Source organism: Pipistrellus hanaki (genome assembly GCF_964339955.1).
Source record: "Pipistrellus hanaki genome assembly, chromosome: 14".
Lineage (NCBI taxonomy): Eukaryota > Metazoa > Chordata > Mammalia > Chiroptera > Vespertilionidae > Pipistrellus > Pipistrellus hanaki.
In genome coordinates this window covers 24,335,677-24,479,855 of record NC_140516.1, presented here as the reverse complement: position 1 = coordinate 24,479,855, position 144,179 = coordinate 24,335,677, and the positions used below count along the sequence as shown (strand labels likewise).

Below are 144,179 nucleotides of genomic sequence, written 5' to 3'. Positions count from 1 at the left end.
TTTTATTATAAAATTTCTTTCCAAGTGTTAAAGGTGAATGTTTCTGTTTCCCCAAAGTTCATATGTGGAAGCCCTTGCCTCCAATGTAATGTATTTGGAGGCAAGGCTTTTGGGAGTTGATTAGGTTTAGATGAGATCATGAGGGAGGCACCCACATCATGGGTTTTGTGTCCTTATGAGACCATTTCTCTCCATCATGTGAGGACACATCAAGAGAGTGGCCATTTGCAACCCAGTAACAGAGACCTCACAAGACATCAACCTTGCTGGTATCTTGATCTAGGAAATCCCAGCCTCTAGAACTGTGAGAAATAAATGTCTGTTACATAATTTTCTTACTCTGCCTCATCAATTTCCTTCCCTAACAATGGAAGTTATCTGGTCCATCACTTAGTTGATATTCCAATTAAGTATCTATAGCTGGCATCAACATTTGTTTTTAATACCTCATGAATTTCCCAAATGAAAAATAAGAATTGGATAAACTAAAATTGAGATTCATTTTGGCCAAGAGAAAAAAATCTTGCCATTTCTCTAATTGCATTATAACAGTAATATTAACATAGAAAACACTTGTTTTCTTTTGTTGTTGTTTTAGATAGGGGTGAGGAATGGGTGGGTGGAAGAGGTATTGTAGAAGCAAATATTTTGAACCAAAGCTTAATTAAGTCTTAGAGACTTTTAAAAAGAAGCCCCAAATGAATTCATCTAGAAAGAGTGATTCTTAATGATAATCATATGTGAAAGCAACAATAGATATGTACAAAATAAATAGTTCAGGAAAAAAAATGATTAAAAAAAGTACTTCCAGATAATGTTGCTTTTTTAAAAAAATAATAAGACCATATAATTAAACCAATATATTTTTTAGTTCTGCAGTCCCCCTGGATAAAAACCAATTTCTTTTATTATTGGCTCCTTTTTAATATTTTCAAAATAGACTGAGCTGATCTCTCCCTGCTATTTCACATGCCATCATTGATAATGTCTCAACCAGTAATAGAAGTGAAAATAATTAGTAATATAAATGAAAATAATTAACCAAAAGTGTATAAGCACTAAAATGGAAAGTGACAGGTAGAATTAGTCCAAGAAAAATAAGATGCAGCAGTAGCCATATTGGCTCTGCATATAATAAACAAGTCTCATGAACAGGTTACTGAAATTGATTCAGACCAAATGAATGTCTCCTTTTATAATCAGAAATCAATAACATGAAAATAATTCCAATGGAGATGGGGGTAGGGACTATTAGACAAAATGTACCTAGTCATCATAATGAATAGTGATCATATCACTCAAAATCTATAATGGCGGAAAGGACTAATTGTTCATTCATAATTCTAGGTCTTTCTTTGAGAACACATACAGTTCTTCCAGGGAAGCGCCTGCCCAGCCAGGGATTACACTGCCAGAACTTCCTGCATCCGGAAGGCACCACATGACAAGGTGTCATCAAGGGAATGGAAATAGAAAGGATGAGTGCCACCTCTGAGCCATATGATTAGGAAGCAAGTATCTTCCATGCTCTTGTCCCTTCTGCTACCTAGAAGCAGACTCACAGGCCCTAGAGGATGGGCAGCCACAGATGGGATGTGCCTGGGTTTGTGAATCACCATGAGGGGAACCCCTAAAGACTGAGAACTCAGTTGGACTGTTATTCTTTTTAAAAATTCAATTTGGTTAAAAAAAAAAGTCATGAATAGGTTCCTTTGAGGCATTAATTTAACAAAAATGGAGATAAACCTTAATAGCAAGATAATTAAGTAAATGAGGATACATTTTCTTAAGATTGGTGATTATGTATTAAATCTGAAAATAATTCTAAAAAATATACCTTAGAGGTGGTAAAATGAAATTGTTGTTAGAGAGGTGACTCATAGATAGATAGAAGATAGATAATAGCTATATAGCTAGATAGCTAGATAAAAGTAGACTATGGGGAGGAAAGAAGCATGGGGTTGGGGCAGGGGTAGAAAGCAAATTATCAAAATGGGAAAATCACTAAACTCCTGAACTTAAGGAAAAGAATCATGTATTCTGAACTCACAGCCATATAAGGGGAGGGGGAGGGGAGAAACATAATGTTATTCTCTGTCTGGGGAGGTTTCAGGCTAAGAGCAAATGAACTCAGGTTTTCACCATTTACACTTTAGTGGCATAGAAACAGTACACTTATGTACCTTCCTTCATTGGATACATTTTATTCTCTTTCCTTCAAAAAGGTAAGCTCCTTAGGAGCAGGACCATGGCTTATTGCCTCTGCATCCATACAAATACTAGCACACAGTAGGCTCTCCAGTCAGTTAGCAATTATCTACAAATATTTGTGTGCCTGCTGTGTTAGGCCTTTTTTTAGGCACGCAGTGAACAGTCACTCTCCTCCTGCCGCTCACCTTTGGGATGGTGTTATCTGCCTTCCTTCTCACTGACACAGAATCCATCTGGGCTTTTAAAAAATTACTAAAATACTTTAAAACTAACTTTAAGGAGTTTCACCACTACACACCCACTAGGATGGCTATAATAAGAAAAGACAGATAATAATAAGTGTTGGAGAGAATGTGGAAAAACTAGAACCCTCAAACACTACTAGTGAGAATGTAAAATGGTGTAGCCACTTTGGAAAATAGTCTTGTAGCTCCTCAAAAGGTAAAACATAGGGTTACCACATGATGCAGCGATTTCATTCCTAGGTATATACCCAAGAGAAATGAAAACATGGCCGAAACTGGTTTGGCTCAGTGGTAGAGCGTTGGTCTGCGGACTGAAAGGTCCCAGGTTCAATTCCGGTCAAGGGCATGTACATTGGTTGCAGGCACATCCCCAGTAGGGGGTGTGCAAGAGGCAGCTGGTCGCTGTTTCTCTCTCATCGACGTTTCTAGGTCTCTATCTCTATCCCTTCCTCTCTGTAAAAAATCAATAAAATATATATTTTTAAAAAGAAATGAAAACATGTCTACACAAAGACTTGTACATGAATATTCACAGTAGATTTAGTCATAATAGCCCAAAATGAAAACAACTCAAATGCTCAAAAATAGATGAATAAAAAAATTATAGCACAGCCACAAATAGAATATTATATAGCCATTAAAACAAATGAAGTACTCGTACAACTATGACAAAAATGAAAACTTGAAAACACTGTTAAGTGAAAGAAGCTAGTCACAAGGGACCACATATTGTATGACTGCATTTATACCCAACACCTAGAATAGGTAAATCTATAGAAACAGAAGGTGGATTAGTGATTGCTCAGGGGCAGGGTGAGTTGGGGACTGAAGAGAGGAGCTCTGCTAAGGGCAGTGGAGTTTCCTTTTGGGATAATGAAAATGTTCTAAAATTGATTGTACAACTCTTGTAGATTAAAAAAAAAAACAACCTACTGATGTATACCATTTAAATGAAGAAACTGTATGGTATGTGAAGTATACCTTAATACAGCTATTTAAAAAAAAAAAAGGAGGAGGGGGTAGAGAAAGAGGATGAGGAGGAATAAAACTAAAGAAAGAAGTGGCTTTCAATGCATAAACATGTCTGGTTTGGATGTTGGGTATTTGGAGCTGCCATGGAAGGTTCTAGATGAAGCCTGGCAGTTATTTTAAGGATCTGAAGCATCTTTCAGCACAGCTCAGTTGTATTTGCAAGAGGATGATTCATCATCACTTTTAAATCTTTTTAAAAATTGGCAACCCATGACAACAAACTATCTTTTTTTCTAATGGTAGGGACATTGAAAAAGTTATAATCCCTTTTTTTCAGTGGAAATACGATTTTCAAAGTGGCACAGCTGGAAGACATCAATTGACTGAGAAGGTTTCTGCTTCCCTGACACTGTTAACAACAGTGAATCAGACAGAAAGCAGAGAGATCTGTCTTTCTGTCCAGCTGGACTACACTCCTTGAATAATAGATGAGAAGAGCAATAATGCTGGACTTCTCTCAATAGTAGCCTTAAAGTAAAATAATACAAAAACTCCTTTGCATATTGCAATATGAATATTACAGATCAGTGATTGAGCAAATTGGTCTCTATTATAAAAGTGACAATGAATACATGACTTTGATTATTTGCAGCATTCTAAAATTAACTCACTAGCTGAATTATTATGCGCAAGGTCAGACTAGCCCGGAAAGCTGGCCAGGATATATATTCTGACTACATGCAATTCCCAAATAGAAAGGGAGGGAGGAGCTGTGGCCTGTGGCCTCCTGGGGGCACTGTTCCATGCTTGGCATGGCCACAGCTTTCTAGCTGGCTCTGAAGAGGCTTCTGTTTCATGCCCTGGGGCATGCCAGGCTGTGGACTACTGTGTTCCATCACCAGGCATGCTATCTGATGGCAGCAAGCCCTTGTAGTGTTTACTTTTTAGTTCTGTTGATAATAACGAACACCATTTCCATATTTCATCCTGACAGGGCCTTCCTTTGGGTCACGGGTCTGTGTCTGTTGATTCAGATTTCCACATCACTTGCAAAGAGCACAAAAATCTCTTTTCAAAAACAAGGCTGTCTAGGCCATCAGGTGAGTGTATTCAAACAGCTCCCTGGCTTTCACAATTTATTTAAATAAAGATTTGTACATTTTCATCTCTTAATTCTAAGGAATCAAACCTCGCTCTTGAGACATTCCAATGTAAATCACGGCAGACAGCATTGTGGGTAATTAGAAAGGTTAGCGAATTGACACACCTGAGTGAGCCCGGGGCAAGCTGCAGATCACTGTCCTCTATGTGTGCCCAACCCCCTGTGTCCTCTCCGGTAAGGTTCTCAACCTCTCTGCTGTCATAAAATGAAGGGATTAAACTAAATGTTCTCAAAGGTCCTTTCTGACACTAAATCATTTTTCTTTTAACTCAACTAAAACTGGCCTCTATAGAACTCAATTAATTCTGTTTCTCGTTAAGTGGCAAAATTATTATTATGTGAGAAACTAGCTCTTGGTACTCATTCAAGGGAAATAATCAAAATTCATAGCAAGTGGCATTTGATTTATCTTTTTGTATTCAGGATGTTGGCTTTAATTTGAAAATCATTTCCCAAAATGCAAAAATGAAAGAATTTTAAATGACAAGCAGGCAAAGATTCCTAGCCAAATGACTGCCTCAGCAGAATTTTGATTTCTAGATTTTACCCTGAAGTTACATTCTGGAAAATCTGATTGAATCAATATGTCTTTTATTGCCAGACTATGTCCTCTGGTTTCATCTATCATTTGCTCGAGAAAAAGCCATTAAGCCAGTAAAAAGAAGTTGTGGGAGGTTTTACTGCAAAGAATGAGTATTTTTCAATTCAAACTCTGGCCCTACTGGAGAAGTTTGAATGTAGCAGTTTCAGAAATCAAAGTCAAATCACCTTAACGATCAGCAGAATAAGTTGTGGCCCTGTGCCTGAGAATTGGTCTTATGAAGACACCAATAAACCTCTCTCTCCCTGGCCCTCACCCAACCTCAGAATACAACAGGAATATCTCCTTTAGATCAGCAAGCATCTTATTTTAAAACATAAATTATTGGCCCTCGCAGGTAGCTCAGTAGGTCAGAGCATTGTCCTAATACATCAAGGTTGCAGGTTTGATCCCTGGTCAGGACATGTACACTCAACAACCAATAAATGTATAAAGAAGTGGGAAAACATCATAGCAGCACAATTTGCAATAGCTAAGATTTGGAAACAGCCCAAGTGCCCATCAGCATATGAGTGGATAAAAAAGCTGTGGTCCATTTACATAATGGAATACTATGCAGCGGTAAAAAAGAAAGACCTCTCACCATTTGCAAAGCATGAATGGACCTGGAGAGTATTATGCTAGGAGAAATAACCCAGAGAAGGATAGGAATCACATGATATAACTCATATGTGGAAACTAATGAACAAAATAAACTGATGAGCAAAATAGATTCAGAAACATAGAAGCATGGAATAGATTGATGAATATGCATACATGCATAGCGCATGGATACAGACAATAGAGTTGTGAAGGCCTGGGAGGGGCAGGTGTGGAATGGAGAAATTATTGGGGAAAACAAACAAAGGGGACATCTGTAATATTTTCAACAATAAATATAAATTTTTTAAAAGAAGTAGAACAACAAATTGATGTTTCTCTCCACTGCCCCACACCCAAACTTGATAAAAATAAATAGACAAATAAATAAAAACACACATTTTCTGCTAGGATGACAGAGAAGAAAAAGAGAGCAGGGGAAGGAAGTGCAGGGCATTGCAGGGGACAGGGCTGGGCATCTGGACAAGTCCCCCAAGGACACCAAACAGCAGGAAAGAAAATAAGTCCTGAGATAAACCTTCCACATTTGGGTTTCATTTCTTTCTCAACAATCTTGACATTTGGTTTTTATTTCAAGCCATCCTCTATACTTCAGGGAAGCAGGCAAAGTATAAAATAGAACTATTGACTAAGGGTTGGTTCTGGCTGAAGCACAACGATTGCTGCTTTTTTAAAAATATATATATTTTATTGATTTTTTACAGAGAGGAAGGGAGAGGGATAGAGAGCTAGAAACATCGATGAAAGAGAAACATTGACCAGCTGCCTCTTGCACACCCCCTATCGGGGATGTGGCTGCAACCAAGGTACATGCCCTTGACTGGAATCAAACCTGGGACCCTTCAATCTACCAACACCCTATCCACTGATCCAAACCGGTTTTGGCTGCTACTCTTTTTTATGTTGAAATGAAAAGCCTTCATCCTTCTGTATTTGACAAGGTTCTGTAGCTACAAAAGCCTATTAAGGCTGAAACTTTGAAGATAATTTCTTCTCCACCTTCCTAAGAGACATGCCTCTAAACAAGTGAGCACAATAGTCCTTTTCTCAGTGAAGGTACCATCTGTCCAGATTCTGCCTCGGGAAGACGCAGATGTAAGCAGGAGGCCCAGTCCTTCAATGTAGGAACCACATGAGCCCCACACAACAAGAGGTCCCATTCTGGACACAGAGAGGCTCCAGGTACCCTGGAGATCCTGCAGGATGAGGAGTGGCCTCAGCACACTGGTTTTCTCCCCTTTCAGAGATGCTTCTCTTGGGGGAGTCATTGCTCAAGCCCATTATGAGACAGAAACCTTAGCCATGCTGTAACCAGTCACTATACCCAAACTAAATGTTCTCAAAGGTCCTTTCTGACACTAAATGAGGGTCACCACCTCCCACTCTCCTGCAGGGTAACTAGTGCCTCACAAGGAACAGCTTTGATTTGGAGGGGAAATCAGCATGTGGGATGACTGGGTGGCATGGAGAAAATCAGCAGCACAGCCTCGCCTCACAGCTTCCCTGTGGATGCTTCAAGCTTTTGGTATGAGGCAGCATCCAGTACAAACCCCAGCGTGGTCTGTACTTTGTGTTCAGACCAATTCACCTTCTTCATGAAGCCTCAACCCGATCTCTGAAATCTGCATTCATCTCAATGTGGCTGCCTTCCTTCAACTTCTTAGACTTGGGGTATATATCTTACCTACCAATTCCAGTGTTTAGTGTAGCTCTTTGGGGGACCCAGTGAGAGAACATCCCTAGCCAGTGGGGGGCTTAGTAGGAAAGAGTGCCATCGCTGAGTGGTGGACTGTCTGTCCTGAGAGCTATCTTCCTACCACATTTCCTGGCAGTGTGCTGCTTACATTCTTGTTTTCCTCCCCTTCCCAGTGGGGAGATGAAGGCCCTCAGGCCAGACCATGTATTCTGCTTCTCCTGAATAGCCCCCCTTTACCCCTCAATGTTAGATACATTTGTGTTAGATACATTCATTACTCAACTTGAACTCTAGAGCAGTGGGGCAGAGTCAGCAGGGCTGTCATGTGAGTTTGAGACCGTATTCTTAGGGTAGGTTAAAAAATAAAATAAAGATCCAATAGCAGGATAGAGCATAGATGTTTAACCTCACTTTCTGTAGGTTTCACTGCATCTTTTGGAAGCTTTGGAGTCCAGAAACCAATACACTTCTATAAGAAATTAGCATTTTCATACAGCTAATCAGAGATCTATGTTGTTCCTATAGATTTGATTAAAAATAAAGTTAGAAAAAGATTGAAAATGACTTTCAGATTTTATTCCAGCTAGAGTAACACATTGCTTTAATATTTGTTCTCAGATACAACAGTACTATGACATTCTACTAGACATGGCAAATTTTTCCTAGGAGGCAGAAACTGCTGAAATATGCAGACACTTTCTCACATACATAATCATTGCCTTCTCAGTTCTTTAGTTAACAGGGAAAAAAGATTAACTTCAAATTCTTTGTTTATAGAAGGACAGAAATAGAGACCACATCTGTTTAATCTCCTTTGTGCTTTCTTTGTCATTTATGTAACTTTTCTTTCATGGCCTCAAAGTCCAAGCATCAGAATTACAGTTAGATATACATTATACAATATAATAAAGGCTCAGTTTATTTTTGTGTGATATCCATAGATAAGATATTATGAAACCTTCCTGGTTTCTTCTTATGGTCCTCAATAACTTTTTAATGGTGCTACATCTCAAAGATGCTGGAATATTAAGATTTTTATTGGATCAAAATTTATGGCTGTTTTCTCAAATCTTCTGTTTTCTCAAATCTTCATGGGCTGTGCATACACAGAGGTGACACACTATGCTTGACCATGTTCTCCCAGAGTAGTTCCCACTCTAGAAGTAGTTTTTATCTAGTCCTACCAAGCTCTTTTTCTCAGGCTGATCAGCTTGGTTCACCTTTGTACCCATCAAGGAAGGTCACATCTTTTAACCACATGTTTCTCTAAGACAGTGAAAGCCTAGAGGTAGGAGATGCTGATCAGTTACCCGGGAGCTTCTACATCTACTTCTATTGGTTTGCACCATATGAAAACTGCCAATATCTGATGGCTTATAATCTTCATAGGGTTCAGCCTAAAACTTCCACTGTTCAAGGACACTTGAGGAGACACTTAGGTTTTGCTATTTCGACTTCTTTTCATTTGCAGTTTTTCTGCTTCATTTGTAACTTGAGAAAGCCAGTTAGTTCCTAATGTGGGATTTAACACTTGATGATATATTTTCTAAATAAAGATAAGACTTTTTTTTCCAGACTCAAGCACTAGTTCAAATCTCTCTAAAAATAAACACAAGACAGTTATTTTATAAATAGATGACAAAATGACTAGTATGTAAAATAACCCATAGATGGTATAATTTGAAGAAAGGATGGACTTGATATTGAATATCTAGTCAATCGAGACTTAATTTTACATTGTCTTTAAAATCATCATATTTAACCAAAAACAGCATCACACAAGAAAAAATAATGTGACATATGTTGTATACAGTCATACATACGGCAAATAGCAGATTTATTTCCTAGCTCTGCCCACTGAGAGCTTAGAAGAGTAACACCCAGTAGCAATGAGTTCATTCAATACCTAAATTTTGGTTTCCAAAAATCATCATCTAATAAAAAGAGCTGAAAATCATCGGAGAACAGCTGGCTATAGGTCTAGATCAGGAACAATGTAAAAATAAACCAGAAACATTTTGAGATACCAAAAATAAGAAAGTATTCACAGAAGTGAAAGAGTATATCATGAAAGACACAGAAACTCCCAACAGCAAAACTTGCATAATTTGAACAGAATGAAAATTATAATATTAGGTAAGAACATAAATAACAACAAATCATTTTAATGCTAATATTAATAAATAACTGCATAAGTAAGTGGGGGAAGAAAGAATCACTGTAGTTTACAGAAAATCCTACTAATAAATATGGAAAATATGAGGAAAATAGGATATTATGATTAGAATAACACAGTCATCATTGCTGAGGCTCAATCCATCAACGGATACCAAAATTAGTAGGTAAAAGTTTAAAAAGAAACAGGGTATTTGCATAATCTCAATTATCTCTTTCAAAGTAAATATTTATTAATTATAAAAGAGAAAATAGTAACTCTACAGTGGAGAAGTCTAACAGATGCAACCTAAGCTGGTCGTCAAGGTTACCATTAGCAGGAACAAGAATTACGGACATCATGTACCCGTTTGAAAGAGATGATCTACTGAGAAGGGCACATTGCCTGAGTGTATCCTTCTCAAAGCAAAAATTTCAATCTACTTAAAAAAAAAAGCATCATATCCCAGATCAAAAGACTTCCAATAAAATATCTGACCAGAATTCTTCAAAACTGTCAAGGTCTTGAAAGACAAGAAAAAACACACACAGAGAAACAGATTCAAGGAGAGACAATTAAAAGCAGCATGAATGCCGAGTAAGATCATAGAACAGGAAAACAGGACATCAGTGAAAAGATGATGAGATCCAACTGAAGTCTAAAATATTGTCAATGGGGTTTTATCAATGTTAATTTCTTAGTTTTAATCACTGTTATATGTATACACAAGATGTTAATTTAACACTCAGAAAAACTGAAGGGAAGGCATATGAGAACTCTGAACTATATTTTCAAATCATCTACACGTTTAAACTTATAACAGATTTAATAGCCAAAAAATACAATTTAAAGTATATTTTAAAAATGCATACTACAGTGGTACAAACTCTATAAAAGATGTCTTCAAAGTTGCATTCAAGTCTGAGTTTTGTCGTTATTTTGCTATGTGCTTTTGACAAGTCACTTCCCTTCCCTGGGTTTCGGTTTTCTCTCTCAAAATGAAGAGACTAGTTGGTCTTTAAGATCCTTTAATTAATTCTAAGGGTGCTGTTCATTGTTATATGAGATGAAAATGTTGCCAATGCTCTCTACCTACTAGGTAATAACTGATTTTCTTTACAAAGAAACAAGTGGTCATTGTAGAGAAATTGAGAAATTCACAAAATCAAAGCACAGCTACTATTTTGTAAAAATTTTTCCCAGTTCTTTGTGATGTGGGATCATAGAATAAATAATATTTTTTCTGCTTCTAAAAACTTCTTCCCATTTTATTGAAAATGGGAATGACACATAAGTAACTTCACATATTTATAGTTACATATAAGTTTTCACAATTTTTTTACACCAGTAAACTATAATCACAATTAATGCAATTAACATCCATTCCAAAGAGTTTCCTGTACCTCTTTGTAGTCCCTTTCACTGACCATCAATGCCTTTCCCTTTAGCCACCTCTACACTGTGAGGCAACCACTGATCACTTGCAATTATAGCTATATAGTAAGTATTAAAATTAGATTGTGTTAGATATGCAATGTTATTCTTATTTGTAATTTGTTTTGACTATTTTTTTAAATATATTTTATTGATTTCTTACAGAGTGGAGGAGAGAGTTGGAGAGATAGACAGAAACATCTATGAGAGAGAAACATCAATCAGCTGCCTCCTGCACACCCCCCACTGGGGATGTGCCCGCAACCAATGTACATGCCCTTGACCGGAATTGAACCCAGGACCTTCCAGTCCCTAAGGCCGATGCTCTATCCACTGAGTCAAACCGGTTTCAGCTGTTTTGACTATTTGAGGCATTTTGTACCTCTGCAAAAATTTTTAAATCAGTTTGTCAACATCTACAAAAAAAGCCTCACAAGATTTCACAAGATTTCAATTTGAATGTTCAATCAATAGACCACTTTAGAGAGAATTTACTTCCTAACAATATTGAGTCTTTCAATATATGAATATACTAGTGGCCCGATGCATGAATTCATGCACATTAAAAGGGGATTAATTAGCCCTCCCTGGTTTGGCTCAATAGTCTTTGTGATGGTGTGATGGTCAATTTGCATATTCCCTCTTTATTATATAGGGTCCCCCACCCCAAATAATTCGGTCATCTTTAATTTCTCTCAGCAATATTTGACAGTTTTTATTGTGTAAGTCTTGCACATCTTTTGTCAAATTAATTCCTATTTTTTGTTATCAGTTTAAATATTTTAATTGTTCACTGCTAGTATATAGAAATACATTGACTTTTGTATATTGACCACACATCTTGCAACCTTGATGAAGTAATTTATTGTGGCAGCTTTTTGGTAGATTCCATAGAATTGTCTACATAGGTAATCATGTCACCTGCAAGTATAAAATAGTCTTACTTCTTCCTTTTCAATGTGTTTGCCTTTACTTTCTAAGCATCTTTCCAAGAAACACAACCAGTCAGTTAATAAGAGACTTATCCTCTTTCTCCCTCTTCTCTGTTACAACACAGTGAATGGGTTAAAACCCAGCAAAAGGAAAATAGGAGGCTAAATTAGCTTATTCTGTTCCCCAATGTGAGGGATGCAGAATGAAAGACCAAATCATATTCCTACCTCTCTCCCCACACACATATACATACTATAGTCACTATGATAAGGAACTGTGATAAGGGAAATTTTTGAATAAGATTGGAATTTTAAAAAATCAGACTTTTAATAACCAGTGACCAGGAAATTATGATTTTTCCCCCTAAAATGCCATTAATGGGTCTGCTATCCAGGAGGTAAAGGAGATTTAATGTAAGTCAATGGGGGGTGTAACAACAGAATAAACAGGTATCTATTACATGAGTTGATGATTAAATATAAATAATGAACTTATCTAGATCAAGCCTGGTAGAAGACCTTCCTATTTGATGTTAGAACATTAAGAGTGTTCTAGCAGATCCCATGACCTGAGACCCTTTAAAACAGGTGAGAGGAAGCACCTGCAAGCTCTTCAAGCAAGTGGTCCTTCAGAAGGAGAAGATTCATTTAAAATGCATTTTGTTGGGCCTCCATCTCCTTGAGAGTAAAGTGAAAAAGATTGGACTAATAAATACCTCTCAATCCTCTTAGCTCCACTATTTTTTGCTTTTCCAAAATGAGTGATTCATATTTCCCTCTTTTTTCTAAATATTTGGTATTTGTCTCAAAAAGAATCATCTATCTATTCTTCAAATACCTCATGCCTGTGCATAACTATAAATGTCCATATGCACCACTCCCTTGGCCTATAATCCTTTTTTCTACCTTTCTACCTGAAAAACACCCCTGTCATCCTTTAAGATCAGCTTCTGTGAATATCCCTCTCTCACTCCCCAGGTGGAAATGGCTGCCTGTCTTTCTCTGACTCCCAGTGCACTCAGTTTATTCCTTCATGGCAAAGATTCAGAACAGATTGACTTGTATCTGCTCTCTTCTCCCTAAACCATCTCTAATGCCAGTGGTTCAGGAATCTGGAGAAGGGGCTGTGCATAAATTAAATAAGAGTCCAGAGATGAACCAAATTTTGAAAGGCATATGGGAGGTGGAGGGCAGAGGAACTTGGCTGAAGAAATCAAGTTCTCCTTGTCTCAGGACCCCTGGCTTTTTATTAACACAAATTGTCCTAGTGCAAGGTAGAGAAATACACTCCAAAGGCCAGGGTTAGTCTACAGAGTCCATTGTCAGATTGGGGAATTGTCTTTGTCTGTTCAGATGTTTGGCCAACAGGAGGCAATAACATGTAGATTAAGATGCCTTGAGCTGTCTGGCAGCAAGCAATCATCCTTTTCAAGTTTGGGGAAATCCTTTAGCCATTCCAGCAGGCAATAATATATGTGACTCAGCCTTGGCTGAGTCCCCAAGTTCCATCAACCTTTCGATGAAACTCTTGCAATTATGACATGCTGGAATTGGCTTCCAGCACATCTGTCCTTTAAGGAGAAAGCCCAGCTTTCAGTCACTTTCCAATCACTTCTTCTTTATACAAAACTTGGATAATGGAAGAACAAGAAAAATGAAAACTATCAGAGAGGCTTAGCCACTCTAGCACACTGGTGAGCCTAAAGGACTGGACAGCAACAGTGAAGACTGCATGGGATAAGTTCAAGACCTAGTTTAATGGAGCTGACAGTAAAAGAGGGGAGAACTCTGAACACATGGTGCTGGAATAACACAAAAATGGTACCTTTGTGCCACTAAAGCTACTGCAGGTGCGAGTTATATGGGGAGGAGAGGAAGCAGATGTTTAGTTATAGTGTATAAATGGGATTGCTTTTGGCATTCTTAAAGAACATAGAGTTTAAATTGTTTTTCAGTCATTCTATAGGAAAGCTATTGTGTTTTTGAACATGAGCATGTAGTGAGGCTAGGGCATTAGGCAGTGACATCTGTCATTAAGTCTCAGCAACTTATAATTATATCTTCATGTCTGTTTTCTCCTGTCACTCTCCCCAACCCCACCTCAAGAACAAGCATTGTGTCTTATATGTTTGTTTCTCCTGGTCTTATAAATGAATGATTTACTTAAAGAAGATTGTTTCTTGAACCCATATAGTTCTTTGATATAAATGAATACATATGGAAGGTTTAAAAGCACTGGGGTCCAACAGTTTTGGATTCTAGTCCCAGCTCTGCCACCCACGTTCTGTGGTACCTTGCACTCTCTAAATGCCAGTTCCTAACCTGTTAAATGGTGGACACCACTGTACCTGCTACATCGAGTTATTAGGATGATGAAGTGAGATTACACATGTTAAATACTAAGTAGTGCCCAACACAAACACATATATTGTAATATATATAAATAAAGCATATCTAAATATATTCAAACATATAGACATAGCACTCAGTTTTCATTCTGAACCTTCTCTTAGAAATATACTCATTTATTCAGTATGTATATATATTAAATCTGACATTTTCTTTAAAAAGGAAAAAATGCATGAACAGAAACTCTCTCACAATTATTACATGTTTAATTGACTGAAAGAGAGCATTGGGCACATGAAGCCTGAATGTATACTTCATTTCAAACTAGTAATCTAACTCATTTTGCATCATACACGAATCTGTCAGGCAAAGGTTAATAGAGAGTTTATGAAATTCTGAATGCAATTAAGTCTCATAGGAATCTCAGTTGGAGGCCAGGCCAGTTTCCATGGCAACCAAAGGGCTCAGGCAAGAAGTGGGGGAAGGGGGGTTAATTTAAAGGCAAGATAAGCACATAAATATAGCTCTGTCTACCTTTTCTTCTGAGCTCCAATAGCAATCCTTGGTGCATTTAAATTATTATTCAAAGGAAAGTATAAGTCAGATTTGATTTTCACTTTCTAGAATTAAATACATTTGTGCAAAATGTTTAAAGGTGGTTCTGGTTTTAAAATTATATATCACTTCTCTGAATATCCAGTTTAAGAAGTGTGTCAGGTATGAGTGTCAAATTCTTCAGGAAAAATAGGAGATGAGGTGATGAGAACAGAACAAGATGCCCAGGATGATTGGAGTATCCTGTGGATAACCTTATCAACACCAGCTAATTAGGTTTTACTTGTGATCTCAGAGGTTGCAATCAGTCCAAAGAGAGAGAATGTGGTCACAAGCAGATTTGGTTTTCGTGTCATGCATTTCACATCATTGAATTAAAGGACACTTTAGTAATAACCTAATCAAAAACTAATTTATCGCCAAGACACACCTTGAGAAATTAACTTAGCTGCCTAATTTAGTTGAGGATGCTAAATACCAGCACAGCCATGACTGGGCCTGAGACTCCTACATACAGCTCACTCTGTGTTATCTACACCACTTTCTTTGCTTCTTTCTTATATGCAACATTTAGTAACTTTCTTGACCATTTTCCTTCCCAAGTGCTTTCCAACTGTTGAATGCTCTGATCTCTAGATTATTTCAGATGACCTGATTTGTCTTGTGAAACCAGATTAATCTTATTTTGATCCACTTAAGATCTTAATCTGCTTCACCTTTGACAAGCAACTTGAGATTTGCTATGAACATTGTTTTATGGAAGTTCTGCAATTACTCACCTGTTTTATGCTGACATCCAGCAGCTCCATGTTCACTGGCAGCAACAAAGACCTGTATGTGTTCCACATAGTCTGTGTAAGGAGTGCCTGAAAGCGAGAAGAAGCCAGAGAAATTCACATAAGAGCCACAAGATATTAATAAAAAGTAGACGTCAATCCTACTCTGAATCCAAGTCTCAAAAGGGAAATCTTACGAGAAGAAGTCTTTCCCATACTTTTAAAACTGTCTTTGGGCTGCACTTGTGGTGGTGTTTTGAGAACCTCAAGATTTTTGATGGGATAAAGGGGGGTGAGCTGCAGAAAGAACTATTTGTGATGACAATGATCAGAGTGAAGATTTCAGGTTCATTGGCTGGATCCCCTCTCAGAAATGTCTCCCCACTGTCTGGTGGTTTATCAGCTCTTTGAGGCAGGGCTGGCTAGAAAAACATCTGCTCTTTTCATTAGCACCAACATCATAGAATGTTTAAGACAGTTATGGACACAGATAACAATGTGGTGAAGGCCAGGAGGGGGATGGGATGGGGAGGGGGCAAAAAAGGGGGGAGAAGGGAGAGAGACATCTGTAATCGTGTCAACAACAAAAAAATAAAAATAAAAAGATAAAAGACTGCTATGGGAACTTGAATAGGATGGACCAATCCTTGCACTAGTTAAAATTCAGAGTCAGGGACACAGAACAGCTAAAAACCCTTGAGAAATTTAGGAAAATTCTATTGCATAGCCTGAGGTTTTGATTCTGTGACTTCAGGCTATTCCTTTGTAAAGGGAAGAGAAAATGCAATAAGGAAAAATAGGATAGCATTATAATTCAGCCAGCATTGTTAGGACAGTAAATAAAATCTGAAGTTCCTAACTTTGTTTCAAATAGATTTAATAGTGAATAATTCATGGCGATCTCCCTGGGTCTCTGCATATGTGCAAAAAGAATGGTTGGTGCAAATGAGGGGACAGATGGTGGGACTATCTAATTCTCCATCTCTAATATTCTGAGACTGAGAAAGAATATCGGGGGTACAGATCAGCTGCTGTATTTATCTCTACAAAGGACATCCTCTGAATATCTGTCTTCTTATTCATAAAATGGAGACAATCCCAGCCCATCTACCTCACAGCATTATTGTGGGAGTACAGTGAGGTTGTACGTGGAAGTTTTGATTTATTGTGAAACTTACTCGGGGTGTAGGAGCCACTGGGTTTGCCCTGCCTCTTCATCCCCCCAAGAAACACTCTCCCACCTACAGCCTCTACTAAATAGGCAGGCTCATTTCTTCATTGACTTTCACAGGCCCACTCAGCTCCAGTTAATGCAAAGGACAGGCCAATGCCTGGCCAAAGGCCTGTGTGGTCTTACTTAAAATGATAAATGGAATCCATCAGACTAACTCTCCAAGAAATTTGAACCAACAAACATGAAAAAAGAAAATAGCATGTGAGTAGTTGGAACCATAACTAAAATGTTTGTGTGGACTGAACAGGGTAAAGTTACAATAAGCAGGAAAAATAAGGAAGGAGGAATCAGATGGTAGTGGGACAGAAAAGACACCTGTGGATGGTATTTGAGTCCCACTGAGAGCAAAACACAGGAGCTGCCATCACCTGGGCTCCCCCACAGCTTGCTGGAAACATCCACCAAATCTTGTTTATCTCACATCCTAAATAGTTTTCTGCCTCATCTCTTCAGAGAAGCCTTAACTCCCTGAACTGGTGCTCTTCAAACTCTGAGGTGCACAGAAATCACCTCAATAGTTGGTTTTCATTTGCTTCAGGCATGTTTACAAATACTTACTGAAGCATTTTTAAGATGTTTGTTTTAAAATATCAGATAACCCCAACTTCTGTGTCATCTCCATGTTGGCATCTGTTGATTTTCTTCTCTCATTGGAGATTTTCCTGGTTCTTGGCTTGATAGGTGATTTTTGTGTGTGTTGTGGAAACGTTTTAAGGGGGTTATGTTCTAGATCTTATTTACATTTTTATTTTAGCTCATGTAAGCTAAAACTGGACCAGTGGTGAAGCAACACACTGACTCTCTTCCTTCTTACCATTGAGAAGAGATAGAAGTCCAGATTCTCCCACTCAACCTCCATTGGCAGCCTTATGGTGGGGAAGTGGGAGGCCACTCATTACCACCAGATTGAGTAGGATCTTCCTTCAAGCTTCTGGTGGCCTCCAGTGAATGGAGCGGACGGAGGTCCAGGAAGGGGTGCCTCACCACCCTAAGATGGGGACAGAAACCAGGCGTCCTACTTGGCTCCCTCAAACACTGACTGAGCATGGAGGGGGCGAGCAACCTCATTATTATCTCCAGTCCAGGTGGCGAGTCTAGGTCCTCCATCTAGACTTCTTGACCTTTTGACGAGGTAAGGGTGCAACATGGTTTCTTCCCCATTTTTTTTTATTTTTTATTTTTTGCCAGAAAAGGCCATTTATTGTCCAAAATTTTCTTGCTAGACTGTCCCTTTCCCCAACTTTTGACAAGAGAGTACAGGCATTTCTTGGGACTTTGCTTCCATTGAAGTTTCTGGGTTCCATGCTTCTCCAACAAAACAGTCTGGGATATAGAGGAGGCAAAAAGAAAACCCAGAGAACTCACCGTCATGTGATTCCTTGAAACCTGGGGCCCTTAACCAGTTTACCTTCTCTCAATCTTTCAGAGACTTCTTGTGTTTGTTCTGCATGTAATGTTTTTAGCTGTATTCTTGGGAAATCTGAGGAGTGAAATGCACTTATTCCACTGTTTGAAACTGGAAGTCCTATGGTTTGTTTTTAAAAATGCAGATTCCTGCCCAAGACCCATCTGGAAATTCTGCTTCCATTATATCAGCCTGAAGCCCAGGACACTTTGAAGAAGTCAAATTCAGAGAGGGGGAAGGAGGACCCTGTTTAAGGTTTATAAATATAATAAAACTGAGTGGTATGTTTATAAAATGACCATAATAATACAAATATGTGAAACACAGCCTGTTTTCAAAAGACTGCCACTTCCCATGACCTTTGTTCCTTACACTATTTACAAAAGAAGAACCCAAGGTCATTACCTGTCTAAAGTCATACCGATAATTAATAAAATAGAGGGAACTAGTTTTCTGGTTTCTGGCTCATTTTTTAGCTTGTTTTAACTCTAAACTTCTGTATGTACCATTAGCTCCTGCACTCTGTATTTTCCTTTAGGTCAGTGGGTCTAACTCTAGTTACACATTGATGTTATCTGGAGAGCTTTGAAAAAATGCTTATTTCTGAGTTCTCCTCCCAGATTTCTCTCTATTCTAGGATATGACCTGGACATCAGAACTTGACCTTAGGCAATCTAATTTCTTTAGGCAATCTTAATGTGCAGCTAAGGAAGAGAACAACTGGGTTTTTGTTCGTTTGTTTTGGTTTTCTTTCTTTCTTTCTTTTTCTTTTTTTTTTTTTTTTTTTTTTTTTTGTGTGTGTGTGTGTGTGTGTGTGTGTGTGTGTGTGTTTTGGGGGGGGGGGGGGAAGGGGCTATTGTTTTCGTATACCTGAAACATGTAATTTAATCTACCTTCTGAAAGAAAAACCCAATGGGTTTTGCTAATAGCAACAAGGAGAAATGGCTAGAGGTAAAATATTGCCTTCTAGAGCTCCTTGATGCTAAGCCTTTGTCATTCATTGTGTGACGCTAAGCTGTCACAGCAAGTCCTATCCCTATAGGACTCCTAATGATAAAAAGGTTCAGAGGTAATAGTAAAAGAGGATGCCAACATAGAGTTGAAATCAGTTGAGCACCAAGTCTGCTACAAAGTGAGTTTGCAGCTGGCAATCGAGGGGGCAGTTCAATTTTGTTATTATATGGATATTTCCACTGAGATTCCCAAATTGACATTTTAAGTTATTATACAAAAAGAAGAGCATAGCAGCAATCAGGAGCACAATACTGACCCCAAGTGGAATGAAACCTAAATGACACCTCAATGTTCCTGCAGAGGTAAGAGAACAGGTTTCCACAGAAAGGAAATGCAACTTTCTGAAGCTGCTCAGCTTTACAGAGGATCAGAAGAAACAAAGGTGTTATTACTCTGTACTGTTTTTAGTGGTGATTCATGAGATAATGTTTACTTTTAGGTTAATATACAGCTCAAACATCATGAACATAAATTCCCCACTCTCAGGGTGTATAGAGGTAAGGTTAATAATGTTTCATTTATGTTATAATCTGATTTATTTTTATTTTTGGAAAAACAAAATCAAATTCTAAGGAAAGTCTCATTAATATGATCTCAATGAAAATAAACTAATTTTTTATAAAATATTTTTTCATGTGTTTTCAAAATTTTAAAACTCATTTTTGGGTTCATAGTTTATAAGTAGAGGCCAGAGAGCAGAAAATACAAGCACTCGAGACCCAGCTGGTTTGGCTCAGTGGGCAGAGCATCAACCTTCAGACTCAGAGGTCCTGGGTTCGATTCTGGTCAAGGGCATGTACCTTGGTTGTGAGCACATACCCAGTGGGGAGTGTGCAGGAGGCAGTTGATCAATGTTTCTCATGGATGTTTCTGGCTTTCTCTCCCTCTCCTTTCCTCTCTGTAAAAAATCAATAATATATATATATTAAAAAGAAAATACAAGCACTCTGGAGGGGAAGGTGGGGTTGGCAGCTCCCTAAGGTGAGCACTGGAGGATGCAAGCCTGCCTGGGCGTGCTTTTCCCTCTCGTCATTTGTCACCCAAGTGTGTTCGGATATACAGAAAAGAAAAACCCACAAAAAAAAACAATGCACAAAAGCTCTAGCAACTTATAGTTTAACAGTAAAAGCAAAACTTGTACCTTAAACACTGGAAAACAAGTAATATATTTTAAATGTCATAGGACAAGAGGCCATCCAAAATGCAATAAAAATTCAGAATAGGGTTTGGGAAAGCGTGGAAATGTGGGTTTTGAAGGACACAGAATTTCCATCAAAGGTTTGGGCTTTCTGAGTTGAAGGGAAAGGGCAAGCAGAGACAGGGAGACGGGTGACCCCCAAGACGGTCCACGAGGTGGAGGCACAGAGGATGGGAAGAGGGCAAAGAGGGTGAAGAAGCATATGGGGCTTCAAATATCAGATTAAGGGACTTTTTTTTCTCTCACCTTGAAACTCCATTTCTGTTCTAGCCCTTGGAATAACTTTGCCTTTTATCAATATTTTTACTTAGTAAAAGCTTCTCATATATTTCAGTCTTTTGAACTTTCAGTACATTTTATAATCATGGGAAAAGATTCAGGTGTCACCAATCTCTCACCAACTGTCCTCAGTTTCCCAGGAAGTAAGAAACTATAGACAGACTTGTACAGGTAGATGTGTATCGTGTAAAAGCAGTGGTATAAATGGCTCTTGCTGGTAATTTTCCAATGTTGCCTGTATGTATTTAACTCAGCTTAAATTAACTATGATTTTATTTTCAAATTAGTGTTCTCAAAAGAAAATGTATTAGATTGAGGCTTTTCATTTGGAAAATCATTATGTTCTCATTACCATTGAAATGTCCACTTGGTTATTAAAAGCGGTAATTCATATTCACAGGCAGCAGCCCTGAATCAAGGCCAATAACTAGAGAGCAGAGCATTGTTTAGGCTTCTAGGCTTCAGCTGCTAACCTCATCTAACCTCGCCACAATGAGGGCCTATTTTCTCATAGTGCCCAGGCCAGTCATGCAGATGCTGTTGATGTAATCTATGGTATGATGATGCTTACAATACATTTAATGATTTAATGGGTCTCCTACTGTAGCTTAATTTAAATAGAATGAATAACTGAAACCATGCTGGTTTGTCTGGCTCTTTTATTTTATGAACAGATTTATTCAGGAATAAGGAGTTTGGTTTAGGCATCTATAGGGAGTCTGTTCAAACTAGAAACCATTCAACAATTGATGTGGATCTTAGGACCAACAGCTCCCTCTGTCCCTCTCCTGGGCCATCTGCTCTCATGGGTGGTGTCACTGTTTCTATTTATGAGTTCTACCTCCACCCCCTGCCCCCAGCCTTTGCAGCTCACTGAGTTTCAGCTTCCTCACATTTCAGGCTTGCTCAGAGCCCATCTTGGCCACCACTTTCTTCAGTATCCTCTTAAAGTTCCAATTTCCAGTTAAAGGTATCACTATCTTGTCTTCTAAGTATAAATTCTTGAGAAAAAGAATATGGTTGGTTCAGCTCATCCAACTGAATGCCAAGCTGGGGTGACATTCAAATAAGTAATTAGCTCTGCAATGGCACTGAACAACCAGAGGCCTGGATCAGGGCCCTCTAAGCCCCTTAGCCTTCTAGAGGTTAACTTTTTAATTGTTGGATTGTAGGAAGATGAGGGGAACCAGGGGTCCAGATAGCCAGGTCAATGGGAAGGCACTAGGCAGGCTCAGGGGCTTCCAACAGATACAGAAATATTTCAATATTTTAATAGCTAATATGGTCATACTGATGCATACTACTGAAAACAATAAATCCCTGGAGGTGGGGAGGGACAGAGATCTGAAAAGATGATCTGGATTTAACAGGCATTTGTGGCTCAGCCCATCCAATAACCACGAGTGTATTTGAAAAAGTTATAACCTTGAGGGCACTAAGGACTTAAGTGTTTAGTTCTTATTCAACTATTCACACTCTCCTACACAGAGAAGAGCTAATAAAATGTTTAATGCTATCAGCTAACCGGTGTGTGAAGGCTCTCTTGAGGACAGTCCTAACTTTGCAAATATCTGACTATGGAGCTTGGACAAAAGGTCTTAATTTCCTTAAATTTAAAACAATGAATTTATATGGGGTAAACTCTGCAATCCCTTCCCCACTTCAGAATGTTCTCACATTTGGAGGGTTTGTTTTAAGGTTTGTGTGGAGAGGAGGTACAGGCACTGCCAACTTTAGGAGGGGGAGGAAAGGCAGGAAACTAACCTTGAAAAAGTTCAGCACAGTAGTTTGTATAACCTTGGACAGATGACTCATAGTCTCTCTGTCTCCTCTGTAAAATGGGAATAATAATAAGCCTTCACAGACTGTTACAAAGAATAAATAAGAAAATCTGTGTAAAGTGTTTAAATCAGTGCCTGGTACACAACAAACAATATTAGCCAACATTATTATTGGAAGCCATACTAGGAAGTTTCCATCAATTATATAATTTATTTCAACAACCATACAAGATATGTATTATTAATCCCATATTACCTATAAGAAAACTGAGGGGTACTTTCATTCACTTAAGTCAAGGAAAGGTAAACTTTTTCTTAAATGCAGATCTAGTTAGTAAATAATTTGGGCTTGGCAAGCCATATAGTCTCTGTAACAACTACATAGTATTGCCATATAACTGGAAATAGCCAGAGACTATAGTAAATTAATGGTTGGGGCTGTGTTTCAATAAAACTTCATTTACATTAACAGGCTGCAGTCTTTTGCAAACCCCTCGCACAAGGTCACTTGGCAAACAATTGCCAGTCAGGATTTGAACCCAAGACAACACATGCTCTATCCACTACACCAGAGATTTTCTAGTTCTTCTTTTAGGGAACATTTTTGCAAATAAAATTTTATTTAGACCCTAGGTGATAAATTACAGCTAGAGACTCATACACTTTCTTCTTAACCATCCCAATTACTACCCTTGAATAAGTCAGTGGTCCTCAAATCATGTGGTTAGTTAAAAATGCAGATCGAGAGGTCTCTACTTCCGTACCTCTGGTTGAGAAGGCTTGGGGTGATGCCTAGAGATGCTTACAAGCTACCCAAGTGATTTCGATTTAGGGGTTCTTAGGCCAATCTTTGAGAAACATGGATACAGGATATTCCAATAAATGTAAAATAACTTATTTCTTAAGGCTTATTTAATTGAAGAATGGAGCACAAAACAAGCGGCATCATTCCTTAGTATTGGATGAGGAAGTTACTGATCATTGCTCCCACTTTTTGAGCACATTGCCTCTAACCCTCACAGCAACCCTGAAAGGCTGGTACTCATATTCCCATTTTACAAGTCAGGAAACAAAGGCCAGAGCAGTAAAACAGTTTCCCCAATTGCCAAGTAAGTAAGCAAGCAGTCCTGCCAGGATACAGACCTTCCCTGCATGACAAAAAAATTATACTTTTCCCTCTCCAACATGTTGCCTCTTTCAGGTGACCTCAGGGATCATTCAGCTCTTAGTCAACAACTGGCTTAACCCAATTGCTTACTCTATGGGCATCCTCACCAGAATTGAGTGTTCCATGGACTTCCTCCAGTCTGCTCTGAAGATTCCTTGTTCTTGCCTAGCTCCTCACCTGCTTTGGTACATCCCATCTGTCCACCCCTTTGAGGAGGCCCTAGCTTTTCAAACCTCTGATCAGCTGCCTTCTGATTTCCTGACCTCCTATGTGCTTCCTGGAGAACTTCACCACCAGCAGCTGACCACTGATTACTGGTCACACCTGACCCTTTACAGATCAAGATGCAGCCTTACTTGGAAACTCCCCAGAAAAGGGCTTGCCCATTCCCATCCTTTTTTAGATCTGAGGGCACTCATAAAGCAATTTCTCATTACAATAAATGGTTAGAACAAGTTTAGCACATTTATTACTGCATCTGACCCATTCCTAGTGAGGGGGAAATACTGACATATTTGAAGCCCTGCCACACACAGTTGAAGCTTTCATTTTACAGTGGGGCAGTTTGAGGTCGAGAAAGGGGAAATCTGTTTTCTTCCTTCTCCTGCTCAGAAGGTCTGTATAATGGTTGCTTTGACTCTTTTGAAATAAAATTTTAGCTCATTCTATTATATCCTGAAACATTATCATTATTAATTTATTTTTATTCAACAATGACCACCCCCCACACACACACACACACACATAAACCCTGCAACATGTCTACTTCTCTAGGAAGCCCAATCCTATCAAATCAAGAGGGAATATGCAAATTGACCATCATGCCATAACAAAGATGGCTGCACCCACAGCATAGGCCAAGTTCCTATAACGAGCCTTAGAGAGCAATCAGCAGGGACCTGAGGCTGTGTGGCACTGGGCTGGGACAGAGAACCTGAGGCCACGCCCCCCCTCCCCCACCTGATGGGGCTTGGCAGCGGACCTCAGGCCACACCCCACCCAGCAAGGCTTGATGGGAACCTCAGGCTGTGCCCCCCATCCAGTAGGACTTGATGGGGGACCTTAGGCTGTGTCCCCCACCCAGCAGGGCTTGATGATGCTGCACCCCCTGCCTGGTGGGGCTTGATGGGAGACCTCAGTCCATGCCCCCTGGCCTCAAGATGTGGTCCCCAGCCCAGGCTGGGGGATCTCAGGCCACACCCTCACCTTAGCCCTGGGCCAGGCAACCTGAGGCTGTGCCCCTCACCTGGTGGGGCTTGCTGGGGATGGGGCTGGCCGGGTCTGGATATAGCCTAATGGGTGTGGGGCCGGCCAGGTCTGGGTCTCTTGCGATTTCAAGGCGCATATGGATGGGCAGGGACTTGATTCTGGTTTACATGGTGTGCCCAGACTCTGACAGGAGGAAGATTTTCATATACATTTACTATTTTTCTTTCATCTCTAACACTTCTATTATAGAAATAGGGCAAATAGCAATATTAAAATATTCCTCTAATTAATTCCTTTTTAATATGCATGAATTTTGTGCAACAGGTCACTAGTAGAATTATAAAGGCTTAAAGAGAAGATGAAGTGGCGGGGGGAAGAGAGAGAGAGAAGATGAAGTGAAAGATGGAGAAACAGAAAGAAAGATAAAAAGGAGAAAGAAATTCAGAAAGAATCTTTGAATTTGTTTTCGCCAATTCAGAACAAATGGAGTTAATTAAAAACTTTCAGCACCAATAGTAAAAGTAGCTACCATTTGTTGTGAATGAATATGCTATACATTAAGCACTCTTAAGCATTCTCCATTTACTTCTTACAGCTCTAATAGGATACTGTTATCAGTTCGGAAAGGAGGAAAGTGAGTCTTAGTGGTTGAACAATGTACCTAAGTCAATAAGTGATAGGACTGAGATTCAAACTCTGGCCTAAAGCCTGCCCTCTTCACCCTGAAGCAACAGGAAGCAGAACCTTTCTCTCTGTTCACCACAAACTTCCATAGGCTCCCAGGAATGTCAGCTTTAACATGACCACACTGAGCCCCAAACCAAGAAGCAACAGTGAGACTGTAAGTAGGAGATTTAATTTGGAATAGCTTGACTACAAAGATAATATTCCCTCATCTCTTGGATTCTTGTGTTATCATTGATGCTTTGGAAATGTTGAACACTGCTCAATGCCTGCCCTTCCCCCTAGGAAACCAGAAGGTTCCTAGTTCCACATTAGCTGGTTTCTCATTATGTAAGAAGTCTAAGCCATCTTCATTCAATTTATTGCTACATTAGTCCCAAACCTGGCTAGGGAAATACATTAACTTTTAATAATATGCCTTCACTGACTTGTAGAAATCAGTCCCTGCCAGCTCCCTTCTTGAATGTATCCTTGTGACTCAGAGAGCAGTGGGGGAAAGTGGCAAATTACACTTAGTTTCCTTCTGCAGCTGAGGGAAAGGAATGCATTTAAAATTCTTGGGAGAATTTAAAAAAATATTACCTAATGCTTATTTATCTGATGGAGGCACACAGGAGTTAACAGTAAGTTATTAGCAGTTTCCTTATACTGCCCATGTCTTTTCTCAAAATCCTGGACGTGGTACCAACTAACACTAGGAAAAGGGAGAAACTTACTTAGAACTTCTTTGGGAGTTACTCCTCCTGATCACTGCCCTGCTTTCTGAGGTAGGGAGCAATTTAGCTTTTATTCATTGCTCTCATGGACCTGAAGTTAATTAAGAATCTAATCATAAGGAGAGCCTAGAGAATCAACCCAGTTTTCAGTCAACATCATTACCATCAGCATTAACAAATGTTTATTGGGCATCTAGGAGACTGGGTGCTGGGGATACAAAGATGCCTGAGTCCCTCTTCCTGCTCTGAAGGGGCTTCAACAGAGAGAAAAACAACACATAGTAGAATTCGCTGGAGATAAAAGGTGTTGTAGCCCATCTAGCTGGGACAGAAGGGTTACGCAGGGGTCCTCAAACTTTTTAAAGTGGGGGCCAGATCACGGTCCCTCAGAGAGCTGGAGGGCCGGACTATTTGAACTACTAATTCCTACTGTAACATCTCGGCTGCGCTCACTGCCCAAAAAACCTGGCGGGCCGGATCAGACTCCTCTGCGGGCCGCATGTGGCCCGCGGGCCGTAGTTTGAAGACCCCTGGGTTAGGGGCTAGGAGAAAGCCTACAAGATTAAAGTTTGCGTGGTTGATGATGGAACTCGAACAGTGCTTGCCTGGGATGTTTTCCTTCAGGACCAGAAAAAAAAAAAGATAAGGAAGCTGCTAGAAATTGCCCTTGACCTGTTGGAACTGACCAAAGGATCCTTCAGTGGCCTCAGCATAAACTTTTCTCATTATAATACTGAAATCTCTACCCAAGGGGGCTTATTCACCATTTTCTGTACCTGTGATATATGTATGCATAGCTGTCTGCTTAGTGTGCATGCTCACCTCAAACATACCTTAACATGCTATGATGTAGGCAGCTAGCTCTATAATACCATGTGGTCTTTTGTTCAGGGGGAGGCACTGCTTTAGGAATGATCCTTGGTGCACTCCTATCTTGCTGGCTTGCAGTAAAATTGCTACTAACAAAATCAACGTGGAGTGCTCTTTTGGCTGAAAGGCTTTGTTTTAAATAATCCCATTTTCAGATCGGTAACAGTGTTATGGGAGATAGGCTGGGACAGCAAAGGAAAGCCAGAAAGAGAAGGCAATATAGGCAGAGGCTGGGAAGTCACAATTCAGAGAGGATACCCTCGAAGTAAAATTCTGGAGCGGGCCTGGGATTTATACAGAGTGCATTCAAGAAGATCTTCAGTGGGCTTGTGCGGTATGAGATAGGAAGAGTTTGGGGAAATGGTCTCCAATTAAGAAAGACAGATACAGACTCTAGGGGTGGCCTGTGGGGATATAAAATAAAGGACCATAATAGATGCTAACAAAAAGAAATAAGAAGCCCACAGTTCCCTTCTCTGTACCTCTAAAATTATCTGCAGTTTCCCACTGATCTTTCTACCTACCCATGACAGCAAAATAACAGAGAAACTGGAGAATCCAAGATGGCTGCTCGGGTAGGCAACTAGCCGCAGCCGCACACAACAATTTTAATAAAATACAACTAAAATATAAAATGGACATTACCCAGAACTACAGGAAAGTCGACTGACTGGAAATCCTACAACAAGAAGCAAGGAGAAAACCAGAAGGAAGCACGGAGGAGCTGTAAAAGCCCAAGGTACGGAGACACGCAGCGCGCGCGGAGAGGACGGAGCCGGAAAGGAGGGAGGCCGAGTGCCTGGCGGGCGTTCCCTAGCGGAAAGGAGATAAAACTCCGACTGTGCTGGGCCCCTGACTGCTCTGAACCCCCGTTCTGGGCCAGACCCCGGGGACTCAGGCTCAGCCATAGGGAGCTGGGCTGTAAGTCGGAACCCCGGGGTAGCGGAGAAAGGAGGTCCCAGAGGCGCGCACACTGCCCCCAGAGAAGGGACGGTCGGCTGTGCCGCGGGATTGCCCTGACGGGAAGGAGACTGGGGCTCCAGACTGCTGTGAACGCCACCTCCAACTCCACTTCCAACTGAACTGAACCCCAATACCGGGCTCATTGGGGGAGAGCCTACACTGTTTGGCAGCAGGCGAAAATCGAGGGCACCTTTCTCTCAGAGGCGCCGGCAGTGAGCACTGAAGGACCCGAATAGGGCGGGGCTGACGGAAGCCAAAGCTGCAGGCTCCACCCTGAAATCCCGTCCCATCTGTAACTGCGAAATGCGACAACAAAATAGATCACAAACGAAAGAAATGGAGGACAAAAAGCGTCTGGATATAGAGTTCAAATCTACGCTTATAAGGTTTTTCAAGAATTTCCTAGAAAAGATGGATAAGGCCTATGAGGATATGAAAAGAGACCATCAAGAAATGATAAGGGAACAACAAGAAATAAAGAATACATTGTCTGAAATAAAAAATATTCTACAGAGTCCTAAAAACAGAAGGGAAGATCGCAAGAATCAAGTCAAAGATTTGGAACATAAAGAGCCAGAAGACACTCCTCCACAGAAGCTAGAAGGCAAGAGAATCCAGAAAATTGAAGATAATGTAAGAAACCTCTGGGACAACTTCAAGCGAACCAACATCAGAATTATGGGGGTTCCAGAAGATGAGAGAGAGCAAGATATCGAAAACATACTGAAAGAAATAGTGACAGAAAACTTCCCCCACCTGGTGAAAGAATTTGACTTACAAGTCCAGGAAGTGCACAGAACTCCAAACAAAAGGAATCCAAAGAGGACCACACCGAGACACATCATTATTAAAATTCCAAGAGCAAAAGATAAAGAGAGAATATTAAAAGAAGCAAGAGCAAAGAAGGTAGTAACTTATAAAGGAGCACCTATACGATTGTCAGCTGACTTCTCAACAGAAACCATGCAGGCCAGAAGGGAATGGCAAGAAATATACAAGGTGATGAATAGCAAGAACCTACAGCCAAAAATAAGCTACCCAGCAAAGCTATCACTCAGAATCGAAGGCCAGATAAAGAGCTTCACTAATAAAAAAAAGCTAAAGGAGTTCATCACCACCAAACCAGAATTATATGAATTGCTGAAGGGGGTTCTTTCAGAAGAGAAAGTAAACAAAGATAAAAATTATGAACAACAAATACGTAATTATCAACAAGTGAATCTAAAAACCAAGGAAATTAAAAAAATCTGATGAACAATATTAACTGTTGAATATAATAGAATCAGAGGTATGGAAGGGGAGTGAACTGACGATTCTTGGGGAAAAGGGGAGAGGGGGGCGTGGGAAGAGACTGAACATAAACTGTGCACCTATGGATGAGGACAATGGGGAGAGGGGAAAGGGCAGAGGGTGGGGTGGGAACCTGGTGGAGGAGAGCAATGGTGGGGGGGGCAAGGAACATTTGTAATAATATGAAAAATAAAAACTTATTAAAAAAAATAATAAAATAAAATAAAAAAATAACAGAGAAACTGTGTTGAAACATTTCATTATCTCTCAGTGATACTACATTTTCAAATAAATTTCCCTAGATTTTGCTTTCTTCCCTGGCTGTGTTTTTTTAAGTTTTCAATGTTTTACCCTATTTGGAAAAGAGGTTTTGTTTTAAACAATTCCATTTTTATAAAACATTTTCCTCAAAGAGAAGGCTGTTTATTGTTGACAGTATTGACCAAGGGGTTAGCACGCCTCTAAAGAAAGATGCTGGTGAATGCAAAAGCAACCACAGGCAACTGGGTAGATTTGTTGCCCTGGGAATAACTGCGGTCTGTATGGGCTGATTTACTCCCCCAGTTAATGGCAAAGCCAAAAGCATCTAGGCTGGACATCTCCAAGTTATGAAAAGGTTATGTTCTGGAAACATGGAGCTTGTCATTTGATAAACAGCCCAAGCTTTCCCATAGAGGGGAAAAAAAAAAAAAAAAAAGGTCCATAAGACAAGCCAAAGGCTACTGTACTCCTGTTCTGCGATGAACACTGTTCAAAGCGCTTCATGTGGATTATTCCACCTATTCCTGAAGCAAATTCTGTAAGACAGTGTAATGATTATTCTTGTTTCCTGGGGGTGCAGCATACATAAATAACTTGCCTAAGATTATTCAGCTAAGAAGTGGCAGTGCCAATGACTCTGTGCTCTTAACCAGTGTTTGATGCTGCCATCTCTGATTCCAAGCAGGGCAAGGACCAAAATCAGGCATGTGAGGTGCTCACCTGGGGGCTGCAAAATACTCGGGAGGCCAGCCTGAAGAAGCTAATCTTAATCTATGGTGAAGCTGACCTAACATACTCTTCATAACACAGTGTTTGGCCAGCCTAGGCCTTCCAGCATGCCCATGCCAATCTGACGTTCTCAAACATTAATTTGCATCAGAATCCCTGAAGGTTCTTGTTAAACTCAAATTCATGACTACAAAAAGAACCAGAATCTCTGAAAATATCTTATTTGGGTCTATCTGAGGACTATATTTACTATATTTGCCTGAGAGCAAAGCTTCCAGAAACCTTGAAACAGTGTTCCAACATCAGAAAAATTAGCACTTATATAAACTGAGGCATAGGGAAAAGTGCCTCTGGTGTGTTACAAGATTCAGTTAGGGTACAAACAGTTTGATGATTAACAGTTTTACAACAAATGGAAGGAATGTTTAGGGAAGATAAGGAATGTTTAGGGAAGATTGCACCCGCTGGTGTCAGGGAGCCTGGGGATAGGATCTGGAAGTAATTTACTTTGAAACTTTGAGGTAATTTTTATCAGGTGTAGAAAGAACAAACACTGTTTTTCTATAATCACTGGTCTAGTGTGGAAGCTGCAGAAGACAAACATGACTTGGTTTGTCTCAGTAAGGAATTTTAGAAAGTTCATTGTCTTCTCTTAGTGATCAAGTAAGCACCCTCTCCTTTCCTTTCCAGCAAAAATGGGATTACGCCAGAACAACAAAGAATTGCTGCAGGGAACAATCAAGTCTGCTAAAACAAAGAAGAGAAAACTCTTATAGAAGGAAACAGGAAGTTGGGAGGGATATTACAGAGTTCTCCTAGTTGTGGATCAATGCAAGGAGTGAGAGCACTACCTTCTGTCCTCCCTACTTCATTTTCAATGAGGCTTCCATTCCCTCACTTTTTCTTTTCAGCATTATGCAGAATATATTTTTTAAATCCTCATCTGAGAATATTTTTCCATTGATTTTTAGAGAGAGTAGAAGAGAAAGGGAAAGACAGAAAGAAACATCAATGTGAGAGAAACACATCTGATCGGTTGCCTCCTGCACTTGTCCTGATCAGAGCCCAGGCAGGGGAGGAGACTGCACCCACAGTACATACCCTTGTGTGGTTCATTGGTTGGATGTCTTCCCATGCACCTGAAGGGTTGCTGGTTCAATTCCAGGGTGAGGGCACATGCCCAGGTTGCAGGTTTAATTCCCAGTAGGGGGTGTGCAGGAAGCAGCCAATTGATGTCCTGCTCTCATATTGATGTTTCTCTTTCTCCCTCTCCCTTCCTTTCTCCCTAAAAAATCAATTTTAAAAAGGGGAGGGTTTGCTTGTACATAAACCTGAAAAGATATCTTGGTCTAGGTAATATTATAGAGACGGAAAGCATTGAGACACATTAAAGGCAGAGCTAACCAGACTTGTTAATAGATTGGTTGTGGGAAATGAAGAAAAAAGAAAATTACTGCCATGTCAAATAAAATCTGTCCTGTCACCAGCAGCTTCTGGAGGCATATGGACTAGCATTTCACACAAAGCATGACATTGAAACTTCTACATTATTTCTCCAAAGAGAGCTATACCCCAAAGAGAGAAGTGCCAGTTAAACAGTCATCAAGTGTCCTTTGGGAGCCAAAGCACTGTTGGGGATACTGTGAAACACAATGGAAAAGAAATGGAAAGGATGAGTCTTTTTGTCTTGCAGTGTATGAACTTACAGGTAACATAGGACAAGAACAGAGATAAATGTGATTTTTTTACATGCTTAGCACTGACATGCATAAACTCTGATTAATCAAAGAGGCTGATGTCCTTACTTGCAATTTCATCAAGAATGATGGCTTTAGTAAATTACACTAAAAAAAATCCAACTCTATGATTCATAATTACAAGATCAAAAAATGATCACAGTTAAAAATATTAATGCATAAGTGAGAGTCAGTTTCACATGCTTATCTTTAGCCTTCATATTCATATAATGGCATGTCACTCTGAATGACGGGATCATCGGTCTATTTTATTCTAGGGCTGGCTTTACCCAGCACCAAAACAAAACAAAACAAAACAAAAAACCCATCTGAATGACAGGCTAAATGTTCACTTACACATGTTTTGAATTCTTTAATATAGAATGAAAATAAAGAACAGATGGAAATATAAGAAAGTTGCCTTCTAGGGAAGCTACCAAAGACAAATTTGCCATCAGAATAAACCAAAAGGAGAATTGCAAAAATTTCTGAGAATTGGGTATCACTTGCAAACTTGTCATATGTAAACATGAACTCTGAGAATAGAACAAATGAAAAAAACTTAGGTAATTATGGCATTGTTTCTAAATTAAGAAACATTTTGTACTGATAAATCACTAGATTCTGGAAAATTTTTACTCAGGCCCATAATAAAACCATAGAATGAAAATAATTACCAAATTTAAATCTTTCATTCTATCAATACATAACTTAAACCTATTGAATTTCAACAAGCTTCAGCAAATGATTAATCAAGTAATAACATTTCTTTCTCTCCCTCATGGTTAAATGATAAGTGCTAATTTTATTTTTCACAATTTCATTCACTACCAGGAAGAATAAGAATTTACCCACTTGTTCAGTTCCCAAAGAACCTACAAGGCCAATCTATTAATGACATCAGGAAGGTCAATAAGTTGTAAATAGACTTCAAGGGCTGGAAGACCTAGGTAATCCATTCTTTTCTCATTCTTGGAGCTGCTAGTGATGGAATCAATGCAGAGTAATGGCTAATAACACAAGAATGAGAGTTTAGGTATTGAGTTTTAAACTCAGCTACTCTGTGTAGATAGAGTGCAACTATTAGATTGTTACTTAAACTTCGTCAGACGTAAAATGGGAATTCTAAAACCCAACCTATAGAGATTAAGTAAAATGATGTATGTCAAGTTTTGGGCACAGTGCCAAACATAGCAAGAGTTTTAAATTGGCTATAAGAATTATTCAAGAAACTCTCAAACTCTCTATGTAGTGTACCATTACTATGGCCTTTTCCAGGCTACCATAGCTCATAAAATGTACTTCTTCCCTGTTCTTTTGATCATGCCATGACTTATTCAGCAATGGCTTATTGAAACATACTTATTGTACCAATTATGCATGCCAGATGTCAAGTCCTAAAGATACAGTCACAGATAATATAAAGGAGTTATCTGCCCTTATAATTTTATAGCCTACTTACATGACACTTATAATATAAGACAATATAATATGACATTTCTCTTGGAGGAAAAAGCCAGTCTATAACAAGAGAAAAGGATGAAAACTCAGAGACAATCAGAGATGGGAGGCAGAAACTGAGATCTGTTTATGTTCTAGTCCCTGTTTCTAGCTGTTACTTCCTAAGGCTCAATGGCACCTTTCTCATTTGCGTGGCTTGCTTTCCCCATGACTACCCCAGCATTCTTCCAATAAATCCCTCCTTTTACTTAACCTAGTTTGAATTGGGTTTTTATCAGCAATTTTTTAAAAAAACTAAAAATATTGATTGATTTTTCATCTAGTTTTTCTACTCAGTTCTCAAAAGAGTCGTATTTTGTGTTAAGTATTTCTCATTCAATAATAAAGCAAAGTGATAGACAATTAAAAGAATTTTCCCTCCAGCCTGACGTATAAGAATGATAGAGATTAGAACCCATCTCTACTCCCCATCATCTGAGAAAATGTCTTAGGTTGAAGTATGTTCCTTTGTATAGAGCTGGCAATTAAAACTATTCCTTAATTACATGAGCCTTCGATGTATGAATTGGTTATGAGAAGGAGTGCCTATTGATAAAAAGGCTCTCTGGAAGAGTATCATGTGGTTTTAATTTTCATTTCCCAGATGAATAATGAAGTTTTTGTGTTTTTATTATCAATAATACATATTCTCAGTTGTGAAGTGTCTTTTCTAGTTCTTTTCTACTTCTCTGTTTGTATGCTTTTGCTCTTATTTCCTTTTTATTGAATTTATTGGGGTGACACTGGCTAACAAAATGATACAGGTTTCAGGTGCATAATTCGACAACATATCATCTGTACACTGTATTGTGTGTTTACCCACCCCAAATCAAGTCTCTTTCCATCACCATTTATCCCCCCTATATCCTCCTCCACCTCTCCTCATCCCATCTCCCTCCCCACAATCCCCACACTATTGTCCATGAGTTCTCTTTCTCTCTCTCCCTCTCTCAACAAAACTTAAGTAACTTTATAAAAATTTCTCTTAACAACTATTGTTTAATACTAGGATCATAAAGAGAACCAGAGATTTATAAGTTGAGCTTAAGAGAAAACTAGGTTTTAAAATTTTTACTTCCACAAATTGAATTTTATTTTAAACATTTTTAAAGGCTCTTTTATGAATTAAACAGCATCGATATGTCATCATAAACTTTGAAAAGTGAGTATTAGGAAAAAAATTGGAAATACATCTTGAGAGCTTGAAATCCTAATGGTTTTTTTCCCCCAAGTATTCAGAACCCTGATTAATGAATTTGCTTTAATAAAGATCTGTAAAAATCAACTTTTCATAATGTTTCAAAGTTGATTGCTTTAAAATAGAATTGATGGTACAATTCATTCAAAGGAGAGGGAAACTTTACAGATTTCCTTCATCTGTCAGTCACCTTATTCAAGCTTTCATACATTATTACATTTAATCATTACAGCTCATTTATAGAGTAGAAAATTAAATTCAAAGACCTTGAGCTGCTTGCTGAAGGTCATTTAAATGTTTAAATGGGTAAGATGCAGTCTTTTATATTCCAAAGCCCACAGTTCATATAATAAAGTTCTAATAATTTGCAATTTCTATTCACCAATCACCATTCAAAATAAATGGGTCAGTGGCAGGCCTTGAAAATGTTTTAAAGTAAAGGTGGTATAGTACTCTTCAGTACAGTGGTAAGCCTAAAAACATACAGTTTAGGGGCGGGGGGGGGGGCGCTTATTAAGAGCTATGACTCATAAATCAGAAGTTAAGACCCAAAATGAAGTGACTATTTTAATTAACTAATGATGACTATTTTTCATGGAGGGGGAGATAATGTTCAAGATAGTGTTTTCGTTTGTAACATTTTGTTGCTTGCTTTGTTTATGATATACGCTGCATTAAATCTTTAGGGGAGAGAAGATTTAATACTAACAAACCGCAAGAACAAATGTGCCCGCTGTTTTACTTCTGTCCGCTCTAAAAGCATTGCTGCCACACTGAAAAAGGTGAAACTAATATTGTTAAAAGGGAATTGAAGTCACAGATAGACAAGGAAGTGTAACTAGGAACCCAGGTACTCTAAATGAATTTCAAGCTGGACAAAGAACAAGGGCAGGGATCACAGAGAGAGGTGCTGTTGATAATCTCTGAGGAACTTTGAGGAATCTGAGCGCAGAAAAGCGTAGTCTCCATCCTTTCCCTCCAATTAACTTCACCTTTGTGCTTCACGGAGGGAGGGGGGGGGGGAGGGGGGACTGTTCACTCGCTATCTGAACAAAAAGCAAAGATTTGGAGCAAAGATTCATAAAAAAAGACACCAGAAGCTCTCTGGGAACTTAATGATTACAAGCATTCAGTCTTAATCTTTCATTTTATAAGCGCAGTAGTGCACCTTCATCTGCGGGGCATACATTTCAAGGCCCCCAGGGTATGCCTGAAACCGCGGACAGTAGTGAACCATATATACAGTGCACAGGAAATACAAAATATATATAATGTGTTTCCTATGCACTCGTGCTTATAATAGAGTTTAATGTATGAATTCATCACTGTAAGAGATTCACAATAACTACTAATAAAATAGAACAATTATAACAATATATGCTATAAAAGTTAAGTGAATATTATCTCTCTCTCAAAATACCTTATTGTCTGTCCTCGCCCTTGTTGTGATGTGAGAGATGACAGGATGCCTGTGATGAGGCGGCTGAGGTGGATGCAGGCTGTGCTGGGGCGTTAGGCCTCTGCGACCTCCAGACCCGTCCATCGTCCACCGTCAGGAGGATCACCGAGCTGTGACCATGTCCTGTTTCACACCAACAAAAGGCACTTCATGCCTCCCCCATCTTCACTGAGCGCCGGCAATGCACCGCAGCCGTAACTTTTGCAGTTCGAGGTGCAAATATAACACACGTTTCTTTTTCTTCTCCACAGTTTCACAGGTAGAAGGCTCGTCCAGATCTTAGCAACCTCAGCATATGGGTTGGTTGTTGTTGTTACTCTTTCTCTAGTAAGTAGTGAACTTTCTTTCACCTTTCCACTAAAAGGACGCCCGTTCTGGCTTCTCTGGCATGGTTGAATTGCCGGCATCACCACTCTTGAGCGTTGGGCCAATGTTAAGTAAGGCCAGGCTCACCTGGACGCCTAGCCCAGACACCGCTGTGGGTCTGACAGCCAGGATGGCTCCGCCCACCAAGGGGCAGGAGCGTGCGCAGTGCAGAGACGCTGGAAGCTGGCCGAGGGATGGGCCACGTCCTGGGCAGGACCTCGCGAGATTTCATCGCAGCTCAGGATGGATGGCTCCAAATTTAAAATGAATGACTTATTTTTGGACTTTTCCCATTTAATATGTTTGGACCACATGGGCAACTCCAGGTAACTGAAACAGCAGAAAGTGAAAACTTGGACAAGGGGAGGGAAGGGTGTTAGGGGGAGAACCACTGTAAAGAGTAGATAAAGCACTTGAAAAATCAGTATTTTGCCAGGCCGGTGTGGCTCAGTGATTGAGCGTGGACCTATGAGCCAGGAGATCAGGGTTCCATTCCCGGTCAGGACACATGCCCAGGTTGTGGGGTCAATCCCCAGTGGGAGACATGCAGGAGGCAGGAGATCAATGATTCTCTCTCATCATTGATGTTTCTATCTCTCTCTCCCTCTCCCTTCCTCTCTGAGAGAAATAAAAATATATTTTAATTAGCATTTTATTCACATATATTTTTCCTAAATATACATATTTTTATTAATTTTTTTTTTTTTTTTACAGAGAGGAATGGAGAGGGATAGAGAGTTAGAAACATCGAGGAGAAATAAACATTGATCACTGCCTCCTGCACACCCCCTACTGGGAATGTGCCCACGACCAAGCATGCTTTTGGCTGGAATGGAACCTGGGACCCTTCAGTCTGCAGGTTGACACTATCCACTGAGCCAAACAGGTCAGGGCTATGTGGCACCTTTTGCTAAAACTACTTTGGATACTGAAAATAAAGGTTTGACAATTCCAGTACACAAATCTTCAATCATTTTATATGGGAATATCATCATAAGTATGTTACAAGGCCATTGATGTAAAATATTCCTGAAAGAAAATTTTTAGTAAGAACAAATTGTGTATGAACAAAATTAACAGGAAAATATTACTGTCAAGCTACCTGGCTGTTGGGGTCACCCCTCCAATAAGAGGTCCCCAAATCATGTGTCATTTGTGGTGGTAGGTGAGACATTCATAATGTGTAAGATGAATTCTATTGTGTGTCTGCTTAATGCTGGAGAACTGTCAACCCCATTTCAAAGGAGCCTGGAGTCTGACTCATACTGAGAGTTGAAAATTATAACCTTTCAGTAGCATATTAGTCTTCATTTCCCAATTTATTTGTAGCATTTTCAGACTGCAGGGCATTTTTATAGCATACATATATTACTGTGGTTACATAAAAGTCACATTTCATTCTAAAGCAACATGGATGATAGGTAGGCTGTCATTCTCCAATCCCCCCAGAGAAAACAGATTGCGGAGTATGAGCTTACCAATATATTTTGAGATACCAATTGAAGTGAGATAAAGAGTAGCTTACTGAGTAGCAGAATACTAATAGTGATCAGAATCAAGAGGCACAGTTATATTCCTAAAATTTATGATGTGACCTTGAACATGTTATTTTTTTTATTACTCATCATTCTCTTTGATAAACTCATAAGATAGTCAAATCTTACCTCTCCCTGGGAGATGTTCTGATGCTGTAGGGCAGTGATTTTCAGCAGGCGTGCTGCAAGAATTTTTAAACATGCAATACCTGACTATTTAGTCAGGACCACTCATCTCTTTCAGTTATCAAATAAAAAATTACAACAGCCAACACAATAATAGCCCTCCAGTATAAATGAACCAAAATTATACATTTTTGTGTGAGTGTGAGATTGGCAAAAAACATATTTTTTGGTGTGCTGCAGAAATTTAGTAATTAGTTTATGAGTTCCATGAGATGAAGAAGGTTGATAATCACTGCTATAGGGAATGAGACCAGAGCCAAGGAAGTCAGCAGGGATGCTCAAGGTCTCTGATTATTTCCCTCCCTTGACTTGCTCATCAGAATAATAAAGTTCACTTGTTAGGGATGCACATTCTATTAACAGTTGCAGCCAAAAAAAGTATTTACTGGACAGCTTCTCTTCTGTAAATAAGCAAAGATTTGCTCCTCTCCTAGGCACAAAACCTATTGTTTTCACACCCCATTTGGGGACCAGAAGTAGATAGTACTGTTTCCTTTAGACATCCTTGTTGTCCTTAAAAAACTTTGATTAGAAGGTGGGAGCAGCTATGGAAATTCTACACGGGCAGTGGAAATAACGTGAAAGTGGATGCATACAGGAAGGAGAGAGTGTGACTCTAACAAGTGATATTTATTCAGCACACCCATGTACCAGATCCTCTGGGAAGTGCCAGGCATGCATTATTTCCTATTCTCCCAGCAGCACTATGATGTAGTCGGTACTGTTACCCTCACTTTACTGGTGAGAAAATGGAGACATGCAGAGTTCATACAGCTTGGATTCAAATTTGGGCTTGGCTGCCTTGGCATTCTGTGCATGCCCTCTCCTCTATGCTATGGGAACACTCTGAAATAAAACAAAACAGACTTTGTGCATCTCCTAAGATCATAGCTTAAGGCTGTATAAGACTGTTGGAAGCTGAATAAGGTCAGTGGAGTGTATCAGTGTTAATTTCCTGGCTGTGATCGTATATTGTAATTATGTAAGATGTTCCCATTGGGATAAGCTGGGTGAAAGGTATATGCAATCTCTCTGTGCTATTTCTTACAAGCACATGTGAGTCTACGTTTACATAAAAATATTTTTTTTAGTTAGTTTTAAATATGGTGGAATTGAACCATGAAATATAGAGCAATTTTTATTTTGCTTATATTGATTAAAATGTGGTTTTACCTTCACAAAATGATGAATGGGGAGCTTATTTACATTTTTATGCCAAGGTTGGGTCACTTATTTCTTTTTAATAAATAGAACAATGAGATCCAGCAATAAATGAAAACATATTGGGTCTCCAACAAGAACTCTGAAGTTTTTCATATCTTCCATGTCAACAAGGCATAGTGGAAATGATCCTGTCATGGTTATTAGGAGCCCTACCTTCTAACTTTAGTTTTGCCTCTTTCTAGCTTAGGCCATGTTTGACCTTTAGTAACCCTATACAATAAAAGGCTAATATGCAAATCAATTGAAAGACAGAACCAGCGGTCATTATGATATGCACTGACCACCAGGGGGCAGATGCTCAATGCAGGAGTTGCCCCTGGTGGTCAATATATTCCCACAGGGGGGAGCAGGGCTCAGCCAAAAGCCCTGAGCCAGGCTCATGGCTGGCAAGCACAGCTGTGGTGGTAAGAGCTTCTCCCACAGCGCTAAGGACCCCTCAGGGGATATCCCAATGCTGGCTTAGGCCCGCTCTCTGGCAGTCAGACATCCCCCTGAGGGGTCCTGGACTGCAAGAGGGTGCAGGCCAGGCTGAGGGACTCCTGCAAGTGCACAAATGTTGTGCACTGGGCCTCTAATTAATAATAATAATAATAATAATAATAATAATAATACACAAATATAATTTTCTTTAAAACATCAGCATTTTGAATGTCCCTCCTTACTGAGTAGTCTTAAAGTATCTTATTTAATGTATAACAGGCAAGAATGATATTTCTCAGATTTCTCTCCTGAAATCATAGACCATGATCTAACCTTTTTTATTTTTTCAAATAAATGGATGGAGAACCTCAATTATATTTTTAAAAATTCAGACATCTGTTCAAATAGCCAAATGTTCCCCAGCCAGAACATCTCAAATCTCCTAGCAGACCTTCTCCCTTACAAATACGGCTGATGTTCTAGTAGAGGAGACTTTCCCCAATAACTCACTCCCTCTTCAGCCAAAATAAAACTCATTTATCCCAAATGACTATGTCATTAGATGAACATTTGCTAGCTGTGTGCATTGATCGAACTCTCCCTTTCAACAAGAGCATAGCCATGAGTAAAATAGCTGACACAGTCTCAGAGTTTTTAATCCGTCTTTGGTTTATATCTGGACAAAAAGGTAATGAGTTTTAAAAATGCCAAATTGTGACTTTATCTTGCAATTATGTTGCTGCGTCCCCATTCTAATACATATATGACTGGTACTATATTTTCTATCTTGACTATTGAGTCATAATATTGGCATGTACTATCCCAGTACATCTTGACTTTTAATCAGGTAGGCTTTAAAGGAGAAAGAGATGACCATTCCAAGCAAATATATGCAATGAAAGAAAATCTTTTTGGATTATTGTTCCAAGAGAAGGTTTTGATTAAAATAGTTTGCAGCAAATCGTTTTTAAGGTAAGTAAAGCTTTGAATTTAGGCAAATACATTTTGAAACTTATAAGAGGTGGTAGATACAAAGTGTTATTTGAAATAAATTCAAAGATCAAAACAGAACAAAGTGAGGTGGTGCAGGATTATAAAAGGCAACATTTTAAAGCCACCATCATAAGAGAAGGAACCAAGTATATTGTAGGATGTCCCATCATTGGGATTTGTCTGATTTTTTTTTCTTATGATCTAGGGCTATAGTTTTCAGGGGGAGGAAGACCCCAAAGGTAAACTAACATTTTCATCACATTGTATCAAGGGTATATACTATTAGCATGCTATGTAACTATTGATGTGGGGTTTTTTTAATATATATTTTTACCTCTATTGATTTTTAGAGAGAGAGGAAGGGTAAGGTATAGAGAGATAGAAACATCAATGAGAGAGAAACATCATCGATCAGCTGCCCCCTGAATGTCCCCCCACTGGGGATTGAGCCAGAAATCCAGGCATGTGCCCTGTCGGGCATCAAACCAGTGATCTCTTGGTTCATGAGTCAGTACTCAACTGCTGAGCCACGCCAGCTGGGCTAACTATTGATGTTGACCTTGATCAATAGGCTAAAGTAGTATTTGTCAGGTTCCTCCATTGTACAGTACTCTTTCTCCCTCTCCCTTTCCACACTGTACTCCTAGGAAGGAAGCCCACAATTGGAGCCCACAATTAAGGAGCAGGGTGTTAAGCTTCACCTCACTGAGGGCGGAGTATCTACATATATTATTTGGAACCCTTCTGCATAGGAAATTTGCCTCTTTTCCCCATTACTTAGCCTATCCAACCATTTATTCATATCAATATGGGCTCATGGATATTTGTCTTATAGTTTGGGCTGTACCAGGATGCAGTTTTACAATGCTATACAATACAGCGTCCAGAGGAAACCAGGAACATGGGTTCAGGCCCTGCCTGTGCTGCTGAAACAATCAATGCTCTTTATTAGAACAATTTCTTTCCATGCCTGGCTCTGTCCCTCCGGGGACGGTTCTGCTGTCATGGAAAATAGAAAGGATTAAAAGGTAAATGCTGAGCCCAGCCTGCCTCATTTCAGCCACACCTGATTTGTGGCTTCTGCCTGCAACACTCATTTAAGAAATAGCAAAATGATTAATCCACGAAAGAGTGAGTCTGTAAGTCTCTTATGAAGGTTATCTGAGTATCAGAGAATGTGGTAAAGAAAGGACACTTTCCCAGGATGCACTGTGGTTTAGACAGGGCCCTTATTTTGTGTAGAACTCTTTTATTTTCCCACATATCACCATTGGGTTATTGACTTTCCCAGTAAAGAGGCAGAAGGCACACTTTGCTCCTGTAATGGAGCTATGATATTGAACTAAGAATCTCTCCCCTATCATGTGAAAATTCATAGAAGCACATTTAGATGTTTAGTTCATTAACCAATAGACAAGGGTCTTTTGAACCCAGTGGAGGGCATTCTGAGAAACATAGCTCTCACCAAGGAGGGGTCAGGCCTGCAGGCAGGAACAGTGCCTATGCTCCCAGTACCCGCATAGGATAGATGATAAATATATGACAAGGGAATCAATTCATCAGAAGAAAGAAAGTCAGGAGACCTGTGTCCTTGTTCTTTAACTGGTTCAGTCCTTGGGTAATCACTTCCTCACTCTGGGTCCCAGTTTTTCAGATGTAGGAGTGGGGAGAGGCTGTTCGTTCCAATGATTAAAAAGCAAAAGCTTTAAAATATGTTCCAGGAGCCGTGCTGAGAAAATGCCTTTGCCTGGTGAAAGTGGCCAGATTGATTACAGCGGCGTGACAGACACAGAAAATATTCGAGGCAGCCTCTTCCAGCAGCTCGGCAATTGCTCCTGAGATGAAAGGAAGAGTGAGAACAAACAATAAGGCTATTCATCATAGATATTCTCCTAGATCCAGCCAGATTTCAGCAAAATTGACAATTTAACAATCATGCTTTTCTATTCTCTCCCCTCTTTGTGTGTTCGGCTTAAGAATTTTTAAAACAACCTTTGGGGAGAAAAATGAGCTATTGTTATAGAATGAGCTATTATTACCATGCAAGATATATGCATGGTAAGAAAATAATAAAATGCAAACAAGCAAAACTTTAAAATTAAAACACATTTTTACCATGCAGAGACCACCATGGTTAAGACCTTAGTGCATGTCATTCTGGGTCATTTTCTACATATGTATCAACATATATGTGTGTACTGAACTGAAATGAGTTCATATACTATTTTATTCTCTCTTTTTTTTTTAAATCAATGACCTCCACATTACTATTTCAACAAATATCCAGACTATATTCATATTTTCCCAATTGATCCCAAAATGTCCGTAGCTCATTAGTTGAAAACAATATCCAATTCAGAACAAAGATAAAATGGCATCTCTTCATTTTTTTAAACTATAGCCTTTTTTACCCTAATGCTGTGGCCCTGCCTTGTGAAATAGGTGGCTGCAAACATCCTGGAGAATTCCCCAGCTTCTGGATTTGTCTTTGCTGCTCTCTTGCAGTGTTGGTCAGCTTATTCTTGGACAATAGGAGTAATGTCTTAAGGCTTGATGGACTTAAGCTGCATCTCATCAGAAGCACCGTTGATATGGGGAAGCTGCCCCGGGATCAGTGTGATGACGGTCTGCTATCACACTGCACTGTAAAGTGGTCACCTCACACCTGAGTGTGTATCCATGTGGTGCTACTCTGATGCTATAGGAATGCTCTGTTCAAAGAAGATTCAGAGACTGCTACCCCTTCCACATTCCCTCAGCTTTCTGCGAACATGTGGCCTCAATGCTCAGCTCTTCACATCTTTTAGGTCTTGCATTCTAATGGTTTGATCTGTGAATTATTGGCTGATATTGGCTGCAAGTCTTCCCCTCCATGGCGGTTTGAACATGCCCTTAGGATCCAGCTCTGGGGAAGGCATTTCAAGCACTAAACATTCACTTTGTGCCTGGTGGCTGCCTGGTAGCCCAAGCCAAATACATGCAAATACTCCCAGTCTTCAGAATATGCTCCTAAGTAGCAGTGCTTTTTGCTTGTAGCTACTTCGTGTGTGTGTGTGTGTGTGTGTGTGCGCGCGCGCGCTCACACATGCAATGCTCCTATCCTCTGCAATACTGCATTCTGACATTTTCCTTCCAGGCATATACTACTTACCTCTTCAAAACTCACCTTCCACAAAAGCCATGTAATATAATATGTACTTTTGTACTATGGTTAAAGTGGCAGGTAAACACTTCAATCGCTCCCTTAGCAGAACTGTACTTTTAGGGATTTCCAATGCTTTAACCCACCAGAGAGAGTCACACAGGAACTACAGGTGCTGAGGCCACCTGCTGGGAAGGAGTTTTTAGTTCTGAGGTGTGTTGTTTTTTTTTTTTGTTTTTTTTTTTGTTTTGTTTTTTTGCCACTTAGTCCTTCCCATGGCTACAGGTGTGATTGGTATGGCAGCCCCCGAGCCTTAGCACAAATGTGAGCAGTGTGGCCAAGAGTAGGCAGGACCCCACAGTGCTGTCTCCAATCCAGGAGCCTTCCAAGTCCAGAGCTGTGTCTGTTTTTCTGTAGTATTTGGAATTGCATGTGCCTATGACCCTTTTGGAGGGAGGGAAAGAACAACACAGGAAATGATTAATTTAGGGGCAGATGGAGAGGGCTTAAATTGCTTTACCCAGTTAATCCCAACCATTGCTCCTTACCCTTGTTGGAATGTGTAGTCAGAATCCTGTAAGCAGATGTGCATTTCTTGATATGAAAGGATCTCCACTCAGGGTCATGGGACCCCCAGTTCACTTGTCAGACACAAAGGGTCAGCAAAGCCGTGCTTAGCCAAAAGTTACGACTTGGGGAAGCTTATGTCCAGGACTCTGCCGTCTATTCCTTCCTGGCTTCCTCTCCTCTCCTCTCCTCTCCTCTCCTCTCCTCTCCTCTCCTCTCCTCTCCTCTCCTCTCCTCTCCTCTCTTCTCCATTCCAAGCCTGTTTACCTATGCAAGTCTCTTGCATGCTGTTTTTCTCCCCTGTTTTAACTTCCTCTTTAATCCCTGTTAAAACTTCTTCCTCTCAGGTAAACCTTGGGAAATGTTAAGGATGAGGTAAGAGCTTAATGGCTTGCTCTCCTGAGTTCTTCTCGTGTGTCCGGGAGGAATGAAGCCCTTATGGAGAAATCTGAGAAGGCAAGACCAGAGATGAAGAGATAAGGGCTGTCTGGCTGCTCCTCAGAGTGTCTTCTCAACCCACTTGGGACACAACAATAACATGAACATGGACTGAATATTTGTTTAAAACTTATGTGAGATCCTAACCCCCAAAGTGATGGTGTTAGGAGATGGGACTTAGAGATGGTTAGGCCATTCGGGTGGAGCCCCCATGCTGGGATTAGGGTCCTAATAAGAAGAGGAAAAGAGCCAGTTCTCCTTCTCTGCTCTCAGCCATGAAAGGGTACAGTGAGAAGACAGCCATTCGCACACCAGATGGTCTTCCCTGGGACCCAGCCATTGTGGCTCCCTGATCTCAGACGTCCAGCCTCCAAAGGCACGAGAAAAAAAAATTCTCTTGCTTATGAGCCACCCAGTCTATGGTACTTTGTTATGGCAGCCAAGATTGACTAAGGCAAACACCATGTAACTGCCAGCTTCATCATCATCCTTATCCTCAGGGCAGGACGGAGTGAGGCCAGTGAGGCACTCACCTGCAGAGTCATTTTGCACCCTCACTTGGTCCCAGTCCTGACTGTCATCATCAGTGAATCCTTAGCAGGCATGAGGCCCTGTTTAGGGCCTTTATGTGTATTCATTGAATCAGAAGAGAAAATTGTGCCCAAACTACACAGCTAATGAAGGATGGAACTTGGATTGAAACTGGCGACAATAGTTAAACAGATCCCCTTAAGCCCTTTCCCACAACTTTATTGAGATATAATTGACAAACAGAAATTGTATCTATTTAAGATCTAAGATGCGGTTATTTGATATGCAGGAGCATTGTGATATGATTAGTAGCATCAAGCTAAGGTTCTGGTGTTGGGAGACTGGGAGCCTCAGATATTCACTCCGTTCATCACTTTTAGCACAAGCATAACTCTGCAAACTTTGGACATTAGGATATTTGTGCGTTGAAGTAGTCCATCATTAAGAATGATAACTTGGTCAATAGGGGTCTAACAGTGTGACCACAGGCAAATCAATCAACCTCCAGATCAGTAAGGAAATTGAAAACTCATACACCATCCCAGCAGAAGTAAATGATACAGGGATTGAGGAGTACAGGTGCAAGATAACAGGAAGTATAAGAGGTTGTGGATATCAGTAAAGGTTCTGCTCCATCTATCCATTTTCTCACGCCATTTGCTGTCAACCTGTGCTGGCCAAACCGACATGCTTGTTGGTAAAATTCAGCTGCAAGTTGGGTTGCAGGTCTGTGAAGGGAACACAGTTTCCAAGGATGTATCATCGATGGCCAGAAGTTAATTCCTAACTTGAAGCAACCGAAAACATTACCTCAACATTTTACAGTAACAGCAGACGCGGATGCCAAGCTCTCTGGCTGAACCTAGACATCTGTGAAATGTGGACACAATTCAATTTAAGTAATAGAATAGGAACAGCCTGGATTTGTGTTTCTGCACGACTCTCTGCTTAGTTCACATTGGACCCACCACACCGCCTGATTTCTCAGCAGGCAGGTTGGCCTACAGGAGACATTCCATATTCAGTAACAAATCTCATTTCCTCTCAGACTGAAGGAGACAGCCAAAGCCAGATGGCCCTTCAAGGCTGTGAATTATGCTCAGGGATCCCAAGATGGATGCGGCCTACTTCTGGAGTTTTCCTCCTAAACCACAAGGTGGTGCTAAAGCACAGAAAACACTTCCTAAGGTTGCAGGTGTTAAAGGAGGGAAACCGGGAGCGCAAAGGTCTATTTTCAAGGTGACAGAACAAAAAAGGAAAATACAACCTAGGCAGGGTCTCCGAAGAAATGCCTCAGCACACAGTGAGTTCCCATATCATAGTGAAACCACAGGTGAGTGGCCAGATTATTATGCGTTCAGAGATCATAATAATCTGGCCACTCAGTGTATATACAGTAGGTCCTCGGGTTACACCGGAGATCTGTTCCTCCGGTACAAAGTAATGCGATTTTTGCTATAAGTTGGAACCCACCTACGTAAGCACCTATGTCACTCACATGGAGCACATACACAGCAGTAATGAAATGAAACAGTAAAAAAGGTTAAAAGAAAGATAACAATTCCTGACCTTTACATGTGGTAAACAAATAATAAAAAACATAAAGCACATATGTACATACGTCAAGATGATGGAACTTTTTAAAAAAATAAATAAATGGGAGATGGTGACATAATCACAAAATGACGTGGAGGACTGCCTGTATTGGCTAAAGGTGAGAAATGCAAAAACTCCTAAGTGGTGTGACGGGGCCTGCAGGTCAGCCTACCACATCAGAAAGGAGGGTGACTTCTCCCCAGAGATTCTGAGGTCAGTTTCTCCCTGGGGGTTTATCTACTTGGGAAGAACAAAGAGCAGGAAATCTCTGAAGGGTTTACACAGAGTAGAAAATTAGGATCTAATGTTTCACTGTTTTGTCAGAAATCCTCATGGAATAAAATGGACTAAGTCACTTTCATTCTGTGCTTCAAGGTCTCAACCTGACTTGGTTCTTCAGACTCTGGTTAATTCTGCTTCTAATTTATAGATGTCTGTCTCTCCAAGCTCTCATTTGACTCAGAAATTCCAGGAGACAGGATAAATCAGCTTTCTCCTCTGGGATTATAGCTCTTACATAATTTTTGCAACAATGGGCCTTGGAAATGAGGCCGTTTTCATCTAGATTACTGGGAAGAAGAGCTGATATTGCAGTCCTGGCTCGGCAGTAATGAATCCCTTATTGGCTTAGAAGCACAGGCATTGGATTACTTTGCACCCTGGAGGAGAGCTAAACAGATCTAAAGGAATCGGACCTGTGGCCCAACACCTGTGCAGCCACAGCTAGGCTTTCCCTGCTGTGCAAGAAAAGGACTCAGCTCCAGGGCTTTCTCTCAACTCTCTAATCACAACTGCTGTGGAGGTGACAGTGTGTGGAGGGAATGGCTCGCCCATCTGACTGCATAGAGTTTATTTCCCAGACACCAGCTGCTTCCACTAGGAGAAGAGGAGGAGAATTTTCCCCTCAGGGGCATAGGCCATAAGAATCAGGCAAAGAAGTGTTGATTTGTAGCCCAGCCTGAATGGCTCAGTAGTTGCTGAGCCTTAACCTATGAACCAACAGGTAACAGTTCAATTACCAGCCTGGGTTGCAGGCTCAATTCCTAGGCAGCGGATCAATGGTTCTCTCTCATCATTGATTTTTTTCTCTCTCTCTGAAATCAATAAAATAAATATTTTTCAAAATGTTGGTTTGTAGTCTACTGTGTTCAGACACCATACTACATATAGCTTAGTGTATAAAGTAGATATTGTCCCTAACAATTCTCAACAAGGATCTGTCAGGAAAGCCATACATCCACCCAGACTTCTCTTTTTCCTTTACTTCTCACTGATAATGGGTTAAGAAGCCTATTGAGTTAACCTTCTAGATCTCTCTATCATCCTCTCCTCTACCACCATCCAACTATCTATCATCTTCATCTGGACTTTAAATAGCCTTTTACAGCCTCCCTGCCTCCAGTCTTGCCTCTCCCTCCTGCCATCTCCTTGATAGTGCTGTCAGAGGGAAATCTTTGAAATATAAATTTGACCACACCACTCCTCTGCTCAGAATTCTTTTATGGAGCATACAATGAAAAACTTGGAGTTTCTTATAATAAAAAAAAAATGCATTTCTGCTTCTAGGTATTTCTCCTAAGAGAAATAAAAAACATATAGTCACATAAAAAGATGTGCACAGGAATATCCACAGCAGCTTCATTTGTAAAAACAAACAAAACAACAACAACAAAAAAAAACACAAGGAAACAAACAAACCAAAATGCCTAAATATCTATTAATAGGAGAAAAATTATCAAATTATGGTGCATTTATACTTTAAAGTACTGCTCAGCATTTTTTAGTGGACTATTAAAAACACAACACTATAGATTAGACTTGTCAGACTTATCAAATAAAAATACAACTCCAAGTATTGCATGGGCATACTTTTACTAAAAATTATTTGCTGTTTTTTTAAAATTCTAATTTAGCATCCTATATTTTATCTGACAAACTTAACATGGCTTAACCTCAAAAACATTATGTTAAGCAAACAGTCAGACACAAAAGAGTAGATCCTAAATGTTTCCATTTATATGAAGCTCACAAGAAGGCAAAATTAATATTTGGTGATAGAAAGAAACAGTGATTTACGCCGGAGAGTGTAGATTGAGTGCAGGGAAGCCTAAGGAAAATTGCTGGGGTAATAGAAATGTTGGGATGGTAATTACCTAAGTACCAAAACTCACCAACTGCACACTTAATTTTATCTCAATTAAAAAAAAATCAAAACATCTTCTATGGATTCTCAATACGAAAACTAGTGAGTATAGCATACAAAATCTTTTCTTTTCTTGCCATTATGTATCCAACATCTTCCCTTTATCCTGAATGAGTCCTACTGGCCAACTAAAGTACAATTCTTGTGCAGTATTTTAGCCTCAGCTTTGGCTCTCTTATACACCGAAGACTTGCTGAGATTGGGACCCACTTTCTCCTCTAGTCCACTATAGCTTGCAATCCACCTTCATTCATTTATAGCACTGTCCCGATTGCATTATTGTCACCCTCTGTACCACATTAACCTGTAAATTCCTGGAGAGGAGGGGTCTTCATGGAGCACAATAAAAGGCACCCAATAACTATCCATAAATGAAGGAACCAGTCACTCATTCCAACCTCTCTCCTTCATTTCCTACCTAGAAGCTTAATACTTTCATTTAAATTTTTTTTCAAATACAATATTAAACACATTTGCACATGTATAAAAGATATTCAAATGGTCAGAATAAAATGAATAAAGGATAAGTATCCATTCCCCTAACCAGAGCAATCGCCTATTTAATTCTGGATCATTCCAGAAATGTTTTCTGCATAAGCAAGCATATTTTATGTGGGTTATATATATATACTAATATCTATATATCCCTCCTGCTTATATAAGTGGAAGATAATGTGAATTCCACTCACATTCCCCATTCATTTTATGTCCTATTCTTTGCCCCCAAGAGGTGGTCCCTGCTTACCTCATTATCCAGATTCCCCTGCTGGCTGGATTCCAATTGGTTTGTCCAGTGAGAGACAACAATGGAAGGCTGTTGGAGAGTCGGACAATATAGACGTTTGGGTATCTCCCCTTTGTCTGCTCTGGCCCCATATTTTTGGTGGTAGCTGCATGCAGCCCCTACTCCAGGCTCCATCTTCTTCAGCCCTTCAGATCCAGGGATGTACCTTGGACCAGTTTTCCTGAAAACAGACTCAGATGGAGAGGTGCATGCAGATGGCTTATTGAGTTATGCTCTTGGGAGATACACCTGTAAGGAAAGGAGAAAAGCAGAATTGGCCAGGAGAAGCTAACGTGAAATACAGTTCAGTGAGGCCCAGCTGATGTTACAGGTGCTCTGGAGCTGGGATGGCCCTTCAGAATTTTCCTAAATTGATCAAAGGGGGCTGGGCTCTTTTATCCCTGCATCAGCTAGTCACTGGCCATAGCCACCCCCAGGAGTGTAGCCTGAATGAAGCTGTTGTAGCTGAGGTCAACCCAGGGAACGGTCTGCTGTGAGCCAACAACAGTGGATATTTCCAGCCACTGGGAATGGGTGCATCAGCCCTGAAAAGGAGACCTAAGTAGGGGACCACAGTTTCCAACATAGGGTGGTAGAGGCTTCCCATTGGTGCAAGTGTCCAGGTTCCTTTGCCCACACCTCTGCCCAGAGTCCTTTCATTCAAGTCTCAGCATTTGAACTATGTGGGGCAAATTCCATTTCCTGATGGGATCTTGACTGCTACACATACAATACCCACATACTATATAACACACACACACACACACACACACACACCCTACACTTTCATTTAATATGTCTTAAGTAAGGGGAAAGGGAGAATGGGAGATATCTGTAATACTATCAACAATAAAAATGTATTTTAAAATGTCTTGAAACACAGTCCATATCAAATGCATTCAGTCTATCCTGTCTTCAATGGCTGTGCAGTAATTCCTTATATCGATATAGAATAGTGCATTTAGCAAGTCCACATCTTAGGCGTGGAAGTCGTTTCCAGCTCTTTTCTTACAAACATTGTTGCCATGGTCACTGTGTGAATTTTTTAATACAAGACTACAAGACTAGTATCAATTCTTAGTAGTGAAGTTGCTGGATCCAATGCTCTGCATATTTTAATTCTGATATTGCCAAATTGTCAATGAATAGTTTATTCCAATGTCTGTTATCATGAGCCTATGAGAACGGCTGTATCAAAACTTCTCACCAAACCTGTGTTAAGGAAGCCTGTTTGAGGGCTCCAAGGGGCACACAGTCCTCTTACCCTTCTCTTCCACCCCCACATGCCTTTTTATTTTTAATTATTTATTTTTTTAAAATAAATATTTTATTGATTTTTTTTTTTACAGAGAGGAAGAAAGGGGAATAGAGAATTAGAAACATCAATGAGAGAGAATCATGGATCTGCTGCCTCTTGCACACCCCCTACTGGGGATGTGCCTGCAACCAAAGTACATGGCCTTGACTGGAATTGAACCTGGGACCTTTCAGTCCGCAGGCCGACGCTCTATCCACTGAGCCAAACAGGTTTTGGTGCCCACATGCCTTTTTTAGATACATACTTATTGTTGGACAGCAGGAAGGTCACTAAGGCTATGTGTGGTTTCACCAGTCATTTTTTCAACAGTATTTTTGCTTTTCCTTCATTTAGATATTATAGACTTGGCTGTCAGGGCTCCAATAGCAGGTATAGAAAGATTTTCCATCTGGGCTTTCTCCCCTCTGAGTTTAGAATGACCTTAGCAATTCCATTAAGCTTCTAGAGCTAGGAAACTGGAAGTTAACCTGGAATGATAAACCTGTCATTTGTAAATGCAACTTATTGTGTAGTCAGATATCAGACCAGTGCCCCACATTCTGAAAACTCTCAGACACTCAGTATGTGTTTGCTGCTTGAGGATCCTTGTGATCTCACCTTGGTGCCTTTTTATAGGCATTATAACATCATAAAGGAGGAATAATCAGCTTTCAGGAAAAAAAATCAACTTCAACAACCTCACCACCTCATTTCCAAATTTCCCCTTTAATGTCAACCCATAGAAATATAATATATAATATATTCATTTATTTTGACTAGGAACATTATTATGTGAATTGCACTCTCTAAAATTAGTCTGGAACATTCTTGGAAATGGAAGCTAAGTTATATAATGTCAGGAACGCAAAATGAAGAGCCACCTGCTATTTCGTCGAATATGTTATTTCATCTCATGCTTTAATCTCCTGGATTTAAAAGGAGCTCCACTTGATTTTAATAGAAGTGGATATCATCCTGTACAACCCGATAGGCTTGTCACCTCCCATCAGACTTTGAGACGCAACCTGTGAAAAACAGACAATCTGAAAGGTCCCAAGAGGTGAGAGCAGAGCTCAGGCCAGAGCGGATGACTTCCAGACACGAAGGCAGAGCAGGGCGTTCTCAGGTTATTGAAGCACCTCGCTATTGGCAAGGACTAAATGCTGCCCCTTCCCTTCCTATTATCAGGAAGACATGACTCAGCGGGGCAGATACTTGGTTGCTGCTCACTTGAGCAAAGTGCAATAGGGCTGAGTTAGCCTGTAGAATCTGACTGAAGTCCAAAGTGCTCATGCCAGCTCTGTGCCCTACAGCAATTCCTTAGTCACTGGAGTCCTCAGTCTCTCTTCTGTAGAAGATTGAGACCATCATCTGTGTTGCCTACGTCGCATGCTTCTTATGGGATCAAATGAGACAGCAGATAAGAAAGCTCTTTTATAAAAGCAGTCAGTGCAGTCAGTGCTGTATACCCAAAGGGGGTTAATGCAATAGAGGTAACTTTCATAGAAATGAAGGCCAGGGGTCACCCATTAGTCAGACAAACATTTCAAGCTGTTTTTCATGAACTGTGGGTGAATTTGTAACAATCTGTGCATCCTCTCTCAGGAAATCCCCACACATGCTTATCATGGGTGATCAAAGTCAGGAATTTGTTTTTGGTCATGAGGCAAAACAACACTAATTGTCCCTGTATTTAAACCTCTCATGGGGACAGAAAGAGTAATTTAGGAGCTAAATAATCCCAGGCTCAAGTCAGTTCAACAGTTAACAATATTTTCATCATATCTATATCTATATCTATATCTATATCTATATCTATATCTATATCTATATCTATATCATCTATATCTATCTAAAAGCCTAAGCAACCAGCTGACCAGCCAGTAGCTATGATGCACAATAACCACCAGGGGCAGACACTCAACACAGGAGCTGCCAAACTGCGGTGACTTGGCAGCTGAGGTTCTCAGGTGACGCACCCAGAACCAGAGAGAAGGGAACCCATTTCTGGGGTGCGTTACCTGAGAACTGCCCTCTCGCCATCTGGAACCACTTGGGGGATGTGAGAGAGCCAGTTTCAGTGCAATCCCTGCAGGTCAAGTTGGGGGGACCCACCGGTGCATGAATCCACGTAGCAGGCCTCTAGTATTAATAATAAAATGCCTTAGGAGTTGTCTATATTCATGATCTCTTTTGTGTACTGACTGCTCCTTCAAACTATTTGTCAAGGTCAACAAATGATCTCCAGACTGCTAAAGCCAACTGATCATTTTACCTTGTTGTGGTTAAACTCCTTACTTAAAGAGGCATCTTATTAACTGGCATCCTTCAGACAATTAACTATAGAGCAAAATGTCCCAAGATTCTGTTTATGATAGAGAGATTGTTTGGCACTGCTAACGCATATTGTGTATTTTATCTGTTCAATATAATAGTCCTTCTAAGTAAAAATAAATAAATAAAATAATAACAATAACAATAACAATAACAATAACAATAACAATAAAATAAATTTTAAAATGAGATATTCTTTCCTTAAAATTAGAACTCTCCTTTTCTAGGAATGTCCTGAGCTAAGATAATCTTATAGTGATTGCTAGAAGTTGAGGCTCTCTGAGGTCATGGGACTTCCCAGCCAGCATTATAGGATGGACATACCATTCAGTCATGACCTCCCAGGGCTGGAACTCCTGGTTCTTGGAAATTGTTTATCATTGGGTCTTCAAAAGTTGGTTGCTGAACCTTATCTTCTGATAACATGGTCACTGTAGAGAAAATTAGATCACCAGCTGGCTCCTAGGGGGAGAGAGAGAGAGAGAGAAAGAGAGAGAGAGAGAGAGAGAGAGAGAGAGAGAGAGAGAGAGAGAGAGAGAGAGAGAGAGAGAGAAAGAAAGGAGTGAGGAAGTATTAAAGTCAGGGAAGAGGGTCCCTAGAAAACTCTTAGTTCACAGCTTTCCCCAGCCCAGCCCCAGGCACTTGGAATATCAAGAAATACCTTTTAACTCACAAAAGAAAGATTGTGTTCTAATAAATATAATTTCATTATTGTGTTTTTAAATAGCTAATTCTTAAGAAATAGGTAAGTTATAAATAATTATTTCTATAAATATACACTGTACATATCTGTACACTAAAGCTTGGTTTTTAGTAACTAGATATGTTAGAAATCAAACCTTACTCATTTTGCTTTTGGAAATGATATATATATTGTTCATAGCATGAAAATTACATTTTAAACCATATAGTAAGGATCATAACCCCCATGTCATAGGGCTATTAGTAGGGATAAATAAGATAATGTGCTTGGATTTAATCATTCCATTAATGACTGATGAGATCATCTTTAAGAATTTTTTTTTTTAATTTATGAGAGTACTTTTATCAAAGCTGGGGACAGTGAAACAAGAAAGGGCTTCTATCTAGGACAGAAGAAGCAATATGAAAGAGCCTGGGCAGGGCTACTGGAAGTTCACTGGAAAGTAAGAGAAAAGAGGGCTTGGAGATAGATTCAGGGGGTTAGCCCAAGATAAGTTGCCGCTGCCCCTTGCTCCCTTGGATGCAAGTCTTGTGGGGACCTTTAGAGTTTAGGAGAAAGAAACTTCACTGGAAAAAGGATATTTGAGTAGGCGTGCCCCAAGGAGGACCTGCCAATAATCTTGAAAAGGATTCTGCCCTCTTTTCTTCAAAAGGATTCTGTAGAACTGACATGTTAGCTTTTAGGGGCAACAGTCAAAGTAACTTAGCATACTGACTTTTGCAGATACTCATGTCCAATCATCAAATTCTGGAAACTGAAGTAGTTAGCAGATAATTTCTGTTTTTATTTTCAAGAGAGGCGTCACTGTATGTAATTTTGAAGTGAGGCGGGGCACTGGCTAAGAAGAGAAAAAACAACCAAACCGATGTAAAATAAACAAAACATATTTTATTGTGCATTAAAATTCATTCCCTAGACAATGGATAATGCACGCATTGGATGACATTAGTAGACATAGAAAAGATGCATTTGGACAATTACCAACATTGATGAACGTGGGGACGCCATAAACGTTAAGCTTTATCAAGTTATTGGACTTCCTGAATATAATATTGGCAAAAAGAAACTTTCAACACAAAAACATTTAGTTTTAATTTTTTTAAAATGTCACTCATTTTATCTATCGACCTTGACAGCAACTAAAAATGAGGTACAGAAATTCCAGGAGTCTGAGTATGGAGCGGAAGTCCAAGGCACTTTGGAGCCCCATTATTTCCTTATTGAGTAGGATTAACTCAGTTATGAAACTCCCCATTCCCCAGGGTTTACTGCATAGAAAAGCACTATTTGCCCACCTCAATGAGGTGTTGTGGGGGATTCATACTTATAAAGTGCTTCAGATGCCTTAGAAGAAAGGCAACATAGAAGTATGAAATGATCTTAGATATGTATTTTAAAAGAAATGAAAAAAAAAATTAAACAAACAATTTTGGCACAATGGGAAGAGTGCCTCCTATTTAAAGAACCACATTTGGCTATTTATAAAAACTCATCACCTCAGTGGTTTCTTGTTTGTTTGTTTGTTTGTTTGTTTGTTTTAGTTGAGAGAATAAATGTTTCTGTGTTGCCAGTTTTACAACAGTCATTCTCAACCCCAGTTGTGTTATCAGAATCACATTAAAAATATAGATCCTTGGCCCACAGTCTAGACCTACAGAATTAAAGTCTCTCAGAGTGGTATTTTTTTTAAGGACCTATAGAATAATCTGATGCATACAAAAGTTTTAAAAACATTTATTTAGAAAAATGGCAATGCATTAAACATCTATTTTCTTCCAGAACAATTTTTTCTTAAGAATGAATGAAGTTGAATCAGGGTATCAACTTCTTATTGCCTTTTCCCCTTCCCATGTCCTACACAGACTTAGAACACCACACACACACACACACACAAACACAAACACACACACACTTTTTAGTTCTGCCCTTGAATTAACATGTGATAGTGGTAAAATCTGTTAATAGCAAATAAACCGAGAAGATATGCAAGGACTTGCAATTTGTCCTCACTGTGCCCGAAGCAAATGGTTGCTTCCCATTTGCCAGAACGGAATGGTTTAAATATGCATTTCCAATTTGGAAACAAGTAAAGTCAGCACTTCCTGGGAAACATCAGCTCAATGGATGCTGACAATAGTAAGTGAGGTTATAGTGGCCGACCATGAAGAAAGGCTATAGTGAGTGCTCCTCCACTTGGGGATTGCCTGCATCTCAGCGAACACCTAACGCTTGATGGGCACCAAATCTGTGGGTGCTTCATCAAGGTAAGTAAAACAGAATAGAACCGGTGACTGTAATTTAAACGTCTTTTTTTTTTAAATGATCAGTTTGCTCCACTGCAATTCTTAATACTGGCTTAGCAACCACTTTCATTTCTTGACTGGCCCAAAGTCTTCTATTCACTAGAGTCGAGTCCATAGCGGCAAGCACACATATCGCATCATGCCACCTGCAGGTCTAAAACAGGAGAGCCCCCCTCTGGGTGCCTTGCAATGGAACTAATGGTGTCCGCAGAGAAATTATTTCTTTAAACAGAAAAAGTCTTTTGAGGCTGGCCAAAATGTTTACAATGTCAAGAACTCAGGAATAATAGCAACACAGAATAGTCCTGCTTTTTGGGAAAAGGAAAAATAAAAAAGAGGGGGAAAACTACAGGAGATAGATGTACATAGAGAATAGGATATGCTTTAAAAAAAATCAGTCAGTGTCAGCCACAGTGTAATTTTGCTCTGAAAAAAACAGTCTCATACTGCCTTCCAATATTGCTCTAAACATTAGAGGCAACTTTGTACACAAAGGCTGCTGGAGCTGGCTTGGGGGGTTGCTTGTTGCGTGTTTCCCAGGGAGGCAAGGATGCCAGCAGCAGGATAAAACCTCCCAGCAGGACGCAGAAGCCACTGAAAAAAAATGCAATGTCATAGGTCTGGGTCCAGTCATAAAACCAACCTGGAGAGAGAGGAAGAAAAAAAAATGGGTTTGATATAAATAGTATGACTATGAAGCCATCCTCTTAACTTCATCAGTTTCATACACAGTTAGTATTAGAATATATATTCCATTTACTCTCAACGTAGATGGCCTGCTAAGAATTAGAAAAGGAGAATTTCTCAAAATTTGGACAAGAACAAGCAGACATTTTGGTTTTCTCCCAAATAAAGAATAAACACAAATCCCTGAGCAAGAACATTGGCTTTGCAACTATAGCAAAGTGATTTTTTGTTGTTGTTGTTAATCCTCATCCGAGGATATTTTTCCATTGATTTTTAAGCAAGTGCAAAGGAGGGGAGAGATATCGGTGTGAGAGAGACACATCGATAGGTTGCCTCCCACAAGCACTGTACCAGGGCCAGAGATTGAGTCTACAACGGAGGTACGTGCCCTTGATGGGAATCGAACCTGGGACCCTTCACTCTGCGGGCCGATGCTCTATCCACTGAGCCAAACCAGCGAGGGCAGCAAAGTGATTTTGAATAAATCGTTATCATGACACTTCCCATGCAGATTTACTTTGGGCAAATCTGTGCTATTATTACAATCCGAATTTCTCTATCTGGGGAAGTCACAAAGGGGAGCCGTAAAATGGGTGCCTTTAAGATAAATATCTTACCAACAATTGGTGGTCCAAGGCTATTTCCGAGTCCAGCAAAGAACATTAATATCCCATAGGCGTGGGCTAACTTTTCAATCCCCACAGTCTTTGTGGTCACATACGGGAAGATGGACCAATTGCCAGTAAGAAACCCTAGGATCCCAGAAAGTATGGCCAACATGACATACGTTTTGGCAAATGGAATAGCACACAAGGCCAGGCCCATGAGAATTAAGGTAGCTATGTAAAGATGTAAGGTATTAATCCTCTTGAAGTCAGCCAGTATCCCTAGCAGGAGTTTGCCAACGGCCGTCATAATGCCAATAATGGAAATCAGAGGCACCACAAACTCCTCTTCTTTCACATTTGAGCTTCTCGCGACGTCTTCCATAAGCAACGAAGGCGGGAACCCTCCGACGTCGAAAAGGAAGATAGCGATGAAGAGTGCCGAAAAGACTTTGTTTTTGAAGAGGGCCACCGTTTCCCCGCAGTAGTTTTTATACAACTGCCACTTCCGCTTGGCAAGCTGTTTGCAGAAATACGTCTGTTCTGCCACTTTCTTTCTGTAGGTCTCCGTCTCCTTTGTGTTTGCCGTGGCTGCTGGGTTCTGATGGAGGAGGCCGTCCTGCTTCCAGTCACCGTTGGCCAGCGTGCTCCTGCAGGTGTCCTCGCCCCCGTAGCTCTTTTCAAGGATGTTGATGCTTTCTTCCGGGTTCTTTTCTTTTTCGTTGTAGATGGAGTATCTATCTGGCACACTTTCCAGAGCTGTCTTCTCAGGCAAAGGGCAATCGGAGGGCGGAAGGGGTCTCATCAGGCTGCCGCAGGGTAATATGTTTAAAGCTAGAGCACCCACAATCAGCAGGCACCCGTCCAGGCCATAGAACTCAATCAGCAGCTTCTGCAGAGCAGCGTAGATAAAAAGTCCAACACTTGAACCTGAAAGGGAAACGGGACTGTTCAATCTTAATCTCTTATGACGTGGGGCTCTCGGGGGACAAGTATGATCGGCATCGCAGTGCAATTTCTTTTTTTCCACTGGCACTCGGGCGTGCCATTATGTGAAAAATCACAGCAAGAAGATGAAAGGTCATAACAACAATAGTAATCACAATGATAGGGTATTTATTTCAAGAAATAGCATCTGTAGTTCAGACAGTGTTCAGCACTTCACATTGCATGATCATGTTTAATCCTGATAATGATCATATTGTGTAGGGCCTATTATTATTCCAAACCTGAGGTGACCTAGGGCTAGAAAGGTTGAGAAATTTGCTGCAGGTTACAGAGCTGTAAATGGCATCAGTAGGAGGCACACTCAATCATTCTGACTCCTGGAGCCCATATTTTTAACAAATACCTTAAGCAACTACCTTTTTTGCACTTATTATGTCCCAGGCTCTGTGCTATATACTTATTCCCTTTGAACAAGTAAACACTCTTAATTTTTGAGCTAAAGAATATATTTTAATTTTTATGGGATATTGGTAATAGTATGATAGTTCAAATCCATTGCTAAATCACCAGAATATGATGATTCACATTACTAAACTATGAAAAGAGTTAAGTGGAATTTGATAGGGTATTAAAAATCACAAAGTATGCCTAGTAAATTTTCCAGGATTTTCTGGTTGTTTTTTAAGCATAGATCACACTAAACATACTGGAACCTCATAGGCCGAATTAATTAGCGGTGTTCTGATTTCAACTTTTTTTTTTTTTAAATTGAGTATTTTAAAATTTAAATATCATTGAGAAATGTCACACGAAAAAGCAGGAGAGTAATAAATAGAACTGTTTTAAAAATAGGTAAATAGGTGAATCATACTTTTAAAATGATCCATACAAAACTACTCCATAATCCCAACAGGATGCCATGCTTGCAGCAAAAACCCATCTTATCAAAACTTCTTACAAATAACCAAATGACTCTCAGACTTGTAAAGAAGCATTTTCTTTGGGACCATAGTTACCCCTCTCTAACATTTTAGAAGTAAACTTTTTAATGCCCTCCCTAAAAATTCTTTGCATTAACATGTTAATAGCTCATATTGATGTAACAGCAGCTACAATAATATAATTTTGTGGCCAGTAAGACAGTATCTTCTTTGCTGACTATTGAAAAATAATAAGTAGACAAATTTAGTCCTCCCCTTATCTTTTTAAAAGTAACACTTACTTCCAAAGTTAAAGGCACTTCAAAAAACACACTGAAAGAATAGAAAACAGCACTATTTCATGTACTTCTGTTCTGCAGTAACCTCCATTCACTGTTAATTCACGTTTTTGCCTAATACCATTTCTTTGTATAGATCCTAACAAAGAGCCATAATGTTAGATACCTACAAATACTCTTGGTGTTCTGCAAGTTCTGTATTTTGACCTTAAATTGAAAAAAAATAAACAACTTCTTCATTGCTCACCAACCAAGTTTAGCTCTCAACATCATGAAATATAAAGAATACATGTTAAATTAATTCAAAATATATAGAATACACATGATGTGCTAAGTATAAGATAGGTCAGCACAATCAAATTACACATTAAGCAGTAGTTTCCCCCACCTATATCTCACAAGAATGCAGCCAAAGCTTAGAAAGATGCAGGAATCCTTTAAATAACTATTAATAACTAATAACTAATAACTAATAACTCTTGCTTTAAATAACTATTAATACCAGGATCAATAATCCTTTTCTATAAAGGTCCAGAGAATAAATGTTTAAGCCATAGAGGGCCTTGCAATCTCTGTCGTAAATGCTCAGCTCTGCCCCTGAAGCATGAAAGGGGCCAGAGAAGGTTTGAAAAGGAATGAGCATGGTTGTGTTCCAATACAACTTGATTTATGAGCACTGACATTTGAATTCCACATAATTTCCCCCATGCCATAAGAAAATCTTCTTTTGATTTTTAAAAACTACACAAAAAAATGCAAAAATCATTCTGAGCTTGTGCACTGTCCAAATACAGGCAGTACACCAGACTCGGGCCACGGGCATTAAGTTTACCAATGTTCACTACAGACCAAGCCCAAGTTCCCAAAACCTTCATTTCATGCCCATGCTCCTTTTTTTCAACTCGGTCACAATACTGCAAGTATTTTCACTATTAATTTCTGTTCAATTTAAAAATATTCTACTGTGAGTTATATTTTGCTTGTCATCTCTTTCACTGAAGTTGGATGCTATAGTCTGAGTGTCTGTATTCCCCAAAATTCATATGCTGAAACCTGTCCCGCAAGGTGATGATATTAGGAGGTGGGATTTATGGGAGGTGATTAGGTCATGATGGTGAAGCCCTTATGAATGGGATTAGTGCCCTTATAAAAGAGACTCCAGAGAGCTTCCTCTCCCTTCGGCCATATGAGGAAATAATGAGTTGATGACCTCTATGACCCAGAAGATGGGCCCTCAGTAGACACTGAATTTGCTGGTGCCTTGTTCTTAGACTTCCCAGCCTCCAGAACTATAAAAAAAATTCTTTTGTTTATAAGCTGTCCAGTCTATGGTACTTTCTTATAGCAACCTAAACAGACTAAGACAGTAGATTCAAGCTTCTCCCTAATCTATTAGCTCCCTGTGAGTTGACACTGCAAACTCTTTAATTCTGCAAGTCTTGACTGCCCATAGTAGCTCCATTTTGGGCTCAAGTCCTAGACTCCCTAGACTGAGTGAAAAGTAGGAGCAGCTCTCTCAATGAACTATTTTCAACATCTTCAGCACAAATAAATTTGGAGATTCAGGGAAATCTAGGTCATTATTATAATGGCTAATACTTTTAGAGCCCTTGCCATGTGTCTTACACAATAACTTTTTTAATATTCTCAATAACCTGATGGGACTCTTTTATTCCCATTTTACAGTTCAGAAAATTGAGGCTTAACAGTTAACAGAGCCATTAACTAACTTGTTCATCAACAAACAGCTAGTGGATGTGACACAGGCAGGATTCAACACCAGGTCTGTGCCTGTTGCTTTATTATAGTGCCTCTACAAAAAATATATAGGATAGGTTAAAACCTATTGTCCTTTAAGCTGCCATGCCTATTATTACACTCCCCACACTTTTGGGAGATCCTGTTGGGTCTTGGAAACTGCATTTCAACCATTCTGTATTCTCCATCTTGTTTTTTTCTATTTCTCTTTATTTTCCCATTTCCATCTTAGCCATGTCTTCAGATTCTGGCCATATCTCTCCTCGACACTATGATTCCCATTTCTCACCTGCCAATGCTTCTTTATTACATATATTAGAGAAGAAGGGAAAAGGATAGTCAGAAACATCAATTATCTGCCTCTTGCACACCTCCCATTGGGGATGTGTCCACAACCAAGGTACATGCCCTTGACTGGAATCGAACCCGGGACCCCTCAGTCCACAGGCCAATGCTCTATCCACTGAGCCAACCTGGCCAGGCCGCCAATGCTTCTTTAAACCACCTTGAGTAAATATCCAGCTAGATGTAATTCCATCTAGAATCACTTTGTTGCCCTTGGATTGGCCTCAGAACAAAACGTTAATTTGTGTGTGTGTGGTTTTTTTTTGTTGTTTGTTTGTTTGTTTTCAAAACGTTAATTTGGATCCTGTTGTCAGATCTACTACTAAAGTTCTTCAACTTTTCTGAAAACGTGGCTTCCCAGAAACACCCACTCACTAACAGGGAGCATATGTAAATGTACAGCTTTTAGTAAACTTGGCTGCTTTATCTCCTAACCAAACTCATAAATGATTGGCTACAGAAACTTTGATAAATTCCCTAAACAGCCTAGGGGGGAAAAATCCAACTGAAAAATAAAGCACCACTTTAAAATATCAGAACCCAGAAACTTTTATATTTATATTCCCCACCCCCGCAGTGATCATCTCTTGATTATTAAAGGAACAGCAAGAGTAAAGAGCCCGTCTTTGGCTGTGCACATAGGTCAGTGAGCTGTACTCATAAATCAGTCCTTTCCACTTTTTTTGTGTGAAAATTGTAAGTGTCACAGTAAATGGAGGTCGAGAGCTATCAGCATCCGTCTTTCTGACAGTGTCACCATTTCTCTTCCTTTTCTCCTGTCTTTCTCGGGAATAAGGGGCTTTATATACATGCTGTCCACTTCTTTCAGCAAGGTTCTCACCAGCATGTGACTCAAATTTACTGAGCCCATCAGCTTTCTTTCCTATATGGTATCTGTGGACGGAGAAAAGGGTTTCTATGGAAAGTAATCTCACAGGGAGATCTCATCATAAATTCCTTACTGGGCTGGGCTGTCATTGCCCAGGCCTATAACTGTTTAGTAAAAGATTTATTTTTGCTTTAAGCAAGCCCTGTCCACAGTTGCTATGGCTCTAGGTTAACACACTTTTGAAATAAAGTTTTTCATCTGTATATCTTAGGCTTTTCTGAACGCTATGCCACATTTACGTGGAAAATAAAATTTCCTCAGAGGAATAGAAGGGGGGGAAAGGTGCTACCTGAGTGGTAGCTGGCAGTAGTTGGTTGCACATATCTGTTTGCCAACTTTTAACTTTGACTAGAAGGCTGAATAGGGGCAATACTGTACTTATTTTGAAAATGTACCTGTTGAAATCAGGCCAAGTGCAAGGCCTCGGCGGCTGTCAAAATACTGGCACGTAATGGTCACTGTTGCAGTGTATAATAAACCACATCCGAGACCTAAATATAAGAAGACATTGCATAGATTAATTACAAATATTACTTCAATGCAAAAAAAAAACGGGGGGGGGGTGTTGATTCCAATAGGGTATTCTGTCACCAACTGGCTAAAACTCTTCCAAGTATGAATTCCTGGATACATTCAATGTTAGTCGTGCAGCTCCAATGGACACATTCATGTTGGCTTGGTTTTCACTCTACACACCCAAAGGTCAGGGACAAGTTGAAAAAAACAATCCAGTTTATAAATGAATACTGCAAGTTTGAATTAAAATATTATAGGGAGAGAAAATGGTTAAACCACACACCAAATAGCAAAATTTAATCAAATGTGCCCATTTAATATCTTTGTCTCTCTTCCCAAGCTCTTTTCCTTTGCTCATAGTTCTTCCTCCTCTAAATCCTCTAAACAATTTTATAAAATACCTTTCATCATCCCAGCCTATTTTGCAAGAGCTTATAGCTTGCACACCTCAGTTTGCAAAACAAAGACCCTCAGGTATGTCCCTAGTTGTCTTCAGATTAACACATATCAGTAAAATGTATACTTGTAAGTTTTTGTCTTTTAGAGCTGCAAATTATTATAAACAAAAAAGGATTATGTCATAAATTTGACAAACTCAGTGACTGAAAGTAACTATATAAGGTGATCTGATCATAAATTTCTTTTTGGGCAGGTCATGGTAAGTAGTTAAGCACTAGGCATTTAACTTTCTTAGTAAAAGGTATATCTTTGCCTTAAGCCTTGACCATCCTACTTGTGCATTTAGGTTAACACATCTTTGAAATGCCAGAGTAACTCTCTTTTTCAGACTCCTCAAAGGTATGGCCACCCTCAAGGGAGCACACAATCTTGTTGCCTGAACACCATCTAGTTACTGTACCTATTAAAATGTTAACTATCCCATACCCACCAATGTAAAGGGAATATATACCTCTCCATTTTTTAAATATATATTTTATTGATTTTCTACAGAGAGGAGGGGAGAAGGATAGTTAGAAACATCAATGAGAGAGAAACATAGATCAGCTGCCTCCTGCACACCGTCTACTGGGGATGTGCCTGCAACCAAGGTGCATGCCCTTGACTGGAATTGAATGTGGAACCTTTCAGTCTGCAGGCCAACACTCTATCCACTAGGCCAAAAACGGTTAGGGCTATACCTCTCTATTTTTTATCCAACCTTGGAGATTTCTCCAACTTGCTTTCTCCCACCTTCTTTATCTACCACCAATAAATTTCATGTAATCTCCTTAAATTCCCTCCTTTGATTCCAAATACTGAAAAACTGTCATTCTTGGGAGCATTTTTTCAATCTCTTGAGATCTTATTTCTAGGCATGTCCTCCATTTGGTTCAGATAAACTCTTCCATTAGTTTGGACATTCTCATAACAACATTACCTTATTTAGAAGTAAAATGTCATGATGTCTTTTAGTTTTAAGTATCTTCACAGACACACACACAAAAAAGACAAAACAAAATGAAAGATGGACAATTATTAATGTTAGTGGCATATAGTTGTTTGTTATACTATTCTCTACTTTTCTGTAAATGTAAACTTCCCTTTCTTGAGACCCAAACTTCAATATTTATCTCCAGATCTCCTCCATGGCTCTGTTGGTTAGATTAAACTTTTCACCCCTATTAAGTACCTAATGATCTCAGTTTTTTTTTCATAAAAATTCTCTCTGGCTTCTAACCCATAACTCTTTGCTTTTCATCTGCCACACCACCTGTTCTTAAAAATCACTCTATAAACAACAGATAAGCTACAGTCTAAAAACTGAATTTTAACCATGGCTCATTAGATAAGTTATTAAGATCAATTTTATTACTTTTAATTGCTACCTGTACTATAATTAGAAAGAATGCCTGGACTTAACAAACACATCACACAAACATTCTAGGAAATTAGCTCTTTAAATAAATAACCCAGGACTCAGATGATCGTCTTTGATTGCATAAAAAGTCTTCTTTAAAAAATGAGGTAGATTAAAACAATCACACTTAAATAAACCTTTTGAAATAAAGCATCCTTTCGTTTGAGTTCAGTGAAGAAATACTAACAACTAAGACGAGTTGGATTGGTTTATACAGTGTTATTACCACATATAGAACACTTTAAGACATGATATAAAACTTGTTTCTGGACAATCAATTTTGTGAAAAGAAAAAAAAAGTTACTCTTTACTAAGGAAGAGGGCTAAATTTACTTTCCTGTGATTTGGGTATTAGGGCTCTTATAAATGTTAGGCATTTAGAGACAAACACAACAAAAACCTATCCAATTACTAACTGCCACTCTAGAAAAGTTGAAATAGCAACTTTTAAACTTGTAATTTTGGCTAAAATTAAAGAAGTTTTTAAAAATTGTTTTAAGGCCATGGATATCAGATAAGATTATCTCACTTTAAAAAAAAAAAAAAATGTAGCCGAAGCCGGTTTGGCTCAGTGGTAGAGCGTCGGTCTGTGGACTGAAGGGTCCCGGGTTCGATTCCGGTCAAGGGCATGTACATTGGTTGTGGGCACATCCCCAGTAGGGGGTGTGCAAGAGGCAGCTGGTCGATGTTTTTCTCTTATCGATGTTTCTAGCTCTCTATCTCTCTCCCTTCCTCTCTGTAAAAAAATCAATAATATATATATATATATATATATATATATATATATATATATATATATATATATATATATATTTTAAAGTAGCATAAGTTTGAAATGCCTTTGTCTTTAAACTCTTTCCAAAAGCAGAAGGTGGCATGAGGTCTGTATCAGGATGATCTTAAATCAGCAGTTGTTAACGAGAGATCTCTAGAGTCCCTGAGATCTTCCATGGAGCCCGTAAAGTCAAAACTGTTTCCATAATAATACCTAGATGCCATCTGCTGCTGCTGTTTATTACATTGTGTTCATGTTTATGCTGATGGTCAGTAAAACTGCAAGAGCCTTAGCACTGGTGCCAAACTTTACACCTTCTATGCTTCACCATCACATGCTACAGTAAAAACAAACACAATTTTTTAAAAAAATGCTTAGTCTGAATTATAATTGTTGCAAGGAAAGTGCTCATGTAACAGTTTTCTGAGTCAGCTAAAATAGCCACTTTTTCATGTAGCCTTGTTTGTATTGGAAAGAATGTATGACAGACAAACTAGTTTACTCAGACATGGGTATTTGGCAGATGTTTCCTCAAAAACAAATTAATAAGGGAAGCAACTGGCAGTCATTGTTACCAATGATAGAAATTCCAGCAAAAACAAGAATTTTGGAAATTTGTCTCTATCACCATGAATTTGACAACTTCACAATATATATGGATTTTCTGATGAGCCGATTGGTGATGCTAACAAAAATGATTTTTAAGATGTTATATAATGAAATGTACCAACATTTTAAAATTATTGCATAACTCAACGAACTGATATTTTTCAAATAACCAATTCACGATGTTTCAAAATTAGGTTTGAATGCAGAGATCAAAGTACAGAATAAATAGATTTAATATAACAGGGCACAAAAGTCTACTGATGTGGTATCAGGTTCCAAATTGCAATTAACCTTTAGAAAATTGTCCCTTACTAGGTGACAAAGAAGAATATCTACAAGTACCTGAAAAGGTTATTAAAATCTCATCCATTTTCCAACTATACCTTTGTGTGAGACCAGATTTCCTTCATACACTTCAATCATAAAAATCTATTGCAACAATTGAGTACTGAGCAAATAGGAGGATGCAGGTGTCTTCTATGAAGCAAGACATCTACACTATTAAAAGAAAAACATGCAAATTGACTGTACTTTTACTATGCCTACCAGCCATGCCCACCAGCCAATCAGGAGTGAGTATGCAAATTAACCCAACCAAGATAGCTATGGCCACAGAGCGAGCAGGAGTCTTGGGTTTCCCCAGCAATGGATGAAGCCAAGCTTCCCGCCCACCCTGGTTGGCCCTGGCCCCCACTCAAGGCTGCAAAGTTTCAATTATAAAAGATAAATAAATCCCAACAAAAATGGCAGCAGCCTCAGAGCTGAAAAGAGCAGGAGGCTTGGGTTGCCCCCAGCGATGGAGGAATATAAATAAATTCCAATAAAAATAGCAGCAGTCATGGTGACTGCTGGTTTACGACACCCACTGCTTAAATGATCACCACCCCCCTGCCTTTCTGCACTGCCACTACCTCAGTTCACCTCATCATTTCTGATCTGAGTTATAGCCTCTCAATCTGTTTTAGCCTCTGGTACTTTTCCCACCATTCTACCTTTTAAACTGCTATCATTTAATTCTCATCATATCACACTCTTACAATAAAGTCCAAGCAAAACTCTTTATCACCAGCCTCTGTTACAATCATACTTTGACAGATTTGCAACTTCCCATATGACTTGTGCATTCATTAAACAAACATCCATGAGAAGACTGCACTCTATTTTTTGCCTCTGAGAATATGAACTCTTATTATGTCCTCCCCTACCACTATTTCCTTTACAATCTGTGTCCACCTGACCACATCCTAATGTCCTTCAAATACTCAACTCAAGCCCAGCCAATGTGGTTCAGTGGTTGAGTATAGACCTATTAACCAGGAGGTCATGGTTCGATTCCTAGTCCAGGCACATGATCCCAGTGTGGTATGTGCAAGAAGCAGCCAATCAATGATTCTCTCTCAACATTGATGTTTTCATCTCTCTCTCCTTCTCCTTTCCTCTCTGAAATCTATAAAAATATATATGTTTTAAACTGTCTGTTAAAGTTGACATAAAAATTGTGTTGTAGAAATATATTTATTGAATGGAAAAAAGTTCATAAGTTTTCAAAATATATAAGCAGAATGAATACAACAATCATTTTTCTTTTATGTATGTATACATATATATAATATTTATATGGTTATATAAATAAAAATATAAGAATATATTTTTTAAATTGAAAGTAAATATTATAAAACCCCTCTTTAAAATTTAAATAAATATATTTTTATTGATTTTAGAGAGAGGGGAAGGGAGAGAAAGCCATCCATTGGCTGCTCCTGCATTCCCCTCACTGGGGGTCAAGCCCACAACTCCAGCATGTGGCCTGAATGAGAATTGAACCAGTGATGTTTTGATATATAGGAAGATGCCCAACCAACTGAGCTAGGGCTATAAAATGCTTCTTAATCGGAATACAGAAAGCAAACACCTCTAAGAACTAGCATAAGAATAAAATCATGTAAATGAAATTTTGGTTTATTTGGGGGGGACAAGCAATAAAAAATTTGAAATGGTGTACATATTTTTAAAAATGTCTATGAATTATTTTTAGATATCCTGTAATTATACATATTTTTTTTGTGTGAAACGGAACAGACATCAATCGAACCCCTGAATTTGTAATATAAAAATTTCTTCCTGCAGTATTATTCTTATAAAAATAAAATATTTCAGTAACAATTCATTCTAATGTGGCAATCTTAAGAAGTGCTAAGGGTGGAGCCACACAATCAGACTCTATATGCAGGAGGGGAACCCACTTATTCAGATTTGCCCAGGACTTCCCCCGTTTGACCACTAGAGGCCTCACATCCAAGAATAGCTCTTAGTCCTGGACAAACTGGGACCGTTGGTCACTAAAGTGTAGGGACTTCTGTCTTGGTCATTTCGGAGAATTCCTGTTCAGTATATTCTGAAACTAACATTTCAACAACCTTTTTAAATATATGAGTCAATACGTCATATTCCTTTTCAAAGGGTTGGTTAGGATTGGCAATTGCAAATAGTACTACAGAAATGAAATAATGAGAACGTAACTTAAGATGCTAAAAAGATTAATAAGGTTAGAGCATCCAAATGTAGGGCAGCTAACTGTAGGTTAAAGTAGTTAAATGTCAGTACTTTTATGTTTTCAGCCTAAAACATCTGCATGGAAAGTTAAAAAGTCCAAGTAGTTGTCCTTTTTTTTTTTTTTTTTTAATTGGTATGACTCTAAATTTTATACACTTAGCCCAAGTCTCCTGAATATGACATTGACTGGTTAAGAGCACAGTGATAGATTCAAATCCCAATTCTATCATGTATTGGCTCTGTGACTTTGGGAATTTGAGAGTTTACTTAAACTTTCTTAGTTTCCTTATTTTTAAAACAATCTCACAAATTAACTGTAAGAATTAAGAGGCATAAAAATGCAAAAGATTTCATATCTGTACCTAGAACATAACAAATTACTAAAAATAGCTATTATAATGGTACATTTTTTTTCACTTTTACCTGCATATTACAGCATTATGTGGCTATAGTCTGAGACTAATTAGAAGCTTAAATTTCCTTACTATAATTGAACATCCATGAGAGACAAAAGACTATCTTTCATGATCTGACTACTGAAAACAAAAAACAGCTTACAATTGCTAAAGGAAATATATAGGGAATGACTTTTATCTCAATAGCTAGAACTAGAGTAAGAAAATCAGATTTTCTATGAATATAATTTTCCCCTTCCCTATGGAGATGTTACCAAGAAAATGAAGGCAAAGAACATTAAATTTTTCCAAAAATCAATAAGAGAATATTAAGAAAACAGTAATCAGGTAACTAAATAACAATAGCTTATGGAGGAAGAGAATATAAGAAATTGACTTGAAGTTGTACTTTTCAGAATTTTTCTATATTCTTTAACCTGTTAGATAAGTTATTGGGAAGGCACTTGAGCAATTCATTAAGGTCATATTTTCTGCAGCCTCTCATACCACCCCATCCACAGTCTCCCACTACCTTTTTTTTCTGATTTAGGAAAGTTACTAAGAAAACAGGAGCCTGAATTACCAGGTTTGGCAGCATGGTTTATAGCCAATTAAAAGACTGGCAAGCTGCCATTTATTTTAGCTACAAAAACTGAACAAGATAACATCATATGTTCAAGATGCTATTTTTTAAAATATCAATTAAATGGTAAAACAGAATTATGCCAATTAACACCCTTCAGCATTCTTTTGATCTTTTATAGGATGATTAAACATGGTACTATATTACTTTATTTTTCTATATTCTTTAACCTGTTAGATAAATATTTCTGATCTTTAGTAGGAAAAAAAATGCTGCTGTGCTCTTAAACTAAGAGGTCAGAAAGAAATTCAAGGAGAAGGGAACAAATATGTATTAAATACCTCTGTGTGCTTCTCTATACACATTCTCTCATGAAGAGTCACAATATCTCAGTACTCATATTAGCTCCATTTTAGAAAAAATAAAAATAGAAGCCAGAGAGATTAAATAATTTTTCAAAGTCACAAAACTAATAATAATGGTTAGAGTAGCTACTATTTATTGCATTATTAATCTGTAAAACCCTATACATTGGATGCTATTATGTTCACTTTTAAAAATGAGAGAACAAGATAAGTAACTTGTCTTGAGTCATATAACTGGCAAGTGGATCTAATACAGTTAACTCACATGGTCTGATCCCAGAGTCTTCTGTTAATGCTTGCTTCTTCACTATGCCAGTCTGTCTATCTTAAGGGCCCATTTCATTCATTTCTGATGAATGAAAATGCTTAGAATACAATTCTACACAGAGCTGGCACTCCGTGAATATTATCATTAGACTGCATCTTACCCTTGTTTTTCTAAGGAACTCATAATTCAGAAAGGAGAATGAGTTTAGACTGGGTAATAATTTCCTGTCACTGCCTTTTCAACTGGATACTCTACTTCAAACGGTGACAGAATTGAAGTGTCATTATTCATTATTCTCTCATTTATGTATCTCACAAATATTCTATGAGCCCTATATTGTGAGCCTACTCATGAAATAAAACCACAAACAAGACAGCCATGGATTAACTGTTAATAATCTGCTAGCAAGGGGTAGCTCACAGGGCCCCAAAAATTACCAGAGTGGGTGTTTTTTTAAATTATTAATTGAAATCCAAGTCAAATCTTTTGCGTGGCCTCATAGAGTCCCCATAAGACCTATAGGGAGTATGTTGCTAAGCCTACCTCCTCAGGCAAGGGGACAGTCACTTGTGGAAATAAAGGTGCTTGCTCAAGCTCAAGCTCAAGCTCACAGAACCTACATCTCCTGGCCTGAAGCCCAGGGTTCTTTCCATGAGCTGATCATTTCCTCCTAGTTTTTGAAATCATGCATCTATCACCAAATCAGTGTCATACATATTCTCTAGACCTGAGCCCGTTTTCTAACCCAGAATCCATCAACTAGAGGAAAGGCTGGTTATGCCAGAGGAAGGACATTGCAAAAAACACAATGGCAAGTAGATAATCATACCCTGACTCTTTATCCAAAGAGAACCACTGCAGCATTTAGGTGATCACACACCGAGGTAAGTGGGATATGTTTTGAGCATTGTTGGACTCTGGGTACAAGCTGACATTGTTAATTAGGAACCTGAGGTACTTCATGGTCTCCTTTTATAGTGGGATCACATGGGGGAAACAGGTAATGTATAGGTTCAATGGCCCAGGTCTGCCTCACAGTAGGCCCTCTGAGTCCATGGATCCATCCGACAGTCATTTCCCCAGTTGCTGCTATTTAATGGAGCAGGTATATATGTTAGTTAGTACAACCCTCTACATACTGCTTCTTGGCCAGTGGAGTAAGAGTTACCATAGTGGGGAAAGCCAAGTGGAAGCTTTGTGACCCAGCCAGCACTACCAGTAGCCGCCAAAGGAGTAAATCAAGACCAATATCTAATGAATTGAAGACCATGTGTTCATAGGGGTTAGCTATTAAAAGGTTCCAATAATGAGCAAAATCCAAATCAATTTCACAAGCTGGTAAAGCTCTCTCTGTTGCTAGAGAAATTTTAAAATTTAATCATGGGAGATAGTTCATTTTGTCTTTTTCTTTCTGTATATCCTTAGATACTCTTCCAACACATTCTAATGTATATAAATCTTTGGCAATGTCAACTAATTTTTTAAAAATCATTTGTATTTATAGGTAATGCAAATGTGTCACTTTTTGTTAGTTTTTAGTTCAGTGAGAACTTTTGATATATGCTCATAAAGGCTTTCTCTAGAAACCAGGAGTAAGAGCAAAACCCTGTGAAATTTTAAATGATTAGTCCAGAGTTTAGAGAAGACACTCAACTCATAACAATGGTTCAATTTAAAGATTCAATTTCCTATTCAAAAAGAACAATCCTAAAATAAATTCTGTCTTAGAAGAAATAATTTATCCTGTGTTCCAAAAGGAATATTCCCATCATGAATAAACAGAGATATCTACATTTTTATTTTTATTATTTCAGACAAGAATGCAAAATGATTATTCAATATATCTGTAGCTACAAGTTCAAAACTGTCTTAAGCTTTATAGAGATAAAATATCAAACATATACTATGTGCTCTCAAAGAATTAATACATGACCTGCTCACTTGGATTAATATCTGAGTAGTATTAGGGCACGCAGTTAAATTTTAAATAAACTTTGGGTTCTAAAAGCACTAAAAACAATTACGAAAATGTAAAAGAGTCAGGATGTGGTGTCAGACTGAGTGGACCCCACCCCACATGTTCTCGCTATGTTGCTTTAGTTGGTCATTTCACTTCACAGCTTCACCTTCCTTTTTTTGTAGAACAGGTTCTTGGAGAGTTTAAATGAGATCAGATACCTCACTTAGTGCAGACCCTGGCACACAGTAAGTACTCGGTGAATGCTAGCTGCCATTTTCCCCATTATTTATTATTGGGGAAACAGTCTCAAGTAAAAGAGAGTAATATTGTTAGTCAACACATTAGGCTTTTTCAGACACTAAGAAAAAACTTAAAAAGCAGGAGTCTTTTTCAAATTCCCTTCAAGCAGCTCCTACAAATATTGAGTCTGATGATGTTAAACATTGAATACAATTAGTAGAGCACATAACCAAAGCATCCCCTATCCACCAAAGAACTCTCAAGCCCTGAGCGCTCTGCTTTTCCTCTCCTGTAACCAAGGCCACAATCAACCATCCCCACCACTCAGTTTTCTTCAATCATGCCTTATCTTGAAAATAAATTATATGATCAGAGAAAGATAAATATCACATGATCTCACTCATTTGTGGAATATAATGAACAACATAAAATGATGAACAAAAACAGATCCATAGACAGAGAAACATCAATCAGACTGTCAAACCTCAGAGGGAAGATAGGGGAAGGTGAGGGTAAAGGAGAAAGATCAACCAAAGGACTTGTATGCATGCATATAAGCCTAACCAGTGGTCACAGACACCAGGGGGTGAGGGCATGAGTGGAGGGGATGGAGAGGTAATGGGGGGATAAGGACATATATGTAATACCTTAATCAATAAAGAAACTTAAAAAAAAAATGAAACATGTGCTTTACAATCTACTCTTTACTTCTCTTGTGACTTTGTGATCAGGGCTGTGGTGACAGATGTTGTGAAACAGCAGGATGTTTAGAACACAGCCCTGCTTAACCAATCTATATGAAAGGAACCACTCGCTAGGTCAGTGAGAAGTGACAGATGTCAGTCACATACATGTCTCCTATTTCCCCCTCTCCTTTCTCCTTTTGTGTGCTTTGGAGATAAGCATGGAAACGAAATATCTTCCTGCCCCTTGAAAGAAACCATAAGGTGCATTGTTAAAACACATATATCATTTCAAATATTTTGATTCGCTGATGGACATTTTACCAAGGCAACAATTTTGGGTGAACTGGCCACTGATAGTAAGTTATTACTGAACATTTCCCTCTCCTCTATTAACTAAATAAGGAAGCCAACATTGGTAAAGTTATGATGAACTCTTGGCACTTAGGACAGTTACCGAGGTCAGGTTTCTTACCCACAACGATGCCATAGGAAAAGAACAGGAAGTAGATGTTAGGGGCAAAGCCACTCAGCATCAGGCCTCCGGCCACCATGAAGCCACTGAAGATCGCCACAGGTCTCGCGCCAAACGAGGAGACACAGAGGCTGCAGATAGGACCTAAAAAAAAAGAAATGAAACCTTCACTCAAGTCACTTATGTCGTCTCCTTTTCACAATCATATTACCCATCCCACCCGAGGATTAAAATGACTCTTTGCATCACAAAAAAAACAACACAAAAAGAATAACAAGCATCTTCTGTGTATATACAATGTGCTGGAAACCATGCACTTCACAGAAACAACCTCCTTTCATTTTCATCTCACTACAACCCTGGGAGGGAGATACTGTGGTTACCCTCATTTCTGCGGATAAGGAGATTAAAGTGTCGGGATGGGGGTGAGGTCACATAGTTAAGTGGGGGGTTCTGGGTGAGACTTGCTGGCTCTTTGATCTCAGGCAACTTATTTGATCTCTTTGTGCCTCAGTTTCTTCCTCTGAAATTGAGGCCACCACATAGTGTTTACTGGGAGAACAAAAAAGAGCGCAGGTGTAACGCTGATCACCAGGCCTGGCACAAGGAAGTGCCCAATCAGTGCTCATCCTTCAGTGATGCCAGTGGCTGCAGTAGAGCCACCAGAATAGAAACAGAGTAAAAACCCAGTTAGTCCGACTCCTGCGACCCTTGTCTTAACCCTCATATTCTAAGGATTTTTGGCCCCTGCATGTGCCAGGCACTTTTTCTTTCTAGCACAAGGCCTGTTGTATAATTGGTGATGAAGATGGATATGTTAATTGATTGAATATAAGCAATGGCAACCCCGTGGAGGGAAGAGGTGGGATTGAAGTAGTTATTCTCTTCCTAGAGAATATTCTGGCCAAATGAAAAAGCACCCTCCCCATCCAGAGATGGGTCTGTCTGTTCCACTGTCCAACATTCCATGTGTAACCTGGAATCTGGGGAAGGCACACTGTTGACAGACAGGCAAAAGTGACCATTGCCTGGATCTGTTCTATATATAGGCGGGCAACTTCTCATGGAATAGCATTAAGTGCTAGTGAAATTCCTTCCCACCAGCACTGTACCTGGAAAGTACCTACAACTACAGAGATTAGCATACCCTATATAATAAAAGCCTAATATGCAAATTGTCCACTGGAGGTGGGGAGTTGGGAGTTTGACCGGGAGACAGGAAGTTCGGCTGCTTGCTGTGATGTGCGCTGACCACCAGAGGGTGACGTGGAACATGGCAGGTGTTGGTGATGTGGCACTGGCAGTGGGCAGCAGTGGAGGTGCTGCTGGCCCCAATGGGCCCCGACGAGAACGGGACGGTGGCAGGATGGTGGAGCAGGAAAGCAGGCAGTGCTAGGCCAAGGAGGGTGCAAGCAGGGGCCCGACTGCACCACCGATCACCCCGCAGATGGCGACCAGTGGTACGGTGGGGAAACGGGGCCACTGCCCTGCTCCCAGGTGCTGATGGAGCCGGGCAGGGCCTGGCCCTGATCCATCGCCCTGTAAACAGGATGGTGGAGCAGGTGAGAAGGCAGTACCAGGCCAAGGCGGGGTTCCACGCAGGGTTCCAGGCAGGGTTGTGGGGCTGTGAGGCTGGAGGTGTGAGCTGGGGCCTGATCTCTGCAGGCCACCCTGAGGGACCCCACTTGTGTATAAATTCATGCACTAGGCCTCTAGTTAGAAACAAAAGGAGATTAAAAGTTATTTAGCACAATAGTCTCATTTACATGGAATGATGTAAATGTGCTCATTTCATGGGTGTGTTGAGTTTGTGAAAATTTCACTGGTCTATACTCTCATGATATATACACTTTTTTGTATGTATTTTTTGTTTCAATAAAAAAAGTCTTAAGAAATGTCAAAGGGAGAAATTATGTAATCCACCCATAGTTAATAAGTGGTAGAGCCAAAATCCAAAGACCCCAAGCCCAGCGTTCTTGCCAATTATACTAGTCACCCTTATCCATGGTTTCCCTTTCCACAGTTTTAGTTACCCTCAGTCTATTGTGGTTAGCAAACATTAAACAGAAAATCCAGAAATAAACAATTCATAAGTTTTAAACTGCATGTCATTCTGAACAACATATAATGAGATCTCTCGCCATCCCTCTTCGTCCCATCCAGGAGCTGAATTAACCTTTTGTCCATAGTATCAACACTGTATATGCTACCCATCCGTTAGTCACTCAGTAGCCCTCTTGGTTATCAGATTGACTGATTTAGTATCACAGTACTTGTGTTCAAGTAACCCTTATTTTCTTAACAATGGCCCATATAACAGAATATTGTGATAATTGTATTAGTAGTTACTAGAGGCCTACTGCATGAATCTTCATGCAACAGGCCTTCTTTCCCCTGGCTGCTGGCACTGGTTTTCCTCTGGCACCCGGGACCCAGGCCTTGGCTCCAGCTGCAGCAGAGAAGCCAGACCTCTTCAGTCTTCAGTTATCTTCTCTCTTATTCAGTCTTCACGCAGGCCAGAGCCTTCAGTCTTTGCTCCAAGCTTGCATATGCAAATTAACCTGCCATATTTGTTGGATTACTTTGCATAACCACTCCTAATTGGCTGTACTCCTAAAAGGTACAGTCAATTTGCATCTTTCTCTTTTATTAGTGTAGATCACATGTGTCAAACACAAGGCCCGCGGGCCAAATCCAGCCCGCCAGGCCTTGCAATGTGGCCCGCACCGCGCTGTCATCACTGCACTCCGCTGTCAGTTTATGACATTGTCAGTTTATGACTGTTCAGTAAACCATTCGGCCCGCGATTTAGGCTGGATTTTAGATTTTGGCCCCTTCTCTGATTGAGTTTGACACCCCTAGTGTAGATTGTTATCTTTTACTGTGCCTAATTTATAAATTAAACTTTATCATAGGTATGGATGTATAAAAAAAAAAAAAAGTGTGGCTTATATAGGGCTGGATACTTATCCGTGGTTTCAGGCACCCAGTGGAATATTAGTACAATATATCCACTGCAGATAAGGGAGAACTGCTGTACCAGAGTCTGGCTTAAGTACATTTTAATTTAAGATGAGATTATGACCACTGAGATAGCACTTAACTCTCAATACCTGTGACTCACATTCCTCCCTGATCATGAACTGACCGCTGCCATTTCAGGTCCTCTCTGTTGTGATCCATAACAGAATACACTGATGTATTTATATGACACACAGAAGGGAATATTCTGTGGCCATGTTTTAAAAGAAAAAAATTAATTTGAAATACCAAACTTTCCTAATAGTTGAGCTGTCTCTATACCGAAAGAGAAATACTTAGATACTTTATGATTTTAAAAATTAAATCTCAAATATTTGTCTGACACCATAAGAGCATGGCCTTTCTCTGTTGTTTAACAAATTGCATTTACATTGAGAGTCAGTGTTGACAAATGTAATAAGCATGATGGACTTGAAACACAGATATTATTACTGGCATAGTTGAAAAGTTTCCAGTTTCATCCTCAAAGTAGGACTTCAAATCCTTGTTCCTTAATGCATGTTATTAACTCCACAAGGAAATCCAGAGTCTGGGAAGCTGGGGATGGGGATGAAGGTGTAATTTTCATATCATGTACAACTAAACCATCTGTTTTATAAAATATATACTTTATCATCAATTATGTAATAAATTCTTAAATCACTTTTGCCTAATACACAAATCCTTGAAAAAATTAAGCTTAAGGAAAAAATTATTAGAAATTCTTTGACAGATGAAACAACAAATTGAAAATGCTTAAAAAATTTTTTTCTATTTCCACACTGCCACCTGCTGCTTACTTAGAGAAAAGCTAACATCTTTTTCAAAAATTTATTTTTAAGTGTAGTTGGTATACAATCTCATATTGGTTATATTAGTTTCAGATGTATAATACAGTAATTCAACACTCTTAAACCTTAAAATATGATCGATCACTCCACTAATTCTGGTTATCATCTGTTACCATGTACACTTACTATAGTATTATTGTCTATATTCCCCTTTCCCTTTTCACCCCTCCCCTAACCCCTTCCTTCTGGTAACTATCTCTTTGGTATCTGTTTCTATGAATATATTTTTTGTTTTTATTTTCAGATTCCACATGTAAGTGAAACCATACGGTATTTATCTTTCTCTGTCTGACTTATTTTACTTAGCACAATACCTTGTAGGTCCATCCATGTTGTCACAAATGGCAAGATTTCATTCTTTTTCATTGCTGCATAATATTCCTCCGTGTGTGTGTGTGTGTGTGTGTGTGTGTGTGTGTGTGTGTGTGTTTCACATTTTCTTTATCCATTCATCTATCACTGGACACATGGTTTGCTTTCATATCTTGGCTATTGTAAACAATACTGAAATGAGCATAGGGGTACATATATCTTTTCAAATGATTGTGTTCATTTTATTTTAATAAATACCAGGAAGTGGAATTTATGAGTCATATACATACTGTTTTCCACAAGGGCTACACCAGTTTGCAGTCCCACCAACAGTGCACAAGGATTCTTTTTTCTCCACATCCCCACAAACACTCAAATCCTTGATTCTATGTACAGTATTGACTGCTTTGTTGGTTGGTTGGTTTGACAGTATTATATAGGGATGGAGGAAAGCTTGACTAAAACCTGCCATTCTTCTCACCAACTCTGAGAACTGGACATTGCAACAGAATCCTTGTAGGAGGCAGAATTTCAGTCCTGCTTAAAAGAGGTAACCGTGCTTGGGACTAAAATCTACATATGTGATCATACCCAGCTCTGCCACCCAGCACTCACAACTCATTCAGCAAGCCTATGGGCTATATTGACTCACTTAACAGAGGTGGGGAACCTTTTTTTCTGCCAAGGGCCATTTGTATAGTTACGACATCATCCGCTTAATATAAGTCACTTAACAAAAATTTATGTTGCCATGAAAAAAAGCTTCTAGACTTATTAAAATTCAAATCCCACCTGTGGTTGCCTTGGCAAGGCCAGACCAAATGACTTCTTGGGCCTTACGAGGCCCACAGGCAGATGTTCCCCATCCCTGCACTATATTAACCTAGGGACAGATTTACTGACTCAGCAATTTGAGGGCCTTTGGAGAAACAAAAAATCTCCCTGCTGTTTCAGCAACTCTATTGTCTGAAAAACAGCCCCACCCTTCTTGAACTAGTTACCTTTCATTCCTTCTGGATCATTCAGGCTTTAGCCAGAGAAACAGAACCAGAAGAAGACATGCAGAGTGGGGCAAAAATAGGTTTATATTTATTCTGATGGAAAAGAATACAATAATTAATAAATCATAATATAAGAATAAACTGTGTTCTAGGTACTCACAGCCATAAAGCAACCGTGTATATTAAGAGGTTTATCACCAGGAATTGGCTTATGCAATTATGGGATCTGGCTGGGCATGGAAGAACTTAGCACAGGCTGAACTACAGCCCACAGGCAGAACTTCTTAATCTGGAAAAGCTCATCTCTTTTCTTAAGGCCTTTCAACAGATTGAATCAGTCCACCAGATTATCGAGGATAATCATCCTTTCTTAAAGATCAACTGATTATGGGGTTTGAGCACACCTACAAAATACTTTCACAGCAACACTTACATTAGTGTTTGAATAACTGGAGGATGTGCCCTAGCCAAGTTGACAGTGACCGTCACACCTCCCAACAACCATAATCTCTCCTTCTCCAGATAAATTTACTCGACCAAAGTGCATCATCTGCAGTGCAGACTCCACACCTGTGCATATGAGGACTCTGGATGGTCCTCCCTCTTCCTGACCATCCACCTTATGCACCCCATCCTCCGGTGTGGCCCACCTATCTTATAAAACTCCAAAGAGTGTCTGGTTCCTGCTATTCTTCTTGATATTTGGGATGTCTCAAATTATCAGTAACCTTTTGTTCCCCTGTCTCTTCCTTGAGACTACTAATCCCTCCAACATAGAGGAGAGGAGACTGTGGAGGAACATAGCGATGGTAAGCTTGTTATTAATAGACAACTCAGAGAGGTAGGCTCTTTGGTACTCATCTTTATGCATTCCGAGGACCATCTGCACTAACAAATCAGGCCAGAGGAAGTATTTTTTCCTCAATTACTCAAGTTTCAAAGAGAAACTTTTAAGATTACAAAGACTATAAAATTAAGAACTGCATTTTTTTTTCATAGTTCTAATATGCTACTCAACTATCATCCAAATCTATGTTTGTCAGAGACAAGTGGTGGGGCTTTAAATTACAGATGCTTAGACACAATCTTGACAAAGTTCTAGCTCCCCCTCCTGCTCACTCCTCTAGAAATGTCTTTGTCTTTCATCCTGAAGGGACCTTTCTTTTACAAATACTTTGGAACTGCTTAGGAAAATAATTTTATTTATGGGTATCTTTGGTTCCCTACTAACCAATATTTACCGAGCACTTACCATATGCCAAGCACTACTCCAATTGTTCTAAACAGCAAGCATATAAGGTAGGTACTTTTATTACCTCCAATTTAAAAATAAAGGAATAGGCTTAGCAGGTTAGAAAACTGGGACTCAGGTTCCACTTTCTCTTAGAGAATGGGTTTCAAATTGGCTAGGTCACTCAACCTGGAGGACAATAATGACCATCTGAGTGCATAGTTTTTAGGATCAACTAAGATCAAGTAAGTGAAAGTGGCTGGACTGAGCTAGGCACACAGGGCATTAGCGGACTTAAGGGACAAGCACAGGAAGAATAGAATTTCTATGCTGCTGGGCAATTGTACTTACTCTGTCTCCTTGCTCATTGTAAAGTTCCAGAGGTCACATCACAGAACTAATCAAAGATGATGCCTACCCTGCCTTCTCTGGATAAAACTGAAGAAAGAAAATAACACATTTTTCTCACATATGATATCGTCTGCCTATATCAGAATCATCTGGGGAAAAGTGAGAAGAAGACTCCTGGGCCCACCACCATCTTCACACCACTCACAGATGTGTGGAAATTGATTTTGGACAAACTCCAGTAATGCATACATATTCCTGAACTTAAGAGCAACTGTAGCCTGGTTGGTGTGGCTCAGTGATTGTCGACCTATGAACCAGGAAGTCACCTATTCGATTCCCAGTCAGGGGTATGATTGGGTTGCCAGTTTGATCCTCAGTGGGAGGTGTGCAGGAGGCAGCCAATCAATAATTCTCTCTCATCATTGATCCTTCTATTTCTCTTTCCCTCTCTCTTCCCCTCTGAAATAAATAAAAAAATATTTTTAAAAAAGCAACTTTTTATATTTCACATAGGTATGTAAAGCCCATCTTTTATAAAAAAAAAAAAAGAGAGATGCATATAAATAAATATGCATGTACATATGTATAAATTATCTTTTATGAAAAAGAATGCAAAGTGCCCATTTACATGTATTTTTCACCAAAGAAAACCAGAACTATTGGACACAATTTATTTTTCATGATTTATGTGGCAGAAGCAGAAACAGTAGTTCCCTTTATAAATAAGTTTAAGCAAATCATACAACAAGAAATTATAAATAGATAGGCTTAAACATCATCCCCAACTGAAAATCACATTGGGGGCTTGTAAAAATTCACATATCTGGGCCCCAATGTAGACTGACTCACTTAGAATGCCTAATGACCAAATCCAGGTGATTATATGCTGAAATTTTTCTATAGGTGATTCTAACAATTCCCTGGTTAAGAACCACTGACAATCATTTGAATCAGCACCATGAGATACTTTTCCCATTTCCAAGATATTGATCTGTTTGTTTCTCTGTAGAACAAAGTTCTCAAAAAAGTAAATGGTTAATGGGTTTCACATACTTGTAGACCCCTCTTGTTAATACTATATTATCATAGTTTTCAGGATTTGTTCTTTAATTTATGCTATGAAGAGCCAAAGGAAGCCAACATTCAGATGTTCAGTGGAGAATTATCAAGTGCATACACACACACCACACACACACACCCATAAGAGGTAGCTCTTCAGCCATCATTTTTTTCTCACCATTTCTTAATTTTTGAAGTCTTTGGTCTCCTTATTCTATGCTCATCTTCAAAGGCCTTAATTAGCTGCTCCAAGTACCTCCTCTCCTCGTTAATGACATGAAAGTTAAGTGACTTGCACAAGATCTCTCCGCTAAATAGTGGTAGAGCCAGGACTTGAAGCTGTCTCTGACTTAAGACCAACATCCCACCCCTGACATCAGTACTTGTTGTTTCCTCTGAACTTCGGTGGGATACTCTGTTATCTCCAGCCTCAAGCAGGGCTGGCTTCCTGGGCTTGTGACCTGTGCAAGTACACAGGGCTTAGCTCTTAGCAAGGCCATATCCTGATTTGCTGTTCTAGTGTTGAATTCTTTACTTTTTTTTTAACAAGATCCCTGCATTTTCATTTTGCGCTGGGGCCTGCACATTATGCAGCCAACCTTGCCTACAATAGCGGGAGCTGCTCCTGGCCCTTGAGACAGAGTTAACTTAGAGAAAGGATAGAGTGCAGTTCAGTTTTCAGAGTTTCAGCCTCAGCTCTGACCACCAAGATAATTTTATTTCTGTCTAACTTAATATCTGCTAATAAAAATGGTGACTAACTGGAGCACATTAAAATATCTTCTCTCCTTCACATTCGATCATTTTCTCAAAATTAATACATATATTCACCACTTGTACTTTGCAGTTTTACAAACAATTCACATTTTGAGAAACCTTTTCAGACAAGATCATGCATGTTCAGGGTGGTAAAAACCCTTTTAAATAAATCTTGGGCAAACTTTTACTGTTTATCTTGAGCTCATGATGATAGTATAATTTTCATTTGTTTGGTTATGTTTAGTGATCTTATGTGACATAGCCAGATAATACATCATGTTTTTCAAGTCTTGTTTTTGTTTTGTTTTTAAGTTGGATGTATTTATTGTTTTACTTTACTTTTAATTATTAAATGACATGCAATATTATATTAGTACAAAGTACACAACATAGTGATTCAACATTTTATACCTTACAAAATTATCATCACAATAAAACTTCTAACCATCAAGTCTAATAACCAGTTACTCATATACATAGTCATTAAGACCAAGTCTTGGTTTTAATTTAACATCAATTGGAAGCAACTGCTTTTGTTTTGTTTTGTTTTGTTTTGTTTTAAAAATTCCCCTTTATGGTTCAGAAAAGACAACATTTTAAAAAAATAAATGACTAATGCATTTTATTTCCATTCCAAATTACTTTAGAGCTGAAGAATACCTTACAAATCTCAATATTAAATGTCCTTTTTCCCCCTGTAAGAATAAAAATTGTGATTAGCTCAACAAATCACGTCAAGTTCAGAGCACACAGGAAGTTCCCCCGGGGGCTAATGATCCAATCTACGTCACCAGGTTGGCACACCTGTAAGTTTGCCAACACGTTAGATGATAGTCACTAAATATTACTGCAGAGTTTAAACTATTACACTAGAAATTGAAGTGTCATACGATATTAAGTCTTTGAATAAAAATAAAAGCCACTTTGCTATTTTCTCTGTAAAGATTATAGGAATCACTATTATGTCAGATATAAATGTTTATCAAGAATATTACTTTTGGAGACATTATATGAAGGTCACACAAAATACATTACATATATCTTATAAAAACCCCCACTATATTAAAATCCTTAATAGCATCATCATTGTGAGATGGGACTGCCTTTTGTCATGTAAAACTTTTCTTATAAAGATGATACAAATGTAGAACATGTGATTTGATCACAGCGTATCTGAATTATAGGCATAATTATGAAACCTGGAATAGGACTACCAGCATTCAGTGGACATGCCCAAATCATTTCCTGAATCACTGCCCTCATTTCCCTGTGTCATTCTTACTCATGGAAGTGTGTATCTCACTAGACTGTGAGCCTCTTAAGGACAGACTTATGTGTTTGCTCTTCCTCTTTTCATATTCAGTATCTAGCATACTCCCTAGCACACAGTAGCAAATAAATGAGTAAAGACATGAATGAATGAATATCTTATGGAATTTCTGTATTTTCACATGTTTATTACAGTGAAAGAGTGGTTATATAATATAATCTCAACGAAGGCAAGAAAAACCTGTTATACTTTAAAAACAAGTAGCCTACTATGCCTTGCACAGTGTTAATGATGCAGCAAAAGCAATTCAATGACTAATGAGTCAGGAGAAGTATACATTTACCCACTTACTTGCAAGCAAGCCGACTCCACTTGCTAGGGATCCGACCCAGGCTGTTTTTCCTTTCCCTTCACCAAAGGCATCCAGCCATTCTAAGTACAAGACTCCGACCGCTATCGGGGATCCGTAGCACAGAAACTGGGTAAAGAAGGAGACCAGCACGATCACCCAGCCCCATCCGCCATCAGGTGACTTCTTCATGTCCATTGTAAGGTGAGATCAGGAGGTATGTCTTTGTGGGTCTTAAACAAAAACAGAAAAGAAAGGCATATTTAGAGTGAGGTGAAGCACAGTATTTTGGATTAAAAATATCTTCTAAATTGAAACATAAAAGACGTTTTTGGAAAATACATGTGAAAAAGCATAAAGTACTACAGGCATATAAAGTGAACCTTACATTTTTTAAATTTATGATTTAAACAAGTCATACATACATGTGGCACCATTTTTTTTTTATTATTATAAAAAGGCACAGAGTTAAAAGTATCCTTCTCAATTTTATCTTCATTCACCACATTTCTAGCCTCACAAATAACTGATTGGGGTTTCCTGTTACACTTTGGGTTCCCAGGAAGCCGATTCCTAGCAAGAATAGGTTTATTTGGGGTGTTGTCTTCCTATGAAAAGGATTGGCAGTGGGAGAAGGTGAACCGCCATGGGGCATGAAGGAAGGGAATTTCTAAAACTGGGATGACCCTTTAGAATTGCCCAACTTGGGAGTTGGTCCACGTTGGTCATTGTCTGGACAAGGAACACCCAGGAAAGGGGCAAGCATGACCTTAGGTGAGCTGGCACTCCAAAGAGGCAATCAGTCCCCCTACGGGTTGTCAGCTGAAGGCCATCTGCCAGCAGCCCTCTCAGCTGCGGAGGAATCTTTCATTCTTGAAAGGAGACTGGAGGGGAACCAGCAGCACAATGTTCACCATCTTGAGTACCCTTCCAAGCAAATCGCCTTAGAGTTCCCTCTTTTTGACCAAAAGTAGAATACTGTACTTTGCGTTCCATACCTTGTTTTAGTCACTTAACACCCTTAGAGATTTTTCCCTAGTATATATACACATATATACACTCTCCAGTATACACACACACACAGACGAGGCTCAGCACACGAATCGTGTGTGGATAGGGTACCTAGGCCTAGCCTGTGATCAGGGCCATTTTCTGCCCATTTGCCAGTCCCTAGTCCCGTCCCACTGGTTAATCCTGTTTGCCATCCACTGATCCATCAGAGCCTACAAACCGGGGGGGGGGGGGGGGGTTCCAAGAAGTCTGCCTTCCACCTGCTCACCAGTCCCAATCCCACCCTGCCATCACCCACCAGGTTCCCCATTGGTCATGCTGCGATTGGAGCCTGCGGGCTTGGGAGGATGGACCAAGAGGTGGTCAATGCACCTCATAGTGACTGGTCAAGCAGTCTTCTGATCGTTATGGCCGCTGGGCTTTTATTCTTCATACACAGACACACAAATATAGTTTATTTATACCCACACACATAGTATATCACTATATGACTATATACTTATTTACTTATTGAAGAAGCAAAAAAATCACATGGTTCAAAAATGAAAAAAATATCAAAGGTATACAATCTTCATCTACTATTTCCTGCCTAACTCCTATATCTTCCATGGATAACCAATGCTTTTTGTTTCTTTTCTAGAGTTTATACATACATAAGTAACTCAAATATAGATTTCCTCTATTATTCTACACAAAATAGCATCTACATACATTTGTAGGTATATATTTTTTAATCAGAATTTTTTTTTCCATTTGACAAATATCTTGAAGACCTTCACATCAATGCATAGTGACCTTCCTTATTCTTTTCTTTCTGCTGCATTGTGTTTCAGTACAGGGCTTTCTCTGAACTCTTTAACCAGTCTCCTATGGCTAACAATGAAAAACAAAGCTGCAGTAAATAACCTTATATATACATGTAACTTTTTGCATATATGCATATCTGTTAGATAAAATTCCAAAGAAATTGCTGAGTCAAAGGGTATGTACATTTGTAATTTAGCATTACAAATGCTACACAAGTTGGCTTCAAGTGATTGAATCACTTTATATCACCTCCAGCACTTTGGGGTGTGTTGTGAAAATTTTGGACTTTTGTCAATTTGTTGGCTTTAAAGGAGTATGTCATTATAGCTTTAATGTGCATTTGTTAGCATTCTCTGAATGTTGTGTGAAATGCCATTTGTAATTCCTACTTAATTCTTGGGTATTTATGGGTTTATTTCTGGATTTTCTGTTCTATTCCATTGACCCATCTATTCATTTACCATTACCACATTCATTTAATTGGCAATTTAAATATATTTTAAGTTTTAGTGGGGTTAAGTTCCTCCTCTCTCTCTCTCCATCATTGCAAAACTTTTCAGTATTTTCTCAGCTCTTCTTGTTTATTTACTTTTTAATATAAATTTCTGAATCTGACTCTAAAATAATCTGATGATGTTTTCATGGGGACTAAAGTTAATTTACATATTGATTTAAGGAAAATTAATTATTTTTATAATGTTGAGTCTAGCTAAGAACATGGTGTCAGTTTCCATGTATTCAAATCTACTTTTGTTTAAAGTTTTCCCCAACTTTTTTTATTTTTAGATATTTTATCCTTTTTGCTAACATTATAATTGGGGTTATTTCTTTGATTTATCTGTTGATGTTTGCATGGTAATTTTGAATCCCACTACCTTACCTGCATTTTGGATGATTCTTTTAGCTATGTATATACAACACATAATAAAATACAGTTTTATATTCATCTACAAACCGATAGTTTTACCTCCTTATTTTGAACTTTTATAGTACTGATTTCCTTCCTTTGTCTTTGCATTGAACAGGACACTCAAAATAATGTTAAATAATAAGAGTATAGGTCTTTGTCTAGTTTCTAACTTTAGTGAAAATGCCCTCAAATGTCAAAGAGCAGCCGCTGAGGCTAAGATAAGTTTATTCAACAAGTTATATGAGCATTCATTTTTTCTATATTTGAGTGTTATAAAGAATGCTTACGCTAAAACCGATTTGGCTCAGTGGATAGAGCGTCAGCCTGCCGGCTGAAAGGTCCCAAGTTCAATTCTGGTCAAGGACACGTGCCTTGGTTGCAGGCACATCCCCAGTGGGAGGGGTGCAAGAGGCAGCTGATGGATGTTTGTCTGCCATCGATGTTTCTTACTCTCTATCCCTCTCTCTTCTTCTCTTTAAAAAATCAATAAAATATATTTTTTTAAAAAGAATGCTCGCTACACTTTACCAAATGCATTTCCAGTACCCAAGGAGATGATTATGATTTTCTCCTTATAACTTTTAATGTAATAATGCCTATATTTTCTATTATTAGGCTATCCTTGAATGTTAGATTAAATCTTCCTTGTTTAATGCACTATTTTGATTATATCAACCTACTTAGGGGAATTTTAGAATTCAGAAGTAAGATTTATCTATTTTTTTTTTAATTTTTACTAAGTTTTGGTATCAAAATAATGTATATATATATATATATATATATATATATATATATATAATTTTTTTAATTTGAAGATTCTTCTTTTTTCTAAGTTCTGAAATAATATATGTGGCCATGCATTTGGAAGTCCAAAGCCTGACCTCCCTGCTCCCACTTAATCTATACCTCCTGTGTCTCTTCACCATGCCAGGTTTATAGTCAAAGTCAACAGTCTCTTTTGCTCAAAGATTTTGCTAAACCATTGCCTGGCTGTGGTTTCATCAGATAATAGGTAAAGGCATTAGGAAATCAATCATCCATTCATTCACATCCTTAATTAGATGGTGAGACATTTAGCTACCTTAACAGAGTCATAGTTACACCCAACAATTTTCCTACGCTTCAGTAAATATTTTTACTTTGACATTTAGAACACTGTGCAAAAATCATGTCCCCACCTGCCATCGACCTTTGCATAAATAACTTGACTATTTAGTAACTGCATATTCAATATTTTAATATTTTAATATCTAATAACTAAAAACTAAAAGATGTTACAATATGTGCATCAAACGGTAGTATCTAATATCCAGTTTCTCAGATCTCACAATTGTGTTAGCAGACAGAATACTCCAAATATCAAAATCTTTTGAAGTAATCATATATGCCCCTTCATCAGAAGTTTACTCCCTCCAGTGCTTACTCTATTATAAAAGTAAACAATATAATTCTGGTCTTCTCATGAATTTAATATTTTGCAATTTTTGTTCAGAATCTCTTTGAAAGAGAAGAGTCTTAATCCCCTAAACTAGATAATGTATGATAGCAATAACCAAACATCTAATGAGACTAAAAGGTTGTGTTAAAAAAAATGCACTTGAAATTCTTCTTCATTTAAATCTTCAAATTATGGAACATTAGGAAAAGCACATAGGCAAAAACAACAGAATCATGAAAAAGCCAATGTTTTCTGGAGGAGGGAAAGTGAAAGGGTGGGGTGGAGTATCCTCCCTCCCAGGTTTAGTACTTACCTAGACAGAAATGCCTCTATCACCCAATACCTTTTCCTTGCCTTGCCTTGTCTTGCTTGCCTTGCCTTGCCTGGGCTGACATTTCAACACATAGGACAAGAAGTCAGAAAAATTCTTCTCACAGCAAATAGTCTGGAGAGCAAACCTTTGAAATACAAAGCTCTCGTGTGTACCAACTCTGACTAGAAAGACAAGTTTTTATGAAGTGTTGGCTAACAGCTTCTGACATTTACTTGTTTCATAGTTTGAGATACATGTATCAATAGAGCATGGTGGAAAATAGCATTCTGTGGTTTATTGTTTTCTGTCAGGATTACATAATGTCTTTCTCCTGAAGTTTTCTCTATTCCTTAGATATCTCTCACTTGCTACTTCTCTGATATTCTGTAAGGCGGTTTTACAAACAGACTGGTTTTCATTTCCTCCCTTCTGTAATGGCACCCCTTTTCCTTTGGGGGATTTGGGTCTTCCTTATGCTAAACAATTGGTGGGACTATTCATCAAGGCTCCTTGATCTTGACCTGTAGAGAGGTACCTGACCCAAGCAAGGCCGGTAGGATCTCTCTCCGAGGTCCCTGAATCTTGAAAGAAAGGCTATAAATAATGAAAGAAAAATATTTAGAGTTTACTGATCCCAATAGTAGCGTATTGAAGAGGCCTTCTGTCAGTTCCTTCTACCTTGACTCCCTAGGATTATGCAAGCCTGGTTGCTCCAGTCTTCCATTTCATTCTATGAGCTCAGTAAATTATTTTGTTGATGTAGCTGGTGTTCATCTCTTTTATGTGCAACAGAATTCTGTAACTACCAATTTGTACTTCTTAATACCATCACCTTCTTCACCCATGCTCCCAGCACCCCTTCCATCGAACAACCATCAAAATGTTCTATTAGCTATGAATCTGTTCCTGTTCTGCCTGTTCATTTATTTGGTTTTTAGATTTAATTGTTGTTATGTATTCATTATCATTTTATTGTTCATATTTTATTTTCTTCTCCTTCTCAAAGAAGACCCTTTAACATTTAATGTAATGCTGGTTTGGTGGTAATAAAATCTTTTAGATTTTTTAAAAATAATAATAGTAAAAATAAATACATTGTGAATACGCAGTAATTTCAAGTTGATAATATCACCCACACATACCCCACTTGGTCCCAAAAAGTTAACTTGGGCCAAAAGTTAAACTTTTGAGTAGAGTCTTATAACCACAAAATATGAAAAATATAGATATGTCATATTTTTGTCCTAAATATCATCTTATTAGCTCCCCTTCTTCATATCTTTATTATCCAATGTGATAAAATTGCCTTTCTGGCATTCTTTTAAATAAACACTCTAAGCTAACAAAATTTCTATAATACTTGCAGAAATGCATTATAAAAGTAAAGTTTATTCAAAAGGTGTTTTGATCACTTATAATTTAAATTATATTGCACTAGATACTGAGAGAAATCAGAAGAGATGTAAGACATGTCCGGTCCTTGCCCCTCAAGGAGACTATAACTCAGTTAGAAAGGGACAATATGTGCATAAGAGAGTATGTAATTGAGTGTCAAAAAGGTGGATTAATATTAAATGTTTAGGAATCAAATGGAAATGCAAGTAATCAAGACAGGAGCAGGAGTGGAGGCCTCCTGGAGGAGGTCAGTTGTAAAGAACAATGAAGAGACTCATGAAAGGGTGGCTCTGGCAAGTGCAACAGCATGAACCTGGGTGTGGAATCAGGATAACCTGACAGGTTTGGTGGGAAATGAAGAGGGCAGGTTCCCCAGGGCGCCCAGAGGAAAAAAGGAACAGGAAGATGGCATGCTCAATTGAAACTTAAGAAGAAAGTGTCTCAAGAAGCCTGTGTCTATAACTCCCAAATAGAATTCCCAGTTATATAATAAAGCCTAGCATTAATAATCCACTTATATTATCTAAATGGTGGATTTTCTCTTAAACAAAAATAACAAGATAGGTAAGTACCAGAAGGTATTGTTTTTCTTAGAGTAGTGTTCCATGAGTATGTTCAAAATTCAGAGCCCTTATTCCTATAACTGGATGAAAATATGCTTCTAAGAAACACACAATCGTCATCGTATATTCTAGTACACTCTGAGAATGTGGAATCTTTTCACCAGAGTGTTAACAAACCTGGACTCTGCATGACAAGGCATCTTATAAAACTCAAAACTAGAAACTATTTTGAGAGAGCACTGTAATTTGGGGGCAGTTTAATCACCCTACAGGGTTTGATGGGATATCACAAAATGTTAACTTAGAATTTAAGTGTATTTCTTATCCTTAACTTAATAATTAAAAATATTCCACATATTGTAAACCTCCATTGGAGAAAAGAGGAGAGCATAAGATAAAAATAACCATAATAAGAAAATATTAGTCAATAAAATTTGATTATGGCTAGTATAAAAGATAGCATATCCTTTAGAGCTAGAATTTGTTGTTAAAGGGAAAGGAGAATTAGGTGACTGACCTTCCTTCAGTTACATTTATACCCCTCTTCCTATATGGAAGGCTCTAAACCATGTGCCAGGATGTGGAGAGCTGACACCCTCAGACATCCTGGTGGAGATGAATTGGTTGCTTGAGCGGTGGGAATAGGGAATGACTTTAAAGGGCACACAGTTTCTTTTTGGGGTAATAAACATGTTTTAAAATTATGTTTAAATGTTTTAAAAGTAGAGTGTGGTACAGTTTATATGACTCTTGGATCAAATCCACCGAACTGTACACATTAAATGGGTGAATTTTATGGTATGTGATTTATAGCTCAACAAAGCTGTTAAAATGAAACACATTCAAAAACTACTCAAAATTATAGTTTGATTCTGACTCCAATAGAAGTAACAAGTTTCATAAACAAAAAGGCATACCTGTTCTGCCAGAAGCAGTTCCTATATTGGCACTGCTCTCTCCCTACAGTGAACTTTGACCCTCCAAACATCCAGCATTTGTTTCCGCCACTGCCCTTTGGGTAACTAAAGATTAAAGAGTCTTGGAAACTCTTGCTTTATAAATGTGTCAGTAACTATTTTCTATATAGCTCTCTGGTGTGAATAACTAGCAACTACTCCTTAGAAAGTGGCTTTCAAATTACCAGAAATACCTTATGGTTATTAAAGTAATGGCTAACATTTACATTGATAAAAAAAATTCTTTGGGAGTTCATATAAAAACCATTCCTGGGGGTATATGAAGAAACATGAAGGCAAGGGATTCTTTGGGAGTTTAATAAAATATAGGAAAACAAACATACTATTGATAAATAAATACTGAAGCTCACAATTCAAATATAAGTTAATGAAATCTCCTTTAATGAAGACAAGTGTAAGAGAGGTAGCTAAGATGTGAAGGTGCGGGTATGTCTATACATCATAAAAGGAGAATCTAAGCAATGAAAACAAAACATAATTTCAGAGTTTCTAATGGAAACACCAGTGACCTTTGGCTGCTTTATGTACACACAGAAGAAGGATGTAAAGAAAATTATATGAAGCTAGTTAATAATATTTTTAATTGCTTTATAGCTTCCCTTTACTCCTTAGTTTTACCATAACACTGGGGAAGAAAGGAAGAGGGAAATTTTTCTAGGACCTGGTTCTAAAACGGTAGGTACTGGTTAAGAGATGTTTATAGATGACATTCAGAAAGGGGTTATTAAAGAATGATTACTGCTGGTGGAATAAAGGCAATATAGAACCATCAACTGAAAATAAATCAAACCAGTACCTTGTGAGTAATGGCTAAGATCTTGAACTTTGATATTGTATGTATATCTGGGTTTTGATCCAGCCTATACTATTGACCATATGTTTTTGAACCAAATTACTTTATGCCCCTGAGTCTCAGTATTCTCATCTATAAAATGAGATATCAGTGAATGTGAAGTGCAAATCTCAGTGCCTACCACACTGTAAAAAAATGTTAATAAATGTTAGCAATTACTTAATTAACCATAAGGTATTCCTGGTAACTTGAAAGTCACTTTCTAAGGAGTAGTGGCTAATTACTCACACCGGAGATCTATAGCAACTAGTTACTAAAACATTTATAAACCTAGAGCTTCCAAGACTCTTTAATCTTTAGTTATTTCTTAATACTTAGACTATTTAAACTAAGATCTAAATATAGGCACATTACAATTTGGAATAATTCAAAAGAGGTATGTACTACTAGGATTTGTTTTCCTTTCAAGTTGCAGGCTTAAGGCCTAAGCATTTTCAATGTGTTAGGATTCTAAGAATCTGCATTCTTAAAAAGTCACCCTTTTTTCTGACACACTCCATCCACAGATGCACACTGAAGAACACTGTCCAACCACAGTGGTTCTCACCTGACAACTCATCATCACCTGGGTGATTTACATGCCTGCTGCCACGCCCCACCAGCAGTCTGAGAATGACTGCCCTATAGGATGGAAGAACAACTTCTGACCAAATGTCAACTCTTTTGTCCCAATGGAGGAAGAGCATAGGCAAGGAAGGAAAGAGAATAAAACCCGGGGGTGGGGTCAAGGGGAGAAGAAGGTCAATTGAGGGAGGGTGCCTGGAGCAAGTGGAAATTCTTCTGCTCTGAGCTGGCAGAAAGCACTTGGCTATTCTTTTTTTTTTTTAAATATATTTTATTGATTTTTCACAGAGAGGAGGAGAGAGGGATAGAGAGCTAGAAACGTCGATGAGAGAGAAACATCAACCAGCTGCCTCTTGCACACCCCCTACTGGGGATGTGCCCGCAACCAATGTACATGCCCTTGACCAGAATCGAACCTGGGACCTTTCAGTCCGCAGACCACTGAGCCAAACCGGTTTCAGCGCACTTGTTTATTCTATTAGCTCTCCCCTTTCACCTATGCTGTCTAGGACCAAACTTACTTACCCCAAAGATCTCTACACATCTAGGTTTCAAGTAGAAACAAACGCAAAAATTCTTTTAGGAGTGATGACCATGGCAAATGTTATTTTCTATGAAATGTTTGGGAAAACGCAGAAGGGGATCATTGTGTGTCATATGAAATTTAAAAGATGATTGCATCCATTTGTCTGAAGATTTTCAAAAGTTCTTTTATAAAAATAGAAATGGCGTGAGAAAGTATCAACTCAAAAACCAACCTCTAACATGCTAACACACCAAAAGGAATTAGAAGGTGATAGAAAAGCAAGCATCTGTCTCCAAAAAATCAAACTTATTCAAAACAAGAGCAGAATACTGTATTTTTCTGTATGTAAGATGTCCCCATGTATAAGACACCCCCCACTTTTCCAACCCAAAATTAAGAAATCAATATTTTAAACATTTTGCTGGTCTTCCTTTTAAGGCCTTCTTCTTCTTCTTCTCCTTCTTCCTCTTCTTCCTCCTCCTCCTCTTCTCCTCCTCCTCCTCCTCCTCCTCCTCCTCCTCCTCCTCCTCCTCCTCCTTCTTCTTCTTCTTCTTCTTCATCTTTTTTTTTATCTTAAGGAATTGTTCATCCTGTTTTCTCCACTGTCTGATCAGACACTCAGTGGGAGGAGGTCCAAATTCTCTCTGTAGCTCTATTTCCATGCTCTTTTTTTTATAACTGATTGGATTCCATTTGAATTTTACAGAGTAAGACAATCGCTTACCGGTATTTATCTTTTTGTTTTTTGACATCTTTATGGGCTCAGAAAGCTCTGGTCCCTATTGCATATTCACACTCTCCACCTCCACTTCCAATTACCGCATCAGCTGACATCAGTGACAATAAGGCTCGTGATTGGAGGATGCCTGTTTGACAAGGTATGGGCAGCTACGCACAGCCCCAGCTCCCTCCTCACTGACTTCCATGTATAAGACACCCCTCTATTTTCAGTCTAACAATTTTAGAAAATAAAACAAAAAAAAACACAGACACACCCACAAAAAACACACGGTGTCTTATATACAGAAAAATACGGTAATTGGACCTTCTCAGGAGAGCATGATCTATTTTTCCAAGTAAGTACCCTGGAGCTCAGAGGGAGAACAAAGGACTGGAGAGATGCCTGCTCCCTTTGCTTGTGGCATTTGGCACTATTTCCAGTGGTGGTGGCAATGCTATTAACCCCACACTTACTTTGATGTGGCCAATCCCCCAAATCTCTAGCTGGTCTGGCTACAGAATGAGCTCAGTTTCTTCCTTGTGGCTCCAAAGAGAGCAACGACACACGATTTCCAGCATGAAGAGAGAAAAGTCTTTTCCTGCCTCTTTCCCACTGTCCCAAGCCTGGGCACGCTGTCTGTGGAGAATCACTCAGCCACCCACAATGCCATCCTGCTGCTTTACAGCAGCCCAGGAAAAGATGCAGGGAGAAGCAGCTTCAAGAATCTCCAGGCAGCCAGTGCCAACATGGCCACCCCACCTCTCTGGCTGGGTCCAAGCCACATGCCTCGGCCAGAATCTCAGTCCCAGCAGAGCAGTCATGGTAAAACTCTGAGAACATTCTAATGACGATGATAATGTTGATAGTGATGGTGATTATAATAAAGCTGTCAACACGATGATGGATTCACCTATTAATTTGTTCAAATTAGCAAAACAACCTCTCAATTTGGGGAAGATAAACGGGAAGGGGGAGCTGGGATCTTTTGGTAATAGTATTATGTGGTCCCAAAGAATAGTTAGAACAATTTCCACTTTTTTGTTATGTCAATAGCTTCAGTTTCATACAAGTAAAAACACAGATATATTTATTTCTATAAAACATGTGAAGGCATATATTCTAGAACATTTAGCACAAGGAATAGAAACATGGACTAGATAACCTGAGTGTACATCCAAGCTCTGATACTGGCAAGAAGGTGACCTTCACCAAGTCACTTAAGTTCCACTGTGCCTCACTTTCTTCATCTATGAACTGGGGGAGGATAGTAACTACCTCATCAGACTGCCGTGATAAGTAAGTAAATAATTAGTTTATGTAAAGCACTTAGCACACAGAAATCTCATTATTCTGTATCCTTTGAAGCATAATTGATTGCTATAGAAATATTCTTTTTTGTTTTGACAGAAGAAGTATTATCCTTATAAATACAGATGACCAGAATATCCATAACTCCCACACTCCTCTGCCACAATAGTGTGTGCGTGCGCACACACACACATTTTTACCAGATTTCTCCCTCAGGAAAAAATAAAAAGAGAGAGAGAGATGGAAATATATTTCAGCATCCTGGATAATTTCCTGACAGTAAGAAAAACGTCAGCAAGTGGGAAAAGACCACAATGACAAAGAGTGTGCTCCTAGCTCACCAATAGCCAAGAGAAGAAAAACAAGAGGCATTGCAGTTCAAACAAGGTTAGCTTTCATTTCCTTCTTTGATTCTCTTCCTTCCTTTCAGCTCAACTCAGGAAGCCACTCACTGACTAGCATCCCTCTCCCAGATGCTGCTGTGCAGTTATTGGTGTACTTGTTGGTAGAAGTGAGAATTAATCATCAAAGTTGACAAGGGCTACAAGAGACTCCTAATCTCTTCTTTTCTAAACTAGTTCTTCAAAAAAGGTGGTAACTCTGTGTGCGTCAAAAAAGCAAACAAAGGATCCCATTTTAAGGTTGTATCTCCAGCTGAGTATGTTCCTAATCATCAAAGTATACGCTAAAACCTGCAAGGAATTTCAAACCTGGCTGCACAGTACAATCATTCTGGGAGCTAAAAATGACGGATGCCAGGCCAACCCTAGACCACTGAGAACAGGACCTCGGGGGTGAGGCCAGGTTGTGAAAGGGCTTGAGGTGATTTCAATGTATTAGGTCATTGGGCAAAAGGACTGAAGTACAGCACCATAGACCATCTTAAATCATTGCACATCCAAGTCTACAAGCATAGAATGAAAGACTTGACTGCTTCTAGTTATTTAAATGGATCTTTTCAAATGGATCTTTCAATCATGACTATGGAAAATATTTCAAGTGTCATTAAATCTCAATAATAATACTATCCTTTCTTAGGAATTCCCTAAACAATGGAGTTAAGAACATTTTCTAAGGATTAAATGTACTATGACTTAACCACATCTTGGAATGATTTTTTTAAAAATATATTTTATTGATTTTGTACAGAGAGGAAGGGAGAGAGATAGAGAGTTAGAAACATCGACGAGAGAGTCATCGATCAGTTGCCTCTTGCACACCTCCTACTGGGGATTTGCCCGCAACCAAGGTACATGCCCTTGATCGGAATCGAACCCAGGTCCCTTCAGTCCCCAAGCCGACGCTCTATCCATTGAACTAAACTGGTCCCGGCTTAGAATGATTTTTAATTACCATTTTCTATTAGCATTTTCTATGTAATCAGACACAGATCCAAGAACTTTCAAATGGTATCTTTTTAAAATATATAAAACTCTACCAGATAAACACTACTACTCCTCATCATATCCCAATGTCCACAGGCTTTTTGATAGATTCTACTTAAGCCTCTTTCCATTTAATCTTAGGAATTATCACCTAATACAGGTTCATAGATGGTGCCTCTGTCTGCATCCTTTTGCTTTACAGTTGGCTGTAAATTTTTTTTCACAAATACTCCTTGATTTTAAAACTTTTTTAATGGATATTCTTTAATATGACTGAACTTGCTGACATCATTCAGGGACTTAGACTGAACAAACTGATATCTAAATAATAATAATGTTACTTTGACCACTCCTTTGAGCATAATACACAGAATATTATGGTCTTCAAATCTCCTTTTGCCTTTATTCTTTAAATTTATTTATTTATTTATTTATTTATTTATTTACTTACTTACTTATTTATTTTCAGAGAGAGAGGAAGGGAATGGGATAGACAGAAACATGGATGAGATCAAAGTAGACAAAAGACAAGGCCTGACTATATCCCATTTATAAGAAACATATTTTATAAACACTGATAACTTCACGTTTAAAGATGCAAATATACATAATCAATCAGCTGCACTCTGCTTGGGACTGAGCCTGACACCCAGGCATGTGCCCTGAGATCACACCCAAGATCCACACTCAACCACGGATCAACACGAGCAGGCTCACCTTTATTCTTAAAAGACTTTTCCAAAGTTATTTCTATTCATTTCATAAAAGACTTTTAGTGTTCTTACATGCAACCCCCCCTAAAACAAACAAACAACAAAAAAACACACACACAAAAACAACCACAACAACCAAAACTCTAAATATTACTAGTTAAGGCAACATATACATGTTAAGAGCCAGTATTAATTACTATTTTGTCTATGTTCCACTATGTGCTGTTTATACCTTTCTCTTTTTATTTCACTTTGGCGTGCATCCTAATTAGTCATTTATTTGTCTTTCTCCTTTTTTCCTGACTACACTGAAAATCCTCTGGACTCAGGCTATATCTTATATTCTTTATGTTCTGTCCACTTCTATGCATGTAGTAGGCTCTCAATAAATGTTTTCTTGAATTTGATAGTGGTTGTGTGTCAACCTCTGAACCAGGAAGTCATAGTTTGATTCCAGGCCAGGGCACATTCCAGGTTGCGGGCTCGATCCCCAGGTGGGACGTGCAGAAGACAGCTGGTCAATGATTATCTCTCATCATTTATGTTTCTCTATCTCTCCCTCTCCCTTTCTCTTTGAAATCAATAAGAATGTTTGTGTGTGTGTGTGTGTGTGTGTGTGTGTGTGTGTGTGTGTGTGTGTTTAAAAAAGAAAGAAAGAAAAGAGCATTAAGCTATAGTTGGGAAGCAATGCACAGTGGTGGTATACAGCAGTATTGTTCAAACTATGCAATGTGTTATGGGTCCTGAAATCAACCATGTATTGTGAGCAGCTATTTTAAAATTGGAATTTAAAATAGAATTAAATAAATGAGAATAGAAAATATAAGAGCACCTCCTGCATGGTGATAAGGACTCAGTACTACTTTGCAAAATTTTGCTCCTGTGTTTATGTGTGCCTATGTATGTGTGCAGGGTCAGGCTATAAAGTACATCTTACTGTGGGTCACAGTCAAAACACCAAACATGAACCCTGGAGTGATTTCTCCTGGAGTCCTACTGAGGTTCTGCCATTAGCCAAGTGACTAAGCAAATAAACAACCTTCTCAGTTTCTTCATTTATAAAATGGGAAATCGTAAGTTGCTCAACACATACATAATTCCTCCTCCTGAATTTCACCCAGAAAACTATCACTATAATTCCATTTGCCCAAGCAGAAAGCCCACTCCTCATCTCCTCCACTCCCCCAGTGTTCTATCAACCAGAAACAGGGCTTGCAGGCACAGAGCCCTGTGATCAGACTCTTCCTCTCCATCCTCCCTGCAAATCCTGCACTGTCACAGCCTCCTGTGATGGGTTCCTCTGCTTACCCTTGGCCTGCTGCAGCTCATTGGTCAGGCTGCTGCCAGAGCCATTTTTCCAGACTGTGCTTCTGATCATCTTAAATTCTGCTTTCTAATCTTTCCATGGTTCCTCACTACACACAGCTTATTCATTGACAGGGCACAAGTTTTTGTTTAATTTACTATAAGCACACAAGAAATCAGAGATGGATTGTATAGCCCTCCATCAATGAATAATGTCACTCAGAAATTATAGATTAAAATGAAAATATTGTTTTTACATATCTATGTTTTGTCTATATGATATTAGTATAACATATGGACACAGACAATAGGGTGGTGAAGGGGGGTGTTGAAGGGATCAATGGAGGGGAAAGGGGACATATATAATAATTTCAACAATAAAGACTTAATATTTTAAAAATCAATTAATATATTTTTTTAAAGACAGCTTAAGTTTCTCCTCCTACTTGATGTGACCCTAACTCTCCAACAGTTAGTCTCCTCTAAGTACTCATACTAATTTGGGCAATCTTGCTAGTATAACATTTATTACAATTGGAAAAATACTACAGAACTAAGCAACCTAAATGGGAAGCATATTTTATTTGGCATTTTGAGGCCTCTCAACCTATAAAATGATTCAAAAATTTCCCCTCCAAAATACAAATTCTTAATGAACCAAAGCAAATTCCAAGTTGCCTTAGAAACTCAAGTTGAAGTTTCTGAATGTTCTTCTGATGCCTCATTACCTGCACCTTCTGCTCCTTTGCTGTTTACCTGTCCTCCTCTTTACTATTCACTCCCTGAACTCACATTTTATAACAATGAATCTGAGGCTCCATTAGAACCTCCTGCTCTATCTCTCCTTTTAAAGTTAAACCATTATCCAATGGCCTGAATCGACACCCCTTACTTTTTTCTATCCCATGGACTAAAGCTGAGCTTCATATCATTACTAAAGATGCTCTGAATCTCAAAAAAGACACCATTGAGTTTACTAGAGAATCTCTGCTCATTATCTAGATATATGAGGCAGGGTTCTCTGACTTCTATCAGCCTGTCCATATTCTCATAGGAGAATGAAGGGCAGAAAATGACTAAACAAGGTGAGATAGAAAAACTCTATGAGAGATTTTCCCCCATTAAAAACAAGAAACCATGAACAAAGCCTCAAAGCTGGCCAAAAAGCTTCATGAAAAGATATCTAAGATTTTTCTTCAAATTATTGATTGTAAGAAATTTTATAAAAGTGTTAAAAACCCCAATAAAACCATTTTTATTACTATAATAGATTTGAAAACACTTTTAAACAGCAATCCAGCATAGATGAAGTCAATGATGACACATTGATGCTTTTTAATTCAGCCTCTGTTGAGGGTCTACTCTGCTCACACTCTGAGGAAACACCAATGAAGATTCCCTCCATCTCCTTCGAGAGGTGAGCTCTGGAAACAGGATTGTTGACTTCTTTTGGACCAAAGATTAAAACAGTTCTTATGTTTTAGACCTCTTCGTGGTTATCCAATTATCTAAATCTTAAGTAATCATAAGTATCCCTGGACATTCAATGGTAAATATAGAAGAAAGCAGAAATAATAATTTGGCTGTCATTGCTAGTAAGTTTGAGGATTTAAAACAATCTCAGCACCCAATGGAAACATTCATGCTACCAACAGAAACAATTAGGGTTTTAAAAAGATAACATTAGGGAAGCACATCATTTGGCTGTTCCACAACATTTTTAAAAATGTGGTTAAAACAAGGCTGTAAATTTGGCCCTAAAAGAACATTATGGGTAGCTCAGAACTACCAACCACTCTCCTTGACTGTATACAACATCATATATTTCAATATGTGCATGAGTTAATTCACTAAAACACTGACCAAAAATGGTTTTATGAGACAAACAATACTACTGGGGTTATCTCCTCTCCAAAAATAGCTTCCCAAGTATACCCCAAGTGCCAAATCTGCCCATAGTACAACCTGGAAAAACCCATTTGTCCATGGGTTTCCTCCCTGCCTTTAGGGCCCTCTGAAGTCTTGCAAATGGACTTCATTTACTTGTCTCCTTCTCAAGGTTACAAATCTCTGTTAGAAATAATTCTTATGTTTTTTCTACTCAATGGATAGAAGCATTCCCATACCTCAGAGCCACAGCATCATCAGTGAGTAAAATACTAGAGAAGAACTTCTCTACATGGGGAATCACCTCAGAATTCCCTGGTGACTAAGGAACTCATTTCACAGGACAAATGATACAATCTGATTTTACAAATTGGCTTATCATCCCCAGCCCTCTGGTCTTGTAATAAAAACTTAATTGGCAAGACTTGTAGCCTTTCAATCTGCCTTGGCCTAAGGCTCTTCCTTTGGTATCGCTCAACCTAAGATCTAGTCCCTTTGGCAAACACAGACTGCCTCCTTTTCAAATTATTACATGCACAACCATGAGATTTGATCAAGAAATATATGAATTTGCACTGCTGAAAGGAAACCTCCTGTTTTACTCTAAAGAACTGATAAGGGCCCTTAAGACTAACTCACAGCTCATAAAGCAGTCTTTCCATAGCGTGCTCCTGGGAGACAAAGATCTATCGTGTCTCCAGTTTGGAGATTATATCTATTGAAAATACCACCTCCGTAAAGATGCTTGTCAGCTACAAAGAAAAGAGCCACATAATGTGTTACCTCTTATCCCTGTGCTGCTAAACATAAGGGTATTGACTCTTTGATTAATTTTTCTTATTTAAAAGGGACACCCAAATCTGACTGGTTATTTCAGACTACTAGAGGTCTTAAACTGAAAATCTCTAAACAACCCAAGTCCACCACTAGAACTCTCATTCTAGGATTGAAGCAGATGGCACCTGATACAGATTTCTCTCCCAAGACTCTGGACCAAGCCAGTAATACATGATTCCACCCAGCAACCCTATACTTGGTCTTCTATTTGACTATCTTTGTTTCATTTACTGATTATATATTCTTCTTTTTCCTAGATCTTTAGTCTAATTTCAGGATGAACATACTCAGATTCTTATGTCTGCTTACAACAATGACTACCCAATCTGCTCTTCAACAGTCTTTTGCTCCTGCTATCCAGCAATTATCCAACAGTGCCAATTTAACTGACTGTTGAATATACACACCTGAACTAACCATACTTATAATGAACTAGAGTTGGCCCTTAAGCCTTGAAAGTTTACAAACCTAAACTGACATAATACTGGATTTAAAGTCTTTTTTATTCTCAAACTTCAAAAAAAAATGTTAATGGGACGCATGATCTTTCATTCATGAAGTCCTGCCAAACCAAAAGGGATTACCCAAATACAATCTGGACTTTACTAATAACTTCTTTGTCTGCTTTGAAGATATAAATGGTTTAGGCAGAATAGTGAGTTTTGTCCCTTTAAGCATATGTAACTACTACATTTTTTCGTATGATTCATACAACCAGGAGTTCATACCTCAAGGGACCTTAAGTGACTACAATGTTACTTCTTACATGTCTCTCTGATGTGGGGAAATTACGGAAATAATGCCTCTCAATCCTGGAAAGAGGATATCCTTCTAGAATACTACTTAGGGACTAGATAAAAAGTTTGGTGTTTTGTGGAAAACAAATGAAATCTGTCTCTTAGGAAATGCCAGCCTGAAAACTTGAAACAATCAAATGCTAACCTTTCAATCCTGATCCAAATATATGGAAACCTCAGGTGCTCTTTTAGTCACTCTCATGATAAATCACAATGTGACTTTAAGATGAAGTCTCTGCCTCAGAAATAGAACTTAATACTTCCCTCAAGTTTGGGTTAAAGGGACTAATTACATACTCTCACTTGAAAGCACCAGGTGTTTCCTCTTATGTGAGACCCAAATATAGGTCACCTTACTAACCTCTCACTGAGGCAGATGTGGTATTGTTATGGTAGGACCTGATGCTGTCACCAGAAAGACTCTCCCTTCCTCCGCCATTATCCCCCATCTAAGCTCTTTGGTCCATAAACTTCAATTAACACGAATCAAACAGAATTGGGATTTGGCGTATGGTCTTTTTGGTACTCTCCCCACCCAAAACCTTATAATAGATAGAGGCTTTGGACAAAGGCTTTGTTGGAGCTTTCTTCCCTTGGTATGGCATAGCTGAATTTTAAAAAGTCTATCAGAAATCTTTTTATTTTTGTAGCACAAGCATTGAACACTACTGCAACTGGTCTTGAAGAACAACAAAGAATAACTGACAATCTGGGAGAAGTAGTGCTCCAAAACTGTGGGACTCTCGATTTGTTAGCCAACCAATATGGTGGCACTTGTGCCCTTTTGGAAGATAAATCTTGTCCCTATGTTAACAAATCAGATAAAGTGGTACAACAGCTTGAGATTCTAAAAAAGAATGTTAAGATCCTTGAATAGAAAATTACTCTATAAATTAGGATGGGACAGACTTATTTAGCTGGCTCCCCACAAGAATAGGGACCTGGCTTTGTTCTATATTACAGGCTTAATTATATTGTGTTGTTTTTTGTGATTGTACTGTTCACTACCTTAATTAGGTGTCTTACCAGGTGCATCAAACAACTAATAGTCACTGCCAGAATAAGGTAGCTTAATGTCCAGAGATATTACAACAAATAAATTCAAATGAGGCCACCTCCACAAGAGAACTTCCTATTTGAGGAATATGTGACTTAGCTCTGCTTCCCACAAGCCTCTTTGTTGCTCAAGTGTGACCATAAGCTCTCCTACTGTAAACTCAGGAAACTGCTTTCCCTCCTATGTGGGGCATGACCTACCAGGAATGAGCCTTCCTAGCAATGAGGGATCAGTGCTGCTTTTACAGTGACGGCCCAATACTTCCTCATGGTTGATTATCAATGCTTTCTAAGAAAAAATCTAGATCAAAAGGGGGAAATGTGAAAAGAAAAACTGCAAAGTAAAGTTGATATTGTCAAGAGAGTAATATAAAATGGATCTGGGAGACCTCCAGGAAGCTGAGTTAATCCACACCCTCCGTGTGAAACTGAACTTTTGAACTGGGCTGAACCAGACAGCTACATCCCGAAGGGATTCCTGGAACTGGCTTGGCATCATTGAACTCTCTATAAAAAAATAAAAAAATAAAATAAAATAAAATTTTGGGGCTCTGACCAGGGAGCTCAGTTGGTTATAGCATTGTGAGATGGATCTATGGACAAGACACATACAAGATGCAACCAATTACCCAGCTGGCGTGGCTCAGTGGTTGAGCATCAACCTATGAACCAGGAGGTCACAGTTCAATTCCTAAGCAGGGCATATGCCCGGGTTGTGGATTCAATCCCCAATGTGGGGCATGCAGGAGGCAACTAATCAATAATTCTCTCTCATTCTTGATGTTTCTATCTCCCTCTCTCCTCTCTAAAATCAATAAAAAATGTATATTTTAAAATAAAAAGATGTAGTGCAATTTGGGGGTTTATTGAGAAGAATACTTAAAATTGACACACTTCCAGAGAACTTGGCAGATCTGGTCTTTGTATTCATTAATACATATCCCATCTTTTCTCAGAGTTTAAGAGTTTCTTTTGAGTGGGTAAATGTATAAGTTCGTATAATAATTTGAAGGTGTGTTAAAACATTGTACAAGTTCATATAATAGTTTGAGAATGTGTTAAAACATTGAAATATGTGACTGTATAAAGTAAAATTAATTAGAATGATGTGGAAGGTATAGCATGATGACTATAGTTAATACTGTACATATATATATGAAAGTTGCTAAGAGAATAGATCTTGAAAGTTCTCATCAAGTCGAAACCGGTTTGGCTCAGTGGATAGAGCGTCCGCCTGTGGTCTGAAAGGTCCCGGGTTCGATTCTGGTTAAGGGCATGTACCTTGGTTGTGGGCACATCCCCAGCAGGGGGTGTACAAGAGGCAGCTGATCGATGATTCTCTCTCATGGATGTTTCTAGCTCTCTATCCCTCTCTCTTCCTCTCTGTAAAAAAATCAATAAAATATATATTTTTTAAAAAGTTCCCATAAAAAATTTTGTGACTAGGTGTGGTGATGGATATTAATTAAACTTATTATGGTGAGCATTTACATATATATATATATATATATATATATATATATATATAGTCATTATGTTGTATACCTAAAAGTAATACAATGTTATATGTCAATTATATCTCAATTTTAAAAATAAAATAAAATTATCAGAATGATGAGAATGAGTATGCAAAGAAAAACAGAACAGAGAAACACTCCTCCTGACTACTATGAATAACAGTTATCCTTTAATTATGCCCCTGTTATGTGATAGCACAATCATTCAAAGGATAGGCTCTCAAGGCTCTCTTGGGTTCAAATCCTGGTCCCATCCTTTACTTAGCTGAGTAACCTGTTGAAATTCTCAGTCTAAGATATAAGTTTTGCCTATATAGGTAAAATAAGGTGTGTAAGCTCACTTGACACATCATGTTTGATAAACATTAATAATCTATAATAATAAAAGCATTTTATTATGCTAATTAGACTGGACAGCCAAGTGACTTTCCAACATCCTTCTGAGGACCTTCCACTTGAAGCCACGGCTGCAAGGGCCAAGCCCCTTGCATGAATTTCGTGCATCGGGCCTCTAGTAATAATAACAGAAACAGAAAATAGAAGGTGGCTTTACTCTGCATATTAGCCTGGGGAAGTAGAGGTATTTTCCTATCAAAGTTCTAATCAAACTAAGAACTGTTATACCACAAAATTGCAGATTTGTGTGTATATGGGGGTGGGGGGATTAGAATCATAGATCGTTTCTTCTGGAAAACTAATGTCACCATACTATTGTTTCTAGGGATCAGATTTGGCTTGAGCTAAGCACTCCTCCCAAAATTGAAGCCTACTCAGAACACATTACTCTTTTACAGTAACATTTACAAGAACCAAATGCCACTGGGATTTTTATTAATTTAAATACTTTAGGGGGGAAGTTCACAAAATTGAGCTTCAAGGCATGAACTACAGTTAATAATGCTAAAATTATTGATGTAAGTATAACAATAATAATATTCAATGACATTTTCATTTTGTAGCATGGCTTGGCATGTTCTCCATAACCTAGCCCTATCCTACTTCCCAGCCTGTCTACCTTAAATTCCAGGCTCCAGCTATTCCAACCTGCTCTTCTACCTGTGAACACACCAGACTTCCATTCCTCTATACCAGTGGTCGCCAACCGGTGGTCCACAGAACACTGGTGGTCTGTGAGGTCCGAAAGGTTGGCGACCGCTGCTCTATACTATTCCCTTGTTCCAGCAGGCCTCCATTCCATTGAGGAAATGCTCTTCCTCAAGTCCCAGCTCAAATGCTATACTCACCTCAAAACTTTTCTCAGTTCTTAACCTTAAGTGAACCTCTCCTTTCCGCTGCCATTTAAGATCACACTATTGATATCGCTGCCATATGACTCCAGTTGCTCTATCTGGTGTTGAAGATATCTGTCAGCATGCCTAGCTTTCTCCAGAGGCTAACCTTCTTGAAGGCAGGGACCGTGTGTTCTCCCCATGAACTTAGTTTTAATCTATAGTTCAGTCTCATAATCTTTGCAGTCTCAGGAAATACTTTGATGTTTACAAAGAACATCCCCCCAAAAAAGACCAACTAGCTCAAAATATACACATTCGTCCGGTCACTAGGTCATTCTTGGAAAGCTACAGTTATAGAAGCAAGACAATTCCTTTTGTACTTTCCCACTGTCATTCTACGCCCAATTAAGTTAAAAAAACAAACAAACAAACAAAAATCTCACTTAAGAAAAAGACTATAGCCCAGCCAGTGTGGCTCAGTGGTTGAACTTTTAACCATGAACCAGGAGGTCACAGTTCTATTCCCAGTCAGATCACATGCTCAGGTTGTGGGCTCTATCCCCAGTAGAGGGGTGTACAGGAGGCAGCCAATTGATGATTCTCTGTAACCATTGATGTCTGTCTGTCTCTCTCTCTCTCTCTCTCTCTCTCTCTCTCTCTGTCTCAAATCAATAAAACATATTTTTAAAAAGAAAAATACTACAAAAGTTGGAGGTTCAAAAGATCGAGGCATGGGATAAGCCTATAAATCTGACCAGGTCTCACTCTCCTCCTCTAGCTTGAGTTTCATGACCAGATCCAGCCCTTAAGCACCATGACCTGCCCTCATACAGATTCAGACACCAACCTGCACTATCTCTTCAAAGTCACAGCACTATCTCTTCAAAGTCACAGTCAGAAATCAGAAGTTGGAAGAGGTTTCCTAATATCCTGAGCTACCTCCCCATATCTTTTCTCCATCCCTATATTTCACCTATTGCTACGAAGGGTCCTCGTTATCCTACTCGCCTACACACAAAAGATAAGAAACTGAAAAGGATGTCCTCAGTCAGTGGTGCTAAAAGTATGAGTCGTTGCAAAATTGCAGGTGAAACTATTTTGTTTTGTAATTTCCATTTCTCAGGGCCTTAAAGAAAAAACAAAAACACATTTTTGGCAATGACTTGGACACTAACTTTGTTATTTGCATTCACGTGTCATTTAAAAGAAGGTGTAATTGTATGAGTAACCGGTGCTTTCACTGCCGAATCTTGTCTAGCTCCTCAGTTCTCTGCCTGAACTAGCCAGAACAATTTCTCACACCTGAAGCCTATCCAAATCTAAGAAATTGTTAGGACATACCAAATTAACACAATTTGATGGAATAGCTGACTACTCCAGCTGCAAATCCACCTACCATCAGAACTACTATCCAGGTTAAATCAAGATTTAGAAAGAAAAAAAAAATACACTCAAACTAACTGTGACACGGGACACTAGTAAAAATAAAATGTTATGTTAAATAATGTTAAATAACTTACATATTTAAATGTTATGTTAAATAAGTAATATATTTAGTGTAAATCTTGCCTAAACTTCCAAGAGGATTGGCCTGTGCTGGATTAGACCTGGCATCCCAAGAAGCTTTGATTTGTTTTGGATGACCACATTATTTTTGCCAATCCTCCTCACCTGGGGATATTTATTAATGGATTTTCTAAGGGGACAAGCAGGGAGAGAGAAAAACATTGATGTGAGAGAGACAAAGCGATTGGTTGCCTCCACCGCCGGGGATGGAACCTGCAACCCAGGTAGGACAAGGGCCAGGGATCCAACCTGCAACCAGGTAGGTGCCATTGATCAGGAATGCAACCTGCGACCCTTTGGTACTGAGCAGATGCTCTATCCACTGCGAACACCGGCCAGGCTGACGACCAACTTTTAACTGGTTATCAGTGGTTTCCCCAACTCTGGGCGCTGCTGAAGTCAGAGTAGGTGACCTAGGGAGCCGCGGGTGGAGCAGTCAGCACAAGTCCTCCCGGGTGCCAGCTGGGAGGCCCAGGGGCGCTGTCCTGCCCGGCAGCCTGGGAGGCTGGGCTCTGCGCTCCCAGATGCTGGACAGGCGGGCGCAGCCTGTGGGAACTCGGGCTTTCATTCCCACCCTCCCGGGGGCACCCATGAGCGCCAGTCCCCACCGGGGCGCCGGGAGGCCTCGATGCCCTCCGGGACACAGAGGCCCGCCGGAGTCGTCCTCCTCCCCCCACCCCTACCCCACCCCCCACCCGCAGCCCCAGATGCGGTGTCGGGAGTCCGGGACAGTTCTCCACCGCGAACCCAGCCCAAGAACACCTTTTTCCTGCCAGGACCCGCTTCTCTCTCGCTCTAGCTTCCCATTCCGTTCGAAATGCCTCCCTCGGGTTCCTGGGGAGACTTGCCCACCGCGGAGAAGCCCCCCCATCCGGAAGGGCTGTCCATGGCACACGGAGCACCCTCCCAGCCCCGGGCACCCGCTCGCTCCGAGCCAGAAGCCGGTGCCAAGCTGTTTGGCCGCGGGTGACAACGTCCCCGCAGCTGCCACCTCCCGCTCGGAGTCGGAGGAGTTACTTCTGGCCTCCAGGCGGCTGGGCAGCCCGGCCGGCCGCGGACCCGCCCCGCGGGACCCTCCCCGGAGCGCCAGCCCTTTACCTGCGCGCCCGCCGCGGCGGGGGCTCCGGGCGCAGCGCGGGGCGCGGGGCCCCGGGTGGGCCGGGCGGGCGGTGGTGCGGTGGGGACCTCGGCCGCCGCTGTCCCCTGCGGCTCGGAGCCTGCCGGGCGCTATTTATCCGGGGGCCCGGCCCCGGCCCCGGCCCCGGCCCCCGCCGGAGTATTGGGCAATCCGCGCCGCTGCGCGCTGCCGCCGCGGGAGCCGCCGCCCTCTGCCCCCGGAGCTCCGCGGCGGCCGCCGCCGCATGGAGGAAGGGAGCCGGCCCCCGCCTCCGGCTCCACCTTCTCTCTCTCCTCCTCCCGGGGAAGTTCTGCCCCGCTCCGCACACACACACCCCTCGCTGCTTTGCGGGGCACCTTGGCCAGTCTGAACCGGTTGCCGGGGGAAGGAGGAGGAGGAGGAGGCGGAGAAGATGGAGGCGGAAAAGCGGGCGGTGGGGGCGCTGCTCCAGCTCCCGCGGCCCGGAGCGCTGCGGGGCCGAGCCGGCCGGGCGGAGAGAGGGCACTGCCAGGGCCCCGGGCCGGGCCGGGAGCCACCGAGGCGGCAGAGCTTGGCACCGGCGGCCGGGCGCCCTCTCCTCCGCGCACACGGGAGCGCGCCCCGGGTCGCCGCGCCCCCGCCGCCGCGCTTGTGCCCACGCCGGCCCTCCCCGGACCCATGGTGGGGGGGGGGGGGCGGGGGGATCCCGGGGTCTGGAGATGAATTCGAGTCGCCCCAGGTCTCTCCCAGGCTCCTGAGGCCACCGGGCGCCCTTCTGGGCAGGAGCTGTCTGCTCCGCTGGCCGTGATCCCGGAGACCCGGGCACCACGATTCTGGAGTCGGTGCTCCTGAGCAGTGGGTTTGCCAAGTGCCGTCCTTTGTGACAGCTCCGCGGGGCACACAGCTAAGGGGTGTCCTGCAGGTGAGCTGAGCTGACAGCGCACTCCCACCTGTGGCCGAAAGGTAACGGGCCAGGCGCTGCTGTGTGCTGTCTCCCCGCAGAGAGTCCCTGCCAGGGACTGGGCGTAGTCCACAGGTACCAGGCACTCACCTGGTGTGGGAACCCCTACACTAGGCACCTTTTGGTTTCGTGTGTGTGTGTGTGTGTGTGTGTGTGTGTGTACGTATTTCTGGGAAGGGGCACCATACTTTCTACTAACTTTTCAAAGGCGCCTGGGGCCATCCAGTACCGGGATGAGAATTTCCTTATACACTGAAGGCTCTGGTTTTGACTTCAAGACCCTGCCTACACTTTGCAAAGGGTCTATTTCTGAAGTCCAGTTTAAGCTGCCTACCTTCCCAAGCTTCCGTTTTCTCATCTCGCCTGTGAGATGAGAATTTAAAAAACAAAACAAAACAAAAAACTCTGTGGACCCTGACTACCCTGACCACGCATGTCAAGTTTTCTTACAGCTATGCAAATAGCTGGTCATCGCTTAGTCCCACACCATTCCTTCCTACAGGTGATGGGGAAGAGCATGGCCAGTGCTAGCTGACATTATTTTTTGTTGTCAGAGGGAGAAAGATGAGGGAGGAAATTTAAGTAACAGTAAAACTAAAAGGGATGTCATCCAAGGAATACTCTGGAAAGAAAAAAATGAAAAGATGATTCTGTTAACATCAAATATTTATTTCTTAGGAGAAGGAAAACAATACCATTTCTCGTCATGTTCTACTTTTTAAACATAATGGTTACTCAGTGGTGTGGTAACACGAGTGTGTTCACTTTGTAATAATGCATTGATCTCTACATTGTTAACTTGTGTCCTTTTCTCTATGTGTGTCAATAAAAGATATTTTTAGAAAGTTTTTTCTTTGATTCAAATACCCCATAGTCATCAGAACAAATGTCCTCTTGGTGGTTAGTCAAACCGATCAATGCATACTAATTATATTGGGAGACAAGGAAACCCTGCTTGAAAATATGTGTGTTCACCAGTTAGTTTCTGAAGTGGCTGTGTACCTGTTCTCATTTCCACCAGATTTTCACAGGTTTCTTTTAAAGAGTATGTGGCCAGCACTCCGTGTCTGTTGGAGCCCGTCCACACCCATCAACTAAGAATTGAAAATGAGCTTACCCTTACACACAGCATGGGCCAACCTTAGCATAAGACTAGATCCCAGAGGTCAAAAACTCAAATGCCTGGGGGTCCAGACTCAATGTGATGAATGCAGTGGGCAGAGGGGAGCCTGGAGAACTTTGGGAGAGCATGGGGGCAGGCTCTGGGGCCATTGGCCGCTTGGCTTTGGGAATTGCTGCCAGGCTGGAATGTGAAAATTGCCCCTACACCACCACTACCACCCCCCCACCACCCCCCACTACCCCCCGTGAAGGTTCAATGTTCAGTCACACCCCAGCGGAGCATGCGGACATGCAGGAGAACGCAGTGATCGAACCCAACCCTGATGCTTTACCTATGAATGGAATTTGACCCAGAGAAGCTAGAGATGTGCTCCTAATCACACCCCCAGGGTGGAGAGGGGGTGGGGAGCAGGTTGGCAGAGACAAGACTAAAACCGTTTCAGAGTTTTTACCCCCAGTGACACCAGGATGCAAGAGCTGCTTATGAGATGAGGGGCAGATAAGTTCAATATTGCTGGCTTTATATCTCTGGGCAGCCACTGCCCTTTGGGTCTCTCTTGAGGCCGGATGTCGATGTATTTTCAACAGGATGAAGTGAGGAAAAAAAGGCTGGCCATTTAAATGACCTGGGTTTACTAGTAAATGAACCTCCCTTGGGAAGAAAGAAGCCAGAGGGAAAGCATTTAAAGAAAAACAAACAAAAAAAACCAAGGAGTATGTTCTTTACCTTGTATCATTATGATGGAGCATTTACTGGTATTAAGAAGTTTGTGATGGGTGAAACAGTTTAAGGTCTCCCCTTCTTAGACCATTTATTGCCCCAATCTTTCAGTGAATAAGATGGAGAAATAAACCTGAAATTGCTCTGCATCCTTATGGCAGCAGAAACTGAAGGCAGAGGAAGGCATGGCTTGGTCAGGCGCCGGTGGGACATTTGCACAGCACCTGAGTGGCTGGCCCAGCACCTGCCTGCCTGGCCAGACTTTCCTTCCTGGATTATTATGCCAGGGTAGATTTCTTCCCTTTTGTACCCATTGTTCTTCCCCTGTTTATGAGTAACAGCATAGCTGTATATGCACTATACTTTGAAATAAAAATAAGTAAAGAAAATCTAATTTAGAGTTTTTATGGTGGTTAGCTCAGAGAGAGATCTAAAACCACCCTACTAGTATTAATTCCATTTCGTTCATTTGCACTCGAACAGATAAAAGATCAGAAAAAAATAGAAGTGGATAAAACTTTCCTTCTGATGTTTGTAGTTCTTATTGCAAGGACCAGTTCTCGAGTGTTAAAAATGTCCTTTGTTGTTATTACATGCCATGCATATTTTACTTGCAATTCTCTAGAATATTGTTTCATCCTTTCTTACCTTGACTTTCATCACAGTCTTTGGCTCAAGTGATTTTAATTTGGGGAGAAGGAGGAGAGAGGGATAAATGCTAGTCTTTGTGTGCCTGGTGGTTGCTAAGAGCCATGCTATTTCATTGATCCCTCAGAGCAATCTTACTGGTAAAATATTGCTGCCTCCATTTACAGATGAAGAAACTAGAGTTTAGAGACAATAAGCTGTTTGCCGAGTCACTCAATCGACAAGTCATGGAGAAGGATTCAGGCCCTTCTGAAGGTCTGGCTGTGTCCTTCCCACTCTACCTTAGAAAAATGGTTCAAGGATGGTAAGAGTTCACACTGAGAGGACTGGCCTTTCACATGTAATAATTCATCTAAGGCTCACAATAAACCCACAAAGTAAGTGCTGTTACTATCATTGACATTTTTCCAAAGATGAAAATGAACTAAAGAGAAGTTGAATAATTTGCCCCCCATTACACAGTTAATGAGGAGTAGGCTGGGGTTCAAATTCAGGTATTCAAGCTACAAAGAATCATGCTCTAAATTTTAGAGTCTAAAACACCACTCTATTTCCCATGAAAGTGGAGTCAATCTTAGAACCCGAATAAACCTTGGAGAATAGCAGGTGCAACCTCACACTCAATGTAGCATTTGACCTACTAATTTTTCAGATGAAAAACAGAAGTTTCAAATGCTGAATGATAAGAGGCAAAGGGAATAGAGTATTAAAGCACACAGCCCTGAAGGCAAGTCTGCCTATCATCTCTGTGCCCCTTCCCTCATCTATAAAAATGGGAGAGAATAATACCTATCTCCTATCGTGTTTATGAAAATTCAGTGACTTAAACTGGATAAAATAGCCTAACACACAGTACTCTATGTGTGCTTACTTTCATGTATATACCAAAGAATCCCAATCAGGATTCTGATCCTCCCTCTCCAATAATTGGAAAAGAAAAATTCTATCCACTGATAAGTTTACAATGACTATGAATGGTTGTCCTTTACAACATTCTTTCAGAATGTCTTGTCAAAAGCTGCATCTGAGTCCTTGAAATTCATTCAAGAAGAGTTTCCGTTATGACAGGCAGGTATGATAACTGTTCCTGGAAATCAACAAAGTCTGAAAATTAGCCTTTTAACCAGGAAGACTTGAGTCTCATTCCTCAGGTGTCAACTTGAGTTCACCTTCTGTCAACAATGGTCTTAATGAACTGAAGAGTTGGATTCTGAATTAGATGTAATTCTTGGACAGGCGATTGGTTCAACTTTTCTTTGGCTGGTCCAGATTATTTTGTATGGCCCAAATAGCATATTTCATAAGGAGAAGTATGCAGCTAATGAATAACACGAGCCAAAACTCATCTTCAATGGCTCTGCTTATGGAAAAGGAACTATAAGAATCATTTGTGCCGAAACCGGTTTGGCTCAGTGGTAGAGCGTCGGTCTGCGGACTGAAAGGTCCCAGGTTCGATTCCGGTCAAGGGCATGTACCTTGGTTGCAAGCACATCCCCAAAAGGGGGTGTGCAAGAGGCAGCTGGTCAATGTTTCTTTCTCATCAACGTTTCTAGCTCTCTATCTCTCTCCCTTCATCTCTGTAAAAAATCAATAAAATATATATTTTAAAAAAAATCATTTGTACTACACAGCACTCCTCCAACCACACAATAAGGTGAACCTCCTACAGTAGACAACAATGAGGAAATTATCCAGCACCTGGAACGTGCCTGGTTAGAGTAGGTATCCAATGAATGAATACTAATTGAATAAACTTAACCACCTTCACTGAAAAAGTATCTCGTGTTAACTTGGATGTTTATTATCTGCCCTAAGGTACTTGAAGGAAATGTGAGGAATTTCTTATGTGATTAACTTTTTGACATGGAACTGAATAATAAGGAGATTTTCTTCTAGCTAGCATGGAGATTTAAAGAAAATAGATGAAGATTTTAAAACTCAAATCAAATTAATGTTTTTTATTTTTAGCCTTTATTTCATCATCTACCTACTTGACATTTGAAATCCTGAGGATTATCACGGTGACAAAATATTTTCCCCTAGAGTTCAATTAAAAAAAAAACTAAAAAAAAAAAAAAATTACAGCGGGAAGGTTAGGGAGAGGTGGGATGGGGGGCGAGGGGGGGGGGAGGAGGGACGGGGGGAGGGGGGATAAGAGATCACCCAAAGGACTTGTATGCATGCATATAAGCATAACCAATGAATGCAAATCACTCGGGGGTGAGGGCATGTATGGGAGTGGGGTGGGGGGCAATGGTAAGATATGTACACATATAATAAATACCTTAATAAAAAAAAAGGGGGGGGACTATAGATGTGGGGCAGACACTTTGTAAAATAATTTGTAATTCCTCAAAAGGTTCAAAGTAGTATATACACAAGATAACTGAAAATAAATGCCATCACACAAAAATGTGTACAGGAGTGTTCATAGCAGCATTATTCATAATCGCTAAAAAGTGAAAAGAATCCAAATGTCTGTCAACGGAAGAATGGATAATAAAATATGGCATATCCATACAATGGAATATTATTTGGCCATAAAGAACCTACATACAAAAGGCTATATATTGCATGATTGTACTTATATAGTATAGAATAGGCAGATCTAGAGAGACTGAAAGTAGATTAGGAGTTGCCTAAAGCTGGCAGGGGTGAAGGCTTTGAAGGAGGGTAAGTTGGGGGAAATGGGATCAACTCCTCATGGGCACTAATGAATATGGGGTTTGTTTTTGGGTTGTTGAAATGTTTTAAAACTGGTTGTCGTAGTGACTGCATAACTCTGTAAATATTCTAAAAGTAATTGAGTCATACAGTTTAAAGAGGTGAATTGTAGAGTATATGAATTATATCTCAATAAAGCTGTTATAAAAAAAAAAACCACAGCAGATATCATTTTGCTTTGATTATGGTTTTTTTTTTGTTGTTTTTTTTTTAATATATTTTATTATTGATTTTTTACAGAGAGGAAGAGAGAGGGGTAGAGAGTTGGAAACATCGATGAGAGAATCATCGATCAGCTGCCTCTTGCACACCCCCCACCGGAGATGTGTCCGCAACCAAAGTACATGCCCTTGACCGGAATCGAATCTGGGACCTTTCAGTCCGCAGGCCGACGCTCTATCCACTGAGCCAAACCGGTTTCAGCTGCTTATGGTTTTTCAAAAACTGTTCTAAAGACTCAGCTTTTTAATTGAACTAGTAGGGTGATGGAGCTGCCTAACATTGTGACCTGCCTGGAATAACCATGAGAAAATCGCAATCCAGAGAGAGGGTATATTGTTCAACGTAAGTTGTGATGTGTGTCTGTACAAAGGATATAGAACACCAGAGATCCTCATGTTCTTTTCGTATTCTGCCATGACAAAGTTTCCCTACCACCTAGGTACTGGGACAAATATCAGAGAAGTTTCATAGAAACTGACTTGTATCAATCCTGAAAAATGAACTCCATGTTTATTAAGCTGTAGTCACACTGGACTTCCCAATGTTTTGCAATAGCAGGGCCTTTGCACCTGCTATTCTTTACATCTGAAGTCTTCGTTCTTCTCCCAGGTCTTCACCTCACTGGCTCCTCATCAATCAAGCCTCTGTTCCAATGTCATCTTCTCAGGCAAGGTTGCTTAGAAGCTCCTAGCTAAAACACTCTTCCCGACAGAAACCCTTCTCTCATTGCTCTGTTTCATTTTTGTCAAGGCACCTAGCACTATCTGAAATTTTTATGTGTTTATCAGTATGTTGTCTACCTTCCCCGTCAGAAAGCAAGTTCCATGTGGACAGGAACCACAGTATTTCCCTAGGCCTACAACACTATCAGATAGGCAGTGAGTACTTGATAAATATTTATGGAGCAAATTATCTGCATGGTACAAGTCATAATATACTTCATAACCAATATCTAAAAGGTCAGCGTCTGTACCTGGAGATAACACCTTGTATAGGAGTCTACGGACATTGACCCTCCAAGAATAGTCTGCAGCCAACTCCTGGTGGAAAGGACACATGGCTCAGACTGGAAACCCAGTTGGCCACCAAGGACTTCTTATGCTCTTGCTCTAATCTTCCCTCACCAAGGTCCCAAGTCAGATGGCAGAGTGAGCTCAGGGCCCTTTCCTGTGGGTTTATAAATAAGCCTGGGCTCATTACTGATCCCAGAATGGCCTACATGGCAACTCGCCCTCAGCCTGCTCAGTTAGTAGGCCTGCTCCCAGTAAGGTCAGCAAATAACAGTCATGTAGAGAGCAACCCAGAACAGCAACCTGGCCTGCAGGTCACACAAACACCACACGGTTAAGATCCTCTCTCAAACCATGACCCCAGGTTCTACAGAAGCAGTTCTTCTCCATCATGTCCCAGAGCTAGGTTTCAGTTTATTCACAAATGCCTGAGTGTAGGATTAAGATGCTTCATTGCAGTGCAGACTCCTTGCCTTCCAAATGAGGAGCCAGTGGTAATTAACTTCTGTGGCTTTATACAAGGCAGAGTAGGGGAATGGTCAAGAACAGAGTTCTAGAGGCAGATGGTTTTGAGTGGAGGGTCTTAGTTCTCTCACTTCCTGTGTCACCACAGTCAGGGTGTCCTGTGTGAACTTGAGCATTTTATTCAACCTCTACATGGGCTACTCTCTCCATGACTAAGTTACATAATCTATGCAAAACACTTAGCACAGTATACGCCAATGTGGTATTACCTTTAAAAATAAGAATTCTAGAAGGCACTTTTTGACCTCTCAAATTCAGAATCTCTTTAAGGGATCACAGAGCTGGGAAGATTTGCAAGACTACTTGAGTGGATACCAGGACCTTAATTATGAAATTAATAGAATGTAGATCCCTGAACCCAGGCATGACTAGATATACATAGCTATTTATGGGAAGTTAAGAAACATCACCCAGTTCAGTTGCCTCATTGGTGATAAGAGGGCATGTGGACATTAAGCTCTATGCAACTCCACCGAAAGCCACCCAGTGAAAAAGGTGTTTACCTAATCCAGGCTGCATAAATTGTGTTGCCATTTATAAAAACAATCCATTTCCAACTCTACTAAAGGTAGTCACAGGTCCCTCACCTCATGGAGCTACTTCTGTCTTCTCAATTTTTGTAACAACAGCTTAGATTTGCATTAACTCCTTTCTGTTGTACATTTCCGTGTAAGTTTAGTCCAGCCCATTTCATATTCACAGTATTTGAGTGTGATATGCAAAGCGAGTGGTATTAATGCTGTCTTAGTTTCATTTTTTGGTTTTACTTTGTTCTAGCGCAGCAGGAGTATGAGACCCAGAGAGGTTAAGCAACTTGCCCAGGGGTCACATAGCTGCTCAGTAGCCAGTTGGAACACGTGAGCTTCCCTCCACATAAGTGCTCCTCAGACTGCAGCATGCATGTGAATCACTGGGGATCTGATTACAATGCATTTCTAAATTCAGTGTGTCTGGGGGAAACTAGGATTCTGCATATCTAACCAGCTCCCAGGAATTGCTGTTACTGGTAAAATATCCTTCTCCATACCCTCATAACACCCCAAGCATGTCCCTCCTGATACTTCCTCAAATGCAGTTGCATCATTTGGGTAGTCATTCATTTCCCCCCAACTAGATTGTGAACTCGACAAGAGCAGGAACTATGGTTTGTTCGCTATTTTGACCTGACTGTCCAGCACCAGGCCTTGCAAAAAGAAACTGAACGAATAATTTTTTGAGGAATGTAGGAAAAGCAACCTATTTTCAATGACAAAGCCACAACACTTGAATATTAAGACTCTCATTGCTTATTGAAAAAAAATATTTATCAAGCATCATTTGTTGTTTTAAGTCATATTATAATATCATTGCCAGGTCCCCAAATAACATAACCAGAAGAAGCTTTGCAGGGTCATCCAATTTAGACCTATAGGTGTCTCACAGAACTAAGCCAGGGTCCAGTGCAATAGAATGACACGTTAGGGCCAATAGAAGGGGTGACTGTGAGGCCATGCTAAGGATAAGGGGGAAGTGTAGAGCAAGCAGGGTGATTGAGGTTCAATAACACTCTGCACACAGCACAAAGGGAGCCACCTCACCTCTGCTTCCACCCAAGGTTGTTGACAACACCAATCCCCAACGGGTTGCAGGTTTTTCAAATGCCAAGAGCTGTGCTAAGCACGCTACACAGATCATCTCATTTTATCCTCGCTACACACCTGTGACATAGGCTCTTGTTTCATAGGTATGGAAGCAGAGACATAGGGCTATTCAACTGTAAGAGAAAAAGCCAAGATTCGAACCCAGGCAGTATGGCTTCAAAGTCAAGGCTTCTAAATCACATTGCCTGCAAGCACACAGGAAAAAGAAGCAATTGCTTGAAGATGGGAGTGACTTTACTCCCTTGTCAGTAGCCTGATAAAAGGCTCCAACAAATCCCAAATAGAGGAAATTGGGGAGAAATCCATCACATCAACAGGGGGTGACCTATTTATTCAAAAGGGAAGGTCCAACAATAAAGTGTAGAAAAAGCGGGACTTTCTGTCGCAACAAATGCTCAAATAGTTTGACTCTTTTAAGGTTAACTATCCAACCCCACGGAAAGGTTCAGTTAAGAGTCTGTTAAGTAATGAGTCTCAAAGGTCCCAGCTTCCTTTCACACTTCATTAAGTCTCTTATGAAACCTTGCATTAATGATTGGGCAAAATCTGAGGAGATCATCATCACATGGAAGAAAACAGAATTGTGTGGAGTATGAGCATCTGATATAGAAAGACAAAAAGTCAAAAGAACAGAGTGTTTTTCAGAAGCTTAAAAAGCAGATGTTCAACAGTTACATATTAACACTGTCAGAAAAGAAGGAATAATAATAATTTAAAAAAAAACAAAAACAGGGGAGGAGAATGCATTGTCCAATTGGGTATGAGAAAAGGGTAAAGAATGTTGCTGATTATAAAATACTAGAGGCCCAATGCACGAAATTTATGCAAGAGCAGGCCTTCCTTCCCCCGGCTGCCAGCACCGGCTTCTCTGGCACCTGGGACCCAGGCTTCCCTTGCAGTCCCAGCTTCATCGGAAGGACATCTGGTCTAATTAGCACATTACACTTTCATTATTATAGATTTTAAAATGTGGAATAAAACGAAATAGTAACAATATAGTCGTCCCCCCTTATCTGTGGTTTTGCTTTCTGCTGTTTCAATTATAAGGGGTCTACCTCCCATGGTCCAAAATTATTAAATTGAAAATTGCAGAAGTAAGAAATTCACAAGTTTTAAATTGCACACTGACTGGACAGTGTGATGAATTCTCAAGTGGTCCTACACCGGGCGTGAAGCATCCTTTGTCCAACATATCCATGCTGTGTACACTCCCTGCCTATTGGTCACTAGTAAGCATCTCAGGTACCAGCCTGACTGTTGGAGTATCGCAGTACTAGTGTTCCAATAACCCTTATTATATTTAATAATGGCCCCAAGTGGCAAGGATAGTGATGCTAGCAACATGAATATGCCAAAGAGAAGCTTTTACTTAAAATGCTTCCTTTAAGTCAGGGGTAGGGAATGTCCGGCTTGCTGGCCATATAAGGCCGGAGAAATCATTTGGTCTGGCCCCGCCAAGGCATTAGGGGTGAGTTAATTAAATCTTAGACCAAATATAGCAGGCTTATTTTTTTTTTTCTAGCAAGGTTTTTTAATTAACAAAACAATATTTTTCAAGACAGCTCGATTCCTCAACATAAACTTATGGAAACTACTAGAGGCCCAATGCATGAAAATTCATACACTGGGAGGGTGGTGTGTGTGTGTGTAGAGGGGGATATGGGTGTCTCTCAGCCCAGACTGCACCCTCTCACAATCTGGGAGCCCTTTGGGGATGTCTGACAGCTTAGGCCCACTTCCTGCAGGGAATGGGTCTAAGCTGCAGTCTAGCCTTCCTCTGCTTGAGGCAACTGAGCAGGCCAATCAGGGGACAGCGCCGGCCTGTGAGTGTCCAGTCCCCCCTCCCCACAATCACCCCTGTGCCGCTGCTGGTTGCCACTGCTGGTCGCTGCTGCCCTAACCCTGTTGCTGCTGCCCCATCCCTTCCCTCTGCCCACTGGCCTGGTGCTGCCTGCTTGCCAGCCTCACCCCCTGCCAACCAGTTGTTTAGTCAATTTGCATATTAGACTTTTATTACATAGGATAATGACACAGTTTATGAGTCAATGCAGGTTAACTTTTAAGTTGATAATTTTGTATTGCTCTTGAATGATGTTATAAATACCAAATTGCCCTTGGCAGGAAAAAGGTTCCCCACCCCTGCTTTAAATGAAAGGGTTGGTATAGTACAGTAAGCTATTTTGAAAGAGAGATGGACCACATTTGCATAACTTTTATTGCAGTATATTGTTATAATCATTCTATTTTATTATTTGGTATTGTGTTAATCTCTTACTGTGCCTTATTTTAAATTAAACTTTATCATCTATATATATAAAAACCTAAGCGACCTAACAACCAAACAACTGGTGGGATGGTTGCTATGACACATACTGACCACCAGGGGGCAGGTGCTCAATAAAGAAACTGTCCCCTGGTGGTCAGTGCTCTCCCACAGTGGGAACGCTGCTAAACTGACCAACCTGTCCCGGTGGCCCACCAGTCTGGCGACAGCCACTCACCCCTCAGTAGTCCTGCAGGTCCAATCTCCATAGAACAGGCCAGGCACCGACAAACCACGCCACTAGCATGATCCTGGCAGCACTACCTGCCTCCTGGAAGTTGACCTCAGGCACTGTGGCTGCTTCCCCTCCCTAGATGCTCTGCAAGAAAGAAACGATATAAAAGCGACTGCCAGGTGGTTCTCCACTACCTGTGCAAATGTCAGCGAGATGGATCTGGATTTAGGGCCGACAAGGGTGTCCCACCACCTGCTGGAAGGGCTGATGGCATCCTGACCCCACCCCCCTACTCCCCTCTAGACCCCTCCCTTGCACAAATTTGTGCACCAGGCCTCTAGTAGGTATATATGTGTGGTAGACAGATAGACTTGGGCAGAGCAAGGATGGGCCAGTTACAGAAGGTCACCAGGATGGAAAGCCCCAGGTACCTAGCAAAGGACAATAGTAGGGCAGGCCTTCCCCCCCAGGGTGGCCTTTCCTCCCCTAGCATATCATTGGTAGGTCATGTGGTTTAGACCCCCTGACCTTTCCTCCCCAAAGATAACTCGTATTTCAGCTCCAGGCCCAGAAAGCAGCAAGACCAGACAAGCAACACCAAGGCTGACCTCAGGACCAGTTGCATTGGACAATGACCTGCTGTCCTGGCTCTGATCGAACAGTGGGAACCTAGGCCCTGAAAGGACACACCTGCAAAGCTGCTGAATATTGTATTCAGATCTTCCCCTGGGACCTCCCCTAAAATCTCCACCTCAAAACCCTTAGGACGAGGACTCAGTGCGCTCTCCTTCTTGGGAGCATACTAGTGCACACATCCCTTTCCCACTCCTAATCCCCCCTCAGGTGAGTCACCAATACCTTCCTCACTTCCAAGCTCCAAGGGCCCTTTCCTTTACCTCTATAATTAGTTTCCTAAGCCCATTTCTTCCACAAATTATTTCTACCTCTGTGATTTTCTAAATAAATGATCACTTATAGTTTGAGTCTTGATTCTGAATTCTTTCCATCCAGAACTCAAGTATTGAGGTTGCTGAACCCAAGTCCAGTCTGATCCCACCAGTGTGGTGCTGTTTCTGCGGACTACAACATATGTATTAAAAAAACAAAAAACCCCAAAGAATATATAGGATCAGTACTATTTGAGGTTTCAGATATCCACTGAAGGTCTTAGAACATATTCCCACAGGTAGGGCGGGGGGGACTAATATACTAAAATACAACCACAGGGTCTTGAATACTAGTAAAACATTATTGTGAAGAAAAAAAAAAAAGTTGAGCTCTACAGATTGGTTTTTACACTTGTCTTATTATTATTATTTATCTTTTTTTTTTTTTTTTTTTTAAATATTTTATTGATTTTACACAGAGAGGAACTGAGAGGGGCAGAGAGTTAGAAACGTCGATGAGAGAGAAACATCGACCAGCCGCCTCTTGCACACCCCTCACCGGGGATGTGCCCGCAGCCAACGTACATGCCCTTGACCGGAATCGAACCCGGGACCCTTCAGTCCGCAGGCCGACGCTCTATCCACTGAGCCAAACTGGTCCCGGCTATTATTATTTATCTTTGAAGGCCCAAAACCTGGTTCTACTACTTCTTAGTTATGCTCTCAAGCTTGCGTAATTCTTCCAAGATTCAGGTTCTTCATCTATAACATGGAAATAACAAACACTTACCTTCTACAATTATTGTGAGTCTTACATTAAATGACATACTGCCACCTACACACAGATGAAATGTGTTTATAATAAGTAAAAATTATTGGTATATCCTATGAAAAGATTATTGTATATTAAACTTTGTGTGTTAAAAATAGAACCATATAAAAATGTCACATAGGTATGCAGCCTTAAAAAAACCAACTTCATTTATAATTATACCCACAAACTTTTAGTCAATTTACCATATAACAATCGTGTTAAAAATCAGAAAGTCTTATGACTCAGTAGTATAAATTTTGGAGGGAAAAATCCCACTTCAATTTATGGGAATGCTTTATAAACCATAAAGTACTAAACAATACTAAATGTATTTTCATTGTACTATCATTCTCTTGGTTGCTAGAAGAACTGGAGATGTCATCAAGTTAAAATCACTCAACACATTAAACTACAAATTTTTATTCACGGGAATACAATATGAAATTTACTTATAAAGGGAAGTCAACATTCTAAGAAGTTACAACAACATAAATAATAGACATTAAGTCAACAAAGATAACAAACAAAATTTTTAGAATTGTTCCCATAATTTCATCTTCCAAACTTGTGGGGCTCGTAGTAGAAATTAATATCCAGTTCTTAGACGTCATATCCAGAATGATTCTGCTTCCTAGAGGAAAAAAGAGAGAGGTATCCTGAAATGAACTCATTTATAATTCTGATTTAAAAAAAAAAAAACTAAGTCTAATATTTGCACTATAAAGAAATAGTGATGAGAAATCATCTTTTACACAAGACTCGACATATTTGTAACCAACCAATGAACTAAATGTTTTACTCCTTAATAAATTAGAATGTTTTTCATCCACTCATTTTGGCTACATAATCATAGATTTTTCTATATCCTAAATTTGCCTCTCTTTCTCAAAGAAACAGCTCAACCACTTTGTAACGTATATAAATGTCTAATCCCTCCTGTATATCTAAAACTAATATTGTATGTCAACTATAATTGAAAAGAAAATATTAAAAAAAAAAAAGAAACTAGCCTGGCCAGTGTGGCTCAGTAATTGAGCATGGACCTATGAACCACGAGGTCACAGTTTGATTCCCAGTCAGGGCATATGCCTGGGTTGCAAGCTAAATCCCCAGTGAGAGATGTGCAAGAGGCAGCCAATCAATGATTCTCATAATTGAAGTTTCCATCTCTCTCTCCTTTTCCTCTCCCCTCTGAAATCAACAAAAATATATTTAATTTTTAAAAAGAAACTAAACAGGATAGTTCGAGGAACTATCAAATATAACTTTTTTTAATGTTATCAGTATTTATGAAGTCTTATCTGCTAAGTCATTTACATTATTTTACAATGGTATCCATGAAATTGTCATTCTTCCAACCCATAATATAGTAGGTATTACGAGGAGATTAAAAAAAGGCAGGTGAAAAAAAAACTTTTTTTTTTTTAATTTTAAAAAATGAAACACACTGGCCAGTGTCGTTCAGTAGTTGGACCATTAAATGAGAACCAAAGATTCTCGGTTTCAATTCCCAAAAGTATGTACCTGGGTTACATGTTCTATCTCTACCACAGGTAGGGTGCACTCAGGGCATGTGTGGGAAGCAGCCTATCAATGTGTCTCTCTCACATCTCTCTCCTCTTTGTCGTCATAGTCGTCGTCATCCTCCTCCTCCTCCTCCTCCTCTTTCTCCCTCCCTCCCTCCCTTCCACTCTCTTTAGAAAATCAATGGAAAAAATATCCTCAGGTGAGGATTAACAAAATAAAAAATCAAAACAACAAAAGGTCTTTTTCATTATCTTGATTCTCCCCCCCCCCCCCCCTCAGGATCCTCTGTCTCATATTCTGGTCATTTAATGTGGCATCAATCAATCAATTTCCTCCACATTTCAGTGTTAATCAAACAGCTTAAAAATAGCTGGAATTTTAAAAAGCATAATAGAATTTGCAAAAGCGTTCATATATAATATAATCAGGTTAGCATACTGTTAGAACATTTTACCAAATGTCAGTCAGGTAGGGAGGTTAGGGTTAGGGTTAGGGTTAGGGTTAACTCCTTTTTCAGGAATGCAAGTTCAAATAAGGAATTTTCAGGTGCATACATCAGAGTTCCTTATAGACACTCAACTTGAAATGAACATTAGGACTCTTAAAAAGTGGCAAGATTGGGTTAGTGCTATTTTCATTCAAAAATTACCCAGCAATCACTAGCAAAGTAAACACCTTGAATTTCCCTTACACTCACCATTTTGCCTATGCTACCGAAACAAGGGGGGAGAATAACACACAGGCTTGTAAAGTGGCTTTCTCTCCTATAAACTCAGCCTCCAGACCGTTTCCTTTGTTTGCTCCCTGAAGGCTACCTTCAATTTCCTCCAACAACAGTGAGAGAGAGGGACTCAAATAGGAAGTGAGGGAAAGACGGAATGAACTGGTCAAGACTGAAAAGTAGAATCCATTTCTCACCTGACTCAATCCCAGGTTGTGGCAGATAACACGGCTCTTTGGTTTTCTCTCGGTCTGCTCTTGTTAGAACAAAGTGCATTCAGCTCAGGTGGTCTCTTAGCAACCTTGGTTCCTGGGTCAAAGCACAGTAAAAGGTTTTATTGGATAGCTAGGTAGTGTATGAAGCTGAGGGGCAGGGAGCCTGCATAGAGAAACTCTAAAATTACTCTCAGAGAAGTCAGGAAGAAGATGTCAAAGGGTGGACTTTGAAAATATGGCACTTTAATTTCATTTTATCACGCAGTTGTGTAGCTAAAAACTGCACCTTTAAGAAAAGAGTTAAATTGAATTCTAGGATTTTCCTGGCAGGGCAAACATTCATGACACTTTTGCAAACAACAATTCTTCCGGAGGGCGGTGGAGAGAATGGGAGAAATGTTGTATAGTGTACATACTTGTAACTAGTAGATAAATAAATCCTGAAGACCTAATACATAGCACAATGATTATAGACAAAAAAGCAAAAACAACACTATTATGAACATTAAACCTTCTAAGAGACTTGATTTTAGTTATACAGAACTCCAGGAGAAATGACAATTGCGTGATCCAAGAGAGATGTTGGATAATGCTTGTATGACAATCATCTTACAATATAAATGTGTCAGATCAGTATCTTGCATACCTTAAATGTACACAATGTTGCATGTTAAATATAATGCAATAAAAAATTCCTAAAATTATTTAAAATATTTTTGCTTCAATATCTACCATGACAACAAACTTCTTTGCCTACGTAACAGAACATAACTCAGGAAATTGTCTGCTATGAATTCTGTAAGTTTTAAGATTTTTATCATTTTTATGTATACATTAGAAAGTGGAGGAGTGAATTTACTACAAAAGACCAGGCTATAAAATTTAGTCACAAATGGAAGATTTTTTTGTCTAATAAAATGATGATTACTAAATGAAATAATAGAAGCACAGGTTAGAAAATTGTTAAAACATTTAAAGATGATTAAAACCAATAACTATGACCTCCCCCACCCCCAGCACAATCTTAGGCATGTACCCTGAAGAAATGTATGGCTATCCATACCAGGAAACATATCCAAACATTATTTATAATATCTTCACCCCAAATGCTCATTAATAGATAATAGATAGATTCATATAATGGATTTTTTAAAACAATAATGAACATTAAGCTACATCCTCATACAAAAACAGAGTTGCTTTTTAAAAGCATAACAAACTTTTTAAAAGCTGGGCCTAAAACAAAATACACAGTGTAAATATAATCATGTAAAGCAGAAAAACAGAATTAAAAGTACATGGTTTCAGAAACAAAGTAAGAGATAACAAACTGATGGTTTCCAAGGGGAGAGGGACAGGAAGATAGGCAGAAAAGGAGAAGGCAATTTGAAAGTATAAGCTTCCAGTTATAGAACAAGTCATGGGAACATAATGCATAAGGAATATAGTCATTCGTATTGTAATCACTATGTACAGCAACAGGTGTTACTAGATTTATTGTGATGATTACTTTGTAAGGTCTGTAAAGGTTGAATCACTTCTGAAACGAATACAACATTGTATGGGAATTATAATGAAAACCTTTTAAATTAAAAAAAAATGCAGTTTAGTGGTGCATATATAGGTGGCAACAGTGTAGTGGCAAATTTGTCCAGAAAAGCAAGGCATTGGCTGCCATAAATTCAGGATGGTGATGGAAGGACACAAATTAGTATCATCACACATTCACAAACACACTCAGATTCCACTGTGAGTCAAGTGATGAGGATCTCACTACTTTTATTTACATTAGCTAGAAGCTTAGTAATCAAGTGTTTCTTCTGTGAGATTGCAGGGACATTCTTTTGGGAGAAAGCTGTTTAACAGCAGCATATTTTAAGAGAAAATTTTTGTTACTGAATAAAATATGCACCAAAAATGTAAATAAATTTCAAACAAGTTAAGTGTCCTAGAACATATATAGTATGACTATCTCAAGACCACGGTCTTATCTTGAACCATGGTATTCAAAACTCATAGTTAAAATATAATATCACCTCTAATTTCTAATATAAGACATTGTAGGTTGTTTTGGGCCAAATATATTTTATAATTTCAGATAATTGCAAATAATTTCCCCTCCCATTTGCATGCCTCTGCCTACATTTTTTTTTCTCTCTCCTATTTCCAGAATATACTGGGAATGAATTTATTATTTTATAGAACATTGTACTAAAAATAGAATGAGTACTCTCTTACCTAGTTTTTAAAACTTGTCTTTATTTTTTCTTTTGATTCCATCAAGATTCCAAATAATCTAATTCAAATTGAACTGTTCATTGCTCATTGAATGGTTGGACAGTGGTATCCCACAAAGTAAGTTAGACAAATGGAGAGTAGCAGCAACATTTGGTCTCTGGGAGTTAAACTCCATTGTAGTCACTGTTCTTCACCCTGACATCAACTTGTGGGGTCTTGATTAAAACCTTTACAATCACATTTTTATATAAAATAGGGTTTCTCAAATTAATTCTAACTCCTGAAACCATAAGAAGAATGCATTGAGACCCGGCCTGCATGGCTCAGAGGTCAAGCATCAACCTATGAACCAGGAGGTCATGGTTCGATTCCTGGTCAGGGCCTATGCCCTGGTGGTAGGCTTGATCCCCAGTGGGGGGCATGCAAGAAGCAGCTGATCAATGATTCTCTCTCATCATTGATATTTCTATCTTTCTCTCCCTCTTCGTTCCTCTATTAAAAAAAATTATATATATATATATATATATATATATATGTGTGTGTGTGTGTGTGTGTGTGTGTGTGTGTGTGTGTGTTTGTGTATATATTTCTTTTTTCAAAGAAGAAAGATGTGTTAGTTAAATGGCTTGATCCCCTGGCAAAAACAAAACAACAATCTCATGTATTATATAAAACTAGAGGCCTGGTGCACAAATTCATGCACAGTGGGGTCTGAGGTTGGGGCCTCAGGCAGTTGGCTGGCCTTTCCCGCCCCTTGACCAGGGTTTCGGGAGCCAATTGGGGGTGGGGCTGGCTGGGGGGAGGGGCCATGGGAGGGCTCCAGGGTGTGTCTGGCCTGTCTTGCTCAGTTCGGATCCGCTGGAATTCCAGCAGCAAGCTAACTTACTGGTCGGGGCTTCTGCCCCCTGGTGGTCACTGCACCTCATAGCAACTGGTCAATTGTCTGCCCCCTGGTGGTCAATGCAAATCATAGAGAGTGGTTGAGCAGTCTTAGCATATCATTAACATATTATACTTTGATTGGTTGAACTGACAACTGAACACTTAGCATATTTATTTATTATATAGGGTTATTCCTACTAATCATTCCCACTAAGATATCACCCCTTTCTCAATTTCTCTAACTTCTTTTTTTTTTTCTTTTTTTTTTTTTTTAATTTATTTATTTATTTTTTACATATTTTCTTGATTTTTTTTTTATTGCCCCCCTCCCTCCCTCCCACACATCCCCTCCCTCCCCATAGTTTTATGTTCATTGGTTGTACTTATATGCATTTATACAAGTCCTTCGGTTGATCTATTATCTCCCCCTGATATCCCTACCCTCCCCACTGTAATTTGACAGTCTGCCTGTTGCTTTACTTTCTCTATATCTGTCTCTTGGTTCATCAGTTTATAAAGATCTTTATCATCCACCGATGTGTGAGGTCATGTGGTGTTTCTCTTTCGTTGATTGGCTTATTTCACTCAGCATGATGCTCTCCAATTCCATCCAAGTTGCTGCAAATGATGAGAATTCCTTCTTCTTTATGGCAGCATAGTATTCCATTGTGTAGATGTACCATAGTTTTTGGATCCCCATATTAAGTGTGGATTCTTGGTCAAGACAAAGAACAGAACATACTTTGTAAAGTCTTTTAAGTCAAAAGAAAAACACTTTTCATTGGATTCAAGTTTATAATCTTAAACATGAGTCACATTTCAAAAATACTTCCTTTTTTGACAAAAATGTGCTTATCTTACTTGTTTCCATTAATATCTAATGGTCAAGATAATATTGACAGAACTTCCCCAGAGACATATGTTAAAAAAAAAAAAATGAGACCTAATTGAAATCTGTCCATTTTTGCTTAACAGCTCCCCTTAGGTATAATAATGACTCTTTGTCGAGGCCCTGTGCCAGGCTGAGCCATGCTCCATCAGGACATGGAGCAGCCAGCCAGGCTACTCAGTATTTCTGTTTGGAGCCTGGATACCACTAACTTCTCCAGGCCCCAGATGCCACCCTCTTTCAACTGCACAGATTTATAAATGTCTTCCAATAAAAAGTCCCATTTGAAAAGATCTGTATTCCAATGGAAATAGACTATAGGGAAATGGAAATATCCACATGCAATTATTAATGGCCGCTCTCTTTCTTTGATCCTGGCTCCTTTTTTGTAAAAGTGAACCCCTGGTTGAACAGTGGGATGGACAGTCTTGCAGTTACTCTCTGGGCCTGATGACCCCGGTTTCGCCAGAATATCTCTACCACAGCTGTTGTTAGATTATTCACGTCGAAACAATCTGCTCTTTGTAAATGGGACATTCTCCAACTACCCCTAGGAGGTTATTCTCTAGCAACCAGGGTAGCTGAAAGTACAGTGTTGTTGTTCTTTTTTTGTGTGTGTGTTTTTAAAATCTATTTTCTACTAGCTTTTACTGCCTGTGATTTCATTCTTGTTTATTAATTAGTTCATTACTTTCCTACTGATCAACTTATAACTGACAAGTTCCTCCCCTTGACTTCCTTAACATTAGCTGGGCAGAGAAATAACAAGAATGCTTTTAGGACATGGTGGTTGAGAGATGGGCCTGGAATTAGATGGAGAGGACTTGACTCAGATCTGCCACTTGCCATGAGACCTTGGCCAAGTTACACTAACTCTTCGTGCCTCGACATGTCTATAAAATGGGGCAATAATAATAGTACTTACTTCTTAGGGTAGTGTGAGAATTAAGTGAGGTAATAGTTGTGCCGAACACATAAACACTTAAGAAGAGATGGTGACTATTATTATTCATTATCATTTAGCACATTACCTGGTAGATGGTACCCTTTGAATGAGTCATCCTTTTCAGGTACTTTTAGTCACCTAAACATGCAAAATTGTCAAACACTTACTTATCCTTTGAAATCCAATGTTATCTCTCCTGTGATCCATCCTAACTTCCTCAGGTAGAATGTAAAGGTCACTTGTCTGTAACGTTTTGTAGCTCACAATATTGTACTGTAGTTGTTTTCATGTACCACCCCATAGGTAGTTGCTGTCTTCCTCTTAGAAAGTGGGGAGAACCTTACTTACCCATCCTGGACCCCAGTACCTCGTAATCACTGCATGGGAGGTAGGAGTTTTCTTGGAAAACTGAAAGTTCATAGTGTTCAAATTAGCCGCTCCCTGGTGGTCTAGTGGTTAGGTTTCGGCACTCTCATAGTGTTCAAATTATAATTACAACAAGAAAAACACATATGAGAGTGAGAAAAAGTAGGTTTACAGCTGTTAATACGCAAAACAGAGTTTATTCTTGTATTGTTATTTATTATTGTATTGTTTGACATTATTATTAGTTATTATTTTGTATCCTTACTTATGATTTATCTTTTAGGTAATGATGGCTGGTAATTTAACCTACTTTAGCCCACCCCTGTATATTAAGTCTAATTTTCCCAGCAAATATTTTAAAAATAAAATCCCAACGTTGGGTGTTTTCAATTTGTCTCCATATGGGAAAGGTCTCTTTCCCATAAAAATTATATTCAATAAAGTATCTTTTAGAAACTTAAGAATTATATGGTAATTATGTCTTGTTGGTGTTTTTACTTCTGTGTGGATTTTTTTTCTTCTTCTTGTAACTAGGAAACCAAGTCAAGTTGTTGGAAGGCAACAAAAATTTGGCACTGGCCCTTCGGGTTTTAGGATAGGAGTGTCTTGTTGGGATGGCTACTGTTTCTATGGTATAATGGAGATTTGTCCCCTTAAGACTCCTGAAATGGATGCTGTGTGGCAAGGCAGGAGATATAAACTCCTGAAATTTGAGTCATTCAGAACGTAAATGAAAAGTTGGGCCTTTTTAATAATAAATGGATTTTGTTTGTTCTGTAAATTTCTAAAATTTGAGTTCAAGTTGCATTCTCTGAATGAATTAAGCTTCATTTGATTCTCCCAGAGCTGAATTATGTGTAATTCCAAAGAAAGGAAGTGTATTACATATCTGAGAAATTAATTCATCAATCCTATGTGCCTTGTATGAGAGAAAGCTTGAATGAGGATCATAATAAATGGCATGTGGCTTTATACTTAAACGATTGCAGGGATGATTATTGTACCTTGTTTCCTAATTAAAATAGGATTTCAAGGAAATTTTTATCTTCCCTGCTAAAAAAACAACAACAACAGTGGTGAAGGGTCTGAAATATTATAGTAATGTTGGCACTGGAAAAGACGTGAAATTTTGTAAACTTCTCATGTGACAAATGAGAAGTACAGCAACTTGTCTGAGGTCACAGTTATTTTCCTTCCGAGCTACTCACATAGTTGCCTCAGCAATTTTTCAAATCTTCTGAAAAGTTGGATTCTGTGTTTCATAAGACTTAACAATTTGGGGATAGCCTACCTTCTTCACCTCCCAACTTCTTTGATTCAGGCCAATGTGAGACCAGAGAGTCCAAAATAAAGGTGGTCACATGTGAAAACTAGAAAACTTGGCTGGGCAGACTCAAGGAAGCACAGAACTTGACAAAGTGGACTTCGACTGAAAACAACTTGGGCTTTGTCACACATGGTCGGTGGAGTGGGGAGCGAGCGAAGGTCTTGGGGCCAGATGGAACTGGTTTTAGATCCTGGTTCTGGCTGGTATTAGCTCTGTAGCCTTGGACCAGGCATTTATGCCCACCAGCTACCCCATCTGGAGAACAGAGATAATTCCTGTCTTGCAGACAGCTGAAAGGATTTTATTCATAACTATAGTTATAACTACTTTGACTCTAATCTCATTAAACCTTGTGAGGTGACTTACTAACACTCCTATTTCCAGAGAGATTAGGTAACAAGATCACACACCAGGGATAACCAGGGATTTGAATGGAGGTCTGTTTGGCTCCAAAGCCTTAGCCACTGCAGTATCTCAGAACTGGGGAAAAGGTAAGACAAGAGCCCAGCATGCCTGGCACTAGATAAAATAGCAGTTGGTATGATGAAGCAGCAGAATCAGAAAGATGGCAGCTCTAGTACAGTTCAGAGAGGTGAGTGATCAGATGGACAAGAGGAAAACCTGGTGCTCCAGACAGACAGGGGGCCCCACACCTGGGTGAAACTCCTCTACTTCTTTTCTTTTCAACTGCACCTCTCATGCCTTCTTCCTATGCCAACACCTATCCAGGCTGGGCCTTTCTGAGCCATCCACGACCATGTCGCCAATGTTTTAAGCAACTATTTTAATCCTAAAATGAACTATTTTTCTACACATGGACAAACACCTCCTCTTAATCATCCACTCCCAGGACTCCCAAAGGCTGAGATTTCCCAAGACCACATTCCTGACCGAACAGGAGATTAGACATTGCCCCTAAGAAGACATAAATTATTCAGCTATCGGCACTTAACATTAAGAAATATTCTAGAACCGAAAGAATAAAAATGTTTTCAAACTTCTCCCTGCCAAGTTTCCCTACCCTCTCCATGAATGACAGCTATAGTGGACTCTTGCAAGGCCAGTGAGCTACCCAGGCCCCTGTCCCTTCAGGCTTCAGCAGGAAACCCCAACACATCAGTGCCACCCAGGCCCCATCCCCTGTGGAATGAGAAGTGGGATGGGGGTGTTTTGTTTTTCATCTTCAGGATTCACACATCCAAATAAGTGTCATCATAGGTTTGGAGTTGGGGAGTGGAGGAGAGGAGAGAATCTCTGGACCTTTTGAGTTCTAAAGAGCATTTGCCAAAATCTCCCATGCTATCTTCTTAGCCGGCAACACACACTCCTCCGCATAAAATCATGGGTAGTGATTTTTTTATGCCTGGAGGTTCAGGTGTGATAGCCGACGTTAGCTAAATGTTAGTTGGAGTCAAATTTAGCTGAGAGGACAGATGACTAGATTGGAGAACACAGTTTCCAGTTAAATGAATGCCTGTGACTTCTTTTTAGGCAGAGTTATTTTTCCAGCATGTAGCAGAGAACTCAAAACAAAATAGGTGCTCAATTTAAAACAATGTGGGGTGGGGAGGATAAGGTATGACTTTAAGGTGCTGTTCTTCTGTGTCTTAGAAGCCCATTGCTTAGGAGGTGAACACAAGTAAATCACTGAATCGCTTTCCAAGAATGTACAGCCATCCCCGGGGAAGTCTGAGCAATAATGCTTGTTTCTGGTAAGTACGGTTTGGGTGTGAAGGCCCTGTGGAATACCGACAGTGTCCTGTTAGCACTTCTCATATATCAGGAACAAGCTCACTCTGATTTGTATCATGAAATGTCTTCTATCTTCAACAGTTAGAGCTTATTGGCCCATTGCTAAGTTAGCACCATGTTTTGCACGCCGTAGGAATTAAATAAAAGATTGTGAAATGAAAGTTTATAGAGGAAAACAAAAACTCTCCCTATCTCCTGAGTTACAGGGTGACACTTGGGCAAGTGGGTGTTCCCTGAGACAACCCTCCTTCCTGTCTCATCAAGACTTAGAATCAGACCTAGCAAGGTGGCCAACCAGTCCTTTGTAACCATAACCAAGAGACAAATTTTAGAATGCTGATTAGAGTTGAACAGATAGTAAGTTTGTCAAACAGTAGCTTATGCTTTGAAATTGTTTTTGCAAGGTTCCCCACCATTGCTGATCTTAGCTGTAGCCAAATGTTCTGAATTACTAACCATATACCACCCTTCAAGCCTCCCATCCTCAGCATTCACACAGCCTACACCATCCTAAAGATGTAGTTACTAAAAGCAATAAAAGCTAATTATTATCTCTACTAGAAGTCTGGTGCATGAAAATTGTGCACAGATAGGGTCCCTAGGCCTAGCCTGTCATCAGGGCTGATCTGTGGGTTGACTGATGGGGCAACCGGGGGTCCCCCCCTCTGGCACCCACCTTGGCTGGCCTGGGACCTGCAGGCTGGGGGCAGCTCGTGCGTTGAGCATCTGCCCCCTGGTAGTCAGTGCCCGTCATAGCGACTGGTCATTCCACCATTCAGTCAATTTACATGATAGGTTTTTATTATATAGGATAGCTTAGATTAATGTGTCCCATCAAATACCACATGGAAGGTTCTAGGTTTGAATTTGAAACAAATGAGATGACTGAGAAGATTCAGGTCCTGGATTTATTGGGGTGACCACTTCATAAGTCATATAAATGTCTAGTCACGGGATTGTACACATGAAACTAATATAATATTGTATATCAACTGTAAATTTAAAAAGAATTGAAAAAATTAATAAAAAAAAAAAGAGGAGTCAGAAAAAAATTCAAATGGGGGATTTCCTAAATAATGTTACCATAGTTGGCCACTTACTTTCATTATGAGTAAACCCCACTACTCTGTAAAACAGGCGATGGCTGTTATTTTACAAACAAGGAAATGAGGCTCAGAGAGGCTGACTTCTTGGGTAAGGTCACACTGTCTATGAGTGGTCCAAGCTAGGGCTCAGTTCCAGGCGGGCATCTGCCTCCTTCTAGTTTACTGTAATGCCTCCCTTCTACATCTGACCTAGGCTCCTGATGCACATTTCAGGGGAACTGAACATAAGTAACCAAAGCCGAAAGCTGTATTGGTTTATAGTCCTGCAGAAGGACCAGGGAGTCAGGTTTCATCTTTGCCTGTGAGGACCGAGCTGGGCACCGGCCGTTCTGGGCAGCGGGGGCCTCCTTTCCAGACAGAAAACACAGTGACCTACTTTGCAGGACTCTCCGAAGCAACCGTTAACAACGGCTTCAAAGACAAAGCCTTTGACTGAAATAACAAGACGGCGATGAACCCGGGGCATAGACAGGTGCCCTCTCTGATCCAAATCTCACACATGGAAAAGTGACAAGACCCACGTCTCCTGTCCCTTGTGATGCTTTCCATGTGTGAAATTTCACTTTGAAATCAGGGAAATGCTCTGTTTGGAGAGGAAACCCAGAGAGAGGAATACCAAGCGTAGCCACAAGGCTGGTTCAAGTCATTTAAATACCATTAATCCCTTGCTTCTCCTCCTGCCTTTATTTAGCTAGAAGGAAATAGAAAGACTAGAATTCTAATTCATTAATTTATCTACTATTCAGCTTTATAAAAGTTGGAGAGATGCTGAAATGCAGGGAGGGGAAACAGGCTTCATGAATCTAAGTTTTAACTTACTATATTCTTTCTCTGCCAGAAACAGAAAAGTCATATTAAACTTTCCTTCTATATCAACATTTTAAAATGCCACCTTTAAAAAAAAAAAATCCAAAACTTACTGTTCGAGGGTTTAGTGAGCGAAGTCTAAAGTTGAGGAGGTGATCGGTCTCTTTTGTGAAAAACACCATATGCTCTTGGGTGGATCAGGAGAGTCACTGGGCTGTTATTAATAACTGGCCTAGAGCTTTATGAAGAAACATGAGCCAGACCATTACGGGAGGAGGCAAGTGGGAAGGAATTGACAGACACAGGTGGGATAAATTATGACAAAACTATACTTAGGCCCACACGGGAGCTCAAATACCCCATGAGGAGGGGGGTCAGCACTTTCACAATCACCGGAGCCTATGTCAAACACTCTTTAAGAATTCACCAACCAACTAACAAAAATATCCTTACTGTTTAACTCTCTTGTAAAATGACGTGACTCATTTAATGTAATACTATACTCTGTTCTTCTGAGAAAGGCTTTCTCAAGGACATACGATTATCTTCTCAAATGTATATACTTTTTTCTCGGTTTACTTTGACTTCCCTCATTTTTTTCCCCCTGCTTTAAAAATTTTTTTATTGGCCAAGACCGGTTTGGCTCAATAGCTAGAGTGTCGGTTTGGGGACTGAAGGGACCCGGGTTCAATTCCAGTCAGAGGCATGTACCTTGGTTGCGGGCATATTTCCAGTGGGGGGTGTGCAGGAGGCAGCTGATCGATGACTCTCTCTCATCGATGTTTCTAACTATCTCTCTCCCTATATTTAAATTTTTAAAATATATTTTATTGATTTTGTAGAGAGAGGAAGGGAGAGGGATAGTTAGAAACATCGATGAGAGAGAGTCATCGATCAGCTGCCTCCTGCACACCCCCCACTGGGAATATGCCCGCAACCAAGGTACATGCCCTTGACTGGAATTGAACCTGGGACTTTTCTGTCTGCAGTCTGATGCTCTATCCACTGAGCCAAACCAGTTTGGCATGACCTCCCCCATTTAAAAGTATATGTGAACCAATGGATTTTCAAGTGCCCATTATCAGGTTTTTTGAGATTTGTTTACTTGTGAGCATATAGACTCTCTCCTTTAGGGGTCCCAAAACAATTCCTGGCAGTGTGCATGTGTGTGTGTGTGTGTGGGGGGGGGGGGTTGTATGTGTTGGGGGCAGGGAGGTGAATCTTGGGAACCTATAGAAGCAAAGTCTGCAGGAGAGAGTATAATCCTGACCAGGATTACTGGTGTGTAGAGGATGTCCTCTCTTGAAAGCTGTATTTCAAAAAAGTCCAAGTCTATGCCTCCACTGCTCCCAGCAATTGACATCAAATTGTTCGGACTACTAACAGTGTGTCTTCAGATCTAAACTACATTAAACACTGGCTCTGCACAAAGCGTTAAAAGAAAATTGATGATAAGACATAAGTTACTGAAATATATAAAGATACAAATGGAAGTAAATAAATGCTCATCAAATTGCTGCATTCTTTAGGTTCTAGCTGCCTGTTGCCCTGGCTCAGTCCTGGTAACTGTCCTTTTATCAAACTAAATCCTTTTCCAACTAACTGCTGGGGAGCACCTCACTACAAACCTTACACAATGGAGTGTTATTCTGCTGAAGTAATTGCCAAAAAAAAAAAAAAAGTAATAGATCAGCGATCACCAGTTTAATAGATGGGTGAGAGTGAGTAAAATAGGAATAAAATCTAATTTTTTTAATACACTGGTCAATTTAATATTTTTGAGCATCCACTGAATATATGTTCCTTTTTAGAACCTATTCACATACTATGGCAAAATATTTTGCTCACCGTATTATACAAATAGAAATTTTTTAAAGATAAAATTTAAGAATTTTATTCTGAGGCATAAACACTCTACTCTGCAGATGACTAGAGAGTAGTTCATAGCTCCACCACTTGTCAGCTATTGTGGATTAAACTGTGTCCCTCAAAAATATATGTGCACGTCTTAACCTGTGAATGTGGCCTTATTTGGGAATACCATGCAACAAAGGAAACAGATGCTAGAGGGATGTGACTACTAGCCAAGGACTCTCAGGCATTTCTCAAAATGAGGCCCTCTGCTTGACTTCTTTTCCTTATATGTGATTCATAGAATCTCAGAAATTCCGAGTTTAGTGGTTTCCTAAATTGCCCTTAACAGATGGGGAGAGAGGAACCCAGAGATTCCAGTGTTTGAATTCTAATCCGATGTCTACTGAAACCTCCTTGAGCCAGGCTGGGTGGACCTGACATCCTAAGGAACTCAGCCAAGTGTGAGAGACAAGGAAATAGATGAACACACTCAACGATTTCCTCAAACCTACCATGTCTTGGCACTGAACTTACAAATGCCATTCCTTCTGTCTAGCAAACTTTTCTTCCCTTAGTTCCTCACTGTGGATTTTTTTTTTTCTTCCATCAGTGAAATCCTAGTTTCCACATTACCTGCTCTGGGAGGGTTTCCCCCTACAACCCAGTATGGATTCCTTGACCCACATGTGTCCTCCCAGAGTACACTTTGCTTATCTTTCCTGTAATGTTTTTTTGCCTTTTTCCCCCACATGAACATAAGATCCTGATGATGCTTCTAGACCTTTGTTTCCATGGTCTGTCCCATTCCTAACATAAAACAGCGCCTCAGATATTTGGAGGTGTGCACAGAGCACAAGGGCAACAGGTGGGAAGACTGACTGATGACCGAGGTGATGCTAGGGCCAAGTTCAAAAGAGAGGTAGACATTCACCAAGGAGTCAACAGGGGAAGGCATTTCAGAGAGAGCTCTTAACAGGAGCAACTATGGGAAAGAGGAGGGAAGGGGGGTAAACTGCATGTAGCTTGAATTGTTGGAAGATAAAGAGCAAGGCAGAAATGGCCAGAGATAAAACTGAAATTAAGCAGGAATACATAAAACAACAACAACAACAAAACACTTTAATATTCTGCTTCAGCCTTTCCTAGCATTTTAACTCCAAGCAGGTTATTTGACTTCTCTATGCCTCTGTTTCCTCACTTGTAAACTGAAGATCTCAACAGTCATCCTCACATAAAGTTTTTGCAAGGATGGAGTTAACACTCGGTGACATTTAAAAGATCACGAGTAAAAACTAGGGAAGTGCTTGCTATTTTTATTATATTAAAGACTTCATCCTATGGGCCAGATGGGGGCTCATGCTTCTATTCTCAGCAGGGGCGCAATGTGGTCAGCTTTTCTTCACAAAGATTTGTGGAGTTGGGGTTAGTGGAGTAGGTCAGGGCAGAAAAACAGCTGGGAACTATTTTCTACAACAGCCCACGAGTAATAAGGACGGAAGTGACTTGGGGGCAGGAATGGAGGGGACGAGCAGGATTAAGATGGCAGAACTGGCAGGATGTAGTGCCTGGCTAGAATTGGATTGGAAGAGATTACAAGCAGTTAAGGATGCCTTCCCCAGATTTCTGGATTAGGAAATTTGGGTGGGTGAGATACAGATAGACGAGGAATATGTGAGCACTTTCTTCTTCTTTTTTTCTTTCTTTTTTTTTAATTTTTTAAAATATATTTTATTGATTTTTTACAGATAGGAAGTGAGAGGGATATAGAGAGTTAGAAACATCGATGAGAGAGAATCATCAATAGGCTGCTTCTTGCACGCCCCCTACTGGGGATGTGCCCGCAACCAAGGCACATGCCCTTGACCCGAACGGAACCAGGGACCCTTCAGTCCACAGACTGACACTCTACTGCTGAGCCAAACCGGTTTCGGCTATGTGAGCACTTTCTATGCGTCAGACCCAGAGCTAGACTCTTGATGCCAAGAGATGCAGAGGAACTGGCCCAGGGCCACAGCGAGTGAGCAAGTGACCAAGGGAGACTAGAAACTCTGTCTCCAGTGACCACGTGTGTGCCCTTTCCAACACATCCATTGCAATCCAGGAAAGGGGTCCTGCCCAGGGAGAAAATGTCCGCCTATCACATCCTAGCTCTTAACTCATAAAGAGGATCAACAGGAAAATTCAGGCTCTGAGTGAGGTGGGGGTGTGGAGGTTGAGGGAGTGGGGGGACTTTTGAACTTCTAGGGCTTCCACACCCAAAATAACAAAGTGTCTTCCCTCAAGTCACCTCACATTGGCAAATTCCTTTTGTTCCACTTATTTTGATGTCATAAGTGTCATACAAACTTGAATACTTTGCCTCTCACACCCATTTCGGTTGCTGGAAGCAGATCTCTTGGGTTTATTGCTTACCTTTCTTTAAAAAAGTATTGCATTCTAACACTGCCATGGAGTATAAGAAATGAAAAGCAGAATCTCTGCCTCCAGGCCCAGCCTCATAGCAGCTGAAGGTGGCAGAGGAAGCCCCAGTGGTTTTGACCCCAAAGAAGCTGTGGTTGTGGGGGAGGGGCCAGTGGGAAGGGCCAGTTCCCGAGGACCAGCCACTGAGGCAGAGGGCAAGCAGGGACACAGCAGGGCAGAAAGACTATGATACCTTCCAGCCTCTCTCCCACCCTGGCAATGACACCCTCATCAAGAGCACAGACAGCCTGGGAACCATTCTTGTGAAGGGGAGCATGAAGCACTCCTGCCTGCCCCAACGTGCCTATCATCTTCATGGGCAAGAAGAACTAGAGGCAAGATGAGCATACTGGGAGAGAGCTGACCAATCAGCTCCTGGTGAATCAGGAGCCCATTCCATCTGAGGAAGGCCAGGCCAGGCCAGGATCAGTGCCTTTGGCTGCCTTGGGTGTTCAGCCAAGACCAAGGATGGCCGTGTGGGAGGTAATGGAGATGGCCACTCGGGCTGGCCTCCAGGTCCGCAAGAATAAGCACCAGAGGGGCTACCCCATTCTCTGAGATACCCAAGGCCTCCCCGCTTCCTCACCAGTTCTCCCTCCACAAGGTTTCGGAAGCACCCTCTGTCCCCATCCCCACCTTCTTAAGGCACATGCTGAAGCCTCCCCTTTTTCATGTCCCTCCAGTCCAGGAGCTGCATGGAGTTTCCCAACCCCCCAATTCCAGGCCCTGCCTCCCCCGAGCACTCTGGGTACCTAGGGCTGTCCCTGCCCTCCCTCCAGAGGAAAATTCTCCTGCTGCTGCCTGGGTCCGGGGTGGCTCTTTTGGTCCCTTTGGCCTTCCCCAGACCATCATCACACATCAGCACGTCATACATCTCTGGCTCACAGGAATGTGTCTGGGGTAGGGGACTTGGAGGGTATAACCCAGAGTTTGGGGCCCCTTGGTTTTTCTGCTTTGGCTACACTTGGTTGGGGGCATGAATAAAAAAAATCACAGACTTGGAAATGTGCAAAAAAAAAGGAGAGATGAAAAAACACCATATGGAATTGTGTATTCAAGCTGTTTTTAATCATCTTCCCCCCGCCCCCCCCCCCCCCCCCCGATTTCATTTCAAAAAGCTGGTTGAAGGTTTGCTTGTTTATTGACTTATTTATACTAAGTAGAACCTGGCTTGATAAGTGTGTGTTGAATGAGAGTCCCTGAAGCTAGTAAGAAAACCGAGCAAATCCTCAAAACAATAAAATTTAAGAAGCAACACATTCCCTTCTCACAAGCTCAGGGCCCCTCCAATTGCCCTCGGAGCAGCAGAGGGAAGTGTTCCTCACACTCCAGCTCCAAACATCCCAGCTAATGCAGCTGGAGCAGGATAGGGCCTGATCTCCTAGTTACTTAGCGGAGGCCCCAGGTCCAGGGTGGCTGTGGAGAGCTTGGAGGAAGGGAGACTGGCTTCTCGCAGGGAGGCTCATGCAAATGAAGGCAACTGGCAACTGACCCCAAGGAACTGCCCTTTGGTCCTTGATAACACTTATCAGGAAATTAAGTTCCTGTCCTTAATCAGCCCAAGACTTTTAAAGAGATGAGACTGGCTGGGGGACAAAAAGGAGGAAGTGACAAAGATCAGTTATCAAACTCTTGTGCAGCGTCTCCACCCCAGCCAATTTCAATTTCTGGGCAAGTTGAGGGAAGGTTGTTTTCCTGCCTGCCAGGTATGTCATCACCTTTTCAAGGTGAGAACTTGATAAGAAGGAGCACAGAAGTACAGCATTCCAAATCAGATTAGACAAAACAGAAAAATTCTGAAAGGTAATCTGACATCTTTTCACCACCACTGCCAAGAAAAAGAAAAGGTGGATTTTGAAAAACGCAATCGTCTTTTTGTAAAATTGCATTTTCAGAAACTGAATGTTGACAAAGAAAAACTTAGGGATATGACAAGCTAATTTGACATCTATCATCAGCTCAGTCCTGGTGCTGTAAAGCCATGGAATGCAGGAATATATAGTAACAGCCCACATATATTGAGAGCTTACCTTGTCCTGAGTTCTAAGTCCCTGCTGTAAGAACTTTATATATAGTGACAGATTTCTTCCACACAATTCGACGAGGAAGATGAGATGGACTCCAAGTGGGATGTAGGTTACCCAAGGACCTCAGTGTCAGAGCCAGTATCTGAAATCAGATCCTCCTGTCCATTCTTAAAATATAGATAAGTAGCTACAATAAAAGCATGTTTTGATGGAGAAAAAAAAAGGAGCCACACCTATCAAATGAACTGTTTATTCTGGTCTTCTTGTAATCAGATTGGACCGGAGGATAAATCTTCAAGAAGTGTAATTCTTAGAAACTGATTAACCTGGAGAGATAAGATGAGTTTTGGCACTCTCTATATAAGCGGAACTTTCCTTCAGAGACAGAAATGGGCTCAAACATGCTCAAACATTTATCGTGGAAAAACAAAGAAAAATGTAACTCTTGGTGCAGGCTCATAGAATTTCAGGTCAAACCTGGCTCTGAGTTTGAAATGTGGGTATTTTTATTCTAACATCGGATGAGACTTTCAACGCATAAAATGGGCCAATTAACATGAATAACCTGCACTTTGTCTGAATGGTAATAAAACTTAGTTAACAATTGAGGATCTTAACGTCAATGTAAGGTACTTACTTTCCTAAAGATCACAGAGAGTAAGACAGTAAGTAATATTTTTTAAAAATCACTTGGTATTTAATTGCTTTGCAAATAAAATCACTCATTTTCCCCTCCATTCTGCTACAGTTTCCCCCTCAGTAAATCAACTCCTGATGGGTGGACCGAACTGGTCTGAACTATCACCTTTCTAACCAAGGAAATAACTTCTTTTCAGAGGAGGGTAGGGAATTGGAAGAGGGAGCTCTTCAGATTAGGAAGGGAAGATGGCTGGAAATATGGGCGCCAGGAGAATGTAATCAAACTTGTGTTGGTTGTATAGCTCAACTGTCCTGTCCCAAACTGGAACCATGTCAAATGAACAAATTCACCCTTAAAAAGGAGTTATAAGTAGAGGAGAGAATGTTAGAGGTTTTCCCCATCCTACATCTACTTAATTACTTTTAGTGAACAATTTGTTTAATAGCCAAGATTAAATATGCAATGATTCTTTTAGAGATGGAGCTCAGAGCATCAGAAATGTGCTTCCCACACCCAGGTAGCCATTTAAAATTATTTTTTTAATTTAAAAAATTTTAAATTTTGAATCATGAACCACCACCACAGAGAAAAGACCCAAAAGTTGAATCTCAGATTTCCACAAAGAGATTGAAAAGTCAAAGTAAAATAAAACCCAATGATTTCCTCTCCCTAATTACAGTTTTAAACTCATGTGTATTAATGGAGTCTCATTCCATATTAAGTAGAGACTGTTTCTTTTGGAAGCCTTAATACTGAGGTACCTTTCTGAATACCCCTAACCCTATTATGGCCCTAAAGTTCTATAAAGTCAACCCAAAACATAATGATAGCAACATCACATCTTGGCTAAAAAAAAAAATCAGAACCCCACAGGACAGCTGCTATCAGTGGCCTTTCCAAGAGAACGGGAAGCCCCGACCATGTCAGACGTATT

The 144,179-nt window shown here is 39.8% G+C and overlaps 2 protein-coding genes and 1 long non-coding RNA gene across 4 annotated transcripts; all 3 read right to left on the bottom strand.

Moving 5' to 3' along the window:
• Positions 1-50,492: 50,492 nt before the first annotated feature.
• Positions 50,493-54,461, bottom strand: LOC311632482. The gene is made up of 2 exons (XR_014796797.1): positions 54,323-54,461; positions 50,493-50,616 (listed from the first exon to the last, which is right to left on the bottom strand). It is a non-coding gene; the product is annotated as an uncharacterized lncRNA (long non-coding RNA).
• Positions 54,462-55,569: 1,108 nt separating this feature from the next.
• On the bottom strand, positions 55,570-109,848 carry SLC16A9 (solute carrier family 16 member 9). 2 transcript variants are annotated; one of them, XM_084904043.1, is made up of 6 exons: positions 109,719-109,848; positions 84,942-85,172; positions 74,736-74,879; positions 63,851-63,946; positions 58,309-59,226; positions 55,570-57,647 (listed from the first exon to the last, which is right to left on the bottom strand). In XM_084904043.1, the coding sequence occupies exons 2-6, from the start codon at positions 85,135-85,137 to the stop codon at positions 57,469-57,471; spliced, it is 1,533 nt and encodes a 510-aa protein (XP_084760169.1). In that variant the 5' UTR covers positions 85,138-85,172; positions 109,719-109,848; the 3' UTR covers positions 55,570-57,468. The 2 variants fall into 2 exon arrangements, with proteins under 2 accessions (XP_084760169.1, XP_084760168.1); XM_084904042.1 differs by having other exon boundaries at positions 84,942-85,162; positions 109,719-109,824.
• Positions 109,849-123,892: 14,044 nt separating this feature from the next.
• On the bottom strand, positions 123,893-136,515 carry MRLN (myoregulin). Its single transcript, XM_084903973.1, has 3 exons — positions 136,378-136,515; positions 125,934-126,045; positions 123,893-124,119 (listed from the first exon to the last, which is right to left on the bottom strand). Exons 2-3 carry the CDS (start codon positions 126,010-126,012, stop codon positions 123,959-123,961), a joined length of 240 nt encoding a protein of 79 aa, XP_084760099.1. The 5' UTR covers positions 126,013-126,045; positions 136,378-136,515; the 3' UTR covers positions 123,893-123,958.
• Between the last annotated feature and the right edge of the window lie 7,664 nt (positions 136,516-144,179).

Excerpts from the sequence above, each read along its gene's own strand:
- SLC16A9 (XM_084904043.1), bottom strand. The coding sequence starts at position 85,137 with ATGGACATGAAGAAGTCACCTGATGGCGGATGGGGCTGGGTGATCGTG. Across the intron at positions 74,880-84,941 it reads TGGAGTCGGCTTGCTTGCAA|GTCCTATCTGCAGCCTCTGT; the intron begins GTAAGTGGGTAA and ends CTTTTTTTTTAG. Across the intron at positions 57,648-58,308 it reads CCTTGGACCACCAATTGTTG|GTTGGTTTTATGACTGGACC; the intron begins GTAAGATATTTA and ends CTCTCTCTCCAG.
- MRLN (XM_084903973.1), bottom strand. The coding sequence starts at position 126,012 with ATGCACTTTGTTCTAACAAGAGCAGACCGAGAGAAAACCAAAGAGCCG. Across the intron at positions 124,120-125,933 it reads ACAACCTGGGATTGAGTCAG|GAAGCAGAATCATTCTGGAT; the intron begins GTGAGAAATGGA and ends TTTTTCCTCTAG.